The 123,787-nt window shown below is 41.9% G+C and overlaps 2 protein-coding genes across 2 annotated transcripts; one reads left to right on the forward strand and one right to left on the reverse strand.

Annotated features, from left to right (window-relative positions):
• The first annotated feature begins 2,290 nt into the window (after positions 1–2,290).
• On the forward strand, positions 2,291–74,833 carry AKR1D1 (aldo-keto reductase family 1 member D1). The gene is made up of 9 exons (XM_089693364.1): positions 2,291–2,448; positions 39,617–39,784; positions 46,328–46,444; positions 51,266–51,343; positions 57,463–57,585; positions 58,772–58,881; positions 60,487–60,652; positions 63,457–63,539; positions 74,600–74,833. The coding sequence occupies exons 1-9, from the start codon at positions 2,356–2,358 to the stop codon at positions 74,640–74,642; spliced, it is 981 nt and encodes a 326-aa protein (XP_089549490.1). The 5' UTR covers positions 2,291–2,355; the 3' UTR covers positions 74,643–74,833.
• Positions 74,834–77,098: 2,265 nt separating this feature from the next.
• Positions 77,099–104,367, reverse strand: LOC149449337 (aldo-keto reductase family 1 member C3-like). The gene is made up of 9 exons (XM_089693357.1): positions 104,269–104,367; positions 96,319–96,486; positions 94,768–94,884; positions 93,639–93,716; positions 92,922–93,044; positions 86,227–86,336; positions 84,349–84,514; positions 80,654–80,736; positions 77,099–77,276 (listed from the first exon to the last, which is right to left on the reverse strand). The coding sequence occupies exons 1-9, from the start codon at positions 104,365–104,367 to the stop codon at positions 77,234–77,236; spliced, it is 987 nt and encodes a 328-aa protein (XP_089549483.1). The 3' UTR covers positions 77,099–77,233.
• Positions 104,368–123,787: the final 19,420 nt, after the last annotated feature.

Below are 123,787 nucleotides of genomic sequence, written 5' to 3' on the forward strand. Positions count from 1 at the left end.
GGAAGATTTCCCCACCATCAGAATACACAGATCTACTCTGCAGTCATTGCCTGCATTGCTGATTGAGGGCAGTGGAACAGAAGTCAATCAGTAAATCAACTTCTGTCCAACCACAGTGGCCACTTCACAGATCAATATTTGGTTGGTCCCTGCTGAATGTCGATCAGTGTATGGCCAGCTTTAGGAACAGAGACCTCCAGCTGTGCAGAGTATTTCAGAAGTGTCAGAGTAGGAAGCAGAGTGCACAGTCCAGCAGTCCTTGGGCCAGCACATTGCATCTACAGAGGAAGTTTATATAAAGGGACTGGCAACAGTGTGCTCACAGTGGTACACTGTAAAACGCTATATGCGTTTTTAGAAAATACATTCTGTATTGTTAGCGTGTTTTTAATGCACTGCATCAACATTTAACACCACGTATAATGCGTTTTACAGGCAGTTTCCCTGGTTCCCTGGAAAAATTGACATGTGGCTCAAAAAAATGCACTTAAAAAATGCAGTGTGTTTCCTTTGAGTGTAATGAAAGATGCATTTTCCAAAAAGGGCACTAAAGATGCAGCAAGCAGGACTTTTCAAAAGCACAGCGCGCTGTATAAAAAGGCAGCATACAGAGACAGATGTGAACAGCTAGCTAGGATTTAAAGGGGACTATTTTTCATGTGCCTTTTCCATGCTAGGAAGGTGCGTTTTAGCATAGGACAGTATGAATAACACTGAGTCCTCGTTCACACTTGAGCGTTTTGTAGCTTGCAGCTCAACAAGCAAAAACCTATTGTTTCCAATAGCCCTTGTTGACATCTGAGAGTCCTGTCACTTGTAGCAAAACACCTCTTGTTCAAAAAAGTGTGATCTGTTTCAGGCGGAGTTGAGCATTTTGGTCCCCATGGACTTCAACAGATTCGCCTGAAAAGCACAACATGAGTGTTTTTTCAAGTGTTTTGTTGCCTGTCTTCCACTCAAACAGCAGTGCTTTATTAAAACCTTTTTTTTAAAAAGACTCGTGAGCCAATATAGTGACTTTAACCTTCAAAATGTGTAACAAAATAAAATATACTATTTTTTAAAAAATGAATATAAACATAAAATAAAAACAATTTGTGGTTCACAAACACTTCACACCCAACTCATATAATAGTGTATATAATAGTAAATAGATATATTATTGTGCTGCGCTTCCTAAAAACAAAAACAGCATGTGCATATATATCAATTTTCAGAAACATGCAATACCCATCTTAATTGTGTTCCACTAAAAATCCACCCATGCAGCAAAAACATCCCAATATAATAAACAAAAGTCCTCTTTCCCATAAATCAGCTTCAATCAAATGGATAAATTCCAGGTTTCCAAGTTCCTTATAGCAACACTGCTGCTCTATTATGTGCTCGCCTATATTCACAGCCTATCAGGCTAATAAACGCAGTTTATCCCACCCATGCATCAAAAATCATCACAGTATAATAAACATAAGTCCTCTTTCCCATAAATCAGCTTCAATCAAATTGATTAATTCCAAGTTCCTTATAGCAACACTGCTGCTCTATTATGCGCTCACCTCAATTCATAGCCTATCAGGCTAATAAACACAGTTTATCCCACATGAGGATGAAGGATCCCTTGGATGACCACCACCTTCTTTGGATCTCTCCACACTTCAGTGTTCCTGATTAACCACCTGGGCACTTAATCCTCTTCTGTGGACATACAGATAAATGGATATAGTATGCCTCTTCCACCCCTCCTGGGGAATGAACCTCCTGAAGATTACTCCAGCAATCTCCACATGTATGGTAATAAAGGGAAACAAAGAATAGTGCTTTATCCTTTTAAAACACTTTATTGCAAAACTAAGTTTGCCACACTCACATTGTAACAGATAAAAACAAGCCCATCAGTAAAAATAGCCATCAGTGTGTATCACACTCTCTCTCAGTACTCGCCGTATCACAGCAAAGCCGATTGACCGCGGTGACGGGCTCTTTTTAGTTGAAAAAAGCTGCAAAAATGCAATTCTGTCCAAAAAAATGTTTTTAAAAAACACTTGAAAATATGCTTGAAAATGTGACGCTTAGATGTGAATGTAGCCGGAATCCTAATTGATTGCTCTGTCTACACTGTCGCGAATAAATGAGAGTGCACGTGCTGTATAGTGTAAACCTTGGCCAGCAATGGATCTGTAGAGGAGTGCCTTAGAAGAAGGAGAAAAGAAGGTAATATTACTCCTCTAGATCAGCCACTGTGTCCCTCCTTCCTCCAGCCCCCTCCACTCCCTCCTCCGCCTCCAGGAGCTCCTCTTATCAGCTGCCCAGTTTGCTTAGGGTGATTGTAGCTGGATGTCCCCGGTGTAGAGTGCTATGGAGCAGACTGCAGAGAGACACCGCATCCCTCTCAATGATGGTAACAGTATCCCCCTGCTGGGACTGGGCACCTACTCTTCTCCCCGCACGGTGAGTCTGGATAATACTCTCTTTACTGGGACAGAATGACGAAACTGACTACTAACCCAACACACCTGAACTATTATTACTTCTACTGATATATCTGTATCTATCCCATCTGAACTATTATCCCCTCTACTGATATATCTGTATCTATCCCATCTGAACTATTATCCCCTCTACTGATATATCTGTATCTATCCCACCTGAACTATTATACCCTCTACTGATATATCTGTATCTATCCCACCTGAACTATTATACCCTCTACTGATGGATCTGTCCCTATACCATCTGAACTATTGTCACCTCTACTGATAAATCTGTATCTATCCCATGTGAACTATTATACCCTCTGCTGATGGATCTGTCCTTATACCACCTGAATTATTATCCCTCTACTGATGTATCTGTACCTATCCCACCTGAACTAGTATCACCTCTGCTGATATATCTGTACCTATCCCATCTGAGCTATTATCACCTCTACTGATGGATCTGTACCTATCCCATCTGAACTATTATCACCTCTACTGATTGATCTGTATCTATCCCATCTGAACTATTATCACCTCTACTGATGGATCTGTATCTATCCCATCTGAACTATTATCACCTCTACTGATGGATCTGCATCTATCCCATCTGAACTAGTATCACCTCTACTGATGGATCTGTATCTATCCCATCTGAACGATTATACTCTCTATTGATGGATCTGCATCTATCCCACCTGAACTATTACCACCTCTACTGATATATCTGTCCCTATCCCACCAGAACTATTACCACCTCTACTGATACATCTGTACCTATCCCACCAGAACCATTACCACCTCTACTGATACATCTGTACCTATTCCACCAGAACCATTACCACCTCTACTGATACATCTGTACCTATCCCACCAGAACCATTACCACCTCTACTGATCCATCTGTACCTATTCCACCAGAACCATTACCACCTCTACTGATACATCTGTACCTATTCCACCAGAACCATTACCACCTCTACTGATACATCTGTACCGATCCCACCAGAACTATTACCACCTCTACTGATACATCTGTACCTATCTATCTCACCAGAACTATTACCACCTCTACTGATACATCTGTACCGATCTCACCAGAACTATTACCACCTCTACTGATACATCTGTACCTATTCCACTTGAGCTATTGTCACCTCTACTGATAGATCTGTAACTATCCCAGTGATAAAGTGATAAAGTAAATTGCTGAACAGGGTACATCAGTAGAGCTGAGTTATTATCACCTCTACTGATGTATCCTGTTCAGCAATTAACTTTATCACTTGAAATCCCACCACTCTACCTACTCCTACTATTACACCCCGCTCACACTGATTTGACTTTGAAATTGTGCAGCTTCACTGGAAGTCACATTAGTTCAAAGTCGGATGGTATTCCAACTTGGGGTGCGACTTGCAAGACATATTCGGCTTGCAAGATACATATGTCTATGCAAGACGCACCAGAAGTAGAGCATACATTACTTTAGAAATTGGTGTGGCTCCGATCAAGTTGGAATCGCACTGATATGACTGATGTAATTGCGAACAATGGGGTGCGACTTGCCATGTGACTTGCAAATAGCATGGCAAAATCCCAATTGAACTAAAACCAGCTTTTCTGCTGTAACTGTCCTATCCTACTTGTACTTCTGTATGGTTTATTTCACTTCCCTGTACAGTATTGACTACTACTGGCTCACTTTTGCCATTCCTGGAATATCTCCTGTACTACATATTACTGCAGATTAATACCAGTGATTTACTCTGGAGGGGTTTCTGATTGGCTAACCAAGCACTTTTAATCTTGTTGTCGACAAACTTTGCTACTTGGCTTCAGTTACTTCTTGTATTGTTTCAGGAAAAATTGCATTTATTTTACTGCCCTTGTACATAGGTAAACCAGTTGTCCTTTAAAATGCTCTTTACCATAAACATTACCTATTTAAATACTTAAGCCTTGTACACACAATGAGTATTTTGGACGAATTCATCCTTTTTTGGCATGTTGGTCTCATATCGAAAGTGAAGAGGTTACTAACGTTATGACAGAAAGAAAATTCGGAAGTGATGTAATGTATTTGTAATGTACTTTCGGATGAAAAGTGTACTGATTAGATGAAAATCATATGATCTGGTATCATACGAGAAAACTGTTCGTGTTTGTCTCTTCTAATAATTTCTGACAAAAGCTGTGTACTAATGATCAGATTATTGTACAATCGCTTTGAAAGTGGTGTTTTTTGTACAATTTTCTGATGGTGCGTAGTAGGCTTTAAAGTTGAACTTTACCCATAACATCTTGATAAACAAATAATGTTCTTTAGCAAGGCACAAACATTCCACATTAATAACTATGCTACCAAAATTAGTGTGTGCTGTAAATTGCCCCCAGCATTGCTCCTGTTTCTGCTTGCCATATTATTGAAGCCCAGAGTCCCTGAGAAGCAGTAAATCTTTAGGTTGTCAGCAGATCGGCCTCTACATTTTTGGCACAGTAACAAAAATGGAGAGCAGCCAAACATGTGCACAGCAGGGTGAGACTGGATTTTAAACAGCATAAACACTTATTTTTAATGTTTTACATAGCTATACCTGAAAAAGGGGCCAGCCTGAAGTGATCTAGCAGGACTTCATTTTCTGACTAAAGTTCCACTTTAAGACCTCTCGTGTCTATATACCAATTTTATTGGACAACTCGCATTTTATAACCCATGTTTCTTAAAGGTGGGTATACGCAAGCCAAATTTCCAGTTCAGCAGGGACTGGCTGACTTTCAGTACGTGTGTACTGCTGTCTAATGACTAGTGTCTGTCAAATGATCAGACTGGAAAACCAGCATTTGATCAGCATTTGCAGCCAATGGCTGCAGCGCTGATTTGTGTATTCTGATGGGGGAGTCCCCACTGTCAGAGTATAATTGCGCAGCAATAGAAATCCCTGCATCAACATAGTTTGTCTTGATTCACTAGGTGTGTATACCCTGCCTAAGACAGTAAATAAATAACAATTACCTATCGAAGAGCAAAGAGCCGGACCATTCTATTTTACTATTCTACCAGTTTTGAGGAATTTCCATTTAGTGTGTAAATGGATGTGCTACCAGTGTACATTCAGGAACATATACAGTATATTAGATTACACATACAATATGCATATCGAACATATCCTCCACTTGGGTTGCTTCTAACAAGAATTGATCCAGATTGTGGTTTGGGTGGTGATGAAACTTTCACAGTGGTTTATACTGTATAGCAGGGCTTTTTTTTCTTAGAGAATGGGTGCAGGAACTGCCCTTTTGAGTCACTTCTTGTCTCTTCCCCCTACCCACCTCCCAGTGAGAATATAGAGCCAAGTGTAATTTGTATGGAATTTGTTAATGATAACAAGAAAAGCAGTAAATTAGATCTTCTGCAGCCATCAGCAAAAGGCCCTCCCCAGCCACAATAGACCCCCCAGCAACAATGGAGTGCAGCAACAATGGACCCCTGGCAGCAACAATAGACCCCTGGCAGCAACAATAGATTTCCCAACAGCCTGCACCAATAGACTCGCCAGCAGCCAGCAACAATTGACCCCTCCCTCAACAGTAGATACCTTTCATCAACAATTGACCCCCCAACAGTATGAGCCCCCCAGCAACAACAGACCCCCCCCCCCCACCAGCAACAACAAACCTCCCCAGCAACAATAGACTGCCACGCAAAAAGAGAAGCCCTCCAGAAACAATAGATCTCACAGCAGCCAGCAACAACCCCCCCCCCAGCAACAATAGACTTCCCCAGCAACAATAGACCACCATGCAAAAATAGATCCCCTCTAGCAACAATACAATAGATCCCCCATCAGACAGCATCAATAGACCGTCCAGCACACCCCTGCATACTTTGCCATTACATACATTTATTGCTGGGGGTGCTGGAACTGCATTCCTGCTGAAAAAAAGCCCTGCTGTATAGAATATGTACTGGTCACATCTCTCTTCACCAGCTTCTGAAATACCTTCATGAAACTGACATGGTGTGTGGGTACTGTGCACTAAGAAATCATACTACATGCAGTACTTTTATCAACCCAACGTAGTAAGAGGTAATCCACTGCCTCACACCGTGCAGCTGGCAATTGAACTTTGAGATGTTTTCGTAATAAAAGAAAACCGTGCAATCCATTGAGCTCAATACATCTTCACTGTGCTGATCACTGCCAGATACCACTGCACACCAGCTGCTGCACTGAAATGCCCTAACTCTCTCTATCCTGACCTACTCGTACTACTACAACTTCTGCTCTTGATCTCTAGAATTATAGTGACTTTTGCTGCTGGTACTTTTTGTGTACTGGGTGCCAGATCTGCTATTGCTGTAACAATCCATATACTATCTCTCCTGTACCAATACTACCACCTTTGCTGCTGATCCCATGAATATACTGAATTATATCAGCCTTTTTCAACCATGGTGCCCTGGGGTGCCTTTGAGTTTCTTTAGAGGTGCCTTGGCAAAATGTCTGAAAATAACCCAAAACTTGTATACAAGTCAGTGGGTGGAACAAGCCTGCCTTTTAGTTATACAAAGCCCCAAAGTTTTCATTGTCCACCATTACATCCTGGCGTCCTGACAACCAATGACATCATCAGTTGAGCAGGAGGATGTCGGTTGCCTTCTCAGCATCCTTGTTTGACCCTCCCCTGCCGCTCTCCATCAGTGTGGGGGTCACATCAGCTCACTGATGGAGAAAAACGGAGAGAGAAGAGAAACATTGGAATACTAGTCGGTACCAGTGTGCAAAAGAGTATTTGATTGGGAAGTATAAATTGCCTCTAATGTTGGGTGTCCTACATGTGTGGATGTTGCTGCATTATATAAAACTATTAGAATAGTTTTTTACATTTTAAAATGGGGTGCCTCGTGACTGTCCATAATTTTATATTAAATATTAAATATTGAAAGATTTTCAACAAAACAACATATGGTACGTTAGTGTGGTTCACATTAACTACAACAAGGTATATACATAGTAGTTTCCCCACCATTTGGCTAGGGACAGCATAAACGTAGGTTTGTTTACCTGAGAGGTATGCTTGGTGTGGTGTGAACCAGGGTTAGGCAAAATATTGTATATAAAGTGGGTAAGGGATAGGATAAGGGGGAGGGGGGGTGGCTAGGGGGAGGGGGAAACTGGACACCAGTCAATTGCATAGTTTTTAGTACGATATGGATATCAATTTATAGTACAGTTGGGGTTCTGTAACCATCGAGACCATTGGTATTTGAATTTTTGATAGGAGGAATTGTGAAAGGCTGACCTTTTTTCCATCTCGCATTGGAAGTTAAGGTCTGTAAAGAGCTGAGAGAGAAGGAGTTTTGGATGATTTCCACAATTTAGCAATGTTGGTTTTGGCGGCTGCTAATGTGTGGACGATGATGGTGCGGGAGTCTGCAGGAAATTTGTCAATTCCTACGTGTAGGAGTGCGAGAGCTGGGTTTAGTGTCACTGGGGTTCCAATGATTGAAGAAAGCAATTGGAAGACTTTGTTCCAGTAAGATTTCAGAGATTTACATGTCCACATTATGTGGAAAGTTGATCCTATTTCTCCGCATTGTCTCCAACAGTTGGGAGAATGTTAAGAGTAGTATAAAGAGAGTTTAGCAGGTGTTCGGTACCATTGGTGTAGAATTTTCATATATGATTCCCAATGGGAACTACATCTGGAGGCTTTGTGGGTGATATTGAAGGTTCTTTCCCATGTGTGTGGTTGTATCGGTAGTGTGAGAGTTGTTTCCCAGTTGGATAGAGAGGTAGTTTTTAAAGTGAACTGAGCATTGGCTATGAGCGAATAAAAGGTTGAGATTCCTTTCTTTGGGTAATGTGGTTTTTCTAGGAAGTTGAGTGTAATAGAAGGAATTGCTAATGTATGTGGAATGTTCACTTTTTGTATGGAGTGCGCTATTCGCATGTAAGTGAAGGATTCCATGTCAGGAAGATAAAATTTTTCTTGGAGGGTTGAGAAGGAATCCAATTTATTGTTTGTATAGATGTCTCGGATGTGTGAGATGCCTTGTTTTTCCCATTGTAGTAGATTTAAAGAGGGAATAATGAAGTGTAGAGTTGTAATTGGGGTAGAAATTAGTCTGGCATCTGTTAGGTTGAGTGTTACGAGATCATACCAGGCTTGGAGGGAGGCTTGTATACATGGATGGTTGGGTATGATTTGGTGTTGAAAGGCTTGTGGAAGGAACAGAATTTTATCGGGTGTAGGTGGAAGATGTGGGAGTATTTCCATGGTAGTCCATGTTTTTTCAGTAGTTGGGTGCCACCAGAAATAAATCTGATCTAAAAGTGAGGCATTATAGTATGATTTTAAATGAGGGAGGCCTGCTCCTCCTCTATAGGATGGGTGTATTAATAGGTTTGTAGCACATCTGGGTCTTTTAGAATTCCACATGAATTTGGCAAGAATTGCTTGTAATTTGGAGAATATATTTGGGACAGGGATGGGAAGAGTGCGGAATATGTAGAGGATCTTGGGTAATATGCACCTTTTTAAAGTTGCCACTCTCCCTAATGTCGACAGAGTTGATGTGCGAAGATTTTTGAGTTCCTGTGGGATGGATAAAAGGAGCACTTTATGGTTAGAGGCGTATAGTTGGTCAGTTGTAGTGGTGAGTTTGATCCCCAAGTAAGGGATGCTATGGTGTTCCCAGGAGAAAGGGAAATGTTTGGTTAGTAGCTTTTGGGTCTTCTCTGATGTGTAGAGATTTAATATAGAGGATTTAAGCTTGTTGAGTTTATAATATGAGACTTTTGAGTAGTTGTGGAGATGTGTACGAATCGTTTGGGGTGATTTGTAGGGATTGGTAATCATCAGGATGATGTAGTCTGCAAAAAGGCTAATTTTGTGTTCTTTTTTGAGGTGTGTAATGCCTGAAAATGTTGGGTCGTCTCTGAGTTTGGATGCCAGGGGTTCGATGAGTAAAGCAAAGTTTATGGGAGATTAGGGGCAGCCTTGTCTAGTGCCATTGGATATATGGAAGGTTTGGGAGAGTGTGCTGTTAGTACTCTGGCTGAAGGATTGGAGTAAAGGGATAGAATTGCTGTTAGCATCCAGTCTGTGATACCAAATTTTTGAAGTGTGAGTTTCATGAATTGCCAATGTATTTGGTCAAACGCTTTTTCAGCATCTAGAGATAGGAGTAAGGAAGGTTGTCTAGTGGTTTCAAGATTATGTAGAAGTGATATGAGTCTTCTGGTTGCATCTGGTGCTTGTCGACCAGGGATAAATCACACTTGGTCTGGATGGATTAATGTAGGGAGGTGGGGAAGTAATCTCTGGGAAATTAATTTGGCGTAGAGTTTGATGTCTGTGTTTAATAGTGAAATTGGTCTGTAATTCTGGACCGTTTGGGGGTTTTTACCGGGTTTGGGGATAGTTGTGATCATAGATTGTAGCATTTCATTGGGGAATTGTCCTGTGGAGGCGGCTTGGTTGAAAAGAACAGATAGCCATGGAGCAAGATTAGGAGCAAATATTTTATAGTACTCATTCGTAAAACCATCATTTCCCGGAGATTTGTTAAGAGGTAATGTTTTTATGGTTTTCTCTATTTCTGCGGGAGATATCGGTGCAGATATAGACGTGAGTTGTATAGTGGTGATTTGGGGAAGATTAACGGTTTCTAGGAAGTTAAGTATGGATGCGGTTGTCAGTTGGGTTGTGTCCGGATCATCTTTAATATCATATAGGGTTTGGTAATAATTTGCGAAAGCGTTGGCTATGTCTTGTGGATTTGTAAGTGAAGTGTGAGTGGAGGGGTGTTGAATTAGAGTGATCTTGGATTTGAGCCGTCTTTGTTTAATTATTTTTGTGAGAAGTGAGTTTGCTTTATTACCTAGGGAATAGAATTGTGATTTTGTCTTTTGAAGGTTGAGGTTATAATTGTGGAGTAATAGTAGTCGGAGTTTATTTCTGTCTGCCGTTAGGGATTTAGATGTAGAGGCATTTGTTTTTTTTTTGTTAAATTCTTCATTTATTTTTAAGGATATTAGAAGTTGGTTAATTTGTTGGGATCTTTGTTTATTGAGTTGGGAATTATGGTGTCCGTTTATGACACAGAGAATAGCTGCGATTCAACAGATCTCAGCTATTCTCTGGTCATTCACAGTTTATGACACTCAGGAGTTCATGTCAGCCCTTCTCTGGAGATCTGTGTTCTCCCTCCAGATTCTCCAGCCCAGAGCTGGAGAATCAGAGGGACCGAAAACTAAGCAGAGATAATTTACCTCTGCTTAGTAAACTGATCTTTTACTGTAATCTCTCGAGATTATAGTAAAATGAGCCATTTTACAGAGTTTGTAGACCGTTCTCCAGCGTTTGGAGACCGTTCTCCCTTCGTTCGGAGAACTGCTTCATAAACTGCATTCACAGGAGAACTGTGTTCTCCGAGAATGCTGGAGAACTGGAGAACTGAGCAGCAATCTATTACCGCTGGTCCATAAACGGACACCTTAGTTGTATGAGGATACCTCTCATGTAAGCTTTGTAAGCGGGCCATAGAGTGGTTATGGAAATGTCCGGTGCATCATTGCAATCGAAGAAGAGGTTGTGTGCTTCTAGTAGGTATTTTTGGTTTTCTGGGTTCTTTGTAGAGTTCAGTCTCCAGATGGGAGGAATTGTAGAGCGTCGATTGTCGTCTAAGGTTATGTTGATTGGAGCGTGGTCTGACCAGGTTATGGTTCCGATTTTGGATGACATTACATGTTGTAGTATCCATTTGTCTGTGATAAAAAAAAGTCAATCCTGGAGTAGGACAGGTGAGCAGGGGAGAAGTAGGTGTAGTCTTTCTTGTCGCTGTGTTGGCATCTCCAGATATCATAGAGGTTGTGGTCGTTTAGTAATCGATTGAAATTTTGTTTCGAGGATCTTTTGTTGGAAGACGAGTCTAGAAGAGGGTTGCCAATCACGTTGAAGTCTCCACCAATGAGAAGTCTGTCTTGTTTTTGGGCAGAAATGGTGGCGTAGAGCTTGTGGAAGAATTGCAGCTGATTATTGTTGGGGCCATAAACATTCACTAGAGTGTAGGGAATGTCGTTTATGTGGCAAATTAAAATATGGTATCGGCCTTGCGGGTCAGCTATTTCAGATATGTAGCGGAACTGGGCAGAGTCCCTTATAGCTGTGATGACACAGTTTTTTTTTCTTGGAATTGGTAGCCATAAAGATGTGTGAGAATCGGTGTAATTGTAGTTTGGGGGTCTTGGTTGTTACAAAATGTGTTTCTTGTAAGAAGAGGATGTCGGCTTGAAGCGTTCGAGTTTCCTTTTGAAGCATCGATCTCTTGAAGGCGAATTTAAGCCCCGAACATTGAGTGATGTAATGTTAATCATAATGTAGATCTGAGGTTTGGTTAGTAGAAAGGTCGAGGTGTTGTTTGAGAGGAGTGTGGTTGGATGGTGGAAGCTGTGAAGAGGCGAATTCTGATGCCTTGGAGGTGTGGTCTTGGCTCGATCGATGAGTCAGGATGAGTATTCCACGACGTTTTGTAGATTTCAGATGAAGAAGTGGTGCAGTTGATCGACTGGTGAAGTCGGTGGAAGAGGGGGGGGGGGGGGAGGGAAAAAGAAGATAAAAAAACTTGCGTAAAACGCAAATAACATGAGTAGCGAAATGAGCTACTTCAAAATTGGGGGGTTTGAAGAGGCTTTGACCGTAGAAAAGGTCATGCCAAACATTTTCTGATAACCAGAACATTTTCTAAATAGGGCCGATCGCCAGAGAGTAGTAGTGTGGGGTATAGTACCTGAGGTGGAGCGTTGGAAGTATATAAAGGGAGTGTTGAGTCAGAGTCATTCTGCCTCCATTTGTTGGATATTGGTAGTAGTGGAATGTGGAGGATCCGCAGGCAGTATGTGTCAGGAATGGACTTGCCAGTAATGGTGGGACTCACCTGCCTTGTGGGCTGCAGTACCAGGGCTGGCCAGCGGGTGCTCTCAGCAATCAGAGACTCAACCCTGCAGCCAGCCAAACACCTGAAGCTGATTATGCAGGTGTATTTAAGGGATGGCCAGACCTGCAGTCTGTGCTTGGTGTGTGTTTTTCCTGGGCCCTGTATCTTGTTACCTGCATCCCTGTCCCTGTCTGACTGATTTGTTGCTGACCCTGCCTGATCCGGACCTCTGCTGACTTCTCCTGTTTGATCCCTGGCTTGTGACCCCGACCATTCTCTGCCTGACCCCCTGTTCCTACCTGCCCGATTGTTATTGACCCGGCCTGCCTGACGACGCTTGCATTGTATTTATTATCTGTGGGTGGTTTGGTTTGGTTCGTTTGCACTGTGTTATGTTTTAGTATTGCACTGCATTTATGTATTGTTAGTGTTAATAAATTATATTGTTTATATCATATCTGAGGCCTGCGTTTCCCTGCGTCAGTTCACATACCTCTGGTCATACTCTGGAGCCCTGACATTACACCAAGGCCAATCCTGACCAGAAGTGGCTGCACAGGGAAGCCATCTTGGCTTGTTGCTGGGAAGGATGGATCTTGATGAGGTTGTGTATTTGTCGCTGCTGGTTTTTGATGACAGAGAATATGCTTATCAGGCTCTGAGGGAGTATACCCGGGATCAACTGCTAGAATGTATACGGATCGCTCATGTTCTAGTAGATCAGGGCACAGAGTTCTCGGAGGTGCAACCTTTGATTCAGGTTTGTGTAGAGTTGGCTTCATCTGGTACCCCTGAAAGCAGGAATGACTTTTTGCCACCATTTAGTGCAGACCAGGTAGAGTCCCTGGTATGGTTATTAGAGGATGATGTGGATTGCTTCTTGGAGCATTATGCTGCATGTTCACCACAGGTATTAAGGGATTGTATAAACGCAGTGCAGTCTTTGGTCAGACAGGCTTTGTGTAAGCGGAGCTTTGTTCAACCCGTACTGCAGACATGGTCAGATTTGTTACACCCAGTCTCAGTCAGCTTGCAAAAACCCAGTCCTGCTTCTAATCTATTTCTTCAAAGCTCTATTCCTGCATTCCCAACAGCACCTCCAGTTACAGCCCAGTATACCCTGCTATCTACCGCATATCAGTACCCTGTTCCCACTCGCTGCACCTATCCTGCCTTTAACCCTGTAAAGAAGCCCTCTGTAGCAACTGTTCCCTCCCCTGTTCCATCCTCCAGCTCTTCTCTGTCTCCAGCTGCTCCATCCGTTTACAAACCTGCGCTTACTTACAGTGCTCCGGTAACTAAAACCAGGAAAAGGCGAAAGTTCTTTCCAACCAATACCATCCTGCCAGTATCCAAACCGGTCAGCCTCCCATCTGAGAACCTGCCTTCCGTGGTGCAGCCTGGTGCCTCGGCGCCCACAATTCAGCCTGATGCCTCTACCCGGCCTGATGCCTCTACCCGGCCTGATGCCTCTACCCGGCCTGATGCCTCTACCCGGCCTGATGCCTCCATTCGGCCTGATGCCTCCACCCGGCCTGATGCCTCCACCCGGCCTGATGCCTCCACCCGGCCTGATGCCTCCACCCGGCCTGATGCCTCCACCCGGCCTGATGCCTCCACCCGGCCTGATGCCTCCACCCGGCCTGATGCCTCCACTCGGCCTGATGCCTCCACTCAGCCTGATGTCTCTACCCAGCCTGATGAACTGATCCAGCCTAATGATTCCATTAGGCCAGTAGACTCAATGCCCGCTGTCGATCCAGACGATCCAGTACCTGATGACCCAGTGCCCGCTGTCATGCCTGGTGACCCGATGCCCGCTGTCGAGCCAGACGATCCAATGCCTGATGACCCAGTGCCCGCTGTCATGCCTGGTGACTCGATGCCCGCTGTCGGCCCAGACGATCCAATGTCTGACCCAGTGCCCGCGGTCATGCCAGTTGACTCGGAGCCCACTGTCGTGCCTGGTGACTCGGTGCCCACTGCCTTGCCAGATGACGCGGTGCCTGCTGTCGAGCCAGACGATCCAACGCCAGATGACCCGGTGCCCGCTGTCAATGCAGACGATCCGGTACCTGATGACCTGGTGCCCGCTGTCGTGCCAATTGACTCAGAGCCCACTGTCGTGCCTGGTGACTCGGTGCCCACTGCCTTGTCAGATGACGCGGTGCCCTCTGGCGAGCCAAATGACCTGATGCCTGGTGGCCCGTTGTCGTGCCTGATGACCCGGTGCCTGCCGTCCCTCCTGGGGGCCCGGTGCCTGCCGTCCCTCCTGGGGGCCCGGTGCCTGCCGCCCCGCCTAGGGGCCCGATGCCTGTCGCCCTGCCTGGGGGCCCGATGCCCGTCGCTCTGCCTGGTGACCTGGAGCCCGACGCTCCGCCTGGTGGCCCGGCGCCCGCCGCTCCGCCTGGTGGCCCGGCGCCCGCCGCTCCGCCTGGTGGCCCGGCGCCCGCCGCTCCGCCTGGTGGCCCGGCGCCCGCCGCTCCGCCTGGTGGCCCGGTGCCCGCCGCTTCGCCTGGTGATCCGGTGTCCAGCTCGATGTGCCTCTGCCCGGAGTCCAGCTCGATGTGCCTCTGCCCGGAGTCCAGCTCGATGTGCCTCTGCCCGGAGTCCAGCTCGATGTGCCTCTGCCCGGAGTCCAGCTCGATGTGCCTCTGCCCGGAGTCCAGCTCGATGTGCCGCTGCCCGGAGTCCTGCCCGATGTGCCAGTCTTTGATATCCCGCCAGTTACCAGACCCAGGCGGTGGAACATTTTGCCCAGCTAGGACTTTTTGGAGCGTCCTGAGGCCGCTCCTTGAGGGGGGTGGGGTACTGTCAGGAATGGACTTGCCAGTAATGGTGGGACTCACCTGCCTTGTGGGCTGCAGTACCAGGGCTGGCCAGCGGGTGCTCTCAGCAATCAGAGACTCAACCCTGCAGCCAGCCAAACACCTGAAGCTGATTATGCAGGTGTATTTAAGGGATGGAAAAACGAAAAAGAATTCTCCTGCGCTCCAAGACTCAGACAGGTGGCACAAGATGGAACCAGGCCTGGGGAGAACGAACACCACTGCATAAAGGGCTGTGCAGCTCCAAACCAAGGCTGGGGAAGCCCAATCAGCACTGTAAAATGAAATAAAAAACAAGAAGCGCACCAGCCTTGCGCATTACCTCAGCGACCAAAATTTATTACTTGTAAAAAACATACTCACAAACAGCGAACATACTCACACAACGCGTTTCGAAGGGAGTCCCTTCTTCCTCAGAGCTCAGCTCTGAGGAAGAAGGGACTCCCTTCGAAACGCGTCAGCTGTACTGAACACCTATTCCCCTGATGGGACTCATGTTATCTTCAAGTCCCTGAGAGGACTTACATGCCTGATTTTATTCGCTGTTTGTGAGTATGTTTTTTACAAGTAATAAATTTTGGTCGCTGAGGTAATGCGCAAGGCTGGTGCGCTTCTTGTTTTTTATTTCATTTTACAGTATTTAAGGGATGGCCAGACCTGCAGTCTGTGCTTGGTGTGTGTTGTTCCTGGGCCCTGTATCTTGTTACCTGCATCCCTGTTCCTGTCCCTGTCCCTGTCTGACTGATTTGTTGCTGACCCTGCCTGATCCGGACCTCTGCTGACTTCTCCTGTTTGATCCCTGGCTTGTGACCCCGACCATTCTCTGCCTGACTCCCTGTTCCTACCTGCCCGATTGTTATTGACCCGGCCTGCCTGACGACGCTTGCATTGTATGTATTATCTGTGGGTGGTTTGGTTCGTTTGCACTGTGTTATGTTTTAGTATTGCACTGCGTTTATGTATTGTTAGTGTTAATAAATTATATGGTTTATAACTTATCTGAAGCCTGCGTGTCCCTGCATCAGTTCACATACCTCTGGTCATACCCTGGAGCCCTGACAGTATGTTCCATGCCTTTAGTAAATCCAAGCCCGCTTCAAGGGTTTTGATTGTGAAAAATTCTACCGTGTTGTTTAACGGTAAGTTTAGTTGAGAACCCCCATTGATAGCTTATACCGTGGTTTCGTAAAGATTTGGTGATGGTAATCATCTTTTTATGGTTAAGGAGCGTGGCCTTTGATAGGTCAGCAAATAGCCGGATATTTGCATGCGATGGCGGGAGTGAAGGCGGATTTCTGGCTCCTTCCTTTAACCTCCCTAGTAGCTCGGGGTAAAGTTTCAGTACCACAAGCGGTAACCCCAAGCTACACTCAGGAATACCTTGCAGCGTTGCTCCAGGATCCCTCGATCACTTACCTTGTCCTGCGCTCCCACGATGTCCCTCCTGCAGTGTCCCCTGCAATGTCCTCCGGCGGATGCCGGCATTTGTCTTCTGGGTTCCGTTCCCTGCAACGTCGGGATGTACGGGGGACGGAACTGGCGGAAAATTTGAAAGTTGTAAAAGTGGCATTCACTAAATTCACTAAAATCACATAGTAAAACATTACTGTATCAAACCATTTCACATACATTTTGTCCCTACTGCTTTGTCCTGTGCCCTGCCTGCATTTTTACTGTTCTTTCTGCCTGGAAGCTGAGAAATGTCCATGGTGTCCAAAAAGCGCCCCTTTAGGTCAAAAGCGGTTTTAGACCAGCTAGAGAACAGCGATAGTAAATTAGAACTACTTGCAGAATTGAGTGATAATGATTTGTGGGGAAATTCGTCATCAGACACTGAAAATGATTTTGCGACTTTGCTCAGTGATGTGCGAACTTGGCGCTATATTTCAAATTTCAGTGTTTTTGGTTTGATTATATTATTTAATTAAATTTATTATTATTATATTGATTATTTTTTATGATTATTTATTAAATTATAATTTTATGATTTCGTGTTTCAAATTTTATGCTACCCGGGATGTTTACTAGACTCTTTTTCGGACAGATTTCAGTGAGTTATTCCTAAAAATTACAGGTCTACAATAAAAAAAATACATATTTCCATGCAAAAAAATGTACCGCTTTGAGCACAGAAATATGGACATAATCAGACCACTAGGGAGGTTAAAGCAAAATTCCAGCCGTTTTAGTGTTTATTAAAAAAGTCAGCAGCTACAAAAACTGTAGCTGCTGACTTTTAATAAACACACACTTGCCTGTCCCGGGGTCCAGCGATGTACTCACCCACGCTGTCCCTTCTCCCCTTCTCTCCTCCATGGTGCCAACATCTCAACTGTGGGCACCAGGCTGCGACAGCTTGCGGCTTCACAGACGGGTGCCCACTGCACATGCTTGAGTCACGCTTCGCCTCCTGATTGGCCGGCAGTCTTCTGGATCCTGTGAAGGTTCCCAGGAGACTGCGGGAGGAATAAGGGGGCCAAACTTCTGGCTCACTTTGCTGTGGTGAACTGAGCTGGAAGTGGGAGCGGGTACCTGTCAAAACCAGGTAACTGATCCCCCCCCCCTCCTCCCAAAAAAGGTGCCAAATATTGCAGTGGAGGGGGGGAGGAGGCATGTAACCACTTCCACTTTTGGGTGGAACTATGCTTTTAATGACTGACTGCTATTGTCTCTGTTGCTCCCTGTCTTATCTCACCTGTACTACTGTCTCCCCTGTTATAACTGCTCCCCCTCCCTGTTCTATCCTATCTGAGCTACTTTCATCTCTGCTGCTGCTGCTCCCCCTCCCTATCTTATCCCATTTGTACTACTGTCGCCTCTGTTATGTCTGCTCCCTGTCCTATCCCACTTGTTCTAATATCACCTCTGTTACAGCTGTACCCTATTTCTGTAATATCCCATCTGTACTACCATGACCTCTGTTACTGCTGTTCCTCTCCCTGTCCTTTCTTGCCTGTACTACTGTCATCTCCGTTACAGCTGCACCTTGTCCTTTGTTGCCTGTACTACTGTCATCTCCGTTACAGCTGCACCTTGTCCTTTCTTGCCTGTGCTACTGTCATCTCCGTTACAGCTGCACCTTGTCCTTTGTTGCCTGTACTACTGTCATCTCCGTTACAGCTGCACCTTGTCCTTTCTTGCCTGTGCTACTGTCATCTCTGTTACAGCTGCACCTTGTCCTTTCTTGCCTGTGCTACTGTCATCTCCGTTACAGCTGCACCTTATCCTTTCCCGCCTGTACTACTGTCATTTCCGTTACAGCTGCACCTTGTCCTTTCCCGCCTGTACTACCATCATCTGTTACTGCTGCTTCCCAGCTTCCTTTCTCTGTCCTATTTTACCTGTACTACTGTCATCTCTGTTACAGCTGCTTCCTATCCTACCTGTACTACTATTGCCTCTTTTACAGCTGCACCTTTCCTGTCCTAACTGGTACTGTCACATTTGTTATAGCTGCTCCACACCTGTCTTACTGTCACTTCTGTTACTGCTGCTTCCACAGCCTTATCCGACCTATACTACTAGAACCTCTTTTACTACTGTTTTTTGTTCTTGTCCTATCTGACCTGTACTACTCTCACCTCTGGTACTGCTGTTACCTGTTCCTGTCCCACTTGTACTGCTATAATCTCTGTTACATCTGCTTCATTGGTCATTGACCTGGGCCTGTCCTCTGCCACCTTATTTGCAGTTCACAGTAGTGCAGGCCATACGGCCGGCCTGAGTTTGTGCCTGTGTTTCACGCAAGGAAAAGGTGTATGCACCTTTTCCAAAACCCATCCACAGAAAGAAAAGACCATGCAGTTTCCACGCGGTTCTTGCACGTGCAATCGCGCTGCAGGATTAGATGCTTGGGGGTGCCATTCCTTGCGCATCTCCCAAAAGAAACTCAATGCAGATGGTTGTGTGTAGGGGAACAGGTGCGATTCCTTTATCTGAAGTGTGCATGCCAGTGTGAACCAGGGTTCATATGGGGTTACATCAGGGGCGGACTGACAACTCATGGGGCCCCCAGGCAATAGGGGATCATGGGGCCCCTGTGTCCATGTCCAAACTCAAAAAATCCTATGAAAAGGGTACCAGCGGTATCTCATGGGGCCCCCTACTGACCCAAGGCCCTCGGGCAGTGCCCGAGTTTCCATATGGTCAGTCTGCCCCTGGGTTGGGTAATAGGGCACGGTGATTACAGCAGTTGGTCAGTATTAACAGAGATGGACAGATTTAAAAGGGTTTCAGAAGACAGCACATCCAATCCAGGAGCACATCCAATCCAGGAGCACATCCAATCCAGGAGCACATCCAATCCAGGAGCCAGCAGGATTTTGTTTTTAGGAACCACCCCTACTGACAACAATTAGAGAAAACCTCAAAAGTTAGGCTGCAGCTGTAATTTTTATGGAGTGTTGGCTAATGTGCTCCTGGGATTTTTCCAGTCCTGATATTGGCATCGCAGCTCTACTGTGAGTCAGGGGCACCATGATGTGCTTCAAGTTTTCATCGCTATTTAGATATTTGGAAATACAAGTTTACTTTAGCATGCCTAGATGTGAATGTTATTTTCATCTCTTTCATTTAACATGCATCATGTGAGGTTTTTGTCATTTCAAATATGTAAAACCAGCTGGATGTCAGTCAATAAGGTGATTCTTAGTTTTGTTTAACCACTTGCCTACCGGGCACTTATACCCCCTTCCTTACCAGGCCAATTTTCAGCTTTCAGCACTGTCGCACTGGGAATGACAATTGAGTGGTCATGCAACATTGTACCTATATGAAATTTTTATCATTTTTTTTCTCACAAATATAGCTTTCTTTTGGTGGCATTTACTTGCCACTGGGGGTTTTATTTTTTGCGCTAAAAACAAAAAAAGAGCAAAAAAAAAAAAAAAAAAGATTTCTTTGTTTCTAATATAAAATTTTGCAAACAGGTAATTTTTCTCCTTTACTGATGTGCATTGATGAGGCTGCACTGATCGGCAGCACTGATGGGCACTGGTAGGCAGCACTGATGGGCACTGGTAGGCGGCACTGATAGGCAGCACTAATGAGGCGGCACGGATAGGCGGCACTGATAGGTGGAACTGATAGGCGGCACTGATAATGGGTACTGATAGTCAGCACGGATAGGCGGCACTGACTGGCAGCACTGCTGGGCTGCACTGATGGGTGGCACTGATGGGCACAGGTGGGTGGCACTGATGGGCACAGGTGGGTGGCACTGATGGGCAGAGTTGGGTGACACAGGTGGGTGGCACTGGTGGGCGGCACTGCTGGGCACAGGTGGGTGGAACTGGTGGGTGGCACTCCTGGTCACCGATCATCAGGGCACTGATCATCAGTGCCCTGATGATCGGTGCCGATCCCTGCTCTGACAACTGCCGGTTTTCGGCAGTACTTTCCCCACGTTCTGACAGCGTGAGGAAAGTGCAGCCGAGAACCGGCAATTGCATTTTCCTGTGATCAGTGTGCCATTGGACACAGCTGCTCACATGGTAAAAAGCCACTGTGATTGGCCTTTTACCACATCACGTGATCAGCTGTGTCAAGGAGAACGCCAGGTGCACGCCCCAGGGAGCGCGCAGGATAGCGCGTTCTGGGAGGACGTCATATGACGCCCTCCCAGAACTGACCGGCTATCTGTGGTCAGCAACTGGTTAAGATATCCTGCTTTGTCAGAGAAGACTAATATGAAGATCTGTGACTAGGAAAGTATTTGACAGAGACAGTCAAGCCTCTCGTATTTTCAGAAAGAGGTCAGAAAAAAATACCCTGGATTTGTCTTATGCCTTTTTTTTTTTTTTTTTAGAAATATAAGAGTATATAATACCTAAACAAACCTACTTTAAACTGTCCGGCAAAAGACTGGCCCTCTTCTCTGTGTCAGTGGTGGGTGATCTCTGATACTGCAGAGAACCACTCTCCACAGTATTGTGATTCCATGCTAAAGTGGTGAAAAACATCTGCTCGTGGACTGATCCCTAACCTTAAAGTTCAACTCTGAACCTTTTTTTTTTTTTTTTACCTAAGGTAAAAAAACAACCTTGCCCTCCTTTTTTTTAACTGTCCCTAGACTAGATCCAAAGAGGAAGAAGACCCCTTGGGGTTTATTTACTAAAGCTGGAGAGTCCAAAATCAGACTCCCTTCTGCATAGAAACCAATCAGCTTCCGGGTTTCATTGCCAAAGCTTCATTGAACAAGCTGAGGTTAGAAGCTGATTGGTTTCTATGCAGAAGGGAGTCTGATTTTGGACTCTCCAGCTTTAGTAAATAAACCCCCTTGTGTCATATGACTGACCAGCCACCATAAAAAATCAAAGAAATCATATATAAAAACAAAAATGGGCATACAGTACATACTGAAATGTTGTTTATTATTTACAAACACCCTTGAAATGTTGTAATATAATGACATAAGAGACAAAAATGTGTTTTTTTTAAAAAAAGGCAAATACAATATGACCTGCTTTGATTAAAATACAGGGGTTGGACAAAATATGGAAACACTACATGATTTGCAGGTCTGAAAGTCACAATCTTTTGCGATGAAAGCAGAAGTGATGTAAGATTCTTTTGCTTCCGCTGTGTGATGAGACACCTGGCTAACAGGTGGGAAGCCTCACTTTCGTCATTCACTGCGTGCGCTGCTAGTAATACGGAGTCATGTCAGCTTACTGAGCTTCAAAGAGGGCAAATTGTTGGTGCTCGCTTAGCGAGTGCCTCTGTGAATGAAGTTTCCAATTTATATGCAGTGTCGCAAGGTACAATATCAAAGTTTATGATGGCATATACAGTTTCCAGGAAATTGTCATCTGATAGGCATAAGTGCAGTCGACATGGTCAACTGACCGAAACAGACGAGAGGACATTGCGCAGGATTGTGACCCAGAACAGGAAAACAACTGCTGCACAAGTGAATGCAGAGCTCAATCTCAAAGCCCGTGTCCACAAAGACTGTGCAGCGGGCACTCCATAGGCATAACATTGACAGGCAAGCAACTGTTGCCAAACCACCAGTGAATTATATTAATGCTCAGAAGAGGAGAGAGTGGTGCAACACTCATAAGTCACAGATTATCGATCAATGAAAGACTGTAATATGGTCCCATGAATCAAACCTCACACTGTTCCCAACCACCAGACGTGTTTACATGTGGCAAACACATCCCCAAGCTTACAACTAGGACTATCTTATGCCAACAGTAAAGCATGGTGGCAGCCATATCTTGATATTCTGCAGGCCCCATCATCACCTTGAAAGGTACAGTCACTGTCAGCGATTATGTACAAATTTTGGCTGACCATGTACACGCCATGGTGCAGACATTGTTTCCCTTAGATGGCGCCATTTGCCAAGACAATAATGCTCTGATTCACACAGCTGTTGTCAAATTGTGGTTTGATAAGCATGCAGATGACGTCCTGCACCTTCCCTGGACACCATAGTCTCCAGACCTCATTATCAGAGAGCCACTATGGCCAGTTTTGGAGAACAAGGTTCCTAGTTGTTTTCCACCTCCAGCACCTCTGTGAGAACTGTAAAGATTTTTGCATGAAGAGTGGTATCTGATTCCATTATCCACCATCCAAGACTTATATTTGTCAATTCCCAGGAGAATTCAGGCCGTTCTGGATGCCAAAGGCTGTCCCAACACCATATTGCGTAAGGATACTTCATTCGCTCTTTTACCTGGTGTTTCCATAATTTTGTCCAACCTGTGTGTGTGTGTGTCTGTATAAAATATATATAAGTCCAATATATTCTCAGCAAGACTTTCCCCTGTCTATTACTGAGACACAACTTTGAAAGAATGAACACAGGAGGCACAGCAGACAGCAGCTTTGTCAGTCTGAGGGGAGGTTTGTGTTTGTTAGTGTTTCAATACACTAACAAACTGAAGCCAAACTCCAGATCAAACATTATAGTCAGGTAAACCAAAAGGTGTGGTGTGTGGGGTTGTTGGGGGTTTGTTTGGTTTTTTTTTGGGGGGGGGGGGGAGGGGATAAAGGTTTTAAATGAATACAAAAGCTGATCATTTAATCACCCCTGCCAGTGGTAAATGGTTTGTCTCATCCACAAAAACTGATACATTTTGCTGGAGAGCTTGTGCTTTTGAAAAACACTTACTGGCCAGATCACAAGATGAAGATAAAAGAAATAGAGCCTAAAAAAGAACGAATGCAGCCATCACATCTAAGAGTTAGTAAGCTGCAATATACTGTTTGCTTTTGGGTTTAATACCGCTTTAAATCAGCTAAATATATTCCATGAGAATCTAAACAGAGTGCAAAGCCTTGTGGCCCTTTCACACCAATCACGTTTCAGTATGGCTTGAATGGCACCCTAAAGCACCTCCAAAGCACACAGACCCGAAGGGCTTGGTATGGATGGGAGGGGGGACCCAACGCCGTTTTTTAAATTTTTTTTTTTTTAATTGCTGGCAATTCTTTCTTTTACATTCAGCTGTCAGTGGGAACCCTGCTGACAGCTGAAACAGAATGCATGCTTTTCATTACTAAAATATCGCATTACTTGATAAAATCATGACAAATTTTTTTGTAGCCTTTTTTTAGTGAATTCAAATTTTTTTTTTTTTAAAAATGCTATGCGGTATCCTACCGCATACTCGGATGTGGTAGGATACCCCTTAGTGGATTGTGCCCTGGATATGGACCAGTCAAAAAATGCTTCTAAACACAAACACTTATAAACGCGGTTAGCTTTGTTTACACCCGTTTACAAGCATTTGGCGTTTGAAAATCTGATAAAATCTACTCCTGACTGCAAGTTTGGTGCGTTCAAAAAACAACTATAAACTCATCTGCCTGTAAACGAATATGTGTACATGGACACATAGGAAAACATTAGGGAGAGTTTAGGGGCTGCAGAAAAGCTCCTGAACGTCAGTTTATCAGCTGCGCCTTAGAAAGCAGTCATGTCCTGAATAGAAAAGCCTGTTCTTTGACATCATACTGCAGAGAAGCACCTTTCACTCTCTGCGTGGAAGCAGTGGTCTCTCTGCAGAGGTCTGGCATGAGCCCTGCTGATTCAAACCTAGAAGTCTCCAGTTAGCAGAGAGCTTTAGCTTTTGCTGATGAATTGTGAGACAGAAGGCTGTTGAACATATTGCTTGTGGGAGTCAAGCACAGTAAATGAGTTCTCTGGCAGGTTACCAACATGTTTGAGAACCATCAATGAGAGGTGCAGCTTTGTGACACAAATATGTAAGAGTAGCACTTCCAAGTATTTATTACATCTTACTGAGACCACAGTACTTCCTCTTTATTCATGCAGACTTGTAAAGGCAAATCACGTGCTCTAATATGCAGATAACCACTAGAGGGAGCATTTACAAATCTGTACCAGAACCCTCAAATAATTAAAATATGGAACATCAAATAATTAAAAACACAAAAAGCTATGTAAAAATCTACCTTCAAGTATATGTTACAGTAATAACATTTGAAAATTGTTTGGTTTCCCTTTTAAGCATATTATATTAAGCCACATGGCCCACAACAAGCTGAACTCTGTCCAGCACTTCTCATAATAACGGGTGAGGAGGAAAAATGTGCAGCGTCGAACATTTATTGGCTTGTCCGTGTTGTTGGAAATTGGCTGCCGTCTCCCTTTATGTTCGAGGAATCCCTGAGAAAGCCTTGCAGCCAGGACACTTAAGCCGGGGTAAAGGCAGTTCAACTTTAACACATTCACTGCCAAGTGTTATGGGAACGTAGTGCAAGGCAAATCTTCTATGATCCAAAGTAAAATTCCGTTTGAAGCATGATGGGAACAGGGGCAGACTATGCGTTAGTACATCAGTTGAGCAAGGAAAGTGGTTAGTGAGCCAAATGGGAACGACAGATACAGCAGACCTGACTTACTAAAGGATATGTATGTTTGTCAGTCTAATGATTATGCATGAACAAACAAATTATATAATCACATACAGGGGTTGGACAAAATTATGGAAACACCAGGTAAAAGAACAAAATTGTTACCCAATATGGTGCTGGACCACCTTTGGCATCCAAGAGGGTCTGAATTCTCCTTGAAAGTGACAAATATAAGTCTTGTATGGTGGATAATGGAATTAGATAAAACTTTTCATGCAAACACCTTCCCATTTCCCGCAGAAATGCCAGAGGCCGAAAACGAGCCTGAACCTTGCTCTCCAAAATTTATCATAGTGGCTCTAAGATATTGAAGTCTGGTGACTGCAGTGCCCAGTAAAGGTGCTAGACTTTAGACAGCCATACATGGGTCGAATTCTGAAAGAATTTTCTTTCAAAAATCTTTTTAAGAATTTTTGTTCGAATTTCGCAGCGTTAGTGGTTCACAGAAAAGATTGATTTTCGTGTGACCATCGAATTTAAGTGATCTGGCAGGTTGGAAATTTTTTGGAAAACAAATGAATTTAGAATCAATGATGGGAGAATCATGCAAGAAATGTAAACCTGTGACCTGGAAAGAAAATAAAATTCTTGGCCATGTAAGTTCTTTTCTTTAGCAACATGAGGAGAAATTGAAGGCTTGGTTGGTTGAATTTCGAAATCAATGGTGGCATCATCGCATTACAAATTGCACAAAATTTCCAATTTTCTAAAGCAAATTAGTTCGGAATTCGACCCATGTGTGGCCTGCATAAGTCTGCATGCTTGTCGCACTACAATTTGACAACACCAGCTGTGTGAATCGCAGTATTATCGTCTTGGTAAATAGAGCGGTCTTAAGGAAACAATGTCTGCACTATGGGGTGCACATGTAGGGATGTCTCCTCATCCCTTTAAAACCAAACACATATTAATTACACAGGTTCTGAGGCTAATTTAATGCAGATAAGGAACTAAGTGAGTTTAATTACCACCTTAACCACTTGCCCTTCTGAGGATTTACCCCCCTTCCTGAGCAGGCCTTTTTTTTGCTATTCGGCACTGCACTATTTCAAATGACAATTGCGTGGTCATGCAATACTGTACATAGATTAAAATTGTATCCTTTTTTTTCCACACAAAAAGTTTTCTTTCGGTGGCATTTGATCATCTGTGCGCTTTTTATTTTTCACGCTATAAACAAAAAAAGACTGAAAATTTTGAAGAAAAATTATATTTTTTACTTTCAGTTATAAAAAATATACAGTATCCTCAAAATTAGTCATAAATTTAGGCCAAAATGTATTCTGCTACATGTCTTTTGGTAAAAAAAATCTCAATAAGTGCATATTGATTGCTTTGTATGAAAGTTATAGCGTCTACAAACCATGGTATAGATACTGCAATTTACTCCATTTTTTTACTATACAGCACTGCACTAGTTATGCAAAACGGTACATAAATTAAATTTATGTCCTTTTTTTCACACAAATACAGCTTTATTTCGGTGGTATTTAATCACCTGTGTGCTTTTTATATTTTACGCTATAAACAAAAAAAAGACCGAAACTTTTGAAAATAATATATTTTCCCATTTTGGTCATAAAAATATCCAAAAAAACTCATTTCGTCATAGATTTAGGCCAAAATGTATTCTGGTACATATTTTTGATAAAAACAAAATCCCAATAAGTGTATATTGATTGCTTTGTGTGAAAATTATAGCATCTACAAACTATGGTATAGATAATGGAATTTACACAGCTTTTACTTTCTGCCTGCTCATCACATTTCTTAAGGTGCTAAAATACCAGGATAGTACAAACACCCCCAAATGACCACTTTTTGGAACGTAGACACCCTAAACCAGTGGTGGGCAACCTTTTTTTTTCAACTGAGCCAAATCTCGCCAAAACCACGATTGAAATTTATTTTGAGAGCCACATTTTTAAAACTGAAAATACATAGGATGGTACACTGTTTTTAGTTTCAATAAGTTTTTATAGTAATTCATCCCCCATATAGTAATTCATCCCCCATATAGTAATTCATCCCCCATAGTAATTCATCCCCCATATAGTAATTCATCCCCCATATAGTAATTCATCCCCCATATAGTAATTCATCCCCCATATAGTAATTCATCCCCCATATAGTAATTCATCCCCCATATAGTAATTCATCCCCTATAGTAATTCATCCCCTATAGTAATTCACCCCCCCTATAGTAATTCATCCCCCATATAGTAATTCATCCCCCATAGTAATTCATCCCCCCTATAGTAATTCATCCCCCATATTAATTCATCCCTCATATAGTAGTAGTAAGTAAGTAGCAAGTAGTAAGCCAAGTCCCCCCTGTGTCAATTCACTTACATTTGCTCCGCGCGTTCCTCTCGCCGTGTTCCCGCACCGTTCCGGTCTTCAGGGCGGACTGTGAGAGGAGCCTAGCTCCTCTCACGTTCGTCACGCTGCCCCACCTACACACATCCTGACAGCCAATCACTGGCTATCAGGATGTGAGTGGCAGCGAGACTGGCCAATCATTGCATTTGAGCGCGCTGCCCTGGCTGTTTTTTTTTTTTTTTGGATCACGCTGCAGAGTCCCTGCCGCCCGAGAGGAGGGAGGGGAGCGGGCGCCCGGCACACAAGAGCCGCATTAAAGCATGTAAAGAGCCGCATGTGGCTCGCGAGCCGCGGCTTACCAACCACTGCCCTAAGCTATCTGCTGAGAAGCATATTGAGTCCATGGAAGATTTATTTTTTCCACAAGTTTTTGGAAAATGATATATATATATATATATATAAAAACCTAATTCCACATATACCCATGGCATATGTGAGCAATAAATCATCTATGTGACAATTTTGTGCAAAAAAAAAATAGTTTGGGGTGTCTACTTTCCAAAGGGGGTCGTTTTGGGGGTTGGGTTAATTTTATGCCCAGCATTAGAAGTTTCTGCCACATATCAGTCACTCTTCTAACCACCTGAAGATCAAGCCTTTTCTGACACTTTTTGTTCACATTAAATAAATCTGTATTTTTTGCTAGGAAATTACTTGGAACCCCCAAACATTATATATTTTTTTTAAAGCAGACACCCTAGTGAATAAAATGGTGGGTGCTCCAATTTTTCATGTCACATAGTACTCGTGCAGCGATTTTTCAAACACAATTTAAAAAAAAAATGCCCTTTTTTTACTTTTAATGCACAAAAACACAATATATTGGCCAATTATTTGGTGAAATATAAATGATGGTGGTATGCTGAGTAAATAGATACCAAACATGACAGGCTTTAAAATTGCGCATGCCCCGTGCAATGATGACAAACTGCATACATTTAATATCCATAGGCAACGTTTTAAAAGCCTTTACAAGCTATCATTTTAGATTTACAGAGGAGGTCTAGTGCTAGAATTACTGCCCTTGATCTGATGTTCACGGCGATACCTCACATGCATGGTGCAATTGCTGTTTACATACTGGCATAGCGTCAACACTTGTGCATGCGGTGCTGCAGCTGAATGACATCCTCATTTTTTCAAGCAGGCTTTTTCCCCCTTTCTAAGACTGGTATTTACAAGCCACTGGGGGAAGCCCTGGTGATTAGGGTGCATGGTACCACATGCGCCAATTCCAAGATTGTACAAATGTCTAAATAGTGGCACGCTTGAATTAAAATTGTCCAAGTGGTACCCCCACCAAGTCATAAACTATCTTGCCACTGCTCCCCATGTAGTCTGGGCAATCGGGGGGCTCCACGTGACTTTTCCCTCATAAATCCGAAACTTGTATGTATAACCTGTTGCCCTCTTACAGGTCTTCTACATCTTGACCCCATATCTGGCACGCTTGCTGTGGAGAAATTGTTTGAATGCAAGGCTGCCAGAAAAATTGAGGGACTCATCAATGCAGATGTTTTGCTGGGAAGTATAGACATCTGCAAATTTTTGGTTAAGGTGATTTACGAGGGGCCGAATTTTGTGGAGCTGGTCAAATTCAGGGTCACCCCGAGGATTACAGAGTGTGTTGGTATTGAAATGCATAAAACACATTATACTCTCATATCTATGCCTGGCCATGGCAGCAGAGAACACGGGCATATGATGAATTGGGTCTGTGGACCAATACAACCACAATTAATTTTTTTTATTTTAGTAATGCCCATGTTGAGGGTTAGGCCCAAAAAAACTTAAATTCGGAAACCGTAATGGGTTTCCATGCAAATGGTCTGGCAAGGTTTGAATTTGGGTTGGCAGCCATAAACTATTGTGCATATAAATTGCTTTGATCCACAATCAATGCAGATCTTCTGTGAAAAATGGCTCTAAAAAATCAAGCGGAGTAGTTAAATTTGCTGTTTCCACCTGAATTCCAGGTGGGCAGTGAATGGGGGAAGTACAGGTGCTGCAGAATTTGTGGGCTACCAATCAGGACTTGCAAGCATGTCCAGAAGGATACTAGGGGCTATACGGGAATGTGTGCGAATTCTTAGAGGCTGCGGGACACTATTTGTGCTCGCCACCGCACCAGCTTGTACTACACTTATGGGACTCTCCACATCACCAAGTGATACTGCAGTGCCGGTATGTGAAAGACCAGGATGTACTGGGCCACTGGTGCAGAGCCATCCAGAGCAGTGTGCCCGAGCCGACAGGGAGAAGGACTATTAGTAAATAAAGCAGCCCTTCTCCCCATCGGTGATTGTCCATAATCACTGGGCGCTGGCGGGTAATCACCGGCTGGGACCCAGTGATTGACAGCCGTGGCCGTGAATGGCGGTGCGGGTAGGATGCATGCTCGCCCCCTACCCAGGAAATGCCAACTTGCGTATATATGGTATAGGGTGGTCGGAAAGCATTTAATCAGCCACAGAACCTGTGTAATTAATATGTGTTCAGTTTTAACGGGATGAGGTGGCAAGCCTATGTACATGGTAGGCCAAAATTTGTACATAGTTGGTTTCACTGACTCTAGATTTCAAGGTGATGATGGAGCCTGCAGAATATCAAGATATGGCTGCCCAAACCATGATTGCACCACCATGTTTTACTGTTGGCACAAAACAGACCTAGTCATAAGCTTGGGACAGTGTAAACACATCTGGTGGTTGGGAACAGTGTGAAGCTTGATTCATGCTACCATATTACAGTCTTCCATTGATTCATAGTCCACGATTTATGCGTGTTGCACCACTTTCTGCTCTTCTGAGCATTAATATCGCTCACTAGTGATTTGGCGATTACAGCTCGCCATGAATGTTTTGGTTATGGGGTTCTCTCCGCACAGTTTTTGTTGACACGGGCTTTGGAAGACTCCGATTGAGTTCTTCATTCACTTTTGCAGCAGTTGTTTTTTTTATTCCGGGTCACAATCCTGCACAATGTCCTTTTTTGTCTCTTCCGGTCAGTTGACCATAGCGACCGCACTTATGCTTATCAGATGACGTTTGATACTGTACCTCCCGACACTGCAAATAAATTGGCAACCTCAGTCACCAGCTAAGCAGTCATCTACAATTTTGCCCTCTTTGAAACTCTGTAAGCTCTGACTTGACTCCGTATTACTATCAGCGCATGCAGTAAATGATCAAAGCTTCCCACCTGTTAGCTAGGTGCCTCATCACATAGTGGAAGCAAAAGAATGTTACATCACTTCCGCTTTCACCACAAAACATGTCACTTTCACACCTGCAAATCATATAGTGTTTCCATATTTTTGTCCAACACTTGTAATATAGTATGTACCCACAAAATGCACAACGTTTGTTCTCCCTGTGCCTGTGTGGGTTTCATGCAAGTACTCAGGTTTCCTCCCATACTCCAAAGACATGCTGGTAGGTTAATTGGCTTCTGTCTAAATTTGGCCCCAGTACAGTATGTGTGTGTGTATGTATGAATATGAGTTAAGGACCTTAGATTGTAACTCCTTGAGGGCAGGGACTGAAGTGAATTCACAGTATATATGCGCAGTGCTATGTAAATTGATGGCGCTATAGAAGTACCTCTAATAAGTAAATAAATAAAATTTATCTCAACGTACTGGAGAAATGAGAAGGGAGGGATGAGAAGGAGGTGGAAAGTCCGAGGTGAATGAAGCTGTAATCGAATTCCGAACAAATTTTCTTTAGAAAATTGGAAATTTTGTGTTTTGTAATCCGATTGGTGCCACCATTGAATTCAAAATTCGACCCACTAAGCCTTTAATTTTACCTTATGTTGCTACAGAAAAGAATTTTGTAGCTAAGAATTTTCTTTTCTTTACAGGTCACAGCTTATGCTCATTTCTTTTTCAATTACATTTCTCGCATTATTCTCCCATCATTGATTAGAAATTTGTTCATTTTTCAAAAAGTTTCCAACGTGTCCGATCACTCAAAGTCGATGTTTGCTCGAAAATTGGCCGTTGCTGTGGCCCACTAATGGTGTGAAATTCTTAGAAAAGATTTTCGAAAGAAAATTCTTTCAAAATTCAACCCACGTATGGCTAGCTTTAGTAGTAGGAAGAAAAGCATGGGACAGTGGCTGTTACTACTGCTGATGACCTGGAGAACCCATGATCGGGAGGCTGTAACACAAGCATTTATGGGCCTTCAAAAAGGAAGGTCTGATGGTTTCTGTTGACTGCTGACCCTGATGGGTATATGTTTGTAATTGAAAGCGTAGCTGTTGGAATACTATTATTATTATTGGGTAACCCAGGAGTGAATGGATAAGCTGCGGCTGGAAGCCAATATATACAAATGGGCATTTGATATTTGTGAACTGATCTGTTAAAATCATGTAATGTTTTATCGCTAGCTCACAGTCCATAGGTCGATCTTTGGATCTTGTGTGTGGGTTGTGTTTTTTTGTTTTTTTCTCATACTGGATAATCATTAACAAATTTGTAAGTGGCAGATATACAGTACAAGTAGAGTTTAATCAGGGATATCAAAATTGTTTTTTAAAGGAGTTATCTCACCCAGCCTGCATTTGCTACTGCCAATCATCGATGTCCAGAGTTCGTTAACATTTCATGGTCAGATGTGATTCAAGTCTAGATGCCAGATGGTGAGTCAGTACAGATGCCACAACTCCATTCTCTTTATAACAGACTGCCTCTACACATATCCACAGTAGTCCAAAATGATAAACGGATGGCTTATCACACTGTAAGTAGCTCTGCACTCGTGTGAATGAGCTCTTTGCATTGCAGTGTTTAATTTTCTAATTTTATTGAAATGTCGCAAAAAGACACTTCGTTCAGCTCTATGCGCAATCAAGTATTGGGACCCGCTCTGGTGCATGGACATCTGTTTTTGTGGATTTCATTGTAAAAAATACAGAGTGCTAAATTTTGGGTTTTTTTGCAATGCACATCAACATATATATGGTGTGAACATGACATGTAGTGAACAATTATATAAATATATATAGATTTTTTTTTTTTCTGAAGCTGCATTGATCTTTGCACAACTGAGCGCACCCAATGTAAGCGACCCCTTAAAATAAAAGTTCAGTTGGGCATCAAAACGTAGAACTGGTGTGAAGAAGGGTATGTTTTGAAAAATAAAACCTGAAGGCCTTTCCCTGCTGATTAGGACAGTTTTACATCTTTAAAACAATGTTATCATGTACTAAGCAGCTGAGGATGGCATCAATCCTTCAGAAACTCTCTGTTACAATGGCGGTATTATAAGATTGTACAATGGCAGTATGAGTGAGCATTCTGACCTCCTGTGACTTTAACCCACATGATGCTTCATGTCATCCAGGGTGTACTTTACATAGGATGCTTCATATAGTCACATTAGTATCAGGTCTCATCATTATCCTGTGGGTATAGTTCTGACTCGTGGAAATCACACTGGAACAGCAAAAGCCTCGCCTTAAAGAAAAATTGTTAGTTTTAGGGGCCATATAATTTGTTTAATGTGAGTGGATATTGTAGCACATTTACTTTTTGGTTATACAAAATGGTGTTGCACTATGGTATGTATTTTGTTTTATTTTGCACGGATGTGGAGTTTAGAGGCATAATACGTGGAAGGAACATGTCACAGATCAGAAATTTGGAGACACATTTTCCTTATAAAGCGTTCTTGGCCTATTCTAACTTATAGGTCAATTGTCAAAGTGAACAGGGAGTGGTACCACAGTTCAAGAACGGTATATTGCTGTATGTTAGTATGTTAACACACTATATACTGGATTGGACGTTCATTATCATCATTTTGTTAAATTTTTTGGGACTGTCACTTTATGTTCTCAAAATGTATGGTTTTATTTATAAGGACATAGCGCACCACATTTGTTTCATTTACATATCTGCCCATTACAAAAGAAGGCTCTTCTTCCCACTTTACAGTGATGCACAATGGTTGTGTTTTATTGGGTATTCTTTGCAAAGTGAAGTTTGACCTCATTTACTAAGCTCTGGAGAAAATGCCTTGCAGAGTGCAACACTTTGTTTGTCTTTAGTAAACCAATGACTATGATAACAATCCACTTGATGGGGTTGATTTACTAAAGGCAAATAGACTCTGCTCTTTGCAAGTGCAGTTGCAGTTGTTTTGACAAAACTGAGTTTTATAGAACATTTGTTTAGCTCATTACATATAAGTAAAGTTAATAATATAACTTAGATTATATACTCAGATTAGTTGATGCAAAAATGAATACACCCCACAACAAAAACTACTACATCTAGTATTTTGTATGACCTCCATGATTTGTAAGGACAGCAACAAGTCTTCTAGGCATGGAATAAACAAGTTGGCGAATGAACAAGTTGGCGACATATTGCAACATTTATCTTTTTCCAGTCTTCAAGAACAACTTTTTTTAGATGCTGGATGGAGAGTGATGCTCAACTTGTCTCTTCAGAATTCTCCATAGGTGTTCAATTGAGTTCAGATCAGGAGACATACTTGGCCACCAAGTCACTTTCTGCAGAAATGCAACAGTGGCCTTGAATGCGTGTTTTGGATCATTGTCATGTTGGAAAAGTGCACAACGACCAAGGGCACAGAGTGATGGTAGCATCGTCTCTTTCAATATAGAGCAGTACATCTGTAAATTCATGATACCATCAATGAAATGCAGCTCCCTGACACCAGCGGCACTCATGCAGCCCCATAGAAGGACACTGTCACCATCATGTTTCACTGTAGGCACCATGTATTTTTCTTTGTACACCTCACCTTTGTGACGCCATACAGTTTTGAACCCATCAGTTCCAAAAACATTTATCTTGGTATCATCACTCCAGAGTTCAGAGTCCCAGTAGTCTTTTTCTTTTTTCAGCATGGTACAAATTCTAGGTGGGCTTTTTTGTGCATGGGCTTTATTATTATTATACAGTATTTATAAAGCGCCAATAGTTCGCTCAGCGCTGTACATTACAATGGGGGACAGAACAATAACAATACAATACAATGCAAAACATGAGGTGATAGATTGCCCTGCTCTTTCGCGCTTACAATCTAGGAGAGGCTTCCATTGTGGACGACACCCATGCATGCCATTCCTCTGCAGTGTACGCCGTATTGTGTCATGGGAAACAATCAGCCCAGTTTGGGGTTTTACTTCTTTAGCTAACTGAAGTGAACTTGAATGGCAATTTTCTTCAACCCTTCTCATTAGAAGAAGCTCCAATTGAGGTGTTAACTTCCGTGGACAGCCTGGATGTCTGCGAAATGGTTGCAGTTCCATCTTTGTTAAATTTTTCTATAACTTTTGCTACAGCATTCTGACTGATAAGTAAAGTTTTGCTGATCCTCTTATAGCCTTCACCTTTCTTGTGTAAAGAAATTATTTTCTTTCTCAGGCCTTGTGACATTTCTCTTCCATGTGGTACCATTGCTGACAGCATAAAAGGGTAGGGATTTTCTTAGTCGATTATAAAAGGGCGTTACTTAACAGTCTGCTGGACACCTTTAGACTCACTTGTAGTTGAATTCTTGTTAATTAGGATTTTGTTTTCTAAAATTTAGCTTTGCTTCCAAGACTTTCATTGGGGTGTATTCATTCAACATGGTCTTTGATGAATTATTTAGGAAAAATACTTTTTTTTGGGTGTGCAAACAAAAGATTTACCCCCTTCCTGACCTGGCCGTTTTTTACTATTTGACACTGTGCTAATTCAATTGGTAGCTTTACGGTCATGTAATGCCGTACCCAAACAAAATTTATGTCCTTTTTTTACACGCATAGAGCTTTCTTTTGGTGGTATTTGATCAACTTTTTGGGTTTTTAATTTTTTTTCACTATAAACAAAAAAAGACCCACAATTTTGAAATAAACCCAATATTTTCTAAGAAAACAATATCCAATAAATTGCATCATAAATTTAGGCCGAAATATATTATGCTGTATGTCTCTGGTGAAAACAAAATCCCAATAAGTGTATATTAATTGGTTTATGTGAAAGTTATAGCGTCTATAAACTATGGTATAGATGCTGGAATTTACCAAGCTTTTACTTTCTGACTGCCTGTCACATTTCTTGCGGTGCTAAAAATGCCAGGGCAGTACAAACACCCCAAAATGACCCCTAAGCTACAGTTTTTTTTTCTGTGCAGCCTGTGTAAAAAGAGAAGAAATCTCTACCAGACAAACTATGTAGTATGCCCACCATTAGAATATACCACCCTGCATCCACCCACTTCTAATGTTGGGCACACATGAAATGTTCAGTTTTTTTTTTATGGGCTGAACAAGAAAAAAAAAAAGACCTAATATATTCCTCTATTCACATCAATCAATGTGGATGAAGAAATATCTGCCAAAAAAAAAAATTAAAAAAACATATGCCAACGCATAGGAGCAAGCCACCCACCACTCTTTTTGTTTTGTTTTTTTATTTATTTTATTTATTTATTTAAATTTTCACCTTTTTTGTAAACTTTTTTTTAAACTGTAAACTTTCCAGAATTGTAGGGTCTCTCAAAATGCGATAGCCAATTTCCTGACTACCGAACATCTTTCAAGACCCTGTGTATATATGTACCCTAGACTGTGCCGTGCTTTACCCTATACTAACACTCCACTATCGTGTGGTAGTGATGGAATCAGTCCTTGAGGCAGAGACCAGGTTGGCCAGGACAGGAAGGACAAAAAAGCAGGTGTCGCGCCTAATTCCATGTCTGCTCCATGACATGTCATTTTTTTGGGGTGACTTTTGGGTTGGGGTACCAAATGGCATCAATAAAATGACTTTCATGCAGCTGGCTCACTGCATCTGGCTTGGAGGTTTAGGCCACAGCACCTTCTGGATACAAAAGGGACGTGGTGATCTCTTCCTGAAATTTTAGGAAGGATCCACTTTGTCCAGTTGCTTTGTAAAGCACAAAAGCATTGTACAGAGCCAATTGTAATAAATATACAGACGCTTTTTTGGACCAGTGTCTTGCTTTACGGGAAACTAAGTATGGCTTCATCATCTGGTCGTTGAAGTCCACCCCTCCCACGCTAAGGTTATAGTCGTGGACACAGAGGGGCTTCTTAACACCAGCTGCCATGGAAATTTGGATGGTCGTGTCTGCGTGGATGGAAGACAGGACGAAAACATCCTGTTTGTCCTTCCATTTCACTGTGAGCAATTCATCATTTTTCAAGCAGGCTTTCTCTTCCTTCCTAAGTCAGGTATTTACAAGCCGTTGGGGGAAACTCCGGCAATTAGGTCTCACGGTGCCACATGCGCCAGTTCCAAAATTGTACAAATGTTTAATAGTGGCACACTTGTATAAAAATCGCCCACGTATACGTGGTACCCCATATGGACAAAGGGTGACAACAAGTCCCAAACTATCTTGCCACTGGTTCCCATGTAGTCTGGGCATCCGGGGGGCTCTGTAGCAATCATGCACACAGAGATGGACGCGGTCATCCATTTTGCTCCAAACCCCTTCGTTTTGTATCTCTCTTTCCCAAATATGATTCCTCCGATATCCCCCCTCCCTCTCTGTTGAGTGACATGTGGTCTGTTTGATGACAGAGATCACAGGCAGCAAACTCATTGGGAGGGCGTCATGGCTATAAACCTCACTAGCTGGTGCCCCTATGTCTGCGAGACTCTTGCTGGAGAAGGGATTGTAAAACTATAAACCAAGCCCTCACGGAGCCTCAAAGACATTCCAGGTAGTCGTAAAAACAGACATACATTTAAAAACTTACTTTTCCATATAATGTTATGTCTTCAAATAGGACATAACTACATAAACATGGAGCACATATTCGGACGGCTCACTTTAATACAAATTGTTTGGTATATTACATCCCCTAGCTGAGATCAACAGGAGAGTAAAAAATAATATCTCCTTAACCATCCCAGCAGGTATCTTATATTTCCTATGTAGACGATCAGTAGAAGATTCTGCGTATTAATCTACTCGTGGATAGAATGTTATATGTATCCAGGGTAAGTTATGAACCATAATATAAGCTAAGAGGGATTTTTGGTCAGCCTGCCACACCCGCCCAAATGAGGCAATTGGTTCTCTGCTTCAGGGAGATACCCTGCTGAGTTCCTAGATAAAGGCTGTGATGCTTGAAGGTAAGTTAAGCTGAGTTGAGCTAAGTTGAAGAATTCTCCCTTTTAACATTGGAACTAACTTTGGGAGATAAAAGCATCCTTTTGGCTCTGAAACCTGATCTGCTTAAACCAGGCCGTTTGGCAAGTACTTTATCCCTCTGAACTTCTTTCTGTTATCTCTTTGCTGTGCTATTGTTTGCTGTATATGTGTATATATATATATATATATTGGCTACATCTTTTCTGTAAATATTTTTATTTAGTAATAAATCTTACTTTCTGAAAGTGTTGAACTGTTTCTAAAGCTCTTTAATGCAAACTAAGAATCCCTGCCTCTGAAGAGCGCTACTGTGTGTGTGTTTAAACCTCTATATATCCCTGCCTGCGGTGACAGTGGTATACGGACGATTATTCAAACATCATAGTGTTATTGCTAATATTGCCGAGTTTCCTCTTTCTCTGTACAAAAAGGAGGTGGTGGCAGTGTGAAGGGTTAGTTGCGTAATTAACCTGACCCAGTAACAATTGCTCAGGCTGCCGGTACATAGATTGTGGTCCAATTAGCTGGAAAATCGTTGTGCAGAGTGCAGCTGGGTGTGGCATTGTTACGCACGTGACATCGCGGTTTTAGATTGGCTAGTCCTTCGGTCACGAGTTTGGTGAGAAGGGCTGGGGTCTGACACCGCGTTCATCACATATTGGTGACAGCGATCGTGGGATCGTCACATATTGGTGGCAGCGATCTTGCGTCTGTCACAGTGTTTTCTGCCCCACCTGCTGAAATACATAACTCCTCTCTCTGCTCAGCTCCATATCATAGGAAAGTGGGGGTTGTGTTCAGCAGAGGCACTGGATTGTCAGGAACTTTGGAGTCAACTGGATATAAGCATATTATGCTGTCCTACTAATGGTTACCTGGCAGCTAGCTAGCAAAACTGACAGAAGCAGCATTTTTTCATTCCAAAACTGAATTTACTTCTGTGAATAGTTCTGTTAAACTGCAATACAGTTACATACACTGAAGTTACAATATGTTTGTTAACATGTCTCTCACAAATGCCTACAATGAACATATTTCTTGCAAAGCGCTACATACAAATCACACTGAATACATTTAAATGTGATCTAGATATATATGTGACTTTAACAAATACAATGACCGAACTTGCTAGCATATGTGTATCAAAGGGAGAAAGGAGGCCTTCACTGGTGTGTTCTTCTGGAAGCTAAACTGGAAGTGCAGTTGTGAATGGTAAATCTTTATTTTTAACAAACATGGAACACTTGTTATTGATAAAAATACAAAAAGGGTGCAATTGCACTGAATGCCCAATAGATGGGTCCCTTTTCAACACAATGATGTAACTACAAAACACAGTTCAATTTAGTATGTTTCTGGATTTGCAGCATTTATAATAATATTAGAGGTACTTGTATAGCACTGCCAATTTATGCTGAACTTTACATATATATTGTACATTCACATCAGTCTCTGCCCTCAAGGAGCTTACAGACTCTAAGGCACCTTACTCACATTAATACACATATTAGGGCAAATTTAGATAGGAACCAAATAACCTACCAGCATGTCTTTGGAGTGTGGGAGAAAACGTATGCATGCGCAGGGAGAACATGCAAACTCCATGCAGGTAGTGCCAAGGATGAGATTCAAACTGACGACCCTAGTGCCACCAAGTAGAAGTGCTAACCACTTAGCCAGTGTGCTACCCACATAGAGGAAACATAGGGAAATGTGCATATTTTACAAGGATATACAATTTTTTTTTGTTACTTATTTTGTCAAAGCATGCAGTACATCAACCAAAAAAGATTAATTCAGTAAATCGTCCGAATTCTCAGGTTGATGCAAAGTTTGGCTGGTGTCGCTTTGAATAGGTTCTACCTGCCACTTCTGGTATAGGACCCTGTCGTATGTACTTACATCTTTGACAAATCTCCTCCTTTTTTTCTCTTTTAGACCCCAAAAGGAACCTGTTTGGAATCGGTTAAGTTGGCTATAGATATTGGATACCGGCATATTGACGGGGCCTTTGTTTATTATAACGAGCATGAGGTGGGGCAAGCTATCCGTGAGAAGATCTCCGAGGGCAAGGTTAAGAGAGAAGATATCTTTTACTGTGGGAAAGTGAGTGCAATGTTCAGTAAGACCATCTGTGTTGTAGTCTCAGCATCCGAAAAGTTATAGCTGACTTATCCAAGTGGGTAATTCAAGAGAATAATCACTAGTAGGGGGTCAGCCAAATAGGATAGAATTGTGGCTTGAAAAAGACCTGCATGCCACCATCCCAATAGTATTATGGCTTGACAAAGAAGTAATTTGCCAGCTTTGTTACATGTAATGTGCAACACCTTTAGAGTGCATAGTTTAGCTTATGCAGTGGCACAGAAGATATACAGAGAAGATACAAAACGCCAAACAGTGACGCACCACTGTGAATTACAATGGCCAGATGTGACATCACCAATAGTCTCTGACTAATGCTTTTTGCCCCTCCAACTTGGCGTCTTCAGAGGGGCGAAACGCGTTGGCAGGAGACTACCAGTGACGTCACTTCCGAATCAGCATTTTGGGCATTTTCTATTTGATTGTATGTGAGTACAACCTATTTCCTTGAGTTCTTTTAGCTACAATAAAAAATTTAATTGTGCTATGTGGGCCCCTCTTGCCATTCCTTTCTCATGTGAGACTACACCTGTTATCACAGTGGAGGAGCGATCGATAAGGAGGATCACAGGTGCTAGCAATGCCAAGATATCTGCAGTGTATGTGCACTAGACATTATGGTGTCCTTTTATGAAACTGAGATCAGCGGCGATCCTGAGCATTGTTGCTGATCTCAGATCATTAGTGGTTTAGGAAACAGAGATGATCAGAGGAGAACATATTCTCCACTTATCATCTCCGCACACAGACTGCAAGTGTATGAAGGAGCAATGTCTGCACTTCACTGGTGATCTGTGTTCTCCCTCCAGATTCTCCAGCCCAGAGTTGGAGAATCGGAGGAACTGCAAACAAAGCAGCGGTAATTTACTCAATGTGATTGTCTGGATTTTTTTTCTCATTTTGTCTCCCATAGTTGAGGTCTACCTATGATGCCAATTGCAGGCCTCTCTCATCTTTTTAAGTGGGAGAACTTGCACAATTGGTGGCTGACTAAATACTTTTTTGCCCCACTGTATATGTAATGTCTACATGTATAAAGGGAGAGCATGGCACTGTGATTTATACATTAAACTCCTTGGAAGAATATTGCAAAAATCTCACCATAGACTGCACTATTGGTTGAAGTTTAATGCAGAAATTTTTTTCCTGGACACTCAATATTAGGGATGCACTGTTACCAGTTTTTTTAAGACTGAATACGAGTACCGATACTTTTCTCAAGTACTTGCCATTACCAATTACTGATACCTATTTTGCCATTGGATTAATTTATTTTTTAAGATTCACATCCGTGCAATTTATCATGCAATTTGACACTTCAAAATTACATGACAAGTCGCACACCATTTGGGATTTCATTTGCATTGACTTCTGTTAAATGAAGTTGCAACCCGCAATGAAAGCAGAGCGGATTTATGGCTTTCAGCTCTGGTTCCCACCAAATGCGATTTTCAAAGTGGTGTAATTTGGTCCCATTTAAAACTTAACAGTAGCGGTCATATAGACACAGATGCAAGTTCAGTGTCATTTACCTTATAGTCTATGGGAGTTAAATGTCACTGAAGTGGTAAAAAAGTAATGCAGGAACTATTTTTCAAATTGTGCTGCTTGCAATCGCACCTATTAAGACAATAGAAATACATTAGCTGCTACTTCAGGTGCGATTTGTAAATCACATGTCGCATCTGAAGTCGCAGTAGTGTGAACCAGGGCTGAAATAGCACTGACGTAGCGCATTTTCAAAGCACTGATCTGATTTCAAAGCTGCACAGTGCCACTTTTAAATTTCACTACTTCAGCATGATTACAAAGCCACAGATCAGTGTGATTTGAACCTCCAATTTCATTGTGGCTAGCAACTTTATTTAATAGAAGTCAATGCAAGTAGCAATGAAATCGCAAAAAAATATCGGTTTTAGTAATGAAGCATTTGCATGAATGCAGGTACTCGTGCGAATACTTAGTATTGGCACCCTAGTATCGGTATCAGTGCAACACTACTCAATATGTATGAACTTTTATGTTTTATATTTATTCATAGAGAGCAATGCTTTGATTGTATATCTTCTCATAATTGTGTATGGATAGCTCTTTGGCTGTTGACTATTGCAACCAAATGGCCAAGCTCAGCTGTCACTAGTGTGTCTGGGGTGAGGGACATCTTTCTTTGTGAGTATTGGCAGGAGATCAAGTCTACTTCTTTTCACCCAAAGCAGAGAAAAATTATATGTTAACCCTCAACTTGTAAAACAACCCACCCAGTATACAGAAAAAAACATTTCACAACCTCTGTACTCACTTTGAGAGTTAGGGGAAGAGAAACAACAGCACACTGGTCTTCCCAGTGAATGAACTGACTATGCTGTGCTCTCCAGAGTAGTGTGGTTCGGTTTTTAATAAGAAAGCAGAGGGACTGGCTGGAATATCAGGGTTTTCACACAAAGGAAGCAATACAAAAATAACAGGATACATGTTCATACAAGTATATGGTACAGCAGGCACATATCAGGAATTCTAAATGTTGGGTTTACATTGTTTTTAACAGCTCCTTTATAGGAACATCCATGCCCCTTGACCAAATGTTCCAGTAGAAGTGTATTGCCCCTCTAGATAGTTAGGGTTAACTACAGTTAATTTTTTTAGTCAGGAAGGCTGAGTAGCAGCCTGGGTGTAATAGTTAGCAGGGTTAAATTCAGGTCAGGGCTGAGAGACTCTGCAGGCCAGTTCCCTGATACCTCCCCTGCTCTAGAATCTTGAAGAAGATTCTAGAAACAGTGGGTGGGGCTGAGGAGGGGCTGGCCTGCACACTTGGGGGACCCTGACCAATCCACACGCAGGAGGCTTGGTATGGGGCCAGGGAAGCCCTTAAATGTTACAGAGCCTTATCAACAGCAGGAGATTTTGGGTGGAAGATGGAATGAGAAGGCTAAGGTGCAGGAGCCTGAGAGAGGGCCCAGTTGGGAAGGGGCTCACCTCTAGGCAGTGGTGCAGGAGAGTAGGAAAGCTCAGACCTCATTGGCCCCCGGAGATGGGACTACCTGTGCAGCAGGCAAGGAGACAGCCCAACAGAAGGCCTGAAAGCAGCTACCAACTCACAGAAGAAACAGGACTTAGTGAGTAATCCTACACCCGCTGGGTCAGTTAAGGGAGAAGAAGCACTCTGGTGGGAAATTAGATTTGCTCCTTGCTTGGGACTGCTCACCTTAAAGTGTCAGACACTGGATCCCCTGCCCATGGATTCCTTCAGACAGCTGGATAGAGGATGATTATTTTGGGTCTGGGGTGGTACACCAGGGGAGGTTGGAGAGCTCCCCAAGAAGAGAATTTTGCTGTGTAAAGACTTGTACGTAGTTCCAGCAACTTGCCCTCCATTGCAGTTCGATTGTGCATCCCATACACCTCTTTATCGCATCCAAGTTCTAAACCCCTTAATAAAATTTAAAAAAACAAGCTTAAGGACTGGTTACTGTCTCCTGGATGCAAGTCTTTGAGGAATATGTGTTGCCTGGCTATGCAGGACTATAGGGAGACCGAAATCTCTAGCGACTCCTGAGGGGGTAGGGCTACAGAAGTATTTCCCCTCCCACCTTCCCCGCCATTGCCTGGCTGTGCATACAACCTCTTTGGTCCTACTACTCCCTGTGGTTTCTAATTAGAGAAATATGTAGACCTATCTGTAAGATCTATTGATGCAGGATGTGGTTACTTGTATGCCAGGGATCTCTTTAGCAGACACCCAGAATTAATTCTTGTCTGTACCCACCCTCCTTCAAGATCATTTGTATTCAGTGGGAGCCATGTTGTGTCTGTACCTTGCCCCAACAATCACAGCTAAGATACATTCAGGGGAGGAGCTGCCACATGCAGCTCTTAAATGTTTTCCATCTTTAAACTGGTTACTGATTTTTGCCTAGGCAGAGATGATGTAATCAGTTTGCTACAGGCAGGAGGAAGCATTTCCTCAGTCTCCTCTTCCCCAGTGATCAGACTGCAATATTGTGGCTCTGTAACAAGTTACAACCTGAGAGGCTGCAGCAATGGCTGATCTGTGTGAGATGTCTGTGAACGCAACCTATAACTGCACAGGTAATAGGATTTACATCTCCATACAGCAAGTAGATAGTAAATCCTGGATGATGGCTGAACAAAGATGGCTCCATTCTTCTGGAGAGAAAATTGTCAGGGGGAGTAGTGTGATCTCTGTAAGAGGTAATAAATACCTGGGTGTGTTACTTACATGTTACTTAACATATAAGCTTGTGACATGAAAAAAAATGTATCATGACAGGTCCACTTTAAGGAATTACTTGGAGCTCCCTTGGGCCAATGTCAATGTACTCCATGTACAGCTACTTTGTAGCTTTTTCCTTATTTACAATTCCGTGTAACAAAGGGGAGATTTTCTCTCCATCCAACTCAATAGTATCCCAAAATACTAAAATAAATTTGTTCTTGGCTGAGAGAACTTCTCTTTCATTCAGGAAGGACTTCTGGTATTTTGGAAGCTTAAGATGTTCCAGGGAATGGACGGGTAATCTAATATTCTCCATAGAACTTCTAGCGTCAGTAGATAGTTGTGTCTCAGCTTGTTTCAAATGTACACAGAGTATGTCAGTTCTTTCCTGGCTGGTCCTTCCAGTCTATGGCAGGTTCTTCTACACTTCCAGGAACATTGGGACCCACCAGATTTCTCCTGGCCCTGTTCCGTGGCTTCTGTCCACAAACAGGAATAACTGTGAAGCTTATATATAATGTTCTTTCCAAAAACTCAGTTTTGTTCCAATCCCACTGACATAATATTATACCCTTCAATTAACAGGACCTTAGAGGATTTAAAGGAACACTATTATATATTCTAGTAGACATAGTATTAGTCATATTTTTTTTTCAGGTCAACTTTATGCATTGTGAGTAATGTGTAAATATAACAGTTCCAGGTATTTATTACCTTAACAAATAGATTTCAGTCTCCCTGGAAATGCCTTTTGTCTGCTTTTCTCTCCAGGAGGATAGCACCATTGTTGTTTAGGGATCATCCAGAGTGACTTTCCACTTCCTGGACTGATATATGTCCACACACTTCTAAGTGTAGTGAATCTCCCCAAAAGGGACACAGATGGCAGTAAAATATTGACAGAGGCTTTAATGCATCCCCACGCTATCCAAAATGAAAAAAAAAAAAAGTCTTATGTCACATTTGGGTATATAAATTCTAATGATTTGGAAAATGATCAGGCAGAGGCAATTGCAAAATTGCTGTTTATGGCTTGTAAACTGGGTTTCTCCTAATCCTCCTACCTTTGGGGACTGGATGCGGGAAATGGACAAATACATAATGTTTAAAAGATGCATATTTTTTTCAAACTTATGTTGATCATAAGTGTAAGAATGGATAGATACACCAGGTTCTAATTTAAACTTATAACAAGAAGTGGGAACTTTTGCTCTCTTCTTTTTCCTTTTCTCTGTTATGTGGTATCCCCCCCTTCTCTTTTTTTTTTTCTTTTTCTTTTTTTTTTTTTTATATGAATGGAGCGGCCTGTCTTAAGAAAAGATTGTTATTTATATATTATATAGTATAATATATTGGTTGCTCTGGAATATTTTTGAATTCTTGAATTTCTGGGAAAATCCTTTTCAATATTTTTGGTAAGTTAGATGATAATGAATCAATTGTAACATGTTGTTTTTGTATTGTTTGTTAAATTGCTGATGATTCTTTTTTTTTTTTTTTATGTTTTAAATTTGTTTTCTTTTCACTTATTATGAAAACTTTAAAATAGAATCTGAATTTAAAAAACAAAATGGGGAGTAAAATAAAAAGTTTGGGTTGGAATTGGGCCTCAGATTTACACTCCTGCACACAGGACATTTGCCCATCTCTCCTCTCATCCTCCTGGCAGCAGCGTTTATGGCAAAAAAAAATGTTTGACTCTTGTAAGCATGTTTAGGTGCATTAAGTGCTTGGGCAGTAATTAATTTCAATGGCCAGAATAAATTATTATTCCAGCCAGTGAACTGATTGAATGATCAAGTGCTAAATGTGCAAGTTTGACACGTTTAGGCGTTTCAAGCGTTTTGTTTTGTTTTTTTCCTGCCAAAATGCTGCTGCTCCTGGACATGCTTCTACATGCCTCTAAACGCCTATGTGCATATGTACAAAAAAAACCCCAAAAAACACCAGATGCCTCAACAGCTATGTTGAAAACGTTCAGTGTGCATAAGGCCTTAAAATGAAAAATGTAGCCTTGGGGTGCGTACAGATTCAATCTGCCCAATAGAAGACCAGTCAACCCATTCCCTTTATTATAGGCATGCATACAGTGCCGAAAATGTACACAACACTTTACACAGTTGATCTGGGAACACCAGTTGCTCAGGTGAAAATACAGGTTTCCAGGCCCATAAACTGTAAGCCATTTGCTGACGTTGAGTGAGAAGTTGCACTCAAACTCCATGCAGAAATTCCTAAAAACACTGTCTTTTTTCAAATTTTTTTTTCAGTTGTGGAATACATGTCACCCACCAGAACGTGTCCGGCCAACTTTAGAGAAGACCCTGGAGATCTTGGGATTGGAATATGTAGATTTATATATTATCGAATTGCCAATGGCCTTTAAGGTACAATCCCTTATGACATTTGTTTGGAGTTCAACTTTCTGTGCTCTGTTATAGATACAAACCACTATGGGCACTTAGCTGATACAAATAGCTAACGTCTTATCTGCCAAAGGATTTGTATTTCTAATCTAAAACAAATGGATTTGTATTTCTAATCTAAAACAAATGGGACAGCTGCTCTTACCAGGAAAGAACAGTATGTTCACAGGAAGATAAAAATACACCATGTATTCACAAGGATTAGTTGCCTGTCAAAATGGAAGAGCTTGTTATGTTGTTACAAAATGAAAAATTATTATTTTCTATGTCCACTAGTCGGATCGGAACTAAATTGCAGAGTTTACATCAAGTCTGTTTGTTGGTAAAACTGTTGCTTGCTACCAGCTAGCTCATGGATCAGGATTAGAGATGGAAAGGCCTTATAAAATTGGAAAAACACGTGTTTTGTTTCTTTTTTATCAAAGCTGTTTTTGTTTTTTCTGGAAAAATTGGGAAAAAAAAGAAGTGTGGAATTTGTTCTTTTGCAATAAGTAATATATATGACATGGTATTCAAACCATATAACATGAAGACCTTAATGAAAGATTTTTGAGACTTTATGTAAAATCTTAAATTATTGCAAGGCAAATCCTGAAATAACATTCAAGTAACACTGTACTTCAGTGCAGTTCTCAAACAAGAGAAATATGCATTTCTGCCACTAGGGGCACTGCAAGGCTCCAGTTTAGTTTGCTTGTGGGCTCCATCCTCCTGCAGTTGTGTGATTTGTTGGGATACAGTAGATGGCCTCTCAGGTTTTAATTGGCAGTTAGGAGGGTAAATTTGTTTGACACATTTATCTTTATAACTTTTTAGATGATTCCTATTAATGTTCTCCATAATCACAGCATAGGGTTTATCTATAGTTTGGTCAGAAAATTGTTTTTTCTTTCCTCCTCTCAGTAAATTGGTGAAACCAACATCTAGCGTTTGGAAACCTTTCCACAGTGCAATTTCTGCTGAGAGCAAAGCTGCAATGTGTAAATATTGTGAGAAGAAATATTATTTTTCAAATGCTACAAGGATGACAAAACACATCCTTGCACGCCAGAGGTGCCCTAAAGACATAAAAAATACTTTTATGAAATGACCATAATGAAAATGCAAGTAGCTTCCCTCTCCAGAATTCTTGTTGGAATACAATGTTCATGTATTTTATGTAGCGACTACATTAGTATTCAGTAGAGATTTAATCTTCAGCCAGTAGATGGCAGTGTTCATAAATTTGTAGCTGCATCTATGGTACTGTATGCTGTCTTTTCTCCAAAACAATGTTTCCTGTTTCCTTGTTGCAGTGTAGCAGAAAAGCACATGTGGACTGTGCATTGTCTGTTCTGTAGGGCTATACAGAATTTCTAACAGTTCTCATTCCAGAAACACTCTCTGCTGCTTCTGGATCATCACAAGGTGTTTCTTCACCAGCAGCATCTTCAAGTAAGGAAGTGTTACAAACCACTGCCTCAAAAAAAATACACAGTACATGGAAATGCAATTATTTTAGTAAATATAAACTGCTAAATACATTTTCTCAGCAGTTAAAGCAGTCTTGTGACTTCTATCAGTGTCCAGCAGAGCACTGGTAAAGCTTGTAGGAGGAGTTTTCTGCTCTAGGAGGATGCAGAACCCCTGTCCAGGGACTGCTGTTAGAAATCATGGGGCCCCGTACAGCCTACCTGACAGGGTCCCCCCCCTCCCTTCCACCGCCAGAGAAAATATCAAAATTATATTTATGGTTAAAATACACTAAAAACGTTATTAATGTACACAATCACAAAATTCTTGTAAAATCTAAATTATAAAACTGTACTGAGTTAATAAATAAAGCTCTGTGAGTAATTGAGGTCTTGGGGCTCATTCAAATGGGCGCTGTAGAGTGTGAATCAGTGGTTTGTTTATGTGGCTGGAGCAGCTTGTAGCTGTTTGCAGGCAACCTATATTACACTATGGAAGCGTTGCAGGTCCAAATTTGACAGGCATATGGGTGCAGGTGTACAGCCCTGAGCACAGACAGTGAGCATTCAGGGCCACTCCCCCACACCTGCACACCTGTCAGATTAAAACCTGTGTTCACACAGCTGCTGTGTCCCCCATAGCATAACAGGTGGCTCCAGCCACATTAACAACCCCCTCATTCATGCTGTAAAGGCCAGAGGACCTGTGTGAATGTGGCATTTTTGACAACTTTTTTCATCCTTACAGCTACCCACACAGTACTGTGGTAGCATGCGCTTTGCTGGCTGTGAATGCATCTGCGTTTACTAGATGCATGGAGGTGCAATTAAGTATTCATGGTACCTGCGCACATCTACAGAGGGCATTGTGTTTCCTTGCTGTGCAGGAAAATGCATGCTCTTCCATTCGTTTCTGCACCACAAATGGTGTGCATAAGTCCTAAAGATTATGCAGAGGGAACGGGTGATGACAGTTGGAGGGAAGGGGGGGGGAGAGGCAAAGTTGTATAAGGAAAGAGAGGTTTGTAGCGGTGAACAGAAGGGGATCAGTTTGGGGGAGAGGAGTGAGACGTTCAGCTACATAGAAATCATAGAGATGTGCTGGGAGAATTTAAGACAGCTACAGGAACGGAATACAGCTGGTTGGCTGTGACTGTCAGGGAGGCAGGGGACCGGGGAGAGAACAGGCAAGATATACAGGCTGGGCAGACAGGAGACAGGATAGACCGGCCAGAAGGAGGAATACAGGAGTGAAGGACTGCAGAAAGACACCAGGCCTCCCGGCATATAGGCCCAGCCTCCGAGAGGCTGCATATTTGCGTACTGTTGGTGTCAAAGTGTTAACTTATACTGGCCTCGTTATTCCATTTTTGTAAAAAAAAAAAATGTAAAAAGCAAGTTTAGTTCATTTACTGAATAAGCTATACTTTGATTTCAGGCATAATACTTTTATATACATTTCACTGAACGTTCCCAGTGTAACAAAATTACTTTCAATTTGTTAAACTATTCCACACTTCCACACTGAATTATTATTTTTTTTTTTCAATTTTGCCTAAATTTAATTTTCCATTTTTTCCTGCAAAAAATAAAAAGTTTTTTGTGGTAGTTTTTTTTTTGTTTGTTTTTTTCTTTTCCCATGGCTTCAAAATTTCTGGAAATGTTTACATCTCTATTTGGGATATGTCACCACATGGAGACCTGCAGCTGTCAATCAATGCATTTCAGAGAGGTATCACTCTCTTTCATCATGATTGGCTGTGCATGGGTTTCTGGTCCTCTCCTAGTTCTCTAGTCTCCTAGTTGCTGAAAGGATTAGTTCACCTTTACCAGAAAACTGCCTATGCAAGATGAGGCATGCCTGTAGATAAAAACCATGACAAGGGGACTAAAGATGGCTTGAAAAGTCCCACTAAACCAATGCCTACCCCCATCTTTAACCTAAGTAACCACACTGACAACAAAATGGAGTTAATGGCCCAAAAAACGGCCTTTTATTACAACCATCAATAAATAACATTTTAAATAACAGAAAACACAGTATAAACATACGTTTTTTTCAAGGTCTCAATAGGCATCAAGAAAACGAATACCTGCATCCTGCTTAACTAGGCCTCCAGCCGCAACATCACCGACTCAGAGACACCACCGCAGATACCCCCACCAGAACAACTGGAAGCCATACCTCAGAGGGGTTCCTACAAAGTGCCTTTTCTTGTGCCCATATTAACCAAAGAGAACCTTGCAGCCTGCCGGAAGTCCCCCAGCACCAATATGGCACAACCACCACCAAGACAATCCATAAAACAACGGGCGGGTGGGAGGGAGGGAAGTTTGCCTTGTGAAAATTCTCTTCAGACTGAAAACCCCCTGCCACACCTTGTAAGGCCACCCCACGTAGTTCCCCCCACTCCTTTCTTAAAGCTATTTAGACTCCCCCTTATGCTAATGGAACTCTGCCTCTCCCAACCTCCTTTTAACCCCTGTCATGCCGGCCTTTCGTTCAGGTCTTCTTTCTTCTTACTCCGGGCCTTCGTTCCGTGCAACTTTGACTGTTGAATAAAGCCCTTGCTATAGGGGCAGGCCATTTACATACCTCTCAAAGCCTGACTGCAAAAACTCCCAGAGATGGCATCATCCTGTTCTGTTCTTGGACATTGGTAAGACATTGCCAGCTGATTCACCTACAGGTGAACCAACTCTTTAATAAGTTCACTTTTGGGAACATGATACATGTTCTACCTGTGTTTATTCCCACTCCTGCAGCCTCTCTCTTTTTTTATTTTTTCCCCACAGCTGTGCACTATGGGCAGTCAGATGTGAATGGGCTGGTTGTCTTGTTTTACACCCAACTGCCCTCTGATTTGCCCAGATGGGAAACAGACCCTCTTCCTTTTGTTTTCATTGGTTTGGAGGTAGGTGGGTGTAAATGGGCAAAAGTCTGTTTGTACATGCCGCTCCATAGAGGAGAATGGAGAGTCTGATTGGGTCCGCCTGAAAAAGGGACAGTCGGACCCAATCAGACTGCTTGTGTAAAAGGGGCTTTAGTTGAATCTTATACAAGGTTTTGCAAACCCCACCCAAATGTGACTATGAACTGAGGCAAGGGGATCAGCATGAAAGCCAGGCAAATGGAATTTGTAAAAAATAATAATGTCTTCAGAACAGCTTTCAGTTGTAATGCCCAATTACCTGTCACAGTAGATCAATACAGGTCTATGGATCTTCTGGGCTTTTTAGAGCAATAGTGAGGACCTTTTTAACCAGCTAACCTGAGCTGAAGTTCTGGCTTCCTATAATGTCTTATGCTGCTTTTTATTTATTTTTTTAGCCAGGGGATGACTTCTACCCAAGGGATGAAAATGGAAAATATCTTTACCACGAAACAGACCTCTGTGCTACATGGGAGGTAAGGCTATGGAAAATTCTGGAGATGATTAAAAACATGGACATACTCCCCACCATAAACAGAGCTTGTCATTACCAGAATAGAACAGAATAGAACAAGCTGGTGAAAGAAAAAAAAACACAAAAGGTTCCCTTTCCAGCATGTTGAAGATAATTGGCCACATTTATTGTTCTGTGAACACAGGGCAAAATTCTCGGGAAATAATTCATGAATTGACAAAACCTACATGCAGAAAGTATTTTGTTTGGTTATTTTGACCTTTGTTGATATATGGCATGCAATGAGTAGGAATTACCTAGAGAGTTTGTTTTTCCACCTTTTTTTATATAGACTTTCAAGTCTTTTCATATTCAGCAATGAGTCTGCTGTGAAATCTTAAATACAGTATATGTGTTACTCTACCCCCTTGAGGGCCGCTGGATTTTTGCTGGGTCCCTGTAAGCTCTGCAGAGTCAGTAAATCTGTCCCTGTGTTTGCTTTTGTTGTTTTTATTAGGGGTTAACAACTTGGATGTTGTCTAGGGGTATATGGGATTTCCAAGGAACTGTAAAACCTTGAGGACAACTTCTTGGCAAATACTGCACGAAATGTGTGTAGCTTTACCCCCTTAGGAGTTGCTAAAGTTTTGGGTCCCCTATAGTCCTACACAGCCAGGCAACACGCACTTCCACATTAACCACTTGCCCTCCAGAGGTCTTACCCCCCTTCCTAACCAGGTAATTTTTTGTGATACGGCGCTGCGTTACTTTAACTGACAATTGCGCGGTCATGCAACATTGTACATAAATTCAATTACGTCTTTTTTCCCACAAATAGAGCTTTCTTTCGGTGGCATTTGATCACCTGTGCGTTTTTATTTTTTGCGCTATAAACAAAAAAAGACCATCAATTTTGAAATAAAAAACAATAATTTTTACTTTTTGCTATTAACCTCCCTGGCGGTATGATTATTTCAGATTTTTGGTGCTGAAAGCGGTACCATTATTTTGCATGGAAATTTGGCGTTTTATATTGTAGGCCTGTAATTCTCACTTAAATCTGTCCAAACCAGAGTCTAGTAGACATCTCGGGTAAAAAAATGCATTTATTAAATAAAAAGAAAACAAAAATTAAAAAAAACCTTTCTATTTATGCTTTGGGCCTTCCCAATCATACACCATAGTGCTTTGATTACTCTTAAGAACGAGCAGCCCAAATCAACTATTTACATGTGATTTTTTTACTGTGCGTTCTTCTTTATAACATCTCGGGTATGATAAAGTTTGAAACACAAAATCATAAATTATAATATAATAAATAACTATAAATAATAACAAATAATATAATAATAATAATACTTTTTATTCAATAAATTTTAGTAAATAATATAATCAAAAACACTGACATTTTTTTTGGCCAAACAAGGATGCAATATTAGTAGTCATATTGCTTCAGTAAACGTCCCGGGTATGGAAAATTTTAAAACGTGGTACAGCACAAAGTCCGACGTCACAATGAGGACAATAGAACCGGGGTTCTTTTCTGATTTTCCTTCCAGTGTCGTCACGCTTAGAGCAGCAAACCACACACATCCTTGTGGGTACAGACTTCTTTTCCGTTGGTGGAATGTGGTCCATAAAGTGACGACCAGTCAGGCGTTATGGGTTCACAACGCCAGCAGCACGACGTCCAGATCTATTTACAGTCGTTTGTGTTTGGTGCTTGAAAAATATAAGTTCGGCAACTTTCCAAACAAAGTCCGCATGAACCACAGGCGTGTCACTCTTTTTTTTTTTTTTTTTTTTAGCAGAATGAATGCATTCCACAAACACTGTTCAAGAAGATGCCTGAAGATTTTTTTGTAATTTTTATTTTGTTGTTTTCTCATCGCTGGATAAAATGTCATGGCCTGGTCAGATTTGTCCACACCTCCCATGGTATTGTTGTAATCCATCACGACTTGTGGTTTCATTACGTCTTTTCCACCTTTTTGTGTGTACCATGACAGTAGAGGTGTTGTGAATAGTACTCATTAGGCACACATCTTTTTTGTCGTGCCATCTCAGTGCCATCATTTTGCCTTTCTGCCAGGCAACTATTTCTCCTGCCTTGAGCTTTTTATTGCCAAGGGTTGGCGGGATGTCACGCCGGTTAGGCCTAACTGTCCCATATGCATCCATCTTGTTGTGTAGAAGGAACTCATAGAGTTCTGGAGAAGTGTAAAAATTGTCTGTGGTAACACAATAGCTCTGATTCAGCACTGGCTCAATCAAAGTAAGAACTGAAGCGGTTGCCATTCCATAATTACTGAATCGTTTGTTTAATTTGGTTCCTTTCCCGGTGTATAGGACCGAATTCCATATGTAACCAGTGCTTGATTCACATAGCATGAATGATTTTATGCCAAATCGTGCTCTCTTTGACGCCATATACTGTATCCAGCTGAGTCTTCCTTTGTAGGCCATTAGACTTTCGTCGATACTAATGTCTCTATCTGGTACTTAGGTCTGCTGGAAATTTTTCAGAATAATTTGATAAACCTCCCAAATCTTTTTGAGTTTTGGAGGTGCATGAGAAGTCTCATCAAATTCTTCATTATTTGCAAAGTGCAAATATTTCATTATCAGAGAAAATTTGTATTCCAACATGACCGTGCCAAAAGAAGGAGTGGCTAGTAATTTGTTGGTTGTTCAATACCACTTCCCCACCACTCCCTGAAGAATTATTAGGCCCAGAAACTTCCAGATGTCCTCTTTGGTCACTGGTTCCCACTTTCTGCTCCTTGAAAACCTCTGATGCAAGCAGCTTGTTGCTCCTGGTACCGATTTGTCTCCGTAACAATTTTTTCAATAACCTCATTGGTCAAAAAGAGTTGGAGGTATGCCAAGGGGTTGTCATCCTCAACATCCACTTTGATACCAGGTGCTCCAGTAAATGGGAATCTTGGGGGCGCTACGTGCTCCGTACCGCAGTCAATCGAGCACCAAGTCCGCACATCACAGGGCACAGTCGCAGGATCATCGCTGAAATCGCTTTCTGTGTCTGATGACAAACTTCCCCATGAATCGCTATAACTCAATTCTGCAAGCGATTCTGTATCGCTGTCATTGTTTTCCAGTAGGTCATATACCGCTTTTGAGGTGGAGGCACGCTTTTTTGATGCCATGGTCGTTCTGCAGTTTCCAGACACAAAGTACAGTAAAACTGCAGGCAAGGGCACTGGAGAAAGCACTGGGGGGCAAACTAAGGTCAATTTATTTTATTTAGTAATGTAATCCAATAGGATTACAATGTATCAGTGTGTTTGTGCATTATACTTTTTGAATTTGCCACCGGTTCCGCCCTCCTGCATCATGACGCTCGCAGGGAACGGAAGCCAGGGCACACAGAGCATCGGGCAGAAGATCCGGCTGCCGTACACTGCGGGAATACATCGCAGGATCCCGGGGACAAGGTAATTAATCTCTTCCAGGATCCAGTGATGCAATCCCGAGTGTGGCTCGGGGTTACCGCTAATGGTACTGAAATTCCACCCTGAGCCACACTTGGGAATACCGCCAGGGAGGTTAAACGTGTCCAGTAAAAAAAAAATCTAATTTCAGCATAAATTTAGGCCAAAATGTACTCAGCTACATGTCTTTGCTAAAAAAAAAATCGCAATACGTGTAAATTAACGAGTTTATGTGAAAGTTATAGTGTCTACAAATGGTGGTATATATACTGGAGTTTTTTTTTTCTCTTTTACTAATAATGGTGGTGATCAGTGACTTATTGAGGAACTGTGGTGGGCATTCTGAAACTTGGAGGAACTGATTGCCACTGACAGCCCCAGTGACACTAATACAGTGATCAGTGCTAATAAAAACTACTGACACTGTACTAATGCCACTGGGCAGGAAGGGGTTAACATCTGGGGCGATCAAAAGGTTATTTGTGTGCTGTGTGTGTTTTTATATAGTGTGCTGTATTGTGTTTTACTATGTAGACAAGCTGCTTTGTATTGCTCTGCTGTGCAGAGCAATACAAAGCAGCCTGTTCATGCTGACAGGGGAGAGATCTATGTTGTTTACATACAGAACTCTCCCCTGTCAGCTCCACCGCCGATCACCGAGTCTGAGAATCGGCAGCCAGGACTCTGTGATTGACATGCCGAGGAGCCAATAGCGGCATGTGTAGAGAGTGCGCGCGCCCCCTACCCGGAAATACAATATCACACATATATATATATATATACATATATATATATATATATATATATATATATATATATATATACGTGATTTTGCGCATCCCTGCCACCCTGTAGCAGTACTTCTGCTATAGGGTGGTCAGAAAGCAGTTAACTTGCATCCAGGAGACAGTAACCAGTTCTTGAGCTTTGTTTTTAAGTTTTATTAGGTGATTTAAACTGGGATCGAGTTAGGGGTATACATGATGCACAATGGAACTGTGAAACCAAGGACAACTTCCTGTAACTATGTATAAGTTTTTACAGCAAAATCATCTTGGAGAGCTAGCCAGCATCTCCGGTTGTGGCACCCCAGACCCTAGATTCTTCTAATCCAGCTGATCTGGGTGAATTCCAGAGCAGGGGATCCAGTGCGTGTCACTTTTAGAGCAGACGGACAGTTGCTAATCTGTTCTCCCACCAGAGTGCTCCTTCCTCTGTCTGGCCCAGTTGGTGCAGGTCTATTCACTTAGTCCTTCTCTTGTGCTGCTGGTGGGTTGGTGGCTGCTACCAGGCCTTCTAGCTGGGCTGCTCCTTCCCTGCCACACAGGTGGTCGCCTCTCAGGGTCCTGGTAAAGTTCCAAGCTTTCCTCCTTCCAAGGATCTTGCCTGGAGGTGAGCGCCTTTCCCATCTGGGCCTCCTCCCAGGTTCCTGCTCTTCAGCCTCACTTCCTCATCTTCCACCCAACCTCTCCTCCAACTCTTCTGCTGCTGAGCAGACTCGGTTACTCTTGAAGGCTGTCCTGGCCCCTTGCCAAGCATCCTGTTGGGGATTTTTCCAGGATCCTGTAAGTGTACAGACTAGCCACTACTTACCTCCGCCCACTGCTTCTAGAACTTTCTGTAAAGTTCTAGTGCAGGGGGAAGTCTGAGAGCTAGTCTAAACTAGAGGCTAGTCAGAGCTAGCTCTGACCTAAATTTGACCCTGCTAGCTATCACACCCAGGCTGCTACTCAGCCCTCCTAGCTAAAAATTGCACTAGAGCTCCCCCTGGCTAACTAGGAGGGTGCTGCATGTGGATTGAAAATCAGCGACAGTCTCTTTAAGGAGCACTGATTCCTCTTTGGTGTACCTCCTTAGACCGCAGATGAAGCTCTCCTCATTCACCCACCTGTCCTAAGGTTGTCCCTGGACAAGGGATTCCATAATCCACTGTGAAGCAGGCCCAAATAAGGACTGGTTGGGTATTGCACCTGACCGCCCTCTCCCTTCTGTGGCCAAGGGGTGTACAATTGCTCACACTGTCCTGTCTTGCAGCTTAGTTGGTTGAAGCTGTGTTCAGGCCTTATGCTGGCCTGGCTCCTTCCCTGATGACAGGTTGTCCAACCTAGGAGACTGTTGGGCAGTGGAGATCCTTCTATCTGCTCCAGCCTATAGGTAGACCCCCTTCCCTGGGGCCCCTCCTTGGCTTCACGCTCCAGAACCTTCCTTAGTCCATCTTCCACTTGAGCACAGCTCTCTCCTGCTGCACATGCTCTCTCACATTTAATGGTTGCTCTTAGCCACCATGCCGGTCCTCCTGCCTGGGCATTGGCCAAGTTCCCTTTAAACATGCAAATTTAGGCCTCCTTCCCTCCTCTGCCCCTCTTCTAGAAAGTTTCTTCAGTTTCTAGAAGGGTGGGAGGGCTACAAGGGATATCTTATATGCAGACAATTAAAAACATTGAGCATGACAAGGTGTATAGTAATCACTGAACCCTCCTAAATGTTCCTAAACGTGTGCAAAATTCTCTATATGAGATTTTCTTCTGCCAAGGGAACTGACGTTTTTGTTTAAGCCCAGTGTGCATTGAGCCTTAGACTTGGCTGTGTTTTCCTTTGTGGAATCCCTAGGATTGGGTACTGTGTTTAGTACTGTGTACTAATTCATTGTAGCCAATAGACTTTTGATAAATACATTTGTATTCTGCAGGCTTTGGAGGAATGTAAAGATGCAGGACTTTGCAAATCCCTGGGAGTGTCCAACTTCAACCGCAGGCAACTAGAACTAATCTTGAACAAACCGGGACTCAAGCACAAGCCCACATCCAACCAGGTGAGACCAGTGGTGCAACACAGAAACTGGATGCCCCCCTTCCCGGCAGAGAGAGCCTGACACTGACCAACACCAGACCCCCCCCCCATGGAGAGAGCCTGACACCGACCAACACCAGACCCCCCCACCAAGAGAGCCTGACAGTGACCAACAACACCCCTGCCCCAGCCTCACCCGAGAGAGCCTTCCACTAAAACCCCCCCCCACCGGTGACAGAGAAAATGACGCTCACCTTCACAGCTCTGGACATCCCCAGGAACGACAGCCAAGTTCTGCATACACCATCAAGCAGCCCCTCTCGGAATCCACCTGGTCCCCATGCCGCATATGTCCCTTCTTTCTAAAAAATGCCACCCTAGGCAGATGCCTTGTTTGCCTTGTGGTAAATATACCGCTGGGTGAGACAACGGGCAAAATATACTGTAGCTGTGCAGTCAGGGCTGAAGATAAAGTTCATACTGCCTTTGGCAACAGTTATTGAAAATGTCCATGCAATTCTATTGTCTTTTAAAGCTGAACTCCAGTAATCTTGAAAATTCTCCCTTGCTGTGGGGCTATGCCTGTACTGCAAGGATTAACTGCTTATTAAGTTCTTCGGGGCATGAAAAAATAGATTTACCTACCGTGTTCTCTGCAACTCTGAGTTACTTGACCGTTCAGTGTCTTGAGGATGCCAAGGGACAGTCAACTACTGGAGTATGGGGGAGCACAGTCTGCAGGGAACAGAAGGCAGAGGATTGGGTAAATAAAAGTGCTTTTATTCTCCGCTAGACAAAAATTAGCAGTTCATTCTTGCAGTGCGGGCGCATCCCCACTCCAAAAGAATTTTCAGACTTTCCAGATTTGGGGTTAAGTGTTCTTCTAAAACTAGGCCATGCTTGTAAGATATGATTCTCAATTATATTTACTAAATTAGTTGTGGATTGTAAAACCTATTAATCTAAAGCTGTTAAAGAGGAGATGGAACCATACTACTTGAGCTATAGAGAGTCTTGCAACTCTTCACAGTAACCCTTGAAACCATTCGTTTTTCAGTTATCTTCCCATTCTTATCTACAAGGTGGCCATACAAGACAAAAAAAAAAGTTTGTAAACATGACTACTTGGTGCTGGCCCCTTCCCCTTTCCATCCTGGTGCTATTGAATGTATGTTTTAGCATTGTCATGTTGTTCTGCTTTTTTACAGGTCGAATGTCATCCTTATTTCACCCAGCCAAAGTTATTGGAGTTCTGCAGACAGCATGAGATCGTCATCGTGGGCTATAGTCCTCTAGGAACTTGTCGCGATGCAATGTGGTATGTAACAGTCAGGGAGGAAAAAAAATGGCCCACCTCTGTCCACCTTTAGAGACCTGAAATTGGGACTCCAGCCTTAACCAAATAGTTTTTTTTTGTTTTTTTTTAATGTAGTAACCACCAATATGCTATGCAGGTATGGAGTTGTGTAAAATGTACTCTTCTTCTTTCATCTTCTTTCGTCTTCTTTCTTCTTCTTCTTTCTTCTTCTTCCATATTCTTTCTTCTTTCCTTCAGGCTTGCACAGTTGTACATACTCCTCACCTGTAATAAAATTGCTTACTCTGATTTCACTGCACACTGTGAGCTTCTAACAATGTTCATTAGAAGCAGTAAGTCATTTCCTCTTTGAAGGAGAGCCATCATCAGCTAGCCTTTTCCTCCACACCCTTTACTGTCCCTGTCTCATTAATTTCAATTCATTAGATTGTAAGCTCCCAGGATCAGGCCCTCCTATCCCTCTTGTATTGAACTGTATTGTTGCTGTGTTGTCTCCCGTAATATTGTAAAGCGCTGAGCAAATTGTTGGCGCTATATAAATCCTGTATATTAATTAGATTTCAGCTCTGCAAAAACAGCCAACCAAGGAATGCCCACTCCTCCGAACTGAAATCCAGTTAGTAAGATATTTGCATAACTCCTCCCAAGATCCCGCCCACTGCTTGCATCAGGCCTGAGGGTTCTTGAGAGGAGTACTGAGGCAGGGTGCTGTGAATGTTTTCAGGAACCTATATACAACACCCTGCCAGACCCTCCCACCAGCCATTATCTGACTGCATTGCATAGAGAAGCACAGAAGCCTGGTCATGACATTGCTGGGTCCAAATACAGGTATGTAATGAGAATAGAAAGGTTTCGGTTAAACTTTTTATTAGCTGTTTGATGCAGGGGGAAGGAGGAACTAGGTAAGGCAAAATGTAAGCAGATTAAAATTCACCTTTAACAGTAATAGTTATCGTAATGGAGTTCTCCCAGACTAGAATCTGGGGAGGATTCCATAGAATCTTGCTTTATTCTCTCCAGGTTTGGAATCCCAGGTGCACTGTAAAATACATATGTTTTTTAAATACTTTAATGGAAATCAGCTTTTCTATTGTCAGGGAAGGCAGCAGACACAGCCTGGAACTTGTAATATGTTCCCAAAGGTGAACTTACACTTTAAAGTTGCCATGTAGTGGGTTGTGTATTTTTTTTTTTTAAAGCACAATTTTATTTCATCTGCGTGTTTTGGGAGATCTTGCCATAACATTTAAGTAAGCAGAGCATACTTGAACATAATGGCATTCTTACCAGTTAGTGTGCCCTCCTCTAGTGCTGGCAGGTCCCCCCTCACTTTTTAGCTACCCTGTTCCTTGCTACTGCCATTTTCCTGGATTTCTTCTGGGTTTGGTGTCCCTTTTCTCCAGTCATTGGGCGATCACTGATGATGTAGCTCCCCTACATGAGAACAGACAGTACATTGTCTCAGCATTTTAGTGTATGCAAAATAAAAAAATTAATCTATTCTGCCAACAAACACTACCTCCATCAATTTCTTCTTTTCAGACTTTCTACTTTGTACAATTATTAATGTTGCAGTGAAGATCATTTTATTTATCCATGCAGGGTGAACGTATCCTCCCCACCGCTCCTGGAAGATGCTACCTTGAATGCAATTGGCAAAAAGTACAGCAAGTCAGCTGCCCAAGTGGCATTAAGATTCAACATACAGAGAGGTGTGGTAGTCATTCCGAAGAGCTTTAATCCAGATCGGATTAGAGAAAACTTCCAGGTAGGGATGTGCAGTGATTTTTTTTAATTTATGAAATGCAGATTGTGCAGGCTGAAGCCTGGAGGCCAGATACATGACATATGTCAGGTGATGTGATCAGGCTCACCTCGTTCTAGCACTTATTCCCATTAAAAAGCTACATTTTGTTAATTTTTTTTTGCAATATTTCATTTTATTAAATTATTCTCTACAATATTTAAAAAACATTTTTTTTATCCCTGTTGGGAGGCTTTGGTGAAATATCAGGGGTCTAAACAGACCCCTGATTTCTCCCTTTTTGAGACAGAGAAAGAGACAGAGGACATAAGTTCCCTAGTCCCTTTCTCTGCAGCAGTGTACGATGCTTCAGCTATGAATGAATACAGTTATCTGTACCAATTACTTACTGTGTTCATTAGGACAAGGAAGAGGTCAGCAAATCACATACATATATATATATATATATATCGCCTCTATCCCATATCATCTTTTTCTGTCTCTCCTCATTCCTCTTCCTAAGTCACTCTCATTGTTAGGCTCAATCTCTCAACCCGGCTATGTTGATCATTCACCATGGCGCGGTTATTGTGCTGCACAGATTGTTTCTGTCGTATCCCCAGTTGCCCTCCATGTTTCGCAATTATAATCACGCTCATATTTTGTCATGCTCTGTTTTTTTATTTATTTATTTTATGTAAGACAAACAGATTACTTGTTGCGGGTGCTGTTAATGTTTAAATATTTGTACTGTTTTAGTGTTTTGTTTTGATTTTTTTTTTCCGTTAATGATAACAGAAACAATATTTTATTGTATAAAAAAGATAAGAGAACTCAGTGAGCGCTAAAATATAAATATATAAAAGCAGCTGTGCACGGCAAAGGAAACCGTAAACCTTTCAATCGACATATAAGATAAAATAGGTGCAGCGCTTACAATGTAGTCCTGGTAAATGTACAGCAACTAGCTCATGAAAAAAATGACAGTCCACAATAAATAAAAGAGCTCAGAGATGATTTATAATATTCCCAAAGTCGTCACTTTCATAGAGTCGGTGAGAGGTCAGGATATGTATAAAAATGCGCACTCACCGCACGTGCAAAGGTATTGCACAATGTGTCAATAAATAGAGGTCTGCCAGGGGGTCCCTTTCAGGATGCAGATGGAATCAGCCCAAGATGGATGAAAATCATCTGGATGTATATTCAAACCGAAGGTCCACTTTAAGGACACGGATGCATCCTCTTCAGTACAATGGGATAATCACCAGGGGGAGCTCTGGGGGATTAAATGCTCAGTACAGAGCAAAAGATGGAAATACCCATAGTGTAGTACTTTCAAATAACATTTAATGAAGGAAATAAAAAGTAGTAATAGGGTATCCTCATACATGTAATTGGTATGTGCCAGACATGTGCCAAGATGCTATATCACAAACAATAGGCAGGAATAGATACTACAGCAAAAAGCTGCTATGAGCACTAACCAGAAGGGGGGTGGCACACCCCTTCTGAAGACGTACGAGTGTAGGAAACGCGTCTTGGAGGAGCCTGTATGCGTTGACGTCACGCTGCCGGATCACGGAGGTCCGGCGGCCTCTATTATTTACCAGCTGGATAGTGCTCATAGCAGCTTTTTGCTGCAGTATCTATTCCCGTATCAGTGTCAGGGTTCCCTCTGCCACGGTTTTTCTGTTGTCTGTGTTCAAAACATTCTATTCGGTGTATGCACTGGGAGAAACTTGCTCTGCCTTTCTTTTCTTGAGGAGTTGGAGACAAAAAAAAAGGCAGACATGTTTGAAGTCCAGCCTGGGTGGCAACCATGGCTGTCCCCATAGATACTGCGGATGAGTGATTATCCTAGTGCAGAGTGTGGTAATGGCAGGATAGCAAGGTGAAAGGGATGAACAAACCTAAATAACACAACTAATGTAACCACCTCATCTAAGGGACTGGCAAGCAGCAATATATTACATTTTTTTGGTTTGGATACACATTGAGCAGAGAATTGTTGTTGCTAATCTACTTTGCATCCAGGGACTAATCTATAAATCTCTTAACGTGGAACATCCACTATATAAGCAAAGTCTGCTTAATACATTTTTCATTCCCCTGCCCCAGCACCCAAGTGTGACTTCATCCTCCTTCTGGTGAGATATGGGGAATGTAGAATTCTCCAAATCTCTCTTTGAAGACACTCCCAGAAGTGTGCTTTAACATCTTTTCATGAGATTTAGAGTATGCAGCATTCCTTGGAACCTCATTGGAGGATGATGACCTGCATCACAGAAGCTGGAGGAAAGGTGCACATAACTTTTCTTTACCGGTATTCTTTCTAATTTTATTTACAGCGTTTTGGCAAGGTGGAGGTATATAGCAGACCCTGCGTGTGATAAAAGTATTAAAGAGAAAGCATGTAAAGAAAAATGTGGATGCCATCATAGAAAATACTGCAAACTCAAAATATGCCCTAACTAAAGATACACTATACATTACCTTAGATTGCTACACTCCTTGAGGGTTAAGGTCTAATGTAAATGTGCAATACATGTAAAATGCTGCATAGATTGACGGCATTATATAATTGCCTATAATAAATAAATGTGCTGCCTACTCTCCTCCTTCCTTTTTTTTTTCAGATTTGCCCTATAGAACCATGATAGCCAAGCATCTCTTGCTGCTCTGCCAGCTGACTTGTGTGTAGTCCAAATTTGAAGGGCAAGGAGATAAAAGTCTATTATACTAATCCAAATGTGTTTTAATGATACCCCGATCAGTGTAGAGTAGCGGGGCCTTACTTTACTTTTTTTTTCCCCTCCTAAATACAGATTTTTGACTTCTCACTCACTGAGCAGGAAATGGAGGATATTGAAGCTCTGAATAAGAACATTCGCTATGTGGAACTGTTAATGTGAGTACTTGTATGAGGCATAGTGCCAAAACACTAGAACAGGAGCTATGAGTACCCATTCACATTTAAGAGCTGTGCATTAACACGTGTTATGGTATACAATAGTGTGCATTGCATTGAGGTAGCCTATTTATTAAAAATGGGCTGCCAACACACAATAGATGAAAAAAAAAGTACAGGACCCTTTTAGCAACGCAGCAAACCACAATGACAACCATATCATATGTGTTGTAATGTGCTGTGAATTGGGCTGTCCTGTATAATGCATTGGAGTACCAGTCACAATAAATGGCACTGCACTGCACAGAGAGCAGGTGTGGCAAGTGTGAATGGGCCATAATGGTTTTTGGGTAAATGTACAATGTAAGTTGATGCTTTATATGCTTTTTACCTAACTGTATAAAACTTTTATTCAATGTGTATGTTTGAGCAAAATAATGTAGCGCTACCTCTGTAGGAGCTGCTGATATTGGGTCCTCAGCTAGTACCTCGATTTTGCAAAAGGCCTTAATCCTTCTGACACTTCAGGTTGTACCCCTTTAGTCAATGTGGGTCTTGAAATTTTGTGATATTTGAAGGTCACCCTGAGATTAGACTCAAGACCATATAGGGAATAACAGGATATATTTCTTCCTCACAAGCATACAAGAAACAGGCAGCAGAGTCGTCGAAGCAAAAAAAATGTGGCAAAATTGCCTAGTCGTACCTATTATGGGTAGGATAAGCCTAGGCCCCTGTTTGCAAATGGAAGCAATATACAGTGACTAAACTGGATAACAAGATGTATAGTTCTCAATATTATTTGCTTGCCGGCTACGTTGGGGCCCTGGTGTTGGTGCACTCAACAAGAGTCAATTGCCCCATTCAGAGTAATAGCGGTTTAAGTAGTCAATTATGCACAGTGAGTTAAGGTGCAGGAGAGTTGACTGGGTGGTTGTATATCCAGAATGCAGGACCACAGAATAGTCAGGCAGATTGGGAGTAGATGATAGCGTGATTAACCTTGTTTAAAGTATGTCTTCTGCAACAAAATAACACTGAAGTGGGTCAATGATCCTCTCACCAGTTCCTTGAGTTAAGTTGACAGACGGTGGCAGCGGAGAGAGTATGCTGATCTCACCATAACAGCTCAATGAAGGACAGGATTGTGCTGGCGACATAACTGTGGTGTGCTGGGTCACCAGTGGCAACTTGATGAAGATGGCGAACAGGATAGTGTAGTGTAAAGGGTACACTAGGTGGCTCAAAGGGAGGATTGTGGGTCTCAGTGAATGCGGTGCCTATCCGTATGCGTAATGGATCACCCTGGATACGGTGTAAGCTTCCCTTGGATCTTCTGTGGTGATTTTTGGGCTGCTGAGCTGTTAATGTGCGTTTGGTGCACTGTGTTTCTCAAGCAGCGTAGTTGGTCAGCAAGGACTAGCTGACAAGCAGTGGGAGATGCGGCAATGCTTCCACTAGTGGATATCGGACAGGAGCGGTCAAGCAGATGACTGGACAGCAGCGGAAGTATGACTGTGTAAATATTTCGCCCCCACTTTATTGTTTAAAGGGGGGATTCTTTTCTATACCCAGTGTGTGTGTATGTATATATCCTAGCATTCTTGGTGCTCCATAGCAGTTCAGAGAGGTCAACATGCTCCTCATCCACATCTTGTTACAGAAAAGGGAACTGCTTAATTTAACTTTCACATTACAGTCAAAAAACATCCTGCAAACTTTAATAACAGAATACCTGGATACAGTAATAATTTAATAAATTCAGTATATCTCTACAATAAATACATATTTCCCATGCTTTGTCACATGTCTAAAATCCCAGGAGTCAGCAGTCCCTCCATGATAATGGAAACAACCTAAACATTTCTTGTTTGTTACAATTGATACTGTTGAGATGCTATACAACTCAAACACAGCTACATTAGCGATAACATAATATCTGCAAACTTGTGGGGGGTTTTTTGTTTTGTTTTTTCTCAGACAAGACCTTTTTTAATTTGTTTTAGCATTTTGGTTAATTCCAAATTCCTCCTTTTTCTTAACTATTGATTTACCATTGGTGGGTAAACGGGACTAAGATGCCCAGTCTAGCAGTGCCACCTTCAGACACAAAAGCATACTACAATCTTCAATGAAATTTCATAGTCTTTCTACAGTAAGTAGCTGAATTCCAGGCAAATATAAAAGAACACAATATAATCATTTAATCAATGGATCACTCTGTAATCACTAATGCCTCACAAAATGTAATCACTTAATCAATGAGCCACTTTGTAATCATTAGTACCTCACAAAAGCTGGCGTTTAGTGTATAAGAAAACCCAAACCTTTAGTCATGACTTACCTGTAATGAAGTATGTCCCATATTGTGTATGCAGCTAGATCATGGAGTAATCCTCACTGCAGGGATGCCTGTCCTCCTCCTGTCTCTGAATTTCTGAACCAGCAGTGGTTAACAGCTTTGGGTCTTCAGGCTGATGTTCAGAGACAGGAAAGAGACTGGCATCCCTGCAATGAAGATTTCTGCAGGATTCACAGCTGATTGTACAAGGTGTGTTTTTTTGGGAGTTAAACTTCAGCTTTATTCTTTTTAGGCCTGGTTCAGTGTAATTTCAGTTTCGCAGAAACACACTACATTCCTTTTAACATGGTTTCCTATGGGTCACGTTCACGTCTCTGTTTTCCAGTTTTTTCAGTGCATTTATTTGGAAAGGGTCAGAGATTTTTTTATTCCTGCAGCAAGTTGCATGTTTAATGTGTTGCTGCTGAGTTTTTGCTGCCTTCTTCCTCAAGACAACAAACAGCACCCAAAATTTAAAAATGCACAAAAAACATACTAAAATGTGTGTGCAAAAAAAAACACTGAGCATGTGCTGAAAAGAGGCATACAGATTGAAGATTAAAGCTGAGTGGCAGAGAGATGAGCTCATCACAGTGCTGGTTCTCTTTTCACTGTCCAGTCACATGCTAGGGGTGGGTCCAACACAACCTGGACTCAGAGGAAGTGGGTTAAAAAATGCTGGCCATGCAGGCAAAATCTGTAGACTGATGCTGAATATTGCAGCAAAGGCTGGTTTTGTTATTTTATCTTGTAATGGGCCATTCATTTCTATATTGTTGAAGCAGTTTGAATGCACAGTTTTTTTTTATTTTTTCAGCTTATAAGTGTCAGTTTAATATCAAGAATGGAAGTATATACGAAGGTGTCAAACTGTTTGCTGGCATTCCTACTGCTGTCAACCAACAACAAATGTAGAGCATATTAATGGCTGCCCTATGTGTGGTGATCACTCAATAACTTGCATCATCTTACTTTACCCTTCCACCAGCCCCCACCAACTTTGCATCTAGATTCTTGTGCCACAATTTATCATTAGTCTTGGATATGCTAGCAATATTTGAACTCATGACTGAAATAAAGTTGGCCTTTGTATACAACATGCATCCTTTATCCAGGGAGATATTTATGAGCAGTTGGCGGTTTGTTCTGGCACCACATGGTGTGAGTTAAGTTCATCATAGTACTGCTTTTACAGTGTTTAGGTTAGTGATACATTTACTTTAAATATACAAAAGGAAATGCCTACTTCTTAAAAAGATAACACCAAGCACACATGGGAGGAGGAGCCTGACTAAGACACGGAGCGGGAGCTCGATGTGAGAGCTCCCGGGTAACAGACTTTCCCATTGTCCCGCCGGAAAAGAGACTATGCATTCAGCTCGGTCTCCACCACCTCTGCAGAGTCTTACCTGGCTGAGAGCAAGTTCCGAAAGCCCATTTGTGAGAGGTCGGGGGCCAGGCTGAGATGGAGTGGGAAACCGAGAGGCAGAGACAGCTGTGAGAGGAGAGGTGCTGGAGTGTGGAGGATGCCGGGTGGTCACATGACACACAGCAAGGGAGCACTGGGAAGCGAAGAAGCCGTCCGGCGTCTGTGAGTGTGGACACGGTGTCTCCCACGGCTGATACGGCTTTCTCTCCTTCTGCCTGAGATTGGAGAGGTCAAGGCAGGGAGGGTGACATGCAGCTGGCTGGCTCTAGCCCTGATGGACGAGCACATCCCTAGTAAAAATAAAGGATAACTTTACAGGATTGGACGGGGAGCAGCTGGGGGAGCCCCCCCCCCTAAACTGGGAGTCATCAATTACATAGAAGCAGGGGCGGACTGACAACTCATGGGGCTGCTGGGCAATAGGGGATCATGGGGCCCCTGTGTCCTTGCCAACACTCAAAAAGAGCCTATAAAAAGGTACCAGGGGCATTTCATGGGGCCCCCTACTGACCCCGGGCCCTCGGGCAGTTCCCGAGTGCTTGAATGGTCAGTCTGCCCCTGCATAGAAGGATTAATGAAGCAGGAGTCTTCAGAAGAAAAAATATGAAACAGCATCATTAAAAGTACAGGAAGAAAGAGGAAAAAAGGGTGAGTGGAAGCTGCAATTGCTGTCTATCGTGACTACTGTGACTGATAAACTGTATTTTGAATTGAACTGTGATATAAAAGCTGTGGGGGGGCGTACCCAAGGGGCCTCGAGAGTCGGACAGATAAAAACTCATGAAGATTTGAGAGCCTGGTAGACGCCTTTAAGAGAGGAAGAAAAGAGAGGGACGGGGAAATGAAGGAAAAGAAAAAGGGGAAAGAAAGAAAAAGTCTTTAAAGGAGAACATCATAGGAAGATCTTAAACCCTAGAAGAAAGGGTGAACAACTTCCCCAATTCCCAGGAAGGAAAATAAAAATGGAAATTGATTAAATGAAAAATAAAGCGTCAAAGGGCGGGGGGCCCAAAACCTCCCAAACAAGTTCAATTAAAAAATTTTTACCCTCACAGGAAAAACAAACCCCAGAAAGACATCAGGGAACAAGTGGAAGAAGTGAGATGGAAAATAGTATTGGTGAGCATTCCAGACTATCCAAAGGAGTAGCTAATAATAGTCAAAATATAGAACAGAACCTAAATATGGAAAAACTCAGAAGAACAAGAACAGAGCTCACAATTGCCAACTAAAATGGAAATAGCAGAAATGTTCAAAGGACTTGAAAGATCAATAAAACAGGAAATGACAAAGCTACATAAAGATTTGGGGCAAATGTTGTCAATGGTGGAAGAGACGGAAGGAAAACTAGAAAGACATGCCCCAATTATACAGAATTTTGAAAAACAATTAAGAGAAATGAGAAGAGAACAAAGGACTCTGCTATTTAAATTGGAAGATCAGGAGAATAAGGAAAAAAGATGTAACATAAGGATAAGAGGCTTGCCGGAGCTTGCTCAAGGAGAACCCTTTCCAGGTGTTATGGCTTAATTAGCTGATTAGAGTGGGACAATTTGAGCCTAGAATATTGCACCTTTTCACAATATTCTAATTTTCTGAGATTGTGGATTTGGGGTTTTCATGAGCTGTAAGCCATAATCATCACAATTATGACAAATCACGGCTTGAACTATCTTGCTTTGCATGTAATAAGTCTATCTCATATATTAGTTTCACCTTTTAAGTTGCATTACTGAAATAAATTAACTTTTGCACGATATTCTAATTTTTTGAGCTTCACCTTTATACTGTCCTAATAAAAAATCTGAGGTCTATTTAAAAAACATATTGAGGAAGCTATTAGATTTTAAAAAAGGCAAATTAATTGTGGCAGGGGATTTTAATTGTTGCATGGATCCTCTGATGGATACGACGTCACCTGTGCTGAGAGAAGGTAATAAACACCGGAAAGTATTAGGTAAAATGATACAACAATGTCAGTTGGTGAACAGTTGGAGAATTAAAAATCTGAAAGATAGAGACTATACATTTTACTCTTATGCACACAAGACGTATTCAAGATTGGATTATATAATGCTAGATCACAGACTTATAGGGGTTTATTTACTAAAGCTGGAGAGTCCAAAATCAGACTCCCTTCTGCATAGAAACCAATCAGCTTCTAACCTCAGCTTGTTCAATGAAGCTTTGGCAATGAAACCTGGAAGCTGATTGGTTTCTGATTTTGGACTCTCCAGCTTTAGTAAATAAACCCCATAGAGTCTTTAGTGAAAGCAAAGATAGAAGTTAGAACATTATCAGATCATGCACCTGCCACAATGAGATTGATATGGGGAAGAGAACAAAAAAAGATAAACACGTGGAGATTAAATTAAACACTTCTTCAGGATCAGGAGACCGAACAAAGGATTAAAAAAGAAATAGAGCAATATTTTGAAAGAAATGAGACTGAAGAGGCGTCTGTGGCGACAGTGTGGGAAGCCCATAAGGCCTACATTAGAGGAATCTTAATAGCAATTGGGGTGAAAAAAAAAGAAAGGAAAAAGAAAATAAACACACTCCTTAGAGGATTATTTGAATTAGAACAGATACATAAAAAGAAAATAACAAAAGAGATCAGGCAGAGTGTAATAGAAAAATGGTAGGAATTAAATAATTTAGTGGAGGAAGCAAAGAGGAGTGTTTAATAAGATGATAAGTGAAAGATATCGGTGGGGAGATAGACCAGGGAAATATTTAATGAGAGCTCAAAGAAAAAAGAAAGGTAGGAATTATATAGAAAAAATAAGAGCTAATAAAGGAGAACTAAGATATTCTACTAAGAGTATTGCAAAAGTATTCAAAGATTATTCTAGTAAGCTATATAACATACCTCAGCGGTCCACAAGAGAAGAGGAAGAAAGAATTAAAAAAAGACAGGTATATTTAAAGGAGGCAGGTCTACCAAAACTGAGAGAAGATCAGTTAATAACCCTTGAGAAATCAATAACAATAGAAGAAATTAATATTGCATTGAAGAGCACTGAAGCAGGGAAAAGTCTGGGACATGATGAGTACACTGTTAGATATTATAAAAAATTTAAAGATCAGTTAATACCTAAATTGAGTTTATATATGAATGCATTGGGAGGGGAGATGGAAATGAGAAAGGAATCCCTACAAGCTCTTATTACAATAATACCGAAAGAAGGGAAAGATACCGTATTTGCCGGCGTATAAGACGACTGGGCGTATAAGACGACCCCCCTACTTTTCCTGCTAAAATGTAGTGTTTGGGCTATACTCGCCGTATAAGACTACCCCTCTTCCAGTGCACACCAGTGGGAGGAATAGTGCCCCATCATTGATGTCAGTGGGAGGAATAGTGCCCCATCATTGGTGTCAGTGGGAGGAATAGTGCCCCATCATTGGTGTCAGTGGGAGGAATAGTGCCCCATCATTGGTATCAGTGGGGGGAATAGGTGCCCCATCATTGGTATCAGTGGCAGGAATGGTGCCCCATCATTGGTATCAGTGGCAGGAATGGTGCCCCATCATTGGTGTCAGTGGGAGGAATGGTGTCCCATCATTGGTGTCAGTGAGGGGTGGAATAGTGCCCCATCATTGGTGTCAGTGGGGGGTGGAATAGTGCCCCATCGTTTGTGTCAGTGGGGGGGGGGGAATAGTGCCCCATCATTGGTGTCAGTGGGGGGGAGGAATAGTGCCCCATCGTTGGTATCAGTGGGAGGAATAGTGCCCCATCATTGGTATCAGTGACACCAATGATGGGGCACTATTCCTCCCACTGAGACTTGCTGACCCTGTTCTCGTATGGTGCTGCTGCAGCCAGCATATGTGGTTGCAGCAGCACCTCTACACAGAACACTTACCTGCTGCTCCGGCACTCAATTTTCGCGGGGCCGCTCGGCTCCGCCCCCTCGCTGGTGATTGGCCGCCTGTGTGCCTTTCCTGAGCTACAGTTCTGGCGGCCAATCACCGGTGAGGAGGCGGAGCCGAGCAGCCGCACGAACATCCAGTGGCCGAACTGAAGGAGACGCCGCGCTTCCTGGACCGGATCGTCGTGGGACTGGATCCAGGTAAGAGACATCAGCCCCTGCAAACCCCTGTACTTAATGCCGCAGCCCCCCTAACATGTGTACCGGCGTATAAGACGACCCCCGACTTTTGAGAAGATTTTCAAGGGTCAAAAAGTCGTCTTATACGCCGGCAAATACGGTAGTTCTCAGTGTTCCAGTTATAGACCGATATCCTTATTAAATATAGATACTAAACTATATGGAAAAGTATTAGCAAATAGCTTAACCCTTTGAGGACCAAGGGACGTATTTGTCCCATGTTTTTAATTGCCTGTATCATCTGAGGAACTTAAAACTTTTTTTTTTTTTTTGGTTTGAGTCAAAATATTAGTTCTTATCAACAAACAACAAATGGATCTAGCTTTTTGCCAATTATTTCATGAAATGGCTTAGTTACAGCAACTGAAATGTACGAACTTTAAAAACAAAAAAATTGATTATTTTGGTGTTCCGTAATCTTCTGGTCCTCAAAGGGTTAAAGGATTTAATGCCGGAGTGGATCCATATGGATCAAGTGGGGTTTGTCCCTGGGAGAGAGGGTTGGGATAATGGATTAAGATCACTATTTCTTATACAAAAAAGTAAAAGAGAAATTGCTTTGCTACTGTCAGTGGACTTTCAATCTTATTAACCTTTAAACCAGACCACTCACATTTTTAAGGATAATAACCAGCATTTTATTGTTGTAATAACAATTTTCCGGAAATGACGTCGGGCGCCGGGACGGCCATCCGGAAATACGTCAACGCGTTTCATCCTGTGGGTGGGGCGAAACGCGTTGACGTATTTCTGGCTGGCCGTCCCGGCGTCCGACGTCATTTCTGGTGAAGTGGAACGCACGCTGAGCGGTGCGTTCCAGGGGCCATCTTGCCTAGTGGAGGAAGCTGCTTCTGAGGTCTGTCATCCTGCTGGGTTACCTGGCTGTGGGGTCTTACTGGAAGATCTATGGAAAATCGTTATTACAACAATAAAATGCTGGTTATTATCCTTAAAAATGTGATTGGTCTGGTTTAAAGGTTAATAAGATTGAGTCATAACGGTATCACGCTATTTGGTTTTTTTCTTCCTGAGTCGGTGAGGGGAGGAATCGGAGGAGGTTTTCTATGTTCTAGAGGAGGCAATATCTGGAGGTTAAAAAAGGGGGTCCAGGAGCCCTTGATAATCCTGGAGGGCGTTGTACTCGCCAAACGTCTGGTGGGTGCGGTTCATGTTGGTTTTGCACTGGTGGATGGTGGAAGGACTATTATTGGCACTGAAGAAATTTATGAAAATATAAGCTTGTTTTTTTTATCACGGGACTTTTTTTGGATATGTCACTGGACTTTTTTTTTTTGTTTTTGTTTTTTGTATGTGCCACAAAATATTTTGTTTTTTGACACTTATATATAAATTGTAATAATTTTGCATTAATATTGCTTATAGGTTGGGTATTTTATAGATTGCTTTCTGGTGTGTTTTGCGCTGTTTTTAGTTGGAAATTTTTTTTGGGGGTTTTATACCTATGCACAGCAGCATCTCACGTGGTTAAGTGTGTGAGGAAGGAGGTCCTGGGCACTGAGGTCTCTCTTTTTTATAGGATTGTCTTTTAGAATAATGAAAAAAATTATGATAAAGTATATTTGGGGGAATAAAAAACCTAGAATAAGTTACGAGGTTTTAACTAGAGACAAAGAGAATGGGGGATTGGGTGCTCCGGATTTTAAAATATATTATAATTCAGTATTGTTATCACAAATTTTTAATTGGACACATAATGCACAGGGAAAAAGTTGGGTAAACATAGAAAATACATTAAGCAAAACACATTTGAGTAGGATAATATGGTTACCACCTCACTGTCGTGGATTGATAGATGGCACAAGCACATTTACACGAAATGTTTTGAAAATTTGGGATACAATGCACAAGCAAATGGCATGGGAATTCAACTCAATATTGATGCCCATTGTAAATACAGATTTCTTCCCGCCGGGGAATGAAAATATTGCAGGGAAATGTATAAAGAAGGGAGATGCACAAATGAGAGATATAATGAAAAGTGAGGACATTTGTCCCTTAGAGGAAATGAAAAGGAGGACTGAGCTGTTTACTAAAGTGGATGAGTGGTGGTATTGTCAACTGAAGCATTTCATAGGAAAACTCCCTAGGTCCTTAAGGAAAAAAGAAAAGTGGAACCCATTTGAACATTTATTTAGTACACGAGGTGATGGGAAACATGGAACTTCAAAAATATATAAAATTATTACGAGGTTGACAACAAACACGATCCCTGCTCATATGGAGAAATGGGAAAAAGAATTAGGTTTTAGGATAGAGGGAGATAAGCAAATAAAGATTTATAAGTTAACACACGGAAATGTAAACATGAAGGATGTAGAGATGAATTACAAATGTTTAGCGAGGTGGTACATGACACCAAATATAGTTCACAAACAAAATAGGGACAATTCACCTTTATGTTGGCGGGGATGAGGGGAACAGGGCACGGTGGTACATATCTGGTGGGAGTGTTATAAAGTTCAGGAATACTGGGAGGAAATAATATACCAAATACAGGTAGTAACGGGGATAAAAATACCAAAAGACCTAGGGATATGTCTCTTACATGAAACAGAGCTAACGGTTAAAAAATACAAACATTCTGGGTTATTGCATTATATTAACGCAGCAACAAATTTGATCCCCAAATTTTGGAGGGAACAAGAAGTACCAAAAGTATAGGATTGGGTAAGAAAGGTGGATCAGATATATAGAATGGAGGAACTGTACCATATAGATGAGGCTAAATTAGAATGTTTTCCCGAGAAATGGAAAAAAGGGAGGAGTTTAAGAAGCTTAAGTTAATGGAAAACACTTAGGAAATAGAAGAGGAAGAAAGCCCTAGGACTCTCAATGAGAGGGGAGAGAAGCTGAGTGGAGAGGGAGGGAGGGGGTGGGTGCTGGTAGTTGAGGGGAGGGAAGGGGATGTAGTGATTGGGTTAGGGTGGGGGGAATGGGAAGTTTTGTATTTGTTGATGATAACAGTTTAATAAGAGTTTTTATTCTCTGACTTTTACTGATGAAATGGATGAAATGTAAAATTTAATAAAATATTAATAAAAAAAAAGATAACACCAATAAAGGGTAAGTGCTAATAATCCTTCAGTAACCTTTTATATGTATTAAAAAAAAACAGGAAAAAAAACAAAGCCTTGACCGGTCTGTCTATTTTTAGGTGGAGTGATCACCCAGAATACCCTTTTAAGGATGAGTACTGAGGTCCAGGTATAAAAAGTCCTCTCCACCATCAGTCAACAATGAGCCACTCTTCCGCAGTGGACACTCTTCGTGATCTTCCGATCTTCACCAGATGCCCAAAGACAGAATACATACATGATCATGCCAAGACATTCCAAGGACAGAGTTTTTCATATTAAGCACAAATAAAAACAGTTTTTTTTAATAAAAATATATTCTATTTTCCTTCTTCCAAACTGATCTGATTTAACAGCATCTAGCATATTCTGGTGGTTCTTTATTGTCTATCAACACGAGATGAGTAGAAGATCTTTTGCTGCAGCCTACTAATTAGAAATGGAGATGCACTTTCTAATATATAACAAAAACTGATTTACTTTTAAAAATTCAACCAGACAGGGACATTCAGCAAGTGTGAATAAACACAAGAACTGGAATGTAATATAATGCAGTTTACCAGTCCTTCCATGTGGTGGCTCCATTTGTTTATTTGTTTTTTTTTCTAGGTTTTTGTTTCTCCTTTTATTTGAAGCTGTTTATCCTGCCAGTAACACAGTTTCCTGTCCTAGGCTCACTCACTGTATTGTTGTAATAGAAGTGCAGTATTGTCATCCTAGTACAGCAAGTGTGTTAGGTCTATAGGTTGAGTTTCAGTAGGTACATCTCTTGCATAAATCGACATTTTAGGCTACATTCAATTTGGCCTGGTGTAAATGGCAGCAGTATAAATCTGCAGATTTCTGCTGATGTTTTTGCCACATGTGGCCAGCATTAACCTGTCATTAAAGTGTATGGACTTGGTGGCTGCAGCAAGCCATTCACAGACTGCAAAAACAGCAGAAGGTATAGACAGATTCCTGCCACTGTCATTCGCACCAGGGCAAATTGTCTGTGTGAATGTAGCCTAAGAACGGACACACAGTGCTGTCACATCCTAACATTTTTAGCTACAGAAATTTTATTTCTGTGAAGTGTGAACTTACATCTACTTTGTGTCATGTGCAGAGCGCTATCCATGCCACACTAAGAAATGCAGCAGGAGGTGTTTAGGCAGGAAATAAAATTTGTTTCCAACAATGCACTGCTATCATGCATTTTAGACAATATTCTGCTTTAGGGCCGGTTCACACCATGCCAACATCTGAATCGCCCAGGAACACCCTGTGTGTTCCTATTCAGTTCTGTATGGTGTGATTTCAGCCCACACCGCAACAAAAGTAGTGTATGCACTACTTTTTAAAATGTACTGCAACCAAATCACATTGAACAAAAGTACCATGGGATCCGGTGCGGGCAAACAAATTCCATTGCGACCTGCGTTTGGGGTGTCGTTAACTTTTTTTTTTTACACCCGCTGCAGGTTGCAAATGTAATGCGTTTTGTATTTGGTTGTAAGCCCACAGAAACACACAGCGCCTTCCTGTGCGATTCAGATGTAGGCATGGTGTGAACAGACCCTTCTACAGAATGCAATTCAGTTCAAATCACATTCCATTCATTAGAGGAAATTGGTCCCTGGTGCTATCAAAGGCTATTTTTTCATGAGTGTTCACTTCAAGTCCGAACACTTTTACCCCCTTCCTGTCCAGGGCAATTTTCAGCTTTCAGCGCTATGACACTTTGAATGACAATTGCGCGGTCACTGTACCCATATGAATTTTTTACCATTTTTTTGAGACAGATAAAGCTTTATTTTGGTGGTATTTATTCACCGCTGGGATTTTTTTTTTTGCTATGTAAATGAAAATGTCCAAAAATGTAAAAAAAAGTGTTTTTCTTATAAAATTTTACAAACAAATAATCTTTCATCATAAATCTTGGCCGAAATGTATTCCGTTATCTTTTTAGTAAAAAAAAAAAAAAGCCAAATTAGTTTATAACCAAAAATTATAATTTTTAAACATTTTCTTTTTACATTTTTATTTTATTTTTTTATATTATTATTTGTTTTTTTTTAAATACTGTCACCCTAGCAGTACAGTGTCACCATGGTGAAACTGTACTACTTGTGGGGGGTGATGAAGATTTTTTTTTTTTTTTTACAGTGATTGCTTTTACACCCATATAGGATGTAAAAGCAATCATTTATCTTTCTCTCTGTCTGCATTCTTGCAGCCATTAAGAACTACTGAGTGAGCTGTGATTGGTCACAGCTTGTCACATGGTACAAGGCTGTTGTGAATAGCCTTGTACCATGTAACCTCTGTGATCATTCACAGATTTCACACGTAGTAAGCAATGATGTCACAAGAGGACACAGCGGGCACCGGATCGAGGTGCTGCGCACTCCCAGGGAGCGCGCACAGCTAGAAATGCCGTTTATGAACGGCAACCCGCTCCTGGAGTGCCACCATCCTGCTGTTTATAAACAGCAGGCGGACTGCAAGTGGTTAATTAAATATGTGAGCGATTCATAGTGCAATGCATGTAAAATCTTTATTAATGTGTTCTTAATTGTAAAAATGATCATAAAAAAACCCGGGGGGGAAAGTAACAAGTAGAAATAGCAGAAGGACTCCTGATCACCCATGATGAATTTGTTAGTTGAGTGTCCCCTGAAGGATTAGCACAGATCATGATATATACAGTTCTTATTGTTGTTGGCTTGTGTTTAGTCTCCATTCTTAAAAGGATACTCTGGGTGACTCTCCCACCTACACCAGAAAAACACAGATTGGAAATGGCCATGATGATGAAGCACAAACAAGATTTTCCATCATACTTTAAGTGGAGAAAGCTACATTATGAAAAATAGCTACCAATAGAAACCATAATCATTACTATATATACAGTATATATATATATATATATATATATATATATATATAAAAATCTCACAATAAATTAAAGGAACACTTTGAAAACACATCATATCTCAATGGGGAAAAATATCATGCTGGATATCTATACTGATATGGAGTGGGTAATGTGTTAGGAATGTAAGGATGCCCCATCGTTTGATGGAAATGTAAATTATCAACCTACAGAGGAGTGAATTCAAAGACACCCCGGAAATCAAAGTGAAAAAACGACTGCAGCAGGCTAGTCCATTTTGCTGAAATGTGATTGCAGCAGCTCAAAATTGTACTCAGTAGTTTGTATGGCCCCAATGTGCTTGTATGCATGCCTGACAACATCGGGGCATTCTCCTAATGAGACGACGGATAGTGTCCTGGGGTATTTCCCCCCAGATCTGGATCAGGGCATCACTAAGCTCCTGGAAAGTCTGAGGTGCAACACGGTGGTGTTGGAAACATGATATCCCAGAGGTGTTCTATTGGATTTAAGTCAGGCGAGCATGGGGGCCTTTCAATGGTATTAATTCCTTTATCCTCCAGGAACTGTCTGCATACTCTCTCCACATGAGGCCGGGCATTGTCGTGCACCAGGAGGAACCGAGGACCCACTGCACCAGCATAGGGTCTGACAGTGGGTCCAAGGATTTCATCCCAATACCTAATGGCAGTCAGGGTGCCATTGTCTAGCCTGTAGAGGTCTGTGCGTCCCTCCATGGATATGCCTCCCCAGATCATCATTGACCCACCACCAAAACGGCCATGCTGAACGATGTTACAGGCAGCATAACTTTCTCCACGGCTTCTCCAGACCCTTTCACTTCTGTTATGTGCTCAGGGTGAACCTGCTCTCATCTGTAAAAAGCACAGGGTGCCAGTGGCAGACCTGCTAGTTCAATAGCAAATGCCAATCGAGCTCTATGGTGCCGGGAACTGAGCACAGGGCCCACTAGAGGACGTTGGGCCCTCAGGCCACCCTCATGAAGTCTGTTTCTGATTGTTTGGTCACAGACATTCACACCAGTGGCCTGCTGGAGGTCATTTTGTAGGGCTCTGGCAGTGCTCATCCTGTTCCTCTTTGCACAAAGGAGCAGATACCGGTCTTGGAATCTCCTCCATGCTCTTGAGACTGTGCTGGGAGTCACAGCAATCTTTCTGGCAATGGCACGTATTGATGTGCCGTCCTGGAGGAGCTGGACTGCCTGTGCAACCTCTGTAGGGTCCAGGTATCGCCTAATGCTACCAGTAGTGACACTGATCATAGCAAATGCAAAACTAGAGGAAAACAGTCAGAAAAGATGAATAGGGACAAAAATGTCAGTGGCCTCCACCTGTAAAACCATTCCTGTTTTGGGAGTCGTCTCATTGTTGCCCATCTAGTGCACCGGTTCTTAATTTCATTAACATCATTAACAACTCCCTCTGCTACTTAATTGACCAGATCAATATCCCAGGCGTTTAACTGACTTGATGCTATACTCTGAGTAAAAAGTGTTCCTTTATTTATTTAAGCAGTGTAGTGTGTGTGTGTGTGTGTATGAACTTTGCTAGAGTGGAGGGTGGGTCAAAACTTGGGTTATCTCTTTCAGCCAAGATTAGGTGATCAAATTGCTCTCATGACTAGAAATGAAAGAAGCCTGGAGCAACCTATTCACCAGGACAGGTACGAAGTGACACTAAACTCTGGTTTAAAGCCGTAGTAAACTCAGTTTATTCCATTATGTCTTGGGAAGATTCTAGTATGAGTATGATGCTATTGGAAGCGCTGAGCATTTTTTTCAGGCTCCACCTCCAGCTCTTTGAGCTGTGGGATTGAAGAGGGATGAGTGGTCATGTGGCCGATGCAAAAATTGGATAAAAAAAAATCTATTCAAATTAGGGATGCACCGATACTATTTTTTGATTGGTAGGTACAAGTACAGATACTTTCGGTCAAGTATTTGCCGATACACTGCAGTGCGATCTGCGTCATTTTAAAATGTATGGATACAAATTGTACCGCAAAGAATAGCATGTAAATTGAACAGGAATGCTATTCCTGTCCAAATAGCATGCAATTTCCCCACTGCTCCTGCGTGAACCCAGGCTTGTCATAGTTTGAGTTCACACAGGAGCGGTGCTGGATGACACTAATCCCATGCTGAGCGGAGAATTGGAGAGAAGGGCATGTGGGGATGTATACCTTGGTGTTGGCCATCAGAGGATGGTGGCAGATGCTCTGGATTCTCATCTGTAGGAGAGGAGAGAAGCCACAGGATTTGAAATCCCCTCGGCTTTCTCTCCTATCAGTGCAGGGACGATAGTATGGGCTATATGGGTTCTGACGGTGCTGACCAATCAAAAGCCATCTGGCTTGTACTGTCATCCCTGCAAGGAGAGGAGAGGAAGCCACAGGAATTTCAAATCTCCACATCTTTCTCTCCTCTCCTCTCCTACAGCTGAGAATCCGGAGCATCTGCCTCCATCCTCCACCTGATAGCCGACACCAGGCACCCTTCTCTCCCATTCTCCGCTCGGCATAGGATCAGTGCACGGAGGTTTTCTGCATCTCTCCTGTGTGAACTATGAAAAGTCTGCGTTTTACACAGGAGCCGTGGAGAAACCGCATGCGATTTGGACAGGAATAGCATTCCTGTTCAAATCGCATGCTATTCTTTGCGGTGCAGTTTGCATCCATGCATCTAATACATCCATGTAATTTGTGTCAATGCAAAATGTATGGATGCAAATTGCACCTCAAAGTATTGGTTTGAGTATAACATTGTCACAAATACTCATACTCATGAAAATACTCAGTATTGGCACTGGTGCATCCCTAATTCAAATAATTTGTTTTAAAGGACACTGGGGCTTTGCAAACTTAATAGGTCTCCTGTGAATGATTGTTGCACCCTTTAATTTGCATACACTTTAGGCCCCATTTGAAATTGGCCTACTTCTAAGACAGCATTTCCCTGCAGCTCTGGACCTCCCTCTTATCTGTAATTGTAACAATGATAATCAAAAAATAGTGCTTTTTCTGTTGAGCAGCCCTTGATCTTAATCTCCCTGCCCCAAACAATATCGCTAATTTGGATAACTCATTCAAACACTCTCCAAGTAGGAGTAACTGCTGAATGATGGCTTTTGATTGGCTGTGATGACTTGGGTCAAAAGCCAATAAGATTTTATTGTAATCTGTTATGATTGGTAGGTACTGATTATTGTGTTTTGTGCATTGGTGCTTTGGAGCTTACCATGGAGTTTTCCAGTAACGGACATTTTGGTTGAGGTTGTCAATGGCTTTCATGTCCTCTTCACTAAGGCTGAAGTCAAAGACCTTATTAGAAGAAAAATGTAGTGGTAACTACCAATATAAATATATCATAATACAATGATTTTCCTTTTTTTTGTCCTTGTTCTTCCTTTTCTAATAGATATATTAACTTGTACCCTTTTGCCTGTAGAGAATGGTTAAATTTCTTGTTTGCTGTCTGCGTCCTATTGGGGACATTTTCCATCACTTCCTGTAAAATAGATGCAGCAGGAAGGGAGAAGAAATCCCTACAAAATGAAGGGAAACCCACCCTGATTGTAACCAGAACAGGCATCCTTATTGGAAGATGTACCCTTACATCTTGTTCTGGTAGCAGCTGTCTGAGAGACAGTGGTCACCAGGACAACTATACAGGGTAGAGACACCAACCGCAATAACACCATAATATACAGTGAGGAACAGAAGTATTTGAACACCCTGCGATTTTGCAAGTTCTCCCACTTAGAAATCATGGAGGGGTCTGAAATTCGCATTGTAGGTGCATTCCCACTCTGAGAGACAGAATTTAAAAAAAAATTCAGGAAATCACATTGTATGATTTTGAAAGAATTTATTTGTCTTGCACTGCTGAACATAAGTATTTGAACACCTAAGAAACGGCAAGAATTCTGGCTCTCAAAGACCTGTTACTGTGCCTTTAAAAAGTCCACCTCTACTCCACTCATTAATCTAACTTAGTAGCACCTGTCTGAGCTCTTTAAAGACACCTGTCTACCCCACAGTCAGTCAGACGCCAACTACTACCTTGGGCAAGACCAAAGAGCTGTCAAAAGACACCAGAGACAAAATTGTGGGCCTCCACAAGGCTGGAGAGGGCTACGGGGCAATTGCCAAGCAGCTTGGTGAAAATAGATCAACTGTTGAAGCAATTGTTAGAAACCGGAAGAGGCTAAAGATGACTGTCAGTCTCCCTCGGACTGGGGCTCCATGCAAGATCTCACCTCGTGGGGTATCACGGATGATAAGAAAGGTGAGGAATCAGCCCAGAACTACAAGGGAGGAGCTGGTCAAAGACATGAAGAGAGCCGAGACCACAGTTTCAAAGGTCACTGTCGGTAGAACACTACGCCGTCATGGTTTCAAATCATGCATTGCACGGAAGGTTCCCCTGCTCAAGTCATCACATGTCCAGCCCCGTCTGAAGTTTGCCAATGACCATCTGGATGATCCAGAGGAGGCATGGGAGAAAGTCATGTGGTCGGATGAGATCAAAGTGGAACGTTTTGGTCTAAACTTCACTCGTCGTGGTTGGAGGAAAAAGAAGGATGAGTTGCATCCCAAGAACACCATCCCTACTGTGAAGCATGGGGGTGGTAACATCATGCTTTGGGGGTGCTTTTCTGTGAAAGGGACAGGACGACTGCACTGTATTAAGGAGAGGATGAATGGGGCCATTTATTGTGAGATTTTGAACAACAACCTCCTTCCCTCAGTCAGAGCATTGAAGATGGGTTGTGGCTGGGTCTTCCAACATGACAACGACCCGAAGCACACAGCCAGGATAACCAAGGAGTGGCTCCGTAAGAAGCATATCAAGGTTCTGGAGTGGCCTAGCCAGTCTCCAGACCTAAATCCAATAGAACATCTTTGGAGGGAGCTGAAATTCCGTGTTGCTCAGCGACAGCCCCGAAACCTGACAGATCTAGAGGAGATCTGTGTGGAGAAGTGGGCCAAAATCCCTGTTGCAGTGTGTGCAAGCCTGGTCAAGAACTACAGGAAACGTTTGACCTCTGTAATTGCAGATTTTCTCAGGTGTTCAAATACTTATGTTCAGCAGTGCAAGACAAATAAATTCTTTAAAAATCATACAATGTGTTTTCCTGAATTTTTTTTTAAATTCTGTCTCTCAGAGTGGGAATGCACCTACAATGTGAATTTCAGACCCCTCCATGATTTCTAAGTGGGAGAACTTGCAAAATCGCTGGGTGTTCAAATACTTCTGTTCCTCACTGTAGAATGTGTATAGAGTGTAAAAGCGCCATTCTATATATGAAAGTTCAACGCAAAATTGCAATTAATAGTGCCTGGGAAAAGCCAAAGCCAGGGACGTACCTACAGGGATCACAATTGCAACTTGGCCCCATGCTGCAGATGGCCCATGAGACCCCCCTGTACACCTGGATAGGAGGGACAGCGGGGCGACTGCATATAGAGGGATCAATCTCTTCATTTTCCTCCTGCAGCTGCTGAATGCTTGCAGGAAGGAGAAGAGGAGAAGCACGCATTCAGCAGTTACAGGAAGAACATTCAGAGATCGTGTCATTTACTGGCCCCTTCCTTTTCTGAATGGAGAGTCAGTGATTGCTATAAATCACTGACTGTCTATTCATAACTGAAGTGTAGTAAACTATGTTTACTATACTTCAGCTTGTGAATGGACAGGAAGCTCTCTACAGTTTCAAAAACGGACACCTTAGTCCCATCTAGTGGTTAAATGTAGTATATTACATTTAAAATGTAAACAATTTACTAACAAAAAGCACAGAATATAGCTTGATAACATTTTTTTTTTTGCCCCCATCAAACAGAAACAATTTTGCATGTAATTTCACTGAGCAAATAGCTATGAAATCCACCTTATAGTGTTCCTGTACACACATGTGTCTTGTTTGGCTGCACCAGGTCCCTTTTGTAGGTCCACATACCTCCCTGCACTGAGTTTTACACCTAAACCAACACCTATTCAGTGCTGAACCTGGCATTAACTTTAATGTTCCATATTGGCAGAGTACTAGATCAGCATCAGCATGATATAAAGGATGTTATCAGAATTTCTTAAACTTTTTAAATAACCGTATTATAAGTATAAGTTGTATTTGTACATAGGGGAATTCACATTTGCAATGCAATGTGATGGTTGGGCTTTACTGCTCCATCTCACAATGCAAGTCTATGAGTTGGCCAAAGAAAACAGCCCTGTGTGGCTGAGGATTTTGGGGTTATTTAATAAAAGTGGATAGTGCAAAAATCTGGTGCAGCTCTGCATATAAACCGATCAGCTTCCAGGTTTTATTGCCAAAGCTCAATTGAACAAGCTGAAGTTAGAAGCTGATTGGATACCATGCACAGCTGCACCAGATTTAGTAAATCTCCCTCACTGTTTCAACGGTCGTTAAAAAGGAAAGCTAAGTAATTACACATTGGGGTAGATTTATTAAAACTGGTTCACTCAGAATCCGGTGCAGCTGTGCAAGGTATCCAATCAGCTTCTAACCTCAGCTTGTTCGATTAAGCTTTGGCAATAAAACCTGAAAGCTGCTTGGTCTCTATGCAGAAGTGAGATAGATTTTGCACTCTCCAGCTTTAGTAAATAAACCCCCTTGAGTGCTTGCTCTCTCTAGTGGCCAATTTTTAGAGGGATCTTTACCGAACACAATGAAATAAAAGAGAAATCATGTATGTATTGGTAAAGTCACAGTACAAAATTACTTAAAATAAAATGTTGTAAATGTAATAATTAAATATGCTTGTTCACTTAAAATATATTGTATCTCTTTAAACTAGCATTCCCTACAGTACTAAGGTTGTTCGATCTGGCTACTGTGTATTAAAACCTAATATTTGCAAAGATATCTTTAAAGCATTACTATCTTTTAATGAATAGTAGAGCTTTACCTGGAGATTCTGCTTCATACGTTTGGGGTTGAAGCTCTTGACCACAGCGCTGCATCGCCTCTGAATTATATATCGGATGGACACTTGGGCCACAGTCTTTTTATATTTCTCTCCGATCGAGATCAGGGTGGCATCTTTAAGAATAGGTGGGCAGCTTTGATCCACCCTATAAAACAATAATGCATACACTGTTTTTGCTGTTTTTGAAAGATGTACTCTGTCCAAATGTTTTTATTCATTTTGAGAGGGACAAAGCAATGCTTATAGGTTAGCTAAACCCAAGAATAAAATTGTAGTATTATTTATGGAGATGAGAAATGGTAGGGGCTGGTTGTTTTTGAAATCTGGAGTGCAGCTGAGGGGAGACAATGCTGCTCCTTCATAGATATACTGTAACAAGTGAGCACTGTCACCCTCGGAAAGGCAGTGTGTAACTGGCAGAATCACCAGGTGAAAATAAAGTGAAACAAATAGCCTGTAATTAGTAAACTAATGCAGCCACCATATCAAAGGACCGGTAAGCTGCAATATGTTACATTTTTGTTCCTGGGCTTTGATACAATTTAATTCCCCATGAATTCTTCTATCATCAGCTGTAGAGTAGCTGACGGTTTGAGTCGAACCTAAGTTCAACTCAAAGATTGGCCGTTTGTATGTGCGCTGAACACTCGAATAGTAAGGGCTTTCGGAGGGAAGTTCGCCCGCATGCCCAAACAATTTAAAACATGCTTTGTGATTGGCCAAAGCACTGCACCTGACCACAGGTCAGGAAGAGCCATGATTGGCCAAAGTCTTGTTGAATTTGGCCAATCATGGCTCAGGGGCTAACCCACACCCCACACTATTTAATTGCATAGTGTGTGTTATAGGAGTGGCCTTGTGCAGTGTTATAAGAGCAAAAAAAAATAAATAAAAAACAGTTTATAGTGCACCAAGCACAAGCATATTGCACCCAAGCACCAAAATCCCATCCCACACAGAAAAATTAAGTGGCAAAGTCCCTCTAGTCTTCCTGCTGGAGCACACGCTGCGTGGAATCATGGACAGGGCACTTGAGGCCCAATTTTTCTGCACCTGGTTGACATGTGCATCTATTTTAAAATTTTCACCATTTTTCTCTAATTGTTAACAATTTTTAACTGCAGGGCCCATTCCCATTCCTGTGCCCAGCAATAGTAACTGTGAAGAGTTCAGGCACCACCAACTATATAAGGCAGAGGGAAGAATACTCTCCACGAAAAAAACTAAACAATTAAATAAAGAATAATAATTTAAAAAAATAATATAAGCAAAAAATACATAAAAAAAAAACCAAATCTGGTATAGATTGAGGGGGACCCCATGCTGCTTTTTGTTTTGTTTTTTTTAATAAACATGTCATTTAAAAAAAAAAATGTCAGTCCTGTTGCAGCAAGTTCTATATCTTGTACAGATATGCAGCTTTGCAGGTAGTTTAAGGGGACCCCCCAGACATTATATTCAAAAGGATGTTTTCAATTTTTTTTTATTTTAAGCAATGAAAAATGACTGCCCCTTTAAAATCGGTACTTTTTGAAAAACATTTATTCACTGATTCATGTCCCTCAGGGCAATACCCAAGTCCCTATTCCACTTTTATGGCCAATACCTTGCATATAAGCTTTCAAAATGGGCACTTTTGAATTTGCAAGTTCAACTCCCATAGACTTGCATTAGGTTTGATGTTCGTGGCGAACTTTTGGTCCGTTTGAATGTTTTACCGCAAACCAAACCGGGGGGTGTTCTGCCCATCACTAATCAGGTGTAATGAACTACAGTGAACAGCCTCACAAGCAGAAAAGCACAACTGCGGCAGAGTCACTGCTTAAGGACCAGTAAAAATATAACCATTTCACTCACCACTGCCCAGTGGTTGGTGATCCCAGGACTCCGTATGCTGTAATCGCAATGTCATTAGCTTTACAAAATTCCAGCAGTTTATTTTGGGTGAGGTAGGGGTGACATTCCACCTGGCAGTGACAAAAGAAAAGGTCCTAGAATTATATAATACAATATTTGAGGATGTCCCTCAAATTTTACAAATTCACCACTTAGGTGGTCAGGTTTGGGATCTTTCCAACAGAAAACAAATGATACCCATGTACCCTCCTGAACATCAGGGAGAAATGATCAAAACTGGAGCATTCTATACACAAAGGTAAAAAACCTTCAGTGTGCAGTTCCCCCCTCATTCCCCTCTTATACTCACCTGCGCCTGATCACGATTTAGCAATGTGCACAAGAGCAGTAGCTCTCCCAGGTCTCTGCCTCCTCATTGGCTGAGACACAGCAGTGGAAGCCATTGTCTCTCGCTGTTGTCAATCACAGCCAGCAAGGAGAGAGTAGAGAGTGGGGCTAAACCGCTCTTTGTATGTCTAGTAGTAGGCATACAGAGGAGGCTCAGGAGCAAGCACACATGAGCACCCAGCAGCGTGGAGGGGCCTGGAGCACCGCCGGGGGACCCAAGAAAAGGAGGATCAGGGCTGCTCCGTGCAAATCTATTAACAGAGCAGGAAAGAATGACATGTTTGTTTATTTAAATCAGGATCTTTAATAGCACTTTAATGCATACAATGCATTACGGTAAAGAACCTTCGGCTTTGTTAGTCTCATTGGGAGAAATTGTGCCCTATCATTGATGTCATTGATGGAAGGAATTGTGCTACTTTAGTAGGAGAAAATAATGGGGCTTTTAAGGTACCATACCATTATGGGTATAAAGATGCATAAACAAAAATAGAGCATATTTTATTATGACACAAGACTCTGGCTCGGGACGTGAGAACGTCACGGGCAAGAGTCCTAAAACCCTATTGATACCATCAAAAGAATTAATCATCATCAAACTGGTAAAACGATTACAGACATGAAAGGTGTGAAAAATGTTGATAATTAGTGGAAATAACTAAATTAATATAGACTACCCAAATGATGGACCATTGGGTGTAATTTAAGACGGGTGGTAATTCCACTAGAAAACAAAATTTCTTTTCCATAAAATTGAATACAAAACTGGATAAACAATCAAAAGATCCAACGCATTTCATGGAATGTGACCCACTTCTTCAGGGAAAGTGGAAAACCTGAGCAACAATGCCAGTCGATGATAGCACTCTGTTCAATGGCAGCACCTGCTGTACATGAAGATCAGTAGTGATTGGATACACAAAGGGAGATTTTCTGAGCACTGGGGAGGAAGCAACCGGTCCGAGAATACCTCAGATCAAATTGGGTAGCAAACACCAAGCCATTGTTCGTGCTAGATGAAAAAAGTATAGTAACCAACAAAAAAAGGGCAACATTTGCCCAAACAGATGCCCCAGTGCAGGGGGTAATTATGCCTCATTGTTGGCATCAGTAGATTTATTGGTTTATTTTATTTGAAACTTTTTTTTCGCTGTCTCTTTAATTTTTTTAGCAACTTTTTCTTTTCACTAGGGTTGAACACCATCCCTTGTGAAAGCATGGGCCATGACAAGTCCTCTTTTTGGAGAAATTTGGGTTCTATGAAACCCCAAATCTCTCCTCTGGTCTCCAATGCAGCCGATCAGACACAGATCAGTCTGATCGGCTGCTTACTTGGCCGCTAATAGTAAATACCGCAAAGCAGCATAGTGAATCGACAATTACAGGATCGATATTTATGGAAAATGTGTGCAGACACCCAAATACTGCATGTAATCTGCTTTAGTGAATGGAGTCCTATATCTGTTACACAACAAAAGTGAAGTATCAGAGAAACTTGAACAGTATTTGGCTCAAGTAAGCAACAAACTTGTCAGAATGTCAAGTGTATTGCGCATAGACAATAGAACCGAATATACATATAATTACACACAGGCAATTCTCAGAAAGCACAGCATAATATTTCAAACTGCTGTACCATACAACCCAGAACAAAACTGGGTTGCAGAAAGAATGAGTCGTACATTATATGAGAGGGGAAGAATCATGCTGTTTTATGCAGATATACAGTGGATGTATGTTAAAATGTCAGGTTCCTGTGATGTAAAAAAATGAGACAAAGATAAATAATTTCAGAACTTTTTCCACCTTTAAAGTGACCTATAAACTGTACAACTCAATTGAAAAACAAACTGAAATTTTTTTAGAGGGGAGGGTAAATTAAGCAATCACATTCAAAATCAGGTTAAATAGGAGTCAGTACACACCTGCCATCGTTTAAAGTGCCTCTGATTAACCCCAGCTGTTCTAGTAGGTCTTTCCTGACATTTTCTTAGTTGCATCCTACAGCAAAAGCCATGGTCCACAGAGAGCTTCCAAAGCATCACAGGGATCTCATTGTTAAACGGTATCAGTCAGGAGAAGGGTACACAGATTTTCCAAGGCATTAGATATACCATGGAACACAGTGAAGATAGTCACCATCAAGTGGAAAAAATATGGCGCAACAGTGACATTACAAAGAACTGGATGTCCCTCCAAAACTGAAGAAAAGACAATAAGAAAACTGGTCTGGGAGGCTGTCAAGAGCCCTACAGCAACATATATACTGCTACAGGGTGGCAGGGGTGCGCAAAATCACGTATATGTATGTGATTTTGCATTTCCGGGTAGGGAACACAGCACAGCCATCCAGAGCAGTGTGATTACAGTAAAGCACACTGACACCGCCCCCCAGTAAAACACTCCCTGCACACAGTTAACCCTTTGATCAACCCTCATGTTAACCCCTTCCTTCCAAGTGCCATTAGTTCAGTGTCAGTGCTTTTTTTAGCGCTGATTACTGTATTGGTGTCGCTGGGGATGTCAGTGACACCAAATCAGTTCCTCCCAGTGTCAGAATGTCCACCGCAGTCCTGCTATAAGTCGCTGATCACCACCATTACTAGTAAAAAAAAAAATTTCCAGTATCTATGCCGCCAGTTGTAAACTTTCACATAAACCAATTAATTTACATGTATTGGGATTTTTGTTAGCAAAGACATGTAGCAGAATAAATTTTGCTCCAAATTTATGACAAAAATATTGTTTTTTTTTATAGCGCAAAAAATAAAAATTACACAGGCAGTCAAATACCACCAAAAGAAAGCTCAATTCATGAGAAAAAAGGACATACATTTCATTTGAGTGCAGTGTTGCATGACCGTGCAATTGTCAGTTAAAGTAATGCAGTGCTGTAACGTACAAAATGGCCGGTTCAGGAAGGGAGGTAAATCTTCAGGAGAGCAAGTGGTTAAAGTACTGGCTGTGTGGTACATGTGACAACAATCTCTCATATTCTTCAAATGTCTGGGCTACGGGGTAGAGTGGCAAGACGGAAGCCTTTTCTTACGAAGAAAAACATCCAAGCCCAGTTAAATTTTGCAAAAACACATCTGAAGTCTCCCAAAAGCATGTGGGAAAATGTGTTATGGTTTGATGAAACCAAGGTTGAACTTTTTGGTCATAATTACAAAAGATATGTTTGGCGCAAAAACAACACTGCACATCACCAAAAGAACACCATATCCACAGTGAAGCATGGTAGTGGCAGCATCATGCTTTGGGGCTGTTTTTCTTCAGCTGGAACTGGGGCCTTAGTCAAGGTAGAGGGAATTATGAACAGTTTCAAATACAGTGCATCCAGAAAGTATTCACAGTGCTTAACTTTTGCCACATTTTGTTATGTTACAGCCTTATTCCAAAATGGATTACATTCATTTTTTTCCTCAACATTCTACAAACAATACCCCATAATGACAACGTGAAAAAGTTTGTTTTGAAATCTTTACAATTTATTAAAAATAAAAACCGAAAAAAAACACATGTACATAAGTATTCACAGTCTTTGCCATTACACTCAAAATTGAGCTCTGGTGTATCCTGTTCCCACTGATCATCCTTGAGATGTTTTCACAACTTGATTGGAGTCCACATGTGGGAAATTCAGTTGACTGGACATGATTAGGAAAGACATAAACCTGTCTATATAAGGTTCCACAGCAGGGGCGGACTGACAACTCATGGGGCCCCCGGGCAATAGGGGATCATGGGGCCCCTGTGTCCTTGCCCACACTCAAACCACACCCAGAAAAGCCTATGAAAGGTACCAGGGACATCTCATGGGGCCCCTACTGACCCCGGGCCCTCGGGGAGTGCCAACTCTGTGAATGTGCTGGAGTGGCCCAGCCAGAGCCCAGACTTAAACCCAATTGATCATCTCTGGAGAGATCTGAAAATGGCTGTCCACCGACACTCCCCATCCAACCTGATGGAGCTACTGCAAAGAAAAATGAGAGAAATTGCCCAAAAATAGGTGTGCCAAGCTTGTAGCATCATACTCACAACAACTTGAGGCTGTAATTGGTGTTAAAGGGGCTTCAACAAAGTATTGAGCAAAGGCTCTGAATACTTATGTACATGTGGTTTTCTCATTTTTTATTTTTAATAAATTGCAAAGATTTCAAAATGAACTTCTTTCACATTGTCATTATGGGGTATTGTTTGCAGAATGTTGAGGAAAAAAAATAATTTAATCCATTTTGGAATAAGGCTGTAACATAACAAAATGTGGCAAAAGTTAAGCAATGTGAATACTTTCTGGATGCACTGTACCAGTCAATATTGGCACAAAACCTTCAGGCTTCTGCTAGAAAGCTGAACATAAAGAGGCACTTTATTTTTCAGCATGACAACAACCCAAAACATACATCCAAGTAAACAAAGGAATGGCTTCACCAGAAGAAGATTAAAGTTTTGGAATGGCCCAGCCAGAGCCCAGAGCTGAATCCGATCGAAAATCTGTGGGGTGATCTGCAGAGGGCTGTGTACAGATGTCCTCACAATCTGACAGATTTGGAGTGTTTTTCCAAGGAAGGGTAGGCAAATACTGCCAAGTCAAGATGTGCCATGCTGATAGACTTATACCCAAAAGACTGAGTGCTGGAATAAAATCAAAAGGTGCTTCAACAAAGTATTAGTTTAAGGGTGTGCACACTTATGCAACCATATTATTTTAGTTTTTTACTTTTACTTTATTTTTACTTCCCTCCACTTAAAATATTTCAGTTTGTTGTTCGACTGAGTTGTACAGTTTATAGGTTCCATTAAAGGTGGAAAAAGCTCTGATATTATTTATCTTTGTCACAGAAACCTGACATTTTACAGGGGTGTGTAGACTTTTTATATCCACTGTACCAACCACAAAATCGACTATTAGGAAAACCACCTGAGAAAATTCCATATGAACTGTGGAATGGAAAGGCACTGAAATTCAACCATCTAAAAATGTATGAAAGCAAAGCCTATGTGCACATCCCAAAAGAAAAACATACAAAATGGGATGCTTGTGCAAAGGAAGGTGTACTTGTGGGGTAAAGTGAATCGCAAAAGGGATATAGATTTCTACATCAAGATACAAACAAGGTAACCATCAGTAGAAGTGTAATTGTCGATGAAACTTCAGTGTGTGCAATATTTCATGAACTAACACAAACGCTTCAAACTGAGGGAAATTCATCATCAGTGTCACATGAAGCTGAGCAACAAAGTGACCAGGAAATAGAAATTAATACAGATAATCCAAATATTGTAAATGAAGAAACCAGGCCACAAGAGGCTTCAATCAGGAAATCCACCAGAAGCAATAAAGGCATCCCAGTCAAACATCTGTCCTACGTTAATTGTGTAGCATTTAAACCAGAGCCAGATTCATGGGATGAGATGCAAAAACTTCCAGCCCATAAGAAACAAAAGTGGATCAGAGCCGCTGATGAAGAGATGATATCTCTTAGTGAACTGCAGAAATGGACACTTTCAAAACAGATTTATAGAACTGAGATCCAAAATGGAACTAATATATGAAGTAGTTGTTGAGTGGGGGTGTTAGAATACAATGTTCATGTATTTTGTGTGCAACAACTACAGATATATTTTTCAGCCTGTAGATGGCAGTGTTTACAGGTTTGTAACTGCATCAATGATTATACTCTATGTCTTTTCTCTGAATAAAATTCCTGTTACCTGTTTGCAGAAAAGAGTGTAACACACAGGGGGGCACAATGGACAAGGGACGAGCCTTTGCTGGACACAGCCCCTGTACATGGGACAGCAAAACTAAGCTGAAAAGGTAGGACAGTCCCAGCCAATCTGGGACTGTTGGGAGGTATACAGTTAATTATGAAGCCATTTTGATGGATGCCCCTCCTCCTGTGATGTTCAGTTTTTGGACAGAGAGGAGTGCCAGGATCCCACCACCAGTGCTTCTGAAACATACAGGGTTAGTGTATGTAAGGGTTAGTACTCCTTCTTATAGGTCTTGGATATTTTAACACTGAGATCTCACTGCTATCATTCCCAGCTCTGTTCCAGCCCCAACTATGAGTTCCCCCCACCTTTGTGTATTCCAGCTCCTCCAATTACATTACTCATAATATAAAATAAATATAAAATCCACCAGGATTTTTGAGGACTCTCATAATAGGTTAGAGCAAAGAAATTTGATAACTCTGGATTAATGCACTTTACCTTTTATTCTCTGCGGTTCCTAAAATAAATGTATTTTTCTCACTTTTAAAGCTGTGGCTTTACAAACTGAAAAAAAATCTCTTTACCTGATTGCAGACAGGCTTGTATTTCAACCCTGGTTTATTCAGGATAAGTTTCAGCTGCTGTTGGTTAAAGTTGGATACGCCAATAGATTTGACCAAACCAGCATCCTTGCATTGCTTCATTGCCTGGAGAAAGAGTGAAAACACCTCAGGGGTAACTGACTTATTTATGTCACAGGTCATCCATTCTGAGGTTTTGACAAATGTTTGTTTTCCTATTTCTTTATTTATCAAAGGCGTGACAAAATTTTTTTCACAAGACTGACAACTTGTACATAGCTACTAATCACCTTAGATGGGTCATGGTGTGAGACAATAATAAAACCTTCTACCTCTAAATGTTCTGTTTTGGAAGAATTATGCCAGTTTTGTATTGTAAAAAGCATGACTTGTTACGTTGTCCAGCGTTGTAGCCTCCCCAAGCCTCTTCAGCATTCAACACTTCCAGGAGTGACAGATGCCTGTTGGCTCCCTCCACTGACACCTACAATATGGCTATCCATGTAGAGACATAGGGGTCAAAGGATGGAAAAATAGTGTGTGGTGGAGACACAGACATTTAACACTCCCAGTAATGTTGAATGACATTCCTATCGAAAGGACCTGCTAGTTTGATTCTTTTAGAGACCCAACAGGGTATATTTAAGGGCCATCAACGAATAAACCACACTCATCAGGGTATTTTATTTTGTATCCCAGTAACCCCAGATTTTGACTTACCTCCCAGGTCTTTCGGAGGTCAACGTGTTCAAACAAGGCTGTACCATTCTCATCAGTGGGGAATAGGTCCTCTCCAGGCTTAGTAAAAAAAGATCATAACAGTTAATGGAATGAATAAACAAATAGATCTCCATTTATCCCTCAGATTTCTAAAATATCTTCGTGACAGTACAGGGGCCATATGAAAAGTCACAGGGCCCTGGTGCTACATTTTACAAAGGTCTTCTGTTACCACAGCTAGGGAAATTGGTTAATACATGGATAATACACAGGGAAGCTCTGTAAGGACAACAGGCTTTTGTTTGCATGAGAACTACTTATCTCTCCATACAAGTGAAGCAGCTAAGAAGCAAGTCAACAGCAAGTCAGAGGAGGTCAACAGTAGGTCAAATGCACCTGTCAATGAATCTGAAATAAACTCAGAGCAGTCTAAGGGCTCATGTACACTGCAGCTGATAAACTGACGTTCAGGAGCTTTTCTGCATTTTTTTCAGCAGCCCCTGAACTCTCCCTAATGTTTTCCTATGTGTCCATGTACACTATGTCGTTTACAGGCAGTTGAGTTTACAGTTGTTTTTTTAATGCATGCAAAGCGTTTTCCAGGTACTCAAATGGACCTAGTACACCAGCGCAGTCAGTTCCAGGTTTTGCGTGAAGGAAAAAATGGTAGAACATTATGATCATGATGGGATCCATAGTCAATACAACCAGAAAAGATAGGTAATCTCAACACATACTGCTCTCTCTGCTTCTGCTCTCTCTATTTCTCTCAAAATGTCTGAAATAATTATTTTTTTACTGTTTTTCAATGCATTCTGGGCATTTTGGAAGGTCTCCTGAGGTTATCTTTTAAAAACGCTTCTAAACGCAAACGCGCATAAACGCGGTATGCAAACACGGCAAAACAGATGTTTTTTAACCTACGTTTTCCAGTAGTCAGTTTCCATCATTCAGAAGTGTTTTCCAAACGTCCCGTGTACATGAACCCTAAAGCTAATGTCAAATTTAGACTGAATGCACCTGAAAGCAAGCTGCATTTGCCCATTACCATAAGCCCAAAAACAGTCAACATGGCCACAGGTCAGACAGTCCCCATAGTTCATTATAGTCAAATTTGAATGGAGTATACCTTTAAAGATACAGGATGGTGGATGATGAACAGGTCAATGTAATCCAACTGAACAGAAGCAAGAGCCTTTTCTACAGTGGTATGGACAAGGTCAGGCCGGTGGAAGGTGCCCCATAGCTGCAGAAAATGATACAAAAGCAAAAATGAAAAAGTCAAAATGTAAAGACTTTTAATTCTGCTGGAAACTGTATCGTGTTTACATGGCTGTATAGTTTCCAAAAGATGAAAAACTGTAAATTAAATGTAAACTCACCAGTAACGTTTAATAGACCTTGAGTTAGTTAATATAACAGTAAAAGCTTTTTTCAATTGTTTTAATTTTATAGTTTTATAAAAAACAATCTCTGTTGACCCTGCCATAAAGGTCCTTGTTTAGGGACTTCATGTTACAAAGTGACAACTACCTTCCAATTGTGCTCCTGGTTTGTCACCCTGTCACGTGTGCCCCAGGTGGAGACTACTGGCACATGATGCAATGATGTACAGCTGATGGTGAAGTAAGTGCATACGGACAGGAAGTGGCTGAAAAAGGTTGGAGGAGATTAGCAGCACTGAAATAGGAAAGTGTTGAAAACAGTATTTTATGAAGATAAAAAAAGTGTTTATGACATAGATTTCTTTAGAAAACTAAATGTCACCAAAGCTAGGTTTAGGTTTACTTTAAATCTACTCCGTGGGGATGATTTACTAAAGGCAGATAGACTGTGCACTTTGCAAATTGCAGTTGCACTCCGTAAGTGCAATTGCTCCAGAGCTTGGTAAATGATCTGAAACTCTGCTACTTCCATCATCCAATCATGTGCAAGCAAAAATTCCGTTTTTTTTCATTTCCTTGCACGTGATTGGGTATTCTTTGCAAAGTTGAGCTTTACCTCATTTACTAAGGTCTGGAGTAAATGCACTTTGCAAAGTGCACAGTCAATTTGTCTTTAGTAAATCAACCTGTGTCTTCCTGAGCTATAATATTCTTCAGGATTGAAAAGATATTTTTGTCATCCAAAGTCTGAAAATACATGAATTTTTTTATATGGATAAACCCCTTGGGAATTGTTTTTTAGTGTATTTACCATGTGACAAGTTATGAAGGTTTGCTTTATTAGCGAAAGACACATGTGATGTGGCTGGGGCATGATATTGTTGTGGTCATTATAATATATATATATTTCCCTTTTTCATTTCTGTAAAGTAAATAGTACTTTCCTTAGCTTCTATTGAAAAAACAGACCTCAGTAGCTTGAGCTGAAATTTACACACAAGCAAAAGAAGCTGAGCAGGGACTCCTGCAACCTCCTGAGGGGGAGTCATTTTAAAACACTCTGATATGAAACATCTGCTGGTGAGCTGTCTGCTTAGCTAACCCATAGTGCTCTTATATCACTTTGATATGCATTAGATGTTTATTTGTAAAACAAAGATTATTATATATATATATATATATATATATATATATATATATATATAGTATCTATTACCATCACATACAGAATCTGAAGTCAGGCTTGATCCACCCATTTCTATATTCAGAAATTATAATAAAACAAGCTATCATACCTTGCTTGTATAGAACAGATCTTCCCTTTTCATGGCCCCTTCAGCTATCTTGTCCCGAAAAGCCTGTCCAACTGCCTCCTCAGCCATATAGCTGTAAGCGCAGTCCACATGACGGTAACCAATGTCCAAAGCTGTCTTTGTGGCTTCTTTCACTGCATTGAAGAGAGCCTAGAATAAGGATGGAAAACGAAGATTGAATCAGATTCCAGATTCTGTTTTATCTATGCTTTTATCTTACAAAAACAGAACAGCTAATACCTGATTGGCTGATACTGGTCACATGACATCTCTGTTTTGCAAACCACACATCATTTTTTCATTTTGACAAATAGCTGGAATTTGGCACTTTGGCTTTCACATATATTTGCAAAAGTGTGCAACTAAAACCTCTGTTTTAATGTAGCCTGTTAGATGGGGCCAAATTGGTTTGGTTGCAGGCTAGATGGTAAGTATGCTGGGAAATTTTCTGTTGTTTGTAATGTGCAAAGCCCCTTCTATGTGCACCTTGTTGTAAAGGTTAGTTGTAGATTAGGGCAGTTTCCTCGCCAATGCTTCTCTGTACAGCCTGTTGGTTAATTTGACGCAGGAACACATATGATACCTTCAGGTGCCATTGTGCTCGTGCTGAGTGTCTGGTGTGTCTCTGTGCCTTTAGTGAGGAGTGGGCTACCTCCAGGAAAACCTGCCATTAATTTATCCACTGCTATATGTTCTTCAAACTGGAGACTCAAAGTAAAGAGTCAGGACCGGAGTATACAGAGGAGCCTTGGCGAGGCACTGTAGCTTTCACATATATTTGCAAATGTAAAAAAAACCTTTGTTTTAACGCAAACTGTTACACATGGCCAATTTGGTTTGGTTGCAGGATAGCTGGTAAGTGTGCTGGGAAATTTTTGGTTGTTTGTAATTTTTTTTAACTGTACCTGACTTGGGATGTTACTAGGCTTTGCCTGACCTTTTTTTGCAAGCAATTCCTCTGAAATCTGTGAAGAAAAATCAGTATAATTAGCATGCATTTTTTTGTATCCAGTCTTTAATAAGAATCTAAAACATGCAACTCTTACAAGGATTTTTATTCCATGTGTCTCAATTGGATTAGATATTTCTTTTCCTTTCTAGCCATGCTGATGAATTTAAGTATCTATAGTGTTAGTTAAAAATTATAAAAGGAAACTGTTGGGGAGGATCAGAAGTGGGAGACTGACCTAGAGTGCTACTATACGACCCCAGCAGGACACTCTTGTTTTGAGGGAGACTTTTCTTGATTTTTAATAAGAACTTTAATTATTATTGTTTCTATATTTAAAATTCATCTTTGATATTCTTTCATATTTTTGTAAATGTATCCAGGTCATTGTATAGCTAATAGTTGTTAGCCACATTAAATTGTACTTGTTCTGTCATGTTAACGAAAATTCAACATTACAGAACTATGTTAAAGAAAATTTGCAGGTTATGTCCAAGTTAATTGACTAACTGCTACTAGGTATACATTAATTATACAAATTTCCACCAGTGTACTATATATACTCTTTTTGGGGAAGGGGGAGTATTTGGGGTAATTTAGTCTGTTTCACTTAGTGTTCTTTTTCTTTTTTACTTGAGCGTTATTTCCGTACTGATGTGGTAATTTTTTTGTTTTACTTTTCTTTTTTGCTACTGGTTTGGGTACTGGTCCTGCTATTTAAAGAAAACATTAAAAATTAGAATAGTGAGGTTGTGTGACCCAAGAACAGGTCCAGAATAGGTTAAAGGGGCTTCTGTATTCCTCGGGAACCATTTTAAGCCCACTGAACCCTTAAAAACTACACAAACACCTTCACTGTGCCTTCCCATTTGCTGAAAATTAGGAGTGTTGTCCTCCTGGACCCTTCAAAGTCCTCAGTGGTTCCTCCTTCTAACCTCCACACCATTACCGTGCCTTTTAGTGGGCAGCACAGTGGCTAAATGGTTAGCACTTCCGCTGGCAGTACTAGGGTTGTCGATTTGAATCCCAGCCACAGCACCTCCTCCCTGGAGTTTGCGTGTTCTCCATGTGCCTGCATGGGTTTCCTCCGGGTACTCCGGTTTCCTCCCACACTCCAAAGACATGCTGGTAATTTGATTGGCTCCTGTCTAAATTGTCCCTAGTAAGTGTATGTATGATTGTGAGTTAGGGACCTTAGATTGTACGTCCCTTGAGGGTTAGGGACTGATGTGAATGTCCTATATATATATATATATATATATATATATATATATATATATATGTAAAGCACTGCGTAAATGGACGGTGCTATATACAGTCATGGCCGAAATTGTTGGCACCCTTGATATTTTTCCTGAAAATCAAGTATTTCACACAAAAAAGGTATTGCATTAACACATGTTTTGCTATACACATGTTTATTCCCTTTGTATGTATTGGAACAAATATAAAACAGAGGCAGAAAAGCAAATATGACATAATGTCACACAAAACCCCAAAAATGGGCTGGACAAAAGTATTGGCACCCTTAACTTAATATTTGGTTGCACACCCTTTGGAAAACATAACTGAAATCAGTCGCTTCCTATAACCATCAATAAGCTTCTGACACCTCTCACCCGGAATTTTGGACCACTCTTCCTTTGCAAACAGCTCCAGGTCTCTCTTATTGGAAGGACACCTTTTCCCAACAGCAATTTTAAGATCTCTCCACAGGTGTTCAATGGGATTTAGATCTGGGCTCATTGCTGGCCACTTCAGAACTCTCCAGCGCTTCTTTGCCATCCATTTCTGAGTGCTTTTTGACGTATGTTTGGGGTCATTGTCCTGCTGGAAGACCCAGGATCTTGGACGCAAACCCAGCTTTCTGACACTGGGCCCTACAGTGCGACCCAAAATCCTTTGGTAATCCTCAGATTTCATGATGCCTTGCACACAGTCAAGGCACCCAGTGCCAGAGGCAGCAAAACAACCCCAAAACATCATTGAACCTCCACCATATTTTACCGTAGGTACTGTGTTTTGTTCTTTGTAGGCCTCATTCCGTTTTCGGTAAACAGTAGAATGATGTGCTTTACCGAAAAGCTCTATCTTGGTCTCATCTGTCCACAAGACGTTTTCCCAGAAGGCTTTTGGCTTACTCAAGTACATTTTGGCAAACTGTAGTCTTGCTTTTTTATGTCTCTGTGTCAGCAGTGGGGTCCTCCTGGGTCTCCTGCCATAGCGTTTCATTTCATTTAAATGTCGACGGATAGTTCGCGCTGACACTGATGCTCCCTGAGCCTGCAGGACAGCTTGAATGTCTTTGGAACATGTTTGGGGCTGCTTATCCACCATCCGGACTATTCTGCGTTGCAATCTTTCATCAATTTTCCTCATCCGTCCACGACCAGGGAGATTAGCTACAGTGCCATGGGTTGCAAACTTCTTGATAATGTTGCGCACTGTGGACAAAGGCAAATCTAGTTCTCTGGAGATGGACTTGTAACCTTGAGATTGTTGATATTTTGCCACAATTTTGGTTCTCAGGTCCTCAGACAGTTCTCGTCTCCTCTTTCTGTTGTCCATGCTTAGTGTGGCACAGACAGACACACAATGCAAAGGTTAAGTGAACGTCTCTCCTTTTTATCTGCTTTCAGGTGTGATTTCTATATTGCCCACACCTGTTACTTGCCCCAGGTGAGTTTACAGGAGCATCACATGCTTGTAACATTCTTATTTATCCGCAGTTGTGAAAGGGTGCCAATACTTTTGTCCAGCCCATTTTTGGAGGTTTGTGTGACATTATGTCGAATTTGCTTTCTCTCCTCCCTTTTTTTGTTTTGTCCCAATACACACAAAGGGAATAAACATGTGTATAGCAAAACATGTGTTAATGCAATACGTTTCGTGAGAAATACATGATTTCCTGGAGAAATATCAAGGGTGCCAACAATTTCGGCCATGACTGTAAGTACCTGAAATAAATAATAAATAGATAAATTTTAGTAATGTGGAGATTGGAGAGGAGAAACTCTAAGTGCAGTGGTTGATCCAGGAGACCGACACTTCCAGAGGTGTCAGTTTCCCTGTGGACTTCAGAGGAGAATTTCTTGTGAACAGAGCGGTGTTCTGGAGGATGTGGGCGGCAGGAAAGTAACTATTCCCAGTCTTCCCTCATTTTTTGCTTTAATGCCATGATTTCATTAAGGTCTGGCATTCTAGGCAGAGTGAGTGGCAAAACGTTAGCCATAGCAGCCCATGTAGCTGCTATGTAGCCTAGGGTTAGAGAGGGGCCCATTAGGTCAGCATTTAAGGAAAACTAAACTTTTAAGCTTTCAATATGCACTGTTTGAAGTAAGACCTTGGGATCATGGCTAGTCGTCACAGCCTCTCCTCTGTGCAGTAAGAAGCACATAAGCAAGTGTCTTAGAAGAGCCGCATAACGTCAGTGTACTTAAATTCAGAATTCTAGTCCTGTGCAAAACTGCACTATATTATACTGTAACTGGTGATGGCTTTCCCCCTTTTTAATCCATGCAAAGTCCATCATCAAAATCTTTATTTTAGATTTGGATAGGATTAAAACCTTGGGTAGGTTTACCTTAATGTCTGAGTTCCTCCTGTAGATACTCTCCATCTCTGTTTGTCCTGGTGACCATTGTAATCATGACAGAAAGTGATAAGAAATCCCAAATTTTACAGTTGTCACTGCAACAGGAAATCTTTGAGCTGGAACAGAAAACTGTCTAAAAGGGAAATTCCTTGCACTTTGAGGAGATTTCCTTTCAATTTCAGTTAAAATTTATAGCAAGGCAAAACTTTAAAAAGCATATTATCTTGTTGCCGTAAATTTTTTTTACCATGCAGGTTTCTTGCTAGAGAGTTTTATTGTCAAAATTTCCTTCTCTAGTGTTAGCAAAAATTATTTCAGTCAACCTAATTCTTAACAAATTTATTTGTCCATCATGTTTAAATACAAAGTATCATCTAAAATCATAAGTTTGTGTATCACATTCTGTAGATGTTCATACAGTTTGTCTTTCCAATGTAGAAGGCTCTGCAGGTGCAGACAATAACACATGTAAAACCCAAACCTTCATCCAGATTCATAAAAGCCCTTTTTCCATACATTGCACTGATCATGAAACAGATTTATGCAAACTGATTAAATAGAAATCTTTTTATATTGGCCTTTATTTGTACTATACAATCAGAGTTCTGGATAGACATGTGCACACCTTTTGTTTCCTTTCAGATGCATTCATTCATTATGTTGAACCGATTGATTTTTGGAATTCTTTTTGTTATATTCGATATTCGGTTTGTATATAATTTGGTCCAGGTGGATTTGCATTTTTTACAGAAAATTGCTATATGTTAGCTTTTGAATCCAATATTTTGGGTGGATTCGTTATTTATATACCTAAGTTATTCAGGAGAATTCAATATTTTCAGGAGCAATGGAATAAATAATGCAAAATTTGGCAGCCCCAAATTTTTTAAAACCTAAGAATTGTATTAGATTGTGGAACTAAACTGACTGACTGAGATAATTAAAAATTCAGTTTAAATCACAAATTTACTTGAATCTGAATTATCCAACAAATTTGAAAATTCAATTCAATTCCCTATGGGCCTGAAATACTTAGAATCATGTGATTTCAACCGAATGAAACAATATCATTCATTGATTTCAGACTATTTTTCAGGATTCATTTACATTCGTTCCTATGTGCATTTGTAAATTTGCATACGTCCGAATCTCTAAAAATCAGATTTTCAGACAAAAATCAATTTGTTAAACTATGCAAATTTTAGCCAGCTTCTCAGGAACCAGCAAAATTCTCTTTGTGGGTGGCTCTGTCACCCCTGAAGCTCAGCATCTTTTGATTTAAAGGATAAGTTCACCTTTTTGACAAAAATAATAAATGCACATTTTCTTTGCAGGTAACAAAAAGTGCATTTATTATTTTTGTCTGCAGGAGCCTGGAAAGCATTGCACCAGCGATCAGTAGATCGCTGATGCCATGCAGGTCTCCTGCAGATCTGTCAGAATATCTGCTTGCATACGGCATGTTCGAGCAAGCAGATATTCTGACAGGAAGCTTGAATGAACTACCACGGCACTTCCACATGGGTGGAAGTGATGTCATCCCACACGAATCATTCAAGATGGCCAAAGACTGGCACCAGGAAGTAGCTGGTAAGAAGATGCTAGAGCCAGTGAGTAACCTTGGGGGTGCTGGACCATAGAGACAAAGGTAATGATTAGTTTAAAACCAATAGGATTGATCCTGCCAAACAGATAAGCTGTCTTTTTAAGTCAAATCTAAAAAAAGATGTTGCAACCTTTAAATAAACTGGATTAATTGGAAGAACTTTATTTAACAAATCAATTTTAGCTTAAAGTACTACTATAGGCAAAGTTTTTTTTTATTTTGGATAGAGCAAGTGCAGCACAGTCCTGGATAAAAAGCTAATCCAGTTTCCCACCAGAGTGCCTCTTTCCCCTTACTGGTCCAGGGGGTGCAGGTTTACTCACTCAGTCATTCTCCAGTGCTGCTGGAGGGTTGGTGGCTTCTACCAGGCCTTCTCGCTGGGCTGCTCATTCCCTGCTGCACAGATGCTCCTCCCTCTGGAGGCCGGTGAAGTCCTGAGCTTTTCTCCCTCCAAGATCCTCTGCCTGTAGGTGAGCCCCTCTCCATCTGGGTCCCATCCCAGGCTCCTGCTCACCAGCCTCACTTTCTCTCCATCTTCCGCCCAAACTCTCCTGCTGCTGAGCAGGCTCTCTCACTTTTAAGGGCTGTCCTGGTCCCATGCCAAGCCTCCTGTTGGGAATTGGCCAGGATCCTTCAAAAGTGCAGATCAGTCACTGCTCACCTTTGGCCACTGCTTCTAGATCTTTCTCCAAAGTTCCACAGCAGGGGGAAGTCTTAGAGAACTGGTCTGCAGAGCCCCTCAGCCCCTGAACGCAATTTGACCTCTGTATATCACACCTGGGCTGTTACTCAGCTCCATCTATTAATTAGAATCTAGCTCCCCCTAGCTGCCTAGGAGGGTGCTACACAAGGGAGGATTATAACCCTTGCCAGCTTTTTTTTCGCCATCTGTGCCCCATTGCAGAGATTTCCCTTCACATCCTGTCCCATAGCCAACAAGAAGTGAGAGGAAATCCCTGCAAATTAAAGATAATCCTTGGGTACCCCCAGGGCACCAGAACTAGGGTCCCCATTGGCAGATCTCCCCTCTATTACTTTTCTGGGGACAACCCAAAATTTGGGATTTGCTTTTATCTTCACTTTTAAATCGGACAAATAGAGAGAGTGAATCTCTCTAAGGTTTCATGTACACGAGTCTACCCTGACCACCCGCCATGGGAAAATGCCAGTCAAAGCAAAAACGCAGTACCATGGTTGCCGCGTTTTACTGCATTTTGTATTTTCCTGTGGTCGGCAGTCAAAATGACCCTATCCTGAATACGATGCTTCCGCGCTTAGGGGAAGGCGGTTTAACCTCACCTAAACGCAGCAGATCCTAAACTCTGCTAAAAGCCTATGTATACATGGACACACAGGCTTTTATGAAGTTGAGTTTAGGAGCTGCTCGTGTACATGAAGCCCTATGGGGGCAGAGATAGCAATAAAAACTGTCAATCATTCTAATCTCTCTCCACTCTATCCAAAACTAAAAACAAAATTGCCTTTAGTTATACTTTAATTATTTCTTTCATTATTTTCTGTAATATACAAAATAATTATCCATCTTTTATAAAGAGGTTATGTCTGACTCATCATTTTCAAATTGATAGGATCACTAAGGAATAGTATAGGTATAGTTTAACACTGTATTTTGTGCATTTATACCATGTAATATTACAGATCTCATTTGTACATTTCTCCCCCCTCCACCCTCTGCCTTATTTTAAATTTGATATTGTAAGTTAGGAACTCAATTGGTGAATTGCAGCAAAATTGAGTAAAGATTACAACATGTTTACTTACCATGCTGGGAGCTAATGTCCCCAATGCTATTACTGGCATTTTGTGCCCATCATTGAGAACAATGCAACATTCATTGTCTTCTCTTTCCTTTGATGACATCTTGTGTATTCCTTGTTATCAGATATTTCTCTGCTTTTACTTCCAGTCTCTCTCTCTCCTTCCTTCTCTTTCTGTCTCACTTTCACTTGTCTCTTTTCTATTTCTCCCTCGCCGTGTCCTGTCTATCTTTCTGGTCCTTCTCTCTTTCTCTTCTTCTTTCTCTGTTTCCTTTCCTTGCTTTTTTTGTACCTCACCCTATCGGGCCTTGCCTGCCTGAGGTGTGGTAACACATAGATCAAACAACACACTTATCAAAAGTAGTTGATACAGTAAATGGTAGATTAAAGGTCGATCTAGACATTTATGTGGGGTAAGATTTATTTTATGCTACCAAATAAAAAGAAATGGATTGAAGGGCTGAAAGGCCAAACTTTGTACTCCTGCTGTTTACAGGGCATACAGTCCTTGTACCCACAAAATAATTCTTTACCACATCACTACCTTTGTGCACTTTAGCGGAGTGGTGGCCATTGTGTTCTGGGGTAGCCTAAATAAATACCACTGTGTTTTCAATATTCAACAGCTCAGATCATAGTAAGAAATGCACAGAGTCAATCTGAGTGGCTCTGTGCCGTGTCATTTTTATAAGGCTAGGTTCACACCTATGCAGTTTGCATTTGATCCATTTCTGCAGTGCTTTTGGTGGTGTGTCTTGCAATTCTACACATGCTTTTTTGATGCATTTGTGCCGCGTTTTTGATGCATTTTGCGTTTTTTCCTCAACTTGTTGCTGGGCAGATTAAAACGCAAAACAAATCAAAAACATGTCAAAAACGCATAAAAAATGCACTACATGCTTTTCTGCAGCATCTCCATTGAAGTCTATAGAACCAAAAATGTCCCTGACCCTTTCCAAAAAAACATACCAGGTGAAAGCGCGGAGATGTGAACCTGTCTCATAGGAAATCATGTTAAATGGACTGCTGTGCGTTTCTGCAAAATGCAAAGGTGTGAACCTAGACTAATGGCCAATCACAGCAATCACAAATGTAAGCAATGCTACTGTTTACATTTGAGAGTACTCCCCTTTCTCTCACAACAGAAGAAGAGAAGGAAGGAGAATTCAGTGAATTAACTTACAATTATTCAGTTAGGGAGCAGATTCAAGATGCGGAGGTTAACAATATTATTTGGGATTTATTTTAACCATTTCACTACCTTCTATACATCTCATCTCCATCCTGTTTCTGCAGTGCCTGTGTATTAATCCCTTCATCTCCCTTACCCTGCACATTAACCCCCTCATCTCCATCCTCCCACTGTGTGTGACCTGTACAGTAGCCCCTTCAGAGAACTGACCACAACCTCGATATCCAGGGCCAACATAAAAATAAAAAAGGGGAAAATAAAGTAGACAAGAGGAGAATAAGGACAAGAAATATAATAGTAGATTCGGACAAGCGATAGAGAGACACACCCCAGTAGACCTCTAGATCTGTCTTAAGAGTCAAATGAAATATTGAGATATTTAGTCCAATGTTCCCAGGTTGCTTCAATTTTTTTAACCCTGTCTTGTAGGATGCTTGCCAGGTTTTCATGCAGCGTGATCCAAGAGACTTCTTTCTTTGCTTGTGCAAGAGACACAGAGGCTGTTTCCAAGCTTTACCGTTTGTCATCTTGGCCCCCAACATAATAAAGAAAATCAGGTGTTGTACCTTGTTAGGCACATGATCAACTGGTACATTAAGAAGGGCTATTTGGGGTGTTTGTGGAATCAAAACTCCTGTGATCCTTCATAACAGAGCAAAGATGCCATTCCAAAATCTATGGATCCTAGGACACTCCCACCATATGTGATACATAGAACCAACCAGCTCACATCTCTGGAAACATAATGGAGAGGCCAAAAGAAACATGTTAGCTAAGAATGTCGGGACTTGGTACCATCGGGTGAATGCTTACCTTTATTAATACAAAACCTGCAGTGGTAAATTTAAATTGTGTCTGTTGATCATTCAAAGGGAAGTTCAGTATGTCAGAAGGGCTGGGGAGATCACAGGGTCAGAGCAGCGCAAGATGACAAGCATCATCTAGCAGCTCCTATGTTGGTAGCGATTCATTGGAATTAAAAAAACTCTTTTAACCACTCGCCCTCCTGAGGATTTACCACCCCCTTCCTTCCTGATTTTTTGTGATATGGTGCTGCGTTACTTTAACTGACAATTGCGTAGTCATGCAATTAAATTTATGTCCTTTTTTTCCCCACAAATTTCTTTCAGTGGTATTTGATCACCTCTGCATTTTTCTTTTTTTTTGCGCTATAAGCAAAACAAGACCAACAATTTTGAAAAAAACCCCAATATTTTAGACTTTTTGCTATAAAACATATCCAGTAAAACATTTTTAAAAATCTAATTTCTTCATAAATTTAGGCCAAAATATATTCTGCTACATGTCTTTGCTAAAAAAAAATCCCAATACATGTAAATTAATTGGTTTATGTGAAAGTTATAACGGTGGTATATATTCTGGAATTTTAATTTTTTTTATACTAGTAATGGCGGTGAACAGCGACTTATAGCGGGTCTGCAGGACTGCAGCTGGCATTTTGACACTGGGTGGGAACTGACTAACTGTCACTGACATCCCAATTACACTAATACCGTGATCAGTGCTAATAAAAAGCACTGACACTGTGCTAATGACACTGAGCAGAAAGGGGTTAACATCTGGGGCGGTCAAAGGGTTAACTGTGTGCTGTTTAACATTATGTGCTGTGTATTTTTTTACTAGGGAGACATGGTGCTTTGTATTTCTCTGCTGTGCAGTGAAATACAAAGCAGAATGTCCTTGCTGGCAGGAGAGAGACCTGTGTTGTTTACACACAGGTCTCTCCCCTGTCAGCTTTACACGGTGATTGACGTGTGCCGGCTGGGAATCTCCGGTGATTGACATCCCTAGTCCCTAATGGCGTCGCAGGTAGGGCAGCAGCACACGCCTGTTGGATTTTTTTCTTGCTATTACTGCCGACGGCTATAACCACCAGCAGTAATCATTGCTGGCAGAACAAAGCAGCAGCAGAACACAACCTGCAGAACACAACCACCAGCAGACTCCCTGCCGGCAGAACACAATGGTGCTGCAGGAGGGATTTCCTCATTAACCTTGACTGTGATGGGGAAATTGAGTCATTTTTAAAATCAAATCATCTGTGGCTTGCCTTATTGATAGGTCCTCTTCAAGAATCTCCATACAAATCTCCTTATCTGTAGAAATCCTGACTATGCTAACTGCGGACATTTGCACATAGTAGAGATAGTGTTAGGACAACAGGGTCATCTAAGGACACAGGTTTGTACACATTACACAATGCATACCTTTATTGACATGGGGTGATAGCTTATAAGTAAATCAATATAATCAACCTGAAGAGCAGAAAGAGACTTTATTATAGCTGGGTGAACTAGGTGGGGCTGGTGGAACGTGCACTAGAACTGTAAAAGAAAAAAATTAGTGATCCATAACAGGGGCGGACTGACCATTTGGAAACTCGGGCACTGTCTGAGGGCCTGGGGTCAGTAGGGGGCCCCATGAGATGCCCCTGGTACCTTTTTCATAGGCTTTTTTGAGTTTGGGCAAGGACACAGGGGCCCCATGATCCCCTATTGCCCGGGGGCCCCATGAGTTGTCAGTCCGTCCCTGATCCATAATGACACTAAAAGAGGTAGAATGTAATAGCAGTTTGTTTGTTTTTTAAATAATCCTCTTAAGGTGAGCTTTATGCAAGTATCATAGCAAAGAAAAACAGATCCATACTTTCTTTTCTCTGAAAGAAGGACTACTTGTTTCACAATGCCCTTTTTGAATGGAGGGGTCAATCTTCGATTTAACCCCTTGACCTCTGGGCACATCCATAGGGTGGTGATAAATAGTGTATGTTCTGCCGTTATAAGTGGGGTACCCCAGGGCTCTATCCTGGGACAAATCCTGTTTAACTTGGTTATAGTTGATATAGAGGTTGGGATAAATAGTTCAATCTCAGTGTTTGCTGATGATACAAAGTTAACCAGACTATAGAAACTCTACAGGAAGACCATGATAAAATGGAGGGATGGGCAAACACAAGGCAAATGAGATTCAATGTAGGGAAATGCAAAGTAATGCACTTAAGTGCTGAAAAAAAATGCAAGCTACATGCTAGGGGGAGAACCTCTGGGGGAGGGAGATTGAGGATGCAAAAGGATCTGGGGGTCCTGGTTGATGACAGACTGAGAAATTGCATGAAATGCCAAGCAGCAGCAAGCAAGATCAGTAGAATATTATCATGCCTTAAAAAAGGTATTTACTCAAGAGATAAAATTAATTAATTCTACTACTTTACAAAACTCTGGTTCGGCCACACCATGAGTATGCCGTCCAGTTCTGGTTTCCAGTCCTCAGGAAGGATGTGCTGGAACTGGAAAGAGTCCAGAGAAGGGCAACAAAACTAATAAGGGGACTGGAGGACCTCAGTTATGAGGAATGATTACAAAATCTCCCAGGAGAAGAGATGCTTAGAGGGGATAAGATAGTGACATACAGCTAAAAGGGGGGGGGGGGATTTAAGTGCAATAGAAGGAAATATCTAAGGAATAACCACTAGTCCATAAATAGTTTATCCAGGGGAACAATTAGTCCATAATAACAGTCCACAGATAAGAATGATATGCTCCAATAAACACTCCAGGCAGCTTGTTCTGAAGACCTAGAGGCAATCTTTGCAGAGATAAACAAAAAAAGAGGAAACTAAATTGACAGGTGCAGCTCAAGCTTAGCTCCGTCTTCCACGCATCTCAGCTCCATCTTCCACCCAACTCCCTTGTTGGCTAGGCTCTGTCATATTTATGGGCTGGTCTGCCACACTGCCCGACCTCCTGCCTGGGATTGTTCAGACTCCCATAAATATGCAGATTAGCTCCTCCTCACCTCCGCTTACTGACTTATCCAAGCTTCTAGGGCAGGGGGAGGTACTAGAGGACTGACCTGTAGAGCCCTCCAGCCTAACCTGAAGTAGCCCTCTGTCTAAACCCAGGCTTCTAGCAAGCCTCTAACTACTCTCAACAACTATGTACATTAGAGGGCATTACAAGAGGTTTGGTTGATTTTCTGCACCTATTTTCGGGGAAATTTTTTTTATTTTTGTAAAATAACAAACATGTCAATACTTACCAGCTCTGTGCTGTGGTTTTGCACAGAGAAGCCTGGATCTTCCTTTTCTCGGGTCCTCCACAGGCTCTCCTGGCTCCTCTTTTCTGTCAGTGCCCCCACAGCAAGCAGATTATATGGGGGCACCCAGTGCTCCATATGTGCATTCACACATGGAGCCGTGGCTTGGCCCCGACCCCTCTCTCTTCTCATTGGCTGACTGGCTGTGATTGACAGCAGCGGGAGCCAATGGCTCCCGCTTGCTGTCTCAGCCAATGAGTAGATCCGGGTCAGCCCAGGCTGTTGTGGGGATCAAGTAAGTATTGAGAGAGCTGGGGGCACTGCTGCACACAGAAGGTTTTTAATCTTCATGCATTGAATGCATGAATGTAAAAAACCTTCAGCCTTTACAACCACTTTAAATTTGCAGACAAGTGTGGCGACATAGTACTAATGAGCACAAACTTCTACGTAAAGATGTGCTATGACTACCTGAGTAAGGAAGAAAATTATGTAGTATTACCTGCAAATCCTAAAGATGAATTTGAATTTTTTATCAATTACCATCCGATGATTGCCACCTTTTATGCTCTGCCTGAAATACATAATCATCAATCTCAACCACTAAGAAGGCCGATTGTCTTGGGTTAGCAGAACCTCGCAGAGAATGAAGGGTTCACTTTTCTGCCTTTTGTTTGTGGTTAAGATCTTGATGCTTTCAGCATATGAGCATACATTTTTGGATGTCTTCTATATTTTTGTAAGTGCTTTATTGCCTGTATTTTTTTTGAGATGGTGGAGTAAAATTGGATGGTACCTTTAGAACACGGGTCATTATACCCCTGAGAAAAATTATGTCATGGTTGTGCCCCAATCCAGTCGAACCAGTGGAAATGTAATATTTGACGATTTATGTGTACATTTGGGAAGGTATCTGTATTGTGTACTAATCCTTTGTCCCTCTGTGTTGTGGTGGATGTGTGGTTCATTCAGTGATTTATTCTTGCAGCGGCATAGTGGATTGGAGAGAATATATATGTAGAGATATCACATAATCTCCTTTACCTCCACAAGATCGCGCTATTTTACCATGTAGTGTTGTCATGACACACATGCACGGTAATGTCACGACATGCGCTTGCAGAGTGACGTCGTTGTGCCACTAGATGCGGCTGCCATCTTTGCTTTGGGATGTTATAAATAGAACTGACCACACTCACCAAGCCCATTTGTTTGCCATGTGCTTTTTTGTTTGATCCATCATTGGTGCGGGGTGCACAGTTAGAGATTATGATTTGTTTCTCCTGACGAAGCTCTTTTGGGGAGTGAAACATGTTGAATTAGTTCTTATTTTGTTGTATTTTCACCTGCATTTTTGTGTTTGTTGGACACACGCATGGTTCTACAGGATACAGACCAATATTATACTCACTTTTTAGCGAGGGATATTGAATTCCTCAGAGGTATATCAGTTAATTTACTGAACATATAAGGGAGCAGGTTAATGGGAGCCAATTGGAATTTCTTCTATAGTTCTATTACACTTTATGATAGAAGACCATTTCCCCTTTCCCTTTTAGTGTTAGCGCACACTCTTAGCTGCTCAGTAAGGGAGTTTTATTAGGCGCAGAGACTGCCATTTAATCAGGGGACTATTTTACCCCTGCTTGAGAGAGATCATTATTTCACATTTTGTATAAGGTGGCTGATATTTATAAAATATTGTTGGGCTTGCATAACCCATTGATAGGGTTTGATTTGGAGATCAATTCTATAATTAATAGTGACCCCTCCTGACCAACATTTTGAAAGACTAGTGACAATTAGTTCCGCTTGTTTGTTCACTTAGGAGGGAGTTACTTTATGATAATTTTTCTCTCATTCTGATATTTTGCTCGGTCTTTATTTTAAAAAAGGGGTAGTATTATTGAATCTCCATTCCTCTGGTATGTAATCTATACACACAAATAATCTTACTATTATACTAAAAATCTTAACTAAAACTAGGTAACTACTTCTATTGGTTAATGCTGCGTGGGTTTACGCACTCCTGTTCTTTGTTCCAGTAAATGGAATGAGAAGATCTCAGATTAATGAGATCAACTAGCGAATGGCTGTAATACAGCTAAAGTGTATCTTGATCACACTACTCTCGGCATAGAACATCAGTAAAATAGAACAAACAGGGCATCGCTCATGGTGTAGTATTTAAAGTCATTCCCATGTATTCACATAAAAAAGTTACTTGCAAAAGAAACTGCATGTAGCTCAGAACCGAAAGCAAAGCCTGAACCTTGTATACCTGTATATGTATCCATTGTGTACCAATATTTATAATGTATCAATCATTCCTTTTCACTTGACAATAAAGATAAATTGCACATAAAAATGGTATTATAAATATAACATAAAATATGTTCTCATTGAAATTACATTAAAACACCTTCAAGTACCTATTAATCACTTAACTGAAACCTTTTTGGAGTTGTAGACTGAGATATTTAAATTAGAAAATTGCTCTCTGGAACTGGAATAAAAAAAATATAAACACATCTACCTGATTGGAGACCAGCTTATAATTCAGGTCAGGTATACTCATGATCAGTTCTAAATCTTGGCGGTTAAAATTGGACACTCCGATGGATTTGACTAATCCAGCACCTTTACATTGCTCCGTCGCCTGCCCTAGAGCAAAGGACAGTGAAAAGCTTTAATCAGCTTTCATATATATATCTATATATATACATATATATGTATATATATATATTACATTTTGATACATGTTTCACATGCATCCACACATACCCAAGAAAAGAGAATAAATGTATACAAATGGGCAAGATTCTGATTTCATGTTAAAAGGAAATAGAGATACATCCTAAGAATAAAAACAACTACAAATACATTTTTCCCCAAGTGAAATACTGGGAGAATATAGTCTGGTCAGATGAGACCAAAACTGAACTCTGGATGCCATAATACACACCATGTTTGGAGGTCAAATGGCATTGCACATCACCCCAAAAGCACCAGACCAACAGTGAAGTTTGGAGGTGAGAACTTCATGGTATGGGTCTGTTTTTCAGCATATTGTGCTGGCAAACTTCATATCAATATATGTATCAAACTTGCGCCAAGGAATTAGGTGAAAAAATTAAGTGAAAAATTAAATGCTGTTCAAGGATTAACTAAACATCAAAAATAATAATAAAAATAATACAACGCAAATAATACAAATAATAAAAACTGTGAAATATTATATATGAAAGTCCAAAGAAAAAGTCCCAAATTAAAGTCCAATGTCCCAAAAAATTTGAAAAAATTATTATTTACTCAAACTTTATACATTTTCCAGCTTGCTCACATCTTCTGTGAAAAGCATTTTGTAGATCCACACTCACCAAATGCTGTGAATTCCCAAACTGGTATGGCTTTAAGATGCAAAAAGGAAAAGCCTGCAGGTGGGGTGTGGTGTCCTTAGAGATAATATAACTCTTTATGCGATTTCACACTGACTCTCCTTCCCAGATATTTCCTCATATAGCGAAAAACATAAAAGAAAAAGATGCCAATGATATATTGCTATATACCGATAAAAAATATATTTTATAAAAAATGCAAAAAATCACCTTCCTTACACACACATAAAGTAATTAAGCCCCAATTTCCATAGGGTAATTTGATTTCCCACATCACAGATGGTAATCCACCCTTATCTTCCTCAAACTCTCACTCCTGGATGGACGGATGGATGGATAGGGGTACTTTATGACCAGCTAGTTCAGCGGTTCTCAACCTGGGGGTCGCGACCCCTTTGGGGGTCGAACGACCATTTCCCAGGGGTCGCCTAAGACCATCGGAAAACACATATTTCCGATGGTCTTAGGAACCGAGACACCGCTCCTGTCTCCGGCGATGTGTGGGTGGGATGATACGCTGCTCCTGTCACTTGGCCACACCTCCGGGATCGCTCAGCAGCTCCGCCTCCTCGCCGCTGATTGGCCACCGGAACTGTAGCTCAGGAGAGGCACACAGGCGGCCAATCACCGGCGAGGAGGTGGAGCTTGGAGAGGAGGAGCCGAGCGGCAGCGCACGTACATCAAAGAAGATCGAGGGAGCTGCCGGAGCGAGTGAAGAGGAGAGCGGCCAGAGAAGGAAGACAGCTGACAGGTAAGTGAGAGAGCGAGCCCAGGCTGTCACTAATACCAACGATGGGGCACTATTCCTCCCCCCACTGACACCAACGATGGGGCACTATTCCTCCCCCCACTGACACCAACGATGGGGCACTATTCCTCCCCCCACTGACACCAACGATGGGGCACTATTCCTCCCCCCACTGACACCAACGATGGGGCACTATTCCTCCCCCCACTGACACCAACGATGGGACACTATTTCCCCCCCCACTGACACCAACGATGGGACACTATTTCCCCCCCCCCTGACCCCAATGATGGGGCACTATTCTCCCCTCCACCACACTGACATCAATGATGGGGCACTATTCCTCCCACTGACACCAATGATGGGGCACTATTCCTCCCCCCACTGACACCAACGATGGGACACTATTTCCCCCCCCCCTGACCCCAATGATGGGGCACTATTCTCCCCTCCACCACACTGACATCAATGATGGGGCACTATTCCTCCCACTGACACCAATGATGGGGCACTATTCCTCCCCCCACTGACACCAACGATGGGACACTATTTCCCCCCCCCGACCCCAATGATGGGGCACTATTCTCCCCTCCACCACACTGACATCAATGATGGGGCACTATTCCTCCCACTGACACCAATGATGGGACACTATTCCTCCCACTGACACCAATGATGGGGCACTATTCCTCCCACTGACACCAATGATGGGGCACTATTCCTCCCACTGACACCAGTGATGGGGCACTACTCCCACTGACACCAGTGATGGGGCACTACTCCCCCCACTGACACCAGTGATGGGGCACTACTCCCCCCACTGACACCAGTGATGGAGCACTATTCCTCCCACTGACATCAATGATGGTGCACTACTCCCCCCACTGACACCAATGATGGGGCACTACTCCCCCCACTGACACCAATGATGGGGCACTACTCCTCCCACCGACACCAATGATGGGGCACTACTCCTCCCACTGACACCAGTGATGGGGCACTACTCCCCCCACTGACACCAATGATGGGGTACTACTCCCCCCACTGACACCAATGATGGGGCACTATTCCTCCCACTGACAGCAATGATGGGGCACTATTCCTCCCACTGACACCAATGATGGGGCACTATTCCTCCCACTGACACCAATGATGGGGCACTATTCCTCCCACTGACACCAATGATGGGGCACTATTCCTCCCACTGACACCAATGATGGGGCACTATTCCTCCCACTGATACCAACGATGGGGCACTATTCCTCCCACTGATACCAATGATGGGGCACTATTCCTCCCACTGACACCAGTGATGGGGCACTATTCCTCCCACTGACACCAGTGATGGGGCACTATTCCTCCCACTGACACCAGTGATGGGGCACTATTCCTCCCACTGACACCAGTGATGGGGCACTATTCCTCCCACTGACACCAGTGATGGGGCACTATTCCTCCCACTGACACCAGTGATGGGGCACTATTCCTCCCACTGATACCAACGATGGGGCACTATTCATCCCACTGACATCAGTGATGGGGCACTACTCCTTCCACTGACACCAATGATGTGGCACTACTCCTCCCACTGACACCAATGATGTGGCACTACTCCTCCCACTGCAAAATTACAGTTATGAAGTAGCAACGAAAATAATTTTATGGTTGGGGGTCACCACAACATGAGGAACTGTATTAAGGGGTCGCGGCATTAGAAAGGTTGAGAACCACTGAGCTAGTTACTCTCAAGCCTTTGGTCATGATTCCTCCTTAATTTACCCCGAAAGCATTCTCATGGATGGATGGATGAGAAAATGCAAAAGAAAAAATACCAGAATAGCGTAATACAGTTAAAAACTATTTAATACTCAAGTGTTGCTCCAAATGCACTCATACTTTCAAACTGAATAAAAAAGCCTTTTTGTATATAAATCAGGACTCATCAAACTTGTTCCAATAGCTCCTCTGACAATTCCAGCTAGGCAGACACAATTGCTCAGATTTGGCAATGAAGAACTGGCAAAATTGCAAAATCGGACCTCTTTGCCCACACTACTTCATATCATTGAAGGAAGGTTGAATGGAAAAATGTACCAAGATATTCTTGATAAAAATCTGCTGCCATCTACCAGGATGATGAAGATGAAATGAGGGTGGACATTTCAGCAAGACAATGATCCCAAACACAAAGCCAAGGAAACTCTTAACTGGTTTCAAAGAAAGAAAATAAAGCTGCTAGAATGGCCCAGCCAATCACCTGACTTGAATCCAATAGAAAATCTATGGAAAGAACTAAAGATCAGAGTTCATAGAAGAGGCCCACGGAACGTTCAAGATTTGAAGATTTGTGGAAGAATGGGCCCAAATCACAACAGATCAGTGCAGTTTCTTCATGCAGAAGGTATCTGGAGGCTGTCAATACCAACAAAAGATTTTGTACAAAATATTAAATAAATTTCAGTTAGCGTGTTCAATACTTTTTCCCTGTGTCATTCCATTTTATTCCACATAACTTAATTTCTGAACTGATTTGTTTTGGTATCTTTGTATGTATAGATTGCATGGGTTGATACCAACGTGGTAAAAATTTCATGTCAATAGCACCTTTAGAAATTTACTTACTGAGACAAATTGTGACGTGTTCAATACTTATCTTACCCGCTGCATGTGCTGTGTGAAACAGGTGACCCTAGTTTGTTACTGTCACGGAGTGCCTGCTCCTCGTCCAAACCCCCCCCCCCCGGTGCCTATGTCTTTCCCGTGTCCCCTCACCCTCTCCTCATCCTGTCGCAGCCTTTGAAGATAGGCTGCACAGGATGAGGGGGGTCATCTCACCCCCCTGCCCGTGTCACCTCCCCACATCCTGACGCAGCCTTTTGAAGGCAGGCTCCGCAGGATGAGAGAAAATTTGAGCCCTGCAACGGACCTCACACCTCTATGGCCTTATAGCTGGAGAGGGGTGACACCTCGCTGAGGGATTCCGCCAACCCATCGCCGCGTGCCCCTGGTGAGTGCAGCTCAGGGCACAAGAGTTTCCCGTGCCTGCACTCTCCGACAGACAAAGGCCGCGTTCTCGAGAGCATGACCCATGTCAAGGGGGCGTGCCTCATTGCCCAGCAACGTGGCGCTGGGCCGGCCATTGCCGGGGCAACCCGGAAGCGTCCTGTGCAGCTTTAAAAGGCCGGCGCGGGACCAGGCTGCTCTCTCTCTTCCTCCTGTGCCGCTACTGGAGCCACAAGCCGCTGGGAGGCCTGGAGGGGGGGACCGGGCCTCTGCAGCCATCCCTGCTGAGCACTCTTCAGGAGACCCCCCCAAAGGTCAGGACTATTATCCGCTGCCACTCTGCAATAGTGGGAGCTGGGTGGGAGCTGTGTTGAGGGCAGACCCCCTAGTTAAGGTCCCGCTGAGTCTCTGTGAGCCTGATGTCCCTAGAAAGCTGGGTGGGAGCTGTGTTGAGGGCAGACCCCCTAGTCAAGGTCCCTCTGAGTCCCCGTGAGCCTGATGTCCCTAGAAAGCTGTGTGGCAGCTGTGCTGAGGCCAGGCCCCACAGCCAAAGTCCCGTTGAGTCCACGTGAGGCTGCTGTTGTCCCTGGAAAGCTGGGTGGGAGCTGTGCTGAGGGCAGACCCCCTAGTCAAGGTCCCGCTGAGTCCCTGTGAGCCTGATGTCCCTAGAAAGCTGGGTGGGAGCTATGTTGAGGGCAGACCCCCTAGTCAAGGTCCCTCTGAGTCCCCGTGAGCCTGATGTCCCCAGAAAGCTGTGTGGGAGCTGTGCTGAGGTCAGACCCCATAGTCGAGGTCCCGCTGAGTCCCCGGGAGCCTGATGTTGTCCCTAGAAAGCTGTGTGGGGGTTGTGCTGAGGTCAGACCCCATAGCTAAGGTCCCGTTGAATCCCCGTGAGCCCGCTTACCGTGAGTGTCCCTACAAGCCGCATGTTGCGGAGTGCCAAGAGCTGCTCCGATTGAGTGCCTTCCATAGTTCAATAAAGCTTTGTGTGTTTATCATCTTCTTTGTGTGTTCTGTCCTGCCTACGCTTCCGTCACAGTTACATATAGGCTCTAGAGATGTAAATCCATAACTACATCTACCGTATTGCAGACAGGCTTCTATTTCAGGTCTGGTTTACTCAGGATCAGTTCCAGCTGTGGGTGGACAATGTTGGACACTCCAATAGATTTGACCAGACCAGCATCTTTACATTGCTCTAATGCCTGAAGTAGAGAGGAAATGAAAAGCCTCATGGGTATTTAGCCACTCGCAGCTGGATATGGCCTTTGTCCAAGACATCTGATAAACTTGTTACAAACATTTTTCACTTCCAATACACACTGTTGGGATTGCATTATCACTTTAGGTAGATTATGAAACTTAAGCTTCAACAGTTAAATAACTCTCATGTCCCTGGACAAACAAAGTCATAATATTGCACAATATTTAATGTGATCTGTACAGAAAAAATAAGCTTCATACACATTGCTCTGTGGTGTTACCTTAACCTCCCTGGCGGTATGATTATTTCAGATTTTTGGTGCTGAAAGCGGTACCATTTTTTTGCATGGAAATATGTATTTTTTTTATTGTAGGCTGTAATTTTTAGGAAAAACTCACTGAAATCTGTCCGAACAAGAGTCTAGTAAACATCCCGGGTATGATAAAATTTGAAACACAAAATCATAAATTATAATTTAATAAATAATCATAAAAATAATATAAAAATAATAAAAAATTTAATTCAATAATATAATCAAACCAAAAACACTGAAATGTGAAATAGAGCGCCAAGTTCGCACATTGCTGAGCTCAGTCGCAAAATCGTTTTCAGTGTCTGATGACGAATTTCCCCCACGAATCATTATCACTCAATTCTGCAAGTGGTTCTGATTTACTATCGCTGTTCTCTAGCTGATCTAAACCGCTTTTGACCTAAAGGGACACTTTTTGGACGCCATGGACATTTCTCAGTTTCCAGGCAGAAAGAACAGACAAAATGCAGGCAGGGCACAGGACAAAGCACTAGGGACAATATGTATGTGAAATTGGTTGAGACAGCAATGTTTTACTAGGTAAAATGTAAAAAAAAAAAAATGACATTTTTTAAAATTTTTAAATTTCCCGCCGCCGGCGGCTGCGGCGCCCGTACGTCCCGACGTCACAGGGACAGGACACAGAAGCCGGATGCCGGCATCGGCCGGAGGAGATGGCCGGGGACGCTGCAGGGGACACATCGTGGGAGCGCAGGGTAAGGTAAGTGAAGAACACTTGCCGGAGCAGTGCCTCAGGGTAAGCCCGAGTGTAGCTCGGGGTTACCGCTTTTGGTACTGAAATGTTACCCCGAGCTACACTCGGGAATACCGCCAAGGAGGTTAAAGCAAGCCTAGCACCAAATATATTTGGTCATATTAATGAGGAAATTCACATGAATAAGGGAAAATTATAAATTAGCAGCTACAAGTACTGTAGTTGCTGACTTTTAAGAAACAGTTACCTAGTAGCATATGAAGTCCAGCACTGTGTGTCACGAACGCGGCGTCAGACCCCAGCCCTTCTCCCCAAACTCGTGACCGAAGGACTAGCCAATCTAAAACCGCGCTGTCACGTGAGTAACAATGCCACACTCAGCTGCACCCTGCACAACAATTTTCCAGCTAACTGGACCACAATCGATGCACCGGCAGCCTGAATGCGATTGTTACTGGGTCAGGTTAATTACGCAATTAACCCTTCACACTGCCACCACCTCCTTTTTGTACAGAGAAAGAGGAAACTCGGCGATATCAGCTATAACACTATAATGGTTGAGATAATCATCTGTGTAAACCGGTCACCGCAGGCTGGTTATACAGAGGGTTAAACAAACACAGTAGCGTTCTCTTTAGAGGCAGGAATTCATAAATTGCAATAAAGCGCTATAGAAACAGTTCAACACTTTCAGAAGGAAAGATTTATTATTAAAAGGTCAAACAGGTGCAATAAAAATATTTACAGAAAAAGACGTAACTAAGATATATATATAAATATACAGAGACTAACAGCACAGCAAAGAGATATCAGAGAGAGGTGAAAGGGTTAAGGTACTTGCCAAAGTCCTAGGTTAGCAGATCCAAGTTTCAGGGCGAAAGGGCACGGGTCTCCCCAGGTGGTACTGTTGTTAAAATGGGAGACGTCTTCAACTTCCCTCTCTTAGGCCTGACAGCCCATTTTGTAGTTCCCCAGCAGGGGGTGTCTCTGAAGTCAAGGACCAATACCCTGTTTAGGGCGTGGACGTCTGGGCGGATACCTCAACTAGAGCCAAAATCTCCCTTAACTCATATTTTGGCCCATAACTTTTTATCTGCACAAGTGACATTCCACCCGCGGGTAGATTATTATGCAGACACATCTGAGGATTGATTAGATATAAAATATGAAATTATACACTGCCTGGTTCACGAGATCTACTTTTCTGCTTTCCTATGTATTCGAGACAAGGCAACCCAACTGTTCGTCTTCTCGTGGCCAGTCTGAAGATATTTCCCGTTTTTATGTAAGTCTCTCATATTCCAAGATATGAGACATAGGGGAAAAATGGATTTTAACAAAAGTTATCTGGTCGTGTTTCCTTGGAAAGTTCTTTGAACTCCTGGGAAAGCTTGCCTTATCTTATACGAGGTGTTACATTTTACAGGTTCTTTGGACAGCCAGGCCCCGGCTCCCTTGGGGGTCCTATAGCTCATAGCCCCCCTGCTGGCTCTGGCCTGTGACACACACACGCTGCCATATGTCACTGTGCCTCTCAGAGAGGGAGGGGGGAAGAATGAGGGAATAACATGGATACTCTTAACAAAATGGAGGCTGCGTCCTTCACTGTGTGCACGCTGGTTACACTGTGTTTTATGCAGCTGATGCTTCCCAGGCTTCCTGTTCCTCTACACCACCATGGTTTTGGGAGCTGACTGGTGCTTCCTGATGACTCACAGCTGGCTACTTATTGGACTTGGCCTGCTATGAGACTGGTCCAGCATCCCCCTGGAATGTGTGGTGTTATGTCAGGGGATGTTATCTTTGCAGGGCTGAGAAACACAGATATTTTTCCCTTTGTACAGAGCTCTGTGTTGATTGTCAACACAGAGCTTTGGGTTGTGATAGTACAGTGAGAGCTGATTCACACACATGCGGTGCGGATTGAAGTTCAGGTTTCACAGCTAATTGATAGAGTAGCTGTTCACAGGTTCACGTCAGGTTAACATCAGGTTCAGGATAGTATTAGCTCAGGATCTTATCTTGTTCACATATATCCGATTTAGGAAAAGTTCCCAAGTCAATAGCCTGTAATCTGCACCTAAACCTGAAGCCACTGCTCAGAATCACAATCACAGTGCCTGAAACCCAGAACTAGGCAGCAACGTACGGTTACGCTGCTTTGCCTACAGTGGTCAGCCATCCGCAGTACATTGTGGCCAGGTGGTTGTTAAGGTGGTTGATTAATCAAATACCCTTTTAGTTTGAGAATTTTTATGGATGTGGTAGCTTGTCTACAACTTGAGGAAAGAAACTAAGCCTCAGGCTGTTTGTCCTTGTATGTAATAATTTTCAGCCTGGTTGAAATTACTAAACAAGGGGCTAGCAGGGTGTGTAGAGTATCTCCTAATATTAGACACTTGTTTCTGAAGTTGGCTCAAATACTGTCTTTCAATTCAGAGCGTGGAAAGCCAGCAATCCATTGGGCTATTTAAACCTCTTGAAGCAGGCTTCACACATATATATACAGGGCTGCGGAGGTAGGCTTTATTGCCAGGTTGCCACATATGTGTCTATTGATCTGTGCTGGGAGCATGCTCACATGGTGCTTCAAGCACAGTGACCAAGGTGTCACCGACAGCTGCCATTCATTGTATGATCGGGAGCATAAGACAAGCTCCTGGATGTACAGACACAAAACCTAGAGGTACTGTAACACTTGGTGAATTCCCTCATTGTGTCTACAAACGTCTAACTCAACAGATTCTAGTACTGTTACATTGTAATTCTATACGGTTCAAGCTTCAAAAACTTCATTAAAGAAGAAAAGAGGAGTTTCTGCTCATAAACAAACCAGTCAGTAAAATTTCAGTTGCCATTTTGTTGGTGCAGGTTGGAAAAGAATGCAGAATTTATCAGTTGCCCAGGCATATTATATCATTTTGTAAGAAAGCACTTCTATAACACTGTGTTGACACTGTGGGGTTTATTTACTAAAGCTGGAGAGTCCAAAATCAGACTCCCTTCTGCATAGAAACCAATCAGCTTCTAACCTCAGCTTGTTCAATGAAGCTTTGGCAATGAAACCTGGAAGCTGATTGGTTTCTATGCAGAAGGGAGTCTGATTTTGGACTCTCCAGCTTTAGTAAATAAACCCCTGTATGTTCTGTGTGCTATATTCTATGTGTATTATATACCGTCTACCTATGGAGGCAAGGAAAGTTTACTGTGTTCTCGGGCATAAGGGCACTAGACAGTCAATAACTACAATTTTCAAGGTTACTGAACCACACCCAAATTTAACACTAAGGAAATGCTCAGAATATTTACAATTAATAATAAGAAAAATAAGCAACACAACTTGGAGAAATTTTTTAAAAAGTTGAAGGGTGGTCCATTTAAAAGTGTTAATTTTCATTGTAGGTGGAATCTGGTGGCTTGACATAGGCCCCTGGTTACTAAATGTTTTGATCTCCCTGCCATAATTCCCAATTCTTTTTCTGTGCATCCATGCATTTGTGTGTTCCTGCCCACCCTGCATATAAAGCAAAAGAAAAAATCCAGCAGGGCTTATGGGAACACATCATAATGGGAGCAGCAGGTTTGCAGAAGGTTGATTGCCAATATTGGTCCTGGTAACAGCTGTTATATTTGCAAAAGTTTTCTTTTCTAGATTAGAAGTAAGATTAATCCTTAGTAATGACAAGAAATACATACTAGCATATCAGAAAAGTCCTTTGAGTGGCACCTTCATTAAGGCTCCATGCACACTGGGTGTTTTGATAATGCTGGCAACTTTACCTGTGTAAAGTCACGTGAGTCAACGTGAGGTTTTCAGCTTTTTTTTTTTAGCTTTTTTGCATTAGCGGTTAGCTGCGTTTTGCTGTCTTTGCGTTTTTTAGTGTTTTTTTGGGCAAAAAAGTCCAAAAACGCTAGTTTGCAGCATTTTACCATGATTTACTGCGTTTTTCAGCATTAGAGCATTTTTACAGCTACAAAACTCATCTAGAAACCCACTAGTCCTGTTTTTTTTTTCCAGCCATAAAATGTCCCTGCCAAAAAATGTTGATTACAATCTATGTGTGCATGGACACATAGGATAAAATGCTGGGGGGATTACTAGCTGTAGAAAAAAACATCAAAAAACATCACAAGCCAAAAACAGCCACTGTAAAAATGTCCAGTGTGCGTGAGGACTTAGGAGATCAGAGGACTTTCTGTGAAATTCAGTGTCTTCACTATGCAGAGGAATAGGTGAAAGTTTTAAAATGTTGTATCTACAATGAACTGTCATTTGTAGTTTGATAGTGTTACAATTTTATCTATAAAGGTATGAGAGATGTGGCCAAAATGACCCAATATAGACTGAATTTTTAGGCAGCCTATGAAACAATTTTTCAATCCAGATGTATACAATAACAGGTTTTTCTCACAGAGGAGGACATTGGGTTAGCTTTCAGACGTTTTTGACATAAAATAATTTGGATCTCTTTTGCAAGTGGAAGACAACCAATGAATATTGGTTATGCTGCCTTGCATTACTCAAGGGTCAGTTATTCCAAAATATTTCAGTGTTTGGTCAATGCTGGAGAGTGAAGTGATTGGAAAGTATTATGTTTTTTTTTAATTAACAAACAGGTTTATACTTACCTGCTCTAAGCAACAGAACTGCTCCGAACCTCCTCTTTTTGGGTCCCCCGCTAGTACTGCTGGCTCCTACTCATCTTGGTATGCGACCATAGGAAACTGCTTCCTATTATGAAATCACGCTGCCTATGCGTGGCTTGGCCCTGTCCCCCACTCCATTGTCATAGGATTTGACTGAGAGCAGTGGGAACTAATGGGGGCGATTTTTTAGCCTAAACATTTTTTACCCTAATGTAAGAAGAACTCTAGGATAGGCAAACAATCACCC

The sequence above is a fragment of the Staurois parvus genome, unplaced genomic scaffold (genome assembly GCF_062004578.1).
Source record: "Staurois parvus isolate SC_StPar_1 unplaced genomic scaffold, SC_StPar_1.0 ptg000629l, whole genome shotgun sequence".
Taxonomy (NCBI): domain Eukaryota; kingdom Metazoa; phylum Chordata; class Amphibia; order Anura; family Ranidae; genus Staurois; species Staurois parvus.

Coding starts and splice junctions, on each gene's coding strand:
- AKR1D1 (XM_089693364.1), top strand. CDS start 2,356: ATGGAGCAGACTGCAGAGAGACACCGCATCCCTCTCAATGATGGTAAC. Junction 2,449..39,616: donor CCTACTCTTCTCCCCGCACG/GTGAGTCTGGAT, acceptor TTTCTCTTTTAG/ACCCCAAAAGGAACCTGTTT. Junction 60,653..63,456: donor GGATTAGAGAAAACTTCCAG/GTAGGGATGTGC, acceptor TCCTAAATACAG/ATTTTTGACTTCTCACTCAC.
- LOC149449337 (XM_089693357.1), bottom strand. CDS start 104,367: ATGTCATCAAAGGAAAGAGAAGACAATGAATGTTGCATTGTTCTCAAT. Junction 94,885..96,318: donor ATCTGTTCTATACAAGCAAG/GTATGATAGCTT, acceptor CATTTTCTGCAG/CTATGGGGCACCTTCCACCG. Junction 86,337..92,921: donor ACAAGCCTGTCTGCAATCAG/GTAAAGAGATTT, acceptor TGTCACTGCCAG/GTGGAATGTCACCCCTACCT.